This window comes from Callospermophilus lateralis, chromosome 11 (assembly GCF_048772815.1).
Source record: "Callospermophilus lateralis isolate mCalLat2 chromosome 11, mCalLat2.hap1, whole genome shotgun sequence".
NCBI classification, from domain to species: Eukaryota; Metazoa; Chordata; class Mammalia; order Rodentia; family Sciuridae; genus Callospermophilus; species Callospermophilus lateralis.
The window spans coordinates 98,484,525-98,628,703 of NC_135315.1; the positions used below are offsets into that span (position 1 = coordinate 98,484,525).

At 35.7% G+C, this 144,179-nt stretch overlaps 1 protein-coding gene and 1 pseudogene across 1 annotated transcript; both read left to right on the forward strand.

Moving 5' to 3' along the window:
- The first annotated feature begins 38,679 nt into the window (after positions 1 to 38,679).
- LOC143410717 (integrin beta-6-like) lies at positions 38,680 to 88,358 on the forward strand. Its single transcript, XM_076871486.1, has 9 exons — positions 38,680 to 38,919; positions 60,150 to 60,239; positions 63,908 to 64,042; positions 64,247 to 64,661; positions 70,518 to 70,740; positions 73,102 to 73,257; positions 74,277 to 74,304; positions 82,291 to 82,491; positions 88,260 to 88,358. The coding sequence occupies exons 1-9, from the start codon at positions 38,680 to 38,682 to the stop codon at positions 88,356 to 88,358; spliced, it is 1,587 nt and encodes a 528-aa protein (XP_076727601.1).
- A 20,197-nt stretch (positions 88,359 to 108,555) lies between these two features.
- LOC143409912 (antizyme inhibitor 1 pseudogene) lies at positions 108,556 to 110,386 on the forward strand (annotated as a pseudogene).
- Positions 110,387 to 144,179: the final 33,793 nt, after the last annotated feature.

Genomic DNA, 144,179 nt, shown 5'->3' on the forward strand with positions numbered 1-144,179 from the left:
ATAATTTTAACATCACTGTTAAAAATGGATGTACATGAAATTTTTTTAGTTTTTACCAAGAAATGCCATTTAATATTAGTAATCAGATACTCTACTCATTTTGAAATGTTTTTATTATTGCTTTATAGTTATATATAATAGTGGGGCTCATTTTGACATAATCATATATTCATGGCATATAATTTGCTCCACTTCAGTCCCCAGTACTTCCTCTTTCCATCCCCCTTTCCCTTTCCTCTATTCTATTGATATATAGACTTTAAATTAGTGCTTTAGAGATAAATATAAATGTGAAATTCACTGTGATATATTCATGCATACACAGCAAAATGCAGTTGATTTCATTCTACACTTCCTCTCTTTTCTCCTCTCCCCCTCCCTCAATTCCCTTTCTCTGCTCCACTGATCTCCCTTCTGGTTTCATGGGATTTCTCCATCCCCCATTCTTTCCTTATTTTGATCTAGCTTCTGCAGTGTTTTTAAAAGTTGGAACTGCATTAGTTGAATATAATTAAACTATAAATAAACATACCTAAACTGAATGTTAAGAGAAAATGCAGTTTCTTAAAGTGAAATGATGTCAGAAAAACAAAGATTATAAATGAGGAGATTGATATTATTCCTAAAAACAAAGCAATATAATTGAGTTTGAAAATTGCCAGAATAAAGATAATTCTCATTTCTGATGTGAGAGTGGAAGAGACCAAGGAAAGGAGTACTTGTTCCATTTGTTTGAATGGTAAGTAGTCTTAGTCCTCCTTGAGACCACCATCAAAATGTAGTTATTTGATTGTAGCACAGGAAAATGAAACAATGATTTTACTATTAGAAAATGTGACTATATTAAATATATTCAAATAAAATCATAACCAAAAAAATATGTTCCAGAAAAAAAATAACTTTCATATAAGCATGGTGACTGGTTCCAGTTTTTCTATGAATATTTTCTTGCTTCTTGCTCATTCCCTTTTACCATCTGCTAGAACTCGCTATCAGGAAACTGGCAGAAGTAGCCATTTTTTTTTCTATACAGTTAACATTTTAATTGTGTATAAAGGATAAATAAGACTTAAATAGAAAGATTAGGGGATAGAGTAGTTGAATGGAGATCAGAAAAAGCATCATGAGAAAATGTATTAATTGAATCAAGACAACATTCTGTAAAAGTAAACAAAAAGTAAATTATAAAGGTAGAAAATAAAACCATGTGGAGAGGTTGACATTTTTTAAGATGAAAATTTAAGTAGAAAAAACTGAAACATTAAGGTATTCTCTTCACTAAATATAATTACTGTGAATAGCCAAAGAATGCCATCATTAGATTTATTGACAGGTACATAAACATATTCTACATTTATTTTGACTTATAACTGTTACTAGGTAATCCCAAAATTTCTTAATTAACATTCAAAATTCATAGACCATTAAGATTAAAGTTGAAAAACTATTGTAATTTTACTTTTATATTATGTTAACAAATCTTTGACTTTAAATAAATACTTCATAGGTATTGTAAGGAACTGGAGATGAATTTGCATTCTAGCTCTTCCATTTGCTAGCTAATTGTTTTGAGACCATTATGTAACATTTGTGAGATTCTGTGTCCTTTATCTGTATAATTATAATAATATCACACTTTGTAATGCTTCCAAGTTCCCAACATTCTTGCTTAGGCACAAAAGCAGAATTCCCATGAAGCTAATTAAGAACTTCAAAGGAATCTTTCTCTAAAATTACTCCCACAAAAAGTGTTCACAAATTATATATTTTTGTAAAATTTTTGTAAGTAGAAAAACTTGTATTTTTTCATAATAAGAATTCTTAAATTTATGTTTCAGTTTGAGAATTAATATGGTTTTTATTGCAGTCTTATTATAGCAATATGTTTCCTATTTTGCTAATCTGTGTTATTTATGTTTTTTGAGTATGAAATGCTATCTTGTTATGGTGGTGGTGTGGTCAATGGTTTTGTGTCTTCCTATTTTGCAGGGGGTTGGATACCCTGTCATATCGTGTCTAATTCTTGGACATTTGAGTTATCTTTTCTGTGATTTTCTTGTTCAGAACCTCTGAATCTTTTCTCCTTTGAGTGTCAGCATTAGAGTTAATAAAATCTTGGTGCAAATTATCCATTTATGATAGTTACATTATCTTTTATAATCTAAGAGTTATGATTTATCTTTATGGAATCAAATGTATTGATTTTGAAAACTAAACTATCTTTTTCTTACTGTTTTACATGTGTTATTTATGTTTTCTGTGTAGAAATCTTTTTTAGGTTTGTGCATTTATAATATTCTTCCAATATTGGACTTATTTCTTCATCATTTCTTTTTTCTTTTGATATATTATCAATAGACATTTTAATACTGATAGATAAGAAGTGTATATATTTCTGGTACATGTGGTTTTGAGATATGAGTGAATATGGTGGGTGGTAATTCTCCTTAGTATTTTTACACACCTGAAATAAACCTTTATTTTAAATTTTATTTTCAAGAGTGGATGGGAAACCACTCTGGGAGATGGAGCCAGTGCTTTCCTTTGGTGCAGAGGGATGATGTGCTTTCTGTCCAGGATAATAATAAATGTCTTCTTCTGGATAAAAGGTTGGTTACATGTGTTGTGGGGGGCCTTCTTAGAAGATCAGAAGCTTTCTTACTTGGGTATCCATTCTTGTAATGCATCCTACTGCTTATACATACTTCGTTCTATGAGACACATTGTTCTGCAGAACTGGGTAGCAGAGAATTGCTACAGTGATATTTTTCTATTGCTATGGTAGTAAATAATAAACTGTCTTCCCTTTTTGACCCAGAAGCTTCTTGCCTACTGAGAGTTCTATTCATTTCTATTTTTAATATTTTGAGACCTGGTTGTTTGATATATTCATATTTGAAATAAATAATTTGAGTTGATTGATTCTGTTATTTTTTAAATGACTTTTTATCTCTTGCAATTTTTTTCATCTTTTTTTTCTGTTTAGATATAACACCATATAGTTGACTTTTTAATCAAGCACAATCATTTTATTTATTTTTATATTAGTATACTAATACTGTTGACTTTGAATACAATCAATTTTTTATTTAACTAACGATGTTACTTTTTTGCCTGTTTTTCTTTTATTTTATCAAATTTTAAATTATGTCTTTATTTTACAAATACAGGATAAAAATGGCTATCTTTTGACTGGTACATTGAGTAGAATACCTCATTAAGTTAAATCTGCCATTTTACTTTCTGCTTTTTTATATTTCATTTTATTCTTTTATGCATTTTTTGAAAAATTTGATCATTTTGATATTAATCTTTTCATCTATAATATTTTAAAAATAACATTTGGGTGTTTACATGAAAAATTACTATAAGTGATTTAATGAAATCCATTTAACTTAGTTCTTTTAACACTCTCAACAATACAAGAACTTCAAAATGCTTTAATTTTTTGTTGCTTTCTTTTTAATTCTATGGTGGTCAGTTATTTTAATTATTCACAATTTTTAAATGCATACAAGACATTAATATTATTGTTAAATATGCTCTGTTAATTTAGATCTACCAAAAGGTTAAATATTTGTCATTATTCCTTTCTAATTTCCAGTCTTCTACATAAGATCATTTTCCCTCTACCTTAAGTATTCCTGAAACATCTTTGTTAGTATTAATCCTTTAGTGACAAATTCCCCTAATTTTTATACATCTGAAAAGACCTTTATTTTATCTTCATTTATGCAGTACATTTTCACTGGGAACAGCATCCTATGCCCATGCCTTGTAACAGTTGAAAATTAAATTGTATTTTCTATTTCCAAAATTTCTGTAGAAAAATCAGCTCTTGGTTCTGTATTTTTACTTGTTGATAATTGGTACATTTATTCATTCCTACTTGCTTTTAAGATTTTCTTTTTATTTTTGGTGTGCCTATGGTTTACATAGGAGTTTTCTTTTTATTCATTTTGCTTGAGTCTTATTGTACTTTTTGAATCCGTGTTTAATGTGTTTATCATTTGTGGAAGATCATCTGCTATTTTCTTTCTTGTGTGGCTGACACATTTTTTTTCTTTTTTTGTACTTCCCTTGTGAGACTCCATGTTACAGGTCACATTAAGTATGGTGTAACACATCTTGTATGCCTCTTCTGTGCCTCAGTGTATTTTCCATTGATTCCACCCCCATCACAGCCTCTAAGGAACCATCTTCAATTTCATTAATCTTTTTTATTTTTTTAAAAAAAAACTTTAGAGGGAGGGAAAATATTCTGTGAAATCTGTTACTAAACTAATAATTCACTGACTTGTTTGATTTAGTTAATACTTCTGTTCGTATTTTTTAAATGAAAGTATTCTTTGCTGAATTTCTATGTTTTATGCATTATAGTCAACATATTAGTTACTCTTATTATTAAGGATGCATCTGGTATTTCAATATCTGGACTGCTCTGGGTTTGTTTTTATTATCAGTTTTCTTTCTTTTTCCAATTTATTCTTAGTTCTCTGTTGAGTCTTTCCTAGGACACCACTGAAAAACCAGAGTACTTAATAAGGATGTCCTCCTTAGACCCCTGAGCTCCTCTTTTTGTCTTATGCAAGTGTGATAATGCCTGTTCTGCTCAGCTTATGAGCAATTGCTAAGGCAAAGGCAGATATTTGATTTGGACTAGAAATAATCAGTCTTGACATATCTGCTATCTCTTTGCACACTTATACCTGAAATCTGTAAAAAGTATAACCACATTCTAAAAGAGAAAAAGAGAACAATGAGTTATGCTTGAAACTTGGATTAGCTTTCCTTCAAAGATACAGTTTTAGAAATGTTGTCTTAGGTTTGGCATGATTCTATTAATTATACATTTTATTTCTATTATTATCATCATAACTCCAACATGCAAAACCACTATTGCTTGTAAAATGTTTTAACAACAATCTTATAGGGGGTAATACAAATGTAAAAATGGGGAAAAATCTGGAACAGTCTATATTACTACCTCAACTCATACAGATTTTTTTAAAAGAATAAATTTGCTTTTGACCTAGTTCTTAATAAAGTGAAAATTGCCTCTTGCTGCTCTGTGCATTTTACTGGAAAGATACTCAAATATTCAAAACACAGCATTGTTTCCTTGGTTCCCAAAAAGGAAGTAATGTGATAGACCCATATAATGTTAAAGATAAAATCAGAAAACATAAAGCATATTTTTAAAATTTCTCTTTTAATACAGAATATGCAACTGTATTTACACAAACCATCTCCTGCAGAAGTTTTCCTTAAACTATATGATAAGGATTTGCCAGAAGTCTCCAACCATAAGAAACTACTTTAGATGCTCAATAAATACCTGCTGAAATAATAAATGACAAATGGACACAGAGTATTGAATGTCAGCCACCAATGTCTAAGACTACATTATTATTGAAAGGAAAGTCAAAATAATTAACCATCACATATTGTAATTTCTAGTGGCTGACTGTATCTTGGTCAATACGCTTATAAGTCAATGATTAAATATCAGTGTAACAACAAACTCTTATAGAAAGTTTTAGTATCCAATAGTGAGCAAGACCATGTTATTCATGAATATTGATAGAGTGAAAATATTAAATAAGACCTTCCATTGTATTAATTAGCAAAACAGATTTGAGATTATAGACCACTAACATGCAGTATTAATGAAACATTGGCATGATCTGAAACACTTCTTCAGGCAATACCTCAGGCTCAAAAGCAGTGGCTGGAGTGTCAGCACTGTGTATCAAGAGCGGATTCATTCCAAAGTGGATAGACACCAAAGTACACTTTTCTTTGACTTTCTGTTCATAGAGTAGCCTTATTAGTCTTTGATAATTTTACAAAAAAAAAAAAAAAGCCGACACAATAGTTATGATACCTTTGCAAACTTAGAAAGCTATCTGCCATAGTTAACAATACACCTTATCTATGTGCCATATGTACTGCTGCGACCTGTAGTACCATATGAGGAATTATGTTTTCTCTGGACAGAGGTTGCTTCTCAAAAGTATTCTGCCTGCATATTTAACAGTGCATAGTGGTAGACATTGGTTCTGATTCCAGCCCAACTATGCACTAGCTCTGTGAATTCACAAAGCTCAGAAAGGAAGTATATGATCTTTCTTGTCAAAATTTTAAATTTCCAGTTTCTCTTTTCAGTACAGACTATGAATGTGCACTCATATTTCCTTATTTTTATGATAGCACAAATATTTTTCACGGGCATGTGTTTGTATTCCTTTTAGATTGGCCAGTGATCACTATAGAACTCTAGTAACACTGAATTAATGAATGAAAAATGGACATAGAGTATTGAATGCTAGCCATTGATGTCTGAGACTACATTATTATTGAAAGAAAAGTCAAAATAGTTAACCACCACATAGTGTTATTTCCAGTGGCTGCCTTTATCTTAGTCAATATTTTTATAGTTAAAGACTAAATGTCAATGCAATTTTATGTACCTAAATATCTGCAGATTCCTAAACAATTCCTCAGGGGATGTGTTTTGTTCTGTCAATGCTGAAACATGTCCTTGTTCTCATTCTACCCTATAATATTGCAGTTTATCAGATTTCTTATTTTTTTCTAACTTTAAGAAAAATTTATGGGCTGTGATCAGGGACGAGACATTGAGAGATCAGAGGAAACACAAATGTTGCTATTTAACAATGCTTTAGTAATAATTCCTTAAATCTTGTCAGCATTTGGAAAAATTTTAAAACCATTATTTGTACTGTACAAAATGTGGTAAATTAAGAACAAAAAACAATGAATATATTTAGATATACTCATAGCAGTTAGCATTGTAGTGTATAATTATTGGGAAAAATGATATAAACTATGAAGTAAATTGCTGTGTTACTTATAAGAAAGTCACAGTTTTGGTTACATTCAAATATTGAGAAATCATCAGTAATAATGTTAATGCAAATGTAGGATAGAAATGAAAGATCAGATACTTTCATTTCATTTACAAATAAATTTCTTTCTTTTTCTCCCAGTTATCTTCTGGGCCTGCGGCATAGCTATGAGCAGCATTATAATTGTGGGAAATAGTAATGCTAATGCATTTTTTTCTTGATTTTATGAGGACAGTAAGGAGGAAAGGAAGTGATCATTTTTTTTTTAAATTAATTTTTATTGTAGGTTGTTCAAAACATTACATAGTTCTTGATATATCATATTTCACACTTTGATTCAAGTGGGATATGCGCTCCCATTTTTACCCCGTATACAGATTGCATAATCACATCATTTGCACAAAATTGATTTACATATTGCCATTCTGGTGTCTGTTGTATTCTGCTGCCTTTCCTATCCTCTACTATCCCCCCTCCCCCCTCCCCTCCCCTCTTCTCTCTCTACCCCCTCTACTGTAATTCATTTCTCCCCCTTATATTTTTCCTCCTTTCCCCTCACTTCCTCTTGTATGTAATTTTGTATACCCCTGAGGGTCTCCTTCCATTTACATGCAATTTCCCTTCTCTCTCCCTTTCCCTCCCACCTCTCATCCCTGTTTAATGTTAATCTTCTTCTCATGCTCTTTGTCCCTACTCTGTTCTTAGCTACTCTCCTTATATCAAAGAAGACATTTGGCATTTGTTTTTAAGGGATTGGCTGGCTTCACTTAGCATAATCTGCTCTAATGCCATCCATTTCCCTCCAAATTCTATGATTTTGTCATTTCTTAATGCAGAGTAATACTCCATTGTGTATAAATGCCACATTTTTTTTATCCATTCGTCTATTGAAGGGCATCTAGGTTGGTTCCACAGTCTTGCTATTGTGAATTGTGCTGCTATGAACATGGATGTAGCAGTGTCCCTATAGTGTGCTCTTTTTAGGTCTTTAGGGAATAGACCGAGTAGGGGAATAGCTGGATCAAATGGTGGTTCCATTCCCAGCTTTCCAAGAAATCTCCATACTGCTTTCCAAATTGGCCGCACCAATTTGCAGTCCCACCAGCAATGTACAAGAGTACCCTTTTCCCCACATCCTCCCCAGCACTTGTTGCTGTTTGACTTCCTAATGGCTGCCAATCTTACTGGAGTGAGATGGTATCTTAGGGTGGTTTTGATTTGCATTTCTCTGACTGCTAGAGATGGTGAGCATTTTTTCATATACTTGTTGATTGATTGTATGTCCTCCTCTGAGAAATTTCTGTTCAGGTCCTTGGCCCATTTGTTGATTGGGTTATTCGTTATCTCATTGTCTAATTTTTTTAGTTCTTTGTATATTCTGGATATTAGGGCTCTGTCTGAAGTGTGAGGAGTAAAGATTTGTTCCCAGGATGTAGGCTCCCTATTTACCTCTCTTATTGTTTCTTTTGCTGAGAAAAAACTTTTTAGTTTGAGTAAGTCCCATTTGTTGATTCTAGTTATTAACTGTTGTGCTATGGGTGTCCTATTGAGGAATTTGGAGCCCGACCCCACAGTATGTAGATCATAGCCAACTTTTTCTTCTATCAGACGCCATGTCTCTGATTTGATATCAAGTTCCTTGATCCACTTTGAGTTAACTTTTGTGCATGGCGAGAGAAAGGGATTCAGTTTCATTTTGTTGCATATGGATTTCCAGTTTTCCCAACACCATTTGTTGAAGATGCTATCCTTCTTCCATTGCATGCTTTTAGCCCCTTTATCAAATATAAGATAGTTGTAGTTTTGTGGATTGGTTTCTGTGTCCTCTATTCTGTACCATTGGTCCACCCGCCTGTTTTGGTACCAGTACCATGCTGTTTTTGTTACTATTGCTCTGTAGTATAGTTTGAAGTCTGGTATAGCTATACCGCCTGATTCACACTTCCTGCTTAGCATTGTTTTTGCTATTCTGGGTCTTTTATTTTTCCATATGAATTTCATGATTGCTTTCTCTATTTCTACAAGAAATGCCGTTGGGATTTTGATTGGCATTGCATTAAACCTATAGAGAACTTTTGGTAATATCGCCATTTTGATGATGTTACTTCTACCTATCCATGAACAGGGTATATTTTTCCATCTTCTAAGATCTTCTTCTATTTCTCTCTTTAGGGTTCTGTAGTTTTCATTGTATAAGTCTTTCACCTCTTTTGTTAGGTTGATTCCCAAGTATTTTATTTTTTTTGAGGATATTGTGAATGGGGTGGTTGTCCTCATTTCCATTTCAGAGGATTTGTCGCTGATATACAGGAATGCCTTTGATTTATGCGTGTTGATTTTATAGCCTGCCACTTTGCTGAATTCATTTATTAGCTCTAATAGTTTCTTTGTAGACCCTTTTGGGTCTGCTAGGTATAGAATCATGTCATCTGCAAATAGTGATAATTTGAGTTCTTCTTTTCCTATTTTTATGCCTTTAATTTCTTTCGTCTGTCTAATTGCTCTGGCCAGTGACTCGAGAACTATGTTGAACAGAAGTGGTGAGAGAGGGCATCCCTGTCTTGTTCCAGATTTTAGAGGGAATGCCTTCAGTTTTTCTCCATTCAGAATGATGCTAGCCTGAGGCTTGGCATAGATTGCTTTTACAATATTGAGGTATGTTCCTGTTATCCCTATTTTTTCTAGAGTTTTGAACATAAAGGGATGCTGTACTTTGTTGAATGCTTTTTCCGCATCTATCGAGATGATCATATGGTTCTTATTTTTAAGCCTATTGATGTGGTGAATAACATTTATTGATTTCCGTATATTGAACCAGCCTTGCATCCCAGGGATAAATCCTACCTGATCATGGTGCACAATTTTTTTGATATGTTTTTGTATCCGGTTCGCCAGAAGTTTATTGAGGATTTTTGCATCTAGGTTCATTAGAGATATTGGTCTGTAGTTTTCTTTCTTTGTAGTGTCTTTGTCTGGTTTAGGAATCAGGGTGATGTTGGCCTCATAGAATGAATTTGGTAGTTCTCCCTCTTTTTCTATTTCCTGAAATAGCTTGAAAAGTATTGGTATTAGTTCCTCTTTAAAGGTTTTGTAAAACTCTGCTGTATACCCATCCGGTCCTGGGCTTTTCTTAGTTGGTAGTCTTTTGATGGTATCTTCTATTTCCTCAATTGATATTGGTCTGTTTAGGTTGTCAATATCCTCCTGACTCAATCTGGGCAAATCATATGACTTAAGAAATTTATCGATGCCTTCACTATCTTCTATTTTATTGGAGTATAAGGATTCAAAATAGTTTCTGATAATCTTCTGTATTTCTGAAGTGTCTGTTGTGATATTGCCTTTTTCATCCCGTATGCTGGTAATTTGAGTTCTCTCTCTTCTTCTCTTCGTTAGCGTGGCTAAGGGTCTGTCGATTTTATTTATTTTTTCAAAGAACCAACTTTTAGTTTTGTCAATTTTTTCAATTGTTTCTTTCGTTTCGATTTCATTAATTTCAGCTCTGATTTTAATTATTTCTTGTCTTCTACTTCTTTTGCTGTTGTTTTGCTCTTCTTTTTCTAGGATTCTGAGTTGAAGTATTAGATCATTTATTTGTTGGTTTTTTCTTTTTCTAAGGAATGAACTCCAAGCAATAAATTTTCCCCTTAGAACTGCTTTCAATGTGTCCCATAGATTCCGATATGTTGTGTCTGTGTTTTCATTTATCTCTAAGAATTTTTTAATTTCCTCCTTGATGTCTTCTATAACCCATTGATCATTCAGTAACCTATTGTTCATTCTCCAGGAGATGCATGATTTTTCCTTACTTCTTTTATCGTTAATTTTCAATTTCATTCCATTATGGTCAGATAAGATGCATGGTATTATCTCTACTCCTTTATATTGTCTAAGAGTTGCCCTGTGACATAATATATGATCTATTTTTGAGAAGGATCCATGTGCTGCTGAGAAAAAAGTGTAACTGCTTGATGTTGGGTGGTATATTCTATATATGTCAATTAAGTCTAGGTTATTAATTGTGTTATTGAGCTCTACAGTTTCCTTATTCAACTTTTGTTTGGAAGATCTGTCCAGTGGTGAGAGAGGTGTGTTGAAGTCTCCCATGATTATTGTATGGTGGTCTATTAGACTCTTGAACTTAAGAAGAGTTTGTTTGATGAACATAGCTGCACCATTGTTTGGGGCATATATATTTATGATTGTTATGTCTTGTTGGTGTATGGTTCCCTTAAGAAGCATGTAGTGTCCCTCTTCATCCCTTTTGATTAACTTTGGCTTGAAATCTATTTTATTTGATATGAGTATGGACACTCCTGCTTGTTTCCGAAGTCCATATGAGTGATATGATTTTTCCCAACCTTTCACCTTCAGTCTATGTATGTCTTTTCCTATCAAATGCGTCTCCTGAAGGCAGCATATTGTTGGGTCTTGTTTTGTGATCCATTCTACTAGCCTGTGTCTCTTAATTGGTGAGTTTAAGCCATTAACATTTAGGGTTATTATTGAGATATGGGTTGTTCTTCCAGCCATATTTGTTTATTTATGTTACTAAACATGGTTTGTTTTCCTCTTTGATTATTCCCCCCCCCTTTACTGTACTACCTCCCGCTGTTGGTTTTCATTGATATTTTCCATTTCCTCTTCCTGTAATATTTTGCCAAGGATGTTTTGAAGAGATGGTTTTCTAGCTGCAAATTCTTTTAACTTTTGTTTATCATGGAAGGTTTTAATTTCATCTTCCATCCTGAAGCTTAATTTCGCGGGATACACAATTCTTGGTTGGAACCCCTTTTCTTTCAGTGTTTGAAATATGTTATTCCAGGATCTTCTAGCTTTGAGAGTCTGTGTTGAAAGATCAGCTGTTATCCTGATTGGTTTACCCCTAAATGTAATCTGCTTCCTTTCTCTTGTAGCTTTTAAAATTCTCTCCTTATTCTGTATGTTGGGCATCTTCATTATAATGTGTCTAGGTGTGGATCTCTTATGATTTTGCACATTCGGCGTCCTGTAGGCTTCTAGGATTTGGGATTCTGTCTCATTCTTCAAGTCTGGGAAGTTTTCTCGTATTATTTCGTTGAATAGATTGCTCATTCCTTTGGTATGGACCTCAGTACCTTCCTGTATCCCAATGACTCTTAAGTTTGGTCTCTTTATGTTATCCCATATTTCTTGAATGTTCTGCTCATGGTTTCTTAACAGCTTTGCTGAGCTGTCTATGTTCTTCTCCAGTTGAAATACTTTGTCTTCATTGTCTGATGTTCTATCTTCTAAGTGTTCTACTCTGCTGGTAGTATTCTCAATTGAGTTTTTAAGTTGGTTTATTGTTTCCTGCATTTCCAGGATTTCTGTTTGTTTGTTTTTTATAACCTCTATCTCCCTGTATAATTGATCTTTTACTTCTTGGATTTGTTTATGTAATTGATTGTCAAAGTGGTCGAAGTGGTCTTTCATTGACTGATTTTGCTGTCTAATGTCTTCCTTGAGACTCCAGATCATCTGAAGCATGTATATCCTGAATTCTTTATCTGACATTCCATCTGCTGCAGAAATTACCTCTTCTAAAGTTGAGTTGACCTGCATTGCTTGTGGTCCTTTCTTTCCTTGTCTTTTCATATTGATCGCGTTTCTTTCTGCTTGGTGAAACTGTTGTGTTATTGATTTTTCCCCCTATATATTTATATTGCTCTTGTATAGCTGCAAAGTCTCCCTCGCAGGCTTTGGCGGTGGTTCTTCCCCTCCTCCAATTGAGGCAATGTGCCTACCACGCCGGGAGGCCGCTGTGCCTGTACTTTCGATGGGCCTGTTCTTTCGGTGGTCACAGGTCCGCCTACCTTGCAGGCGTGAGCAGTGGCTTTGCCCCTCCGCTGGCCACTAGGCCCGTTCTGTCTGTTGGTTGCGGGTCTGTCTACCTAAAAGGCGCTGGTGGCGGCTCTGCCCCTCCCCCAACTGGGGCGATGTATCTGGCGGGCCACTGGGCCTGTTTTGTCAGTGGTCACGGTTCCGCCTACCTTGCACGTGCGTGGAGCAGCTGTGTCCCTCCGAGAGTTGCTGGGCCTAACCTGCCAATGGGTGTCAAGTGCACCTACCTTGCAGGCCCGGGGGTAGCTCTGCCGCTCCGTGGGTTGCTGGGCCTGATATGCTGGTGAGACGCAGGTTTGCCTACCTTGCAGGTGCCTGGCGGCTCTGCCCCTCCCCCAACCGGGGCGGGGCGATGTGTCTGGCCGTCCTCTGAGCCTGTTCTGTTGGTGGTCAGGGTACTGCCTACCTAGCAGGCTCGTGGGGCAGCTGTGCCCCTCCGCAGTTTGTTGGGCCTGACCTGCTGGTGTGTGGCAAATGCGCCTTCCTTGCAGGCCCGGGGGTGGCTCTGCCGCTCCGCGGTTGCTGGGCCTGATCTGTTGGTGAGTCACAGGTCTGTGTAACTTGCAGGCGCCCGGCGGCTCTGCCCCTCCCCCAACTGGGGCGGGGCGATGTGTCTAGCCGGCCTCTGGGCCTGTTCTGTTGGTAGTCAGGGTTCTGCCTACCTAGCAGGCTCGTGGGGCAGCTGTGCCCCTCCGCAATTTGTTGGGCCTGACCTGCCAGTGGGTGGCAAGTGCCCCTACCTTGCAGGCCCGGGGTGGCTCTGCCGCTCCGTGGTTGCTGGGTCTGATCAGCTGGTGATTCGCAGGTCTGCGTAACTTGCAGGCGCCCGGCGGCTCTGCCCCTCCCCCAATCTGAGCGATGTGTCTGGCAGTCCACTGGACCTGTTTTGTCGGTGGTCACAGTTCTGCCTACCTTGCACACACGTGGAGCAGCTGTTTCATTAGTGCCTGGGCACACTCTCCTTGTTTGCCTCCCTCAGGCCCTTAGTTTGTAGAGCTTGGGGCTGAGCACCCCCAGCAAACTTGCTTACCTTCTGGTAGCCACGCCCCCGTATCTGATGCAAGAGACCTCAGTTGTCAGCACCGGTGGGAGCTGTAGCCGTGAGTCCCATGCCAAGGCGAGTCGGTGCAAGAGACCTCAGTTGTTAGCACTGGTGGGAGCGGTAGCTGGGAGTCCCGCGCTGCGCGGTTCCCGCCGGCTCCTGTGCCAGCACCGCCGTGGCTCCCACCGGCTCCCGCGCCGCTGCTGCGGCTCCCGCCGGTTCCGGCCGGCTCCCGTGCCGCTGCCCCGGCTGCCGCCGGCTCCCTCGCCGCAGCCCCAGCTCCCGCCGGCTCCCTCGCCGCAACCGCCGGCTCCCTCGCCGAAGCCGCGTCTCCCGCCGGCTCCGTGCCGCCCTCGGTCTGGCTATTGCGCTCACAGGAGAGCTGGGAGGGGCCCTTAAGTTTTCCCCGCTGATCTATAGCTGAAAGAGCTGTGATCAGTCAAAAAAAAAAAAAAAAAAAAAAAACAGAGATGATGACGTCAGCTCTCCAAGATGGTGGCCGCTGGCTTCCTCTGTGGTCTGACCGATGTGGAGAACCGAATTGGATGGCTTCCTTCCCCGTCTCAAGCCCAGAATTCAGCTCTGAGTACAGTATTTGCACAGCTGGCGGGAGCCTGCAGAATCCGTAGCACTGTATCTTTGCATTGTTATCTTACCGTCGTTTCCCAGCGAGCGCCGCAGACTCTGGCCGCAGGGCGATTTGCTGCATACCAGGAAGTGATCATTTTTAAAACATTGATTTGAATAATTTTAAAACTTTTAAATTGCTTTCTAATAAAAAATCAAGCTATAGATTAGTCTGTTAATCCAATAAAATTAAATTATAATGGAAAATAAGGTTTCTGTTATTATTGATAATCTTATCTCACTGATATTAATCTAACTCACATGACCATTTCATGACAGCATTCACATAAACTTCAAGGCTTAGCAATTGATATTGATCATGGAAAGGCCAATTTAGCTACAGTGATTTGTACTGACTGCTAAAATAGTTGAAATCCTGTACTAGTCATGAATCTGATCAATTTTGCCTCTCTTCAGGCATAAAAAAAGATGAGCTTGTCAGTATTTTTGAAATAATAGGAAGCCAATGACATCTTGATATTTTGGAGTAAAAATAAATAAAATTTAATAATACTATTTAAGTCTTGTTTTCGTCATCAATTTTCACCTTATTCCACATCACTTTACTTTTATAAATCACAGCTTCTAGCATACAGAGATATTGCAAGTATCAGTCTAGCATCTCATGAAGATCCCCCCATGAGCCAAAATTCCAGATTCCTATTTGGAAAATATTAATGAAAAAAATATCTTCTTGATGTATATGTGCACATGCATGTTTCTTTCTGGTATTACATGGAAGAAGAAAAGAACTTCCACATAGCAATCGTGGTAGTGTTGTTGGTAGAGCTCTCAAGAACTGAATCTGGCCTAGAGATCATTATTCTGCTCTGTCCATGCCAGGAGGTCTTGGAGCTCAGATAGAGTTCTACAGGAAATAAGGAAGGTGACAAAATTATTTAGGAATGAGGTAGATATGAATGTTAATTAAGCCAGAGGAATCTTAGACTAAGATCCCATGTGACTTCAAGATACCATCTGATCAGTATGGTTAGAAGTACAAAATATCATCAGTTCTGTAGCATTTTTATATCATATTGAAATCTTGGTAACTTCACATTTGCTTTTCCTTTCAGTTTCTCAGTGTTGTTTAACTGACAACTTTTGGAAGCAGTAAAGTGGTGGTAGAAGTTAGCTGTGAAATACAAAGAGCTCCACAGCCATTCTCAAGAAAAGGGGAGCTCTGAGACACAGGGAAATACCAAAATTGAAGTTTTGAGGAATAAAGCAAGGAAACCATCCATCTTGAGAGCAAGGAAACCATCTATTTCTAACCAAAAAACATCCAACAAGCCTAGAAAGAAAAGACACGGGACATATCAAGATAAAAATACACACAAAACTAATGAATCATCAGGGAAACTGCAAAATGAAAAGGGAACAAATCACAACCTCAAAACTAATTTCCAGATACAAGATGCTATATATAGATGATTAGGTGGAGCACTTGGAAGTCATGCACTCCTTCCTTTCAGGGGACAGCATTCTGGTTTTTTTTTTTTTTAATTTCTTATAACTTTATTTATTTACTTATTTGCTTTTATTTGGTGCCACAGGATCGAACCCAGGGCCTTGCACATGCGAAGCAAGTGCTCTACCACTGAGCTATAACCCTGGGCCTGCATTCTGGTTTTTCAGGAAAGGAATTAGGGAAAGTTTGGTGTGTTCCATCAACACTCACTGATTTGAAAGGATTTGTGAAGGATGCAAAAGTGGCCACAGAATAAATGGACTATGTCAAACCTGGAGTTCCTTCTCACACCATGGAAAAGCAGAATTTACCAGTTCAGGAGGCCTCTAAGGTAAAACATCAGATGGTTTATTGCCATTTTTCCTCTAAAGCATGTTCCTAAAAGCAGCAAGGTTTTACTTCAAGATAGAATATTACTGTCTAGTCCAGAGGAGTGCGGTCTGGAGACAAGAGCTCACCACCAACAGGATAATCTACTTATTCTGGGAGAAATCAATGAAGCTGAATTCAATCTCTCCAATGACAATTTTACTTTATGGACTTATTTATTATAGCTATTATTATTTGCAGATATCATGATCATGTGCATTTAAAATACAGGAATATAAGATATGGAAATTAATGAATATTTCTTGGTTGAGGTTAAAGGCAAAATAAAAGCATAATCATAAAGAATTTAAAAAATTTTCACCAATAATAGCATAGAAATATACATATAAGATATTGTGTTGTTTTATAGTAATTGTAATGATAGATCTGGAAATATCTTTTAATAAAAATTTGCATGAAAAGAAAGTATATACATTTCTTCCAAGGAAGAAGAAAAGAATAAATATAAATATGTTTTATTTGCCTGTTACACATATTGTAACTGGCAAATAAAACATATTCTAAACTGGGTTTTGTGGCACATGCCTGTGATTCCAGCAATTTGGGAGGCTAAGGCAGGAGGATACATATGTCTATTATCTCCTAAACAAGAGATATATATTGCTAAATGGAAATTAAACTTTTGGATAATAGGTTTGGGAATATAGATCAGATCTCTTGCCAAATATGTGTAAAGTCCTCAGAGAGAGAGAGAGCAAAAAGAGAATTTTAAATTACCTTAATTTGACAAAAATTCAAATTGTTTTCATTTTTGTACTATATAATTATTTGAGACATCATCTACAAAATAAAACATGTCAAAATGCCTACAAAGTTTAATACAAAAAATAGTAGAGGAGAATTGACCTTGTTAAATTTTGAGGCATTTAAAACATTTATTTTACACAAGTCAGCCAGATGAAAAGTAGACTCATAAATAAAACTAAGTATAGAAAAGACTTGAATATATTTGAAATCTTAGGAAATAGGAGTTTTTCAGGATAGTGGGATGTTGAGAAATAAGTCAATAAATTTCACCTAGATAAGTGATTTACCATATGTAAGTTAAAAAGTTATACCCTTTTCCTGTGTCACATGGAATATTCCCAGAAAATGTCAAAGATATAATTTTTTAAAAATAAATAATTTCTATAATTGTGGTTGAAAAATAAGATACAAAACTCAGAACAAAAGAAATTTTTATTATCTTTTCATTCTAAACCATTCCCTTCCATAATCTTTAGCTTTACCAAGAATGACAGCAATAATCTTTCTATGGAACTTAATAAAATCTAATAATTAAAAGACAGATTCCTATCTCTTATATGTAAAGATTTCTTAAAATGTAAAAAATAAATAAATAAAAGCACATGTTCAATCTCATTTTTAAAAAACAAAATATTGCTTTATAGTAGATGTGGAAGTATTCAAAACATTGACACAGCAGTGATATTGAAAAGAAACTTATATTTTTTTAATGCCATTCAAGATAGCCATTATGCTTATGTGGTTATTGAGATTTTGACATGTGAGAGTTGTGACTAAATAACTAAATTTTAATATTGTTTAATTTTTATTAATTAAATGTTAAATGTGAACAGTACTCTATAGCTATTTCTACTTTACTGAACAGGGCAATTTTAATGTTTGTAATATCAGATTTTCAGTAAGAGTTAAACATACTATTGTTCAAGACATTTGGCCATGTGCCCCAAATTTTCTAAGTATATTCTGGTCTGAACCTTTCACAAGTAAATTTTTATTGTATGAAAATAGAATGGAAAGTACAAAAGCTTATATACTAGAAGATTGATTATTGGGTTGGAAAAATTGGAGGTCATATAAACATCCAAAGTAGAGAAAACTTTAAATTGATCTGGTTCAACCAAGTCATAATGGTGTCCACATAACATAATTTCCATTTTTTTTTTCTGTCCTGAGTCATTGTCCTCCAGTTTTGATACACCAGGATGCAGTGACTAAGGGGCAATGTCCAGAAAAATCATGTTATCTTTTATTTTATTCTGGAAACCACTCTGCTATTATTCATAACTCCTAAATGAATTCTTCTTCTGAATGAAAGCCAATCATAAATATGACTAAGTGATTATGATCTAAGTAATAACTAAAATTTGTAAGCTTTTATGTACATAATAAAGCAGTGAAATTCTGAATTTCATCATATCATGACATTAGACAAAAATTTTTATTTCTTTTCTGCCACTGAGTTCTAAATTCATTAAGAGTTTCTTAATTACATTCCCCATCATTAGAGTACACGTAGTAGTCACACAATATGTGTTGAGTTGCATAAATAATGATATATTCCCTTAGAGACTGCTTGTGTTTCAATGATCACCTAATTTCATGGGTAAACATTTCTATACATCTGACCAATTACTTACTCAAATCTTATATGATATGAGTATATGTGGTCATTGGACATTTGATGTTGGAATTGTGACTCATAGGTATGAAAAGAGAGTGATATATTTAAACATTTATTAAAACATTAAATGAATTAAATCAATGCCTTATTCTAAATCTTGGCTTATATATCTTCTTAATTATCATGAACCATGCTTGGCCTTATGTTTATGAGAATAACAATAATTTTAAGAACATGCATTGCTCAAAAGTAAATATATAAGACAAAGAGAATGTAGGCTTCATTAACATTGCAAAATTTTATAATCTATTCTGATAATTTACCAGTAATTGCTTGTACAGTTTTATTGGTTAAGGTATACATCAGTCTATCAAAAAATCTCACTTGATGTTTTACTTGTGGGTTGCACATCCTTAAAACAGAAAAAAAGTATCTCTTACAAAATTCTCATATCTTTGGAAATATTTGTAAAAAAAAACCCTATTTTTAAATTAGTTTAAAAACTAATTTTTAAATAAGTTTTAAATGTTTTACTTGCCTTTCTTACCTGCTGATATTTTAATAACACTAATATTTGTAACCACATTGAAGTCATCAGAAAAATATGCCTTTTTTCAGAGGGAAAAACAGACAAAACAAAGACAAAATTAAAATGTAAGAAACATGAAGAAAGAAATCAGGCAAATCATTTTAGAACAGCTGCCACAGAAGGTTGAATGGAGCTCCCTCAGAGGGAGATTTAGACCGTTCATTTCATCTCCTCTTTTATTTTCTTTATATGTTTTCAACAACAGATGGATTAGGACTAGCTGTGTCCCCATGCATGAATGTTTTATATAGGAATGTGATACTCATTTTGGTGTGGTACAACTGAGCCTGCCAGGTGTTCTTTAAAGTGACTTTTAAGTTTGACTTTTAAGTTGTCATGTTCTTGCCTATAATCGGAATCTGGGGTTATGAAAGGAAAAAATCACTTTCCCTTGAAATTCAGTCTTGCCCTTGAACTCACTGTCTAAAGACTTATTGTTACCAGAATGTTGGCCTTGCTTCCCCATTCCCTTAAAAATTTAAAGAATTTAACTCTTAAAAGTATCAGGGAACCAGTATTGCCTCTTCACAAAACTGAAGTTGCTGGGGGAACTAACTAGCCAGCATTGTGTATTCTTTCTAAATGTACAGTTTCATAGTCACCAATGTAGTAACAATTTGATATTTCCAAAATAGATGTCCTTTTAAGTATTTCCCTTCCTAGAGCCTTTTATTTTTTATTTTTACCTTCATTTTGTTTATTTATTTATTTTTGTATGTGGTGCTGAGGATGGAACCCAGTGCCTTACATGTTCCAGGTAAGCGCTGTATTGCTAAGCCACAACCCCAGTCTCCTAGTGCTTTTTATAACACTGTTTTTATTGATTATTTTGGAGGTCAATGGTGGTATTGTTTTTTCTGTTTGTGACTGAGAGTCACATTGTTTTTTATATTGTTTTCCTAATAAATTTATATCTAATTTGTTCCAAATAATTATCTTAGCTCCCACTTTTAAAAGGTTGTTATCTGAAAAAACAAAAACAAAAAGCAAAACAGCTTTATTTTTGACTTTCAGAACTCAGAAATTTTTCAGAACTTGGAAGGAGCACAGTGGAACTGTAGCTTAAATAAGTCAAATGGAGTTTAATCTGAGAATCTCTTGCCCAGGTATAGTAGAGTCTTCATGATAAAACCCAAACACCTGGGAAGTCATTCCATATGGTCCTTCACTATCTGTTGTGGAACTCAGTTATTGACAACTTACATGGTCACAAGTATTTTCAGCTGCACTCTATCTTAAATGTTATCTTTAGCTTATATTAAAAGGTTTACACATATAAACAGTCAACTGCTAAATCTTTTATTTTGCTTCCCTGTTATGCTTTTGCCTGGATAGTTTTAACTCTTGTATTTAGGCATCTCTAGTAGTGTGCATATTGTGGCATATACATCCTAAGGTGATTTCCAGAAAATCCTATCCTTGAATATGATTGAAACCTGCAACTTGCTTCTACCCAACAGAACATACCAGTGGCAGTGGAGAGCCAGTTCCTTGATATCATTGCTTTATATGACAGAGACTGTGATGCCCTTGATTGTGTTTCATTGTACAAGACTCTGTGAGCCCACCACTGGGAGATACATTCTCCTGATGACCTTGAGTGGGCACATCATCTCAGGGAACACAGTGAATGTCTTTCCAACCTGATAGAGCCTTCTATCTGACACTAAGAAGCAGGTACTTCAGTCATAGGATCAAAAGGAAATGAATTCTGGCACTAACCTAAATATGCTTGGAAGCAGATTGTTGTGTAGTCATCCTCCCAGTGAAAAGATAGTCAAAATGATACCTCAGCCTTGCAAGACGTGAGAAGAATTCAGCCAGATCCTGTTCAGATCTCACAAGTCTGGGAATTAATGTTTGTGTTTTATTAAGGTAGCTAAGTCTCTGGAAATTTCTTGTACAATGAGACAAAACTAATAAAAAAAATTACACCATTTTCCATATGACACTGAGCATATTTCACTAGGTTTTTCAATACTTTGACATTTTTATTGGAATCATATGTAAGATACAAGTTATTTTTACATAAGTATTGGGGATTTTTCTTAAATCCTAAACTACATTTTTTTGATTCTAGTGATTTCTTTAGTAAAAAAAAATTTAGTTGATCAGATGATTATGTCATCTTTTCATATTAATGTATTGAAATTATTTATTAGATTAATAATATTAAATAAATACATCATTCTTACATAGAGTGCAAAAAGTCATATTGTGTCACTCTTAAAATATATGACCAAAGTCAGTTAACTCATATTTCACTTTATTATTTTTGCATTTAATTGGAAAATATCATTAGTAAATACTATTGTTTTTCTTAACTTGGCCAGTTTTAGTATCTATTGAACTAAATTACTGTTTTTTTTTTAATATTAAAGCACAGCTATTGTAACATAAGAATTAACTTCTTTTAACATTTGATTTAATTGTAAAAGGTTACCTTACAACATCTAATCCCATTGCTTTTCTTTCAGAAAATTTAACATTCTTTGTTTATTTAACTCTTGTTTTTATATCTGATCAGATTTGATTAATTACAATTTGTTATGGTTTGAATGTGATGTGTCTCCCAAAAGCTCATGTGTGAGACAATTCAAGAAAGGTTAGAGGAAAAATAATTGGGTTATGATAGCCTTAACCCAATCAGTGAATTAATCCCCTTGATGAGTTTAATTCAGCTGGAGGAGATGGGGTATGGGGGTATGTCTTTAGGGAATATATTTTTTTTATCTGGTGAGTGGATTCTCTCTGCCACTGATCATGATGTGAGCTGCTTCCCTTGGCCATGATGTTCTGCCTCAGTTAAAGCCCCAAGGCATGTAGGCAACTGTCCTATGGACTGAGACCTCTGAAACCATGAATCCCCAAATAAACTTCCTCCTCTGTGTGGTTCTGGTCAGATCTTTTAGTCACAGCAGCAAAAAGCTGACTAAAATTATAGAAAAATGTTAACTTAATGGAGAGTATCAACTATATTAGAATAGATATAAATTGCAATCCTTTTTTTTTATTTGAAAACTTCTCCATATTTGAGAATATGTTGACTGATTTATTTATATTTCATATATTTTGGCTTTCTTCTTTTTTCATTTAAATACATTGTCTCAGTTTTTTCTTTCTTTGAGTGTGTGAGCATATGTATTTAAAAAGCAGATTGCTTGAACTGTATTTAACCTTTTCTATTTATTTCCTGTCTTTAAATTTATGCATATTAATAGTTTCTCTCTCTTTTGCTTGTTTATAATGATTAATATCTGCTTTTTTTTTTGGTAGTGGCAATTAGATCCAGGGGCTCTTCACCTCTGAGTTGCACCCCCAGCATCCCCAGTCCTTTTTTAAAAAAATTATTTTAGTTTAAATTTTTATGATGAGACAGGGCCTTGCTAAGTTGCTAAGGCTAGCCTTGAACTTGCAATCCTCCTGACTCAGCCTCCATAGTCACTGGGATTACAGATATGTGCTACCACATGAAGCCTGATTAATTACATATTTGATTGCTACCTAAAGAATGCTTATAACCTTGAATTAATAGAAACATAATGAATTTTAGCTAACTTTAATTAATCTCAAATTTTATTGCATTGTATTTTATTTGTTGTGATTTGCAGACTGTAGCTGACAATGCTAAATGTGCATTCATGCAGATTTACTTTAATTGACTGACTTTGGGATGTGATGAACCATTTCTTCTGACTATAAAACCATATTTTTTTCTTTTTAGAGATCTTTGTTTCTATTTGAATTTTAGCTATACCTTTCTTCCAATTGTCTGACATTTTGGCACGTTAATTAATTGTTTTCTGATTCTCTAGTACCCTTTCTTGAAAATGAATCTTATTTAGTCCTGTGTTTGTATTTTTGTAATCTTTCCTTTGGTTCCTATAAGAATGACTTCAAGTGGCACTTCGCACAAAAACCACATTTTTTTATTTATTTGATTTTTCCTCTCATATTATTTATGATATTCTCTATCACTACTACCATTAAGTATTGGTGACTAGTTTATTCCCACTTCTCATAGTGATAGATCAGCTGGTTAGAACAGACTCTCCTGTGGAGATTAAAGCCCCCCAAAGAACTTCCAAGTCACTAAGGACAAGGACATGGAGTGATTGGAAGCACCAGAAAAAATACCAAGGAATAGGATCAACTCTTTTCTTCCTGTAAGTTGCTGATTTTGGAACAAATGACTAAGAGCAGATGTTCTGATTGACAAATAGATCTGCACAGAGAAGAATATGGGCTTAGTGTCAGTCAAGTAGGACAAACCCTGGCAAAAAAACAAAAATAAACAAACAAACAAAACAACCAAAAAAAAAAAAACCAAAAAAACAAAAACAAAAACAAAACAAGACTTTCTGTTGGTAGCTTAAAAACCAAACAAATGAGAGTGAATATTAAATAGATCATCGTTCAAAAGAACTGAAACTCAACTTTATATTATCTCAATCCCTGACAGAATTAAGAGACTATGCGTTTGATAAAGCCGTAAGAAATGTTAAGAGCAGCATTATTTTTAGTAGCCCAATTCATTGCTTACAGGTCAATATGAAATAGTTAATAATCAAAAGTCATTATGCCAATATCATCTAAAAGCAAAGATTGCAATACGATTTCTATATTGCCAAAAAATAAAGGCTTAAAATGAGACCTAACTTCTAGTCTCCATTTTGTATTGAGAATTTAAGGATAACTCTTATTTTGGGCATCATCAGACCCTACTGGAATATTGTTTCATCTACCACTGATCAGAAGACCCTTCCAAGCTGTTTTAATTTGCTTCAATTTCTTTGTATTTGGCATGGGGGAGGCTTAGTCTATCTTTGAACAAGTCTGTCTTTACAATCATAATTCTCTTGTTTTTTTTTCTTGTTTTACATTAAATGGCAAGAGTTCTAAATCCAAATGGCTTGGACTCAAATCTCAGATCTAATACTTACTAGTTGTTTGACCTTAGACATAATATATAAGATTACTGTTTCAATTTCTTCATCTGAAAACTGAGGATGATCATCAAATTTACCACATAAAGTTGCTGCAAGGTTTGAAACAGATATATGTGTAATGTGTTTAAAGTTATACCTCATATATACTGTCATTTGTGTGTTAGTCATTAATAATAACTAATATTGTTATTTAACTATTAGTCTGTTAGTCTATTCCCTTTGATCAGAGGTGTCTTAGCCATTTTGTATTGCTCTTAGATTCCCCCTGAGCCAGTTTCCTTTGTAGTTTCCACTATAAATCTGTTCCTTCTTTTTATTCTTATTATAATGTGAATGGGTGAAAAATACACATGTCTCTCTGTCATATTTTTCTCCTCAGCTTTTCATTAGGTACTTAGTGTGGAGCATAAGAACAGTTGGAATGTGGAAAGAAAATATACAGAAATAATTTTTCCTATAATGAAAATCAGTAGTTTTATTTTACACTATAATGGATGAAGTTTTTAACTAATCTGTGGAATGTGATTAAACTTCCTTATAAATCACAGATAGCATAACACAGATAGAAATCCTAAGTTCTAGTGTTCTACAGCACAGAGGGATGATACAGTTCACAGTAGCTATCATCTATTTTATAAAGATCTAGAACAGCTTGAAGGATCCAGAAATAAAGAAATGATATGGAGATGGAAATATTAGTTATTTTGATTTGATCAGTACATCTTGTATTCATGTATTGAAATACCACACCATACTCCATAAATATGTGTACAGTTACTACATGTTAATCGTATGTAAATACATACAATATGCATAATTTTTTTGGAATGAGGTCCATGAATTTCAGCGTGTGCTGGAGAAGTCCTCACACAGTGCCAGTCCAGTCCCTCCTAACAACTCCTTTTTCACTATCTTTCCAAAAATCATACATCCATCTTTGGTGGCCTGAGCAGTATCCACCTGGTTAATTGGGACAATGTGGTATTGTCCTGGTGTGATGATTAAACAACATTACTTTCCCATCTCAAAACTGTCTGAGCTTGGATGATATTGATTTGTTCACACTAGTCAAAGTGAAATCTCCAACTCATTGTCTTCTAAGTCCAATAAAACCTAGTTGGAAGAAGAAACAGGGTTTCTTACTTTCTTATTGTTACTTGGATTTTTTTTTAATTTGTTTCTTTCTCCTTCCCAGAACTTTTGAGTCAGTGTCACTTCCCTATCTTACTGCAACTCTGTCTGCATACTCTGAAGAGAGTTCCTCCTTATGATCTAGCAGGAGACATCAGCATTGCAAATGTAGTATTACAGGTATGTACACATTTTTAAATAAATTCTCAAATATTTACAATATTTCACTGTGATTAGGATACTGTTTAACTTTTACTATATTCTTACTCTTAAAAACATTGTCTCTTGGATCTGATATCTTTAATAAAGATGCATGTATAGAAATTTTGAGAATTAGAATTTTTATCGACAGGATATAGTTTGTTTGCTACAAAACTTTTTGAAAAAATAAATTTTAACAATGATCTGAATCACACATTAGTTGACTTACATTCATCATACTAGGGCCAACTTTGAAATTTTGTGATATCACCATAGAGAATATGAGAAATATATCTTTTCTAGCTGAGAAATGTCAGAAGTCAGTAAACATTAAAATAGAAGACACTATGATGTCAGTAAGAAACAGGTCAGAAGTTCCCTTAATAAAGAAAATATATTTTATAGTACATTATTTCAATATTTAAAAATAAGTGGGGAATAGTGTTATAAAAGGAGATTGAAGCAATGCCACTGATAGAGATGTAAAAGATTTACAATGTTGAAAAATTAAAACTTGTGTTAAGAATAAAGAATGGAAAACACATCTGATTTTGTAGCCAATGATTTTGTTGAACATTTGTAGAATTGATTTTAGGGAAAAGATGACTTTTTATTCCTACCTTGTAGCTTGAAATGACTTCATCACTAAGCCATGTGATGAAAGTACTTTCATAAGATGCATTCAAAAATAGCAGCTCTTACAAAAATATAAGAACCAGTAATGGAGAATGTAGTACACAACACAGCTGTCCCAGTTCTCATTTCTGGCTCTCAAAGAGATATGGAATATATGCTTTCTATCCCCCAAATAATGATCAGTGTGCATTTAAGATTTAGGCACCAATTGAAGGTAGTATAACAAAGTGAGGAAATCAAACACTTACAATATTGAAATAAAAGAATATATAAGTGACTATTTTAGATCAGTAATAGTTAGCATTTAGTTAAATAGCATTTAACAAATACAGTATCCTCTACCGAGTTAACTAGACAAGACTCAAAACGACAGAAGGAGGCAGAATCTATATTTGAACCTAAAATATACAGCCCAGGAGAACATCCTGTCAAATATAAGATGACAGATAATTTCTCTTCCACCAAGTGAATGTAGTAATGAGTTTAAATCTGACTGAAATAGGGCCATATCCCAAAATAGTTATAAAATCTGTAGCAAGAAATGGGGGCAGCAACAATATCTTATACCTGCTATTTAACAGAAAACTGGATCTACAATGTTATACTAATGAACTGCTAAACCTCTTTTTATTTCTAAAGTTTAATTTTATAAGTGTATATTTTAAAGATTTATGTTCTACCTAAAACATAATAATTCTAAAGAATAAATATAAATAACCTAAAATATTTGTTCTCATATATGATATACATTAATTTTAAATTTCTTCCTATTTGAAACTGCTCAAGTTTTTCATGTTTAGAAAGGTTTTTTCAATTGCCAACTAAAATAGATGCCTTTTGAAAATTGAATATGCCCATTCATTTAGTAGAACTTAATGATTACCATTATTTGGGTTGATCTGCATTAGGTTCTTATTGTTAGGGTTTTACATAAATCTTTATAAGAACAAAATTATTAGTTTTGTTTTTATAAGAACTCAGACCACATTACTAAATGCATTACATATCTAGTTTTGCAAATACTTCCAGAGAATTTTTGTTTGGAATTAATTCAATTTCTTCCCTTTAGGCATCTATTTGAGCTCTTAGTCAGGAAGGACATTTCGACGCTGTTCTTTCATAAGACTGGTTCAGTCTCACCCTTTTCCTCTGTTAATCCCACATTGATTTGTGTCCATTCATGATGGAATGACTCTTTGTAATAAGTGAAAGATTTGCTGTGGAGATCTTAGTATTTTAAGCTATAATTGCTCAATATTTTTAAAACATTAGGTAAAGACTGGGTCCAGAATGTTGGTCAGTTTCTTCTTCCTCTTTTTGTACTTACTTCATTCTTCTTCCTTCTTCTTTGTTCTTTCTTCCTTCTTCTTCTTCTTTTAGCAATATTTCATTCTTTCTATTTTCTTTTTAAAAAAGCAGAACTAAGAAAAATGCTAGAGATTAGGAAAATGCAGGCTATCAACCAACATTTGCACTTTAATTATGCAGTGCAGCTGCTTGGGAATGTATTCATCTCCAGGATTCAGCATTATATATGGGCTAACTAGCTAATTTGGCTATTTTTTTTTCAGAGAAGATAATTTTTGACCTGATGGGTATTTACACAGTCTTCACCTGCTGTAAATATTAAGCAAACAATAAAATTACATCCATGCTGTGATTACTCTTGAATTTTTAACATGTGATATTAACCAATTAATTCATATTTAAATGCCAAATAAGGTAGGGTGCCTCCATGTGTAATATGTTTACCATAATTCACTCTGGGAATCAGAATTGGTCAATAAAGATCAGAAGAAATTAATGAATTACCTGCTACTTTTCTTTACATATATGTTCACTAAGTATAATAGCTATCGATTGTCTGTCTTATATATGGCAGTAGCATTTATTCATGTATTATTTCTAATTCTAGCAATTTTTAAAATTAATTTCTATTATGTTTTTATGAGAGAACTGAGAGATAGTGGGATTAAGTGACTCCAACTCCCTTATTCATTTGACAAGTATCAGTTACCCCGTTTATATCAGGAACGTTAATTGGTGCTGGATACATGGTAGGCCCTGGCCCTTCTGGAGCTCCAATTGTAATATTGTATGTAATTGTATCAACAAAAGTGAGTCCATCTCTATCCCTGCTCTTCTCTAATTTAATTTTTCTAGTTATATACCAATTTCCAGTTGGGTGCAGTTTACTAGGTGGTCAAGTTTAAGTTTGTAAATAATCAGTTTATGCACCTGTAAAATGAGTATTGCATTATAAAGATTTCATGAGATTTGATGGAGTTAATGAACCTTCATCATTTAGTAAGTAACTGGCCCATTATCATGCTCAATAAAATAAAAATGTATATCTTCTGAAATCCTATATAATTTTGGAGACCATGAAACCTAGCTTATTGTACAATCTTGAATGGAGTGTATTCCTCAACTTACACTGTGTTCCCTAATGGGCTCTGAAACTTCCAGAGCCCAGTAGAAAAACTTTCTAATTTCAAGTATATACCATGAATGTAACAAAGCAATTCCATTGAAGCCCCACTTGTCAAAAGCTGTTTATGTGGCCGTTCCATAACTGCAGAAAATTTGATAAATATAGTCTAAAAATTAGAAACTATGTGAGATTTGAAAATAGCTGCAATCTAACCACTGAGCTTGCCATAGTTTTATAAGTGCTGGCAGAAAACAAGAGACTATGGAAAAAGACAAAGTATTTTATTACATGTAGCAGAGCAGCAGCATAGCCTAATGCACATGTTCACTTTTCTCCTTTCCCAACCCCCTGGGCTCACATAGATTTGGGTCCAGGTGGATGCCATGTACACAGTGGGTCCTGGTCATAGCTGAGGAAACCTGAGCTTAGGACACTCCATGCCTTTTAAGGGGACTTGCAGCAGGCCAGCACAAAGATTGCCCTGGAGGAAGACATTACTTTTATTATCTTGGGAAACAAATCTGTCCTTTATTTGGAGGGAGATACTATGTCTATTTTCTAGTTATTGGCTACACAAACATCTGGACACTGAAAAATAATATAAATAATTATCACATGCCTCACCTCATTTTACTTTTTAAATTTTGCACTTTCATTAGGACACAAAATGTTATCCTGGAACAAAAGATGTTCATAAATATGTACATGTAAGAAACATGGCAAATTGTATTTTGGGGAATTATGTGTTCAACAAAAAAATAAGGATCATCTGATTAAAATGCTAAGGAAGATTGGAAAAGTTGTTTTTGGGGAAAACTGATAGAAAATGCCATGTCCCAACAAGAAGGTTTAAGTCATGTCTGTATAAATCTGTTTCAGAAAAAATTGATCTTTTTATTGTATATATTTCTCCAGTTCTTGCATGCATTCCTACTTTTGCATCAGACTTTATGTCTTTTCCTAATTTGGAATTTCTATCTAAGGATCATGTACCAAATACCTGCAAGTTCCCAGAAAGTTCAATATTTAGGTTTAGAAAATCATAATAAATGAAATATAGGCTTATTATCTGTCTGAAGCAATATAATTTGGTCAATAGAATTTGCTTAGATGCACAATTAGAAATTATTTCAATTGTGGTCTCTAGTTCTGGTCTATTCATGCCTTTCCTTGACAGTCATTTGCGTGCTGGATCTTTCTACAGTTAAGACCTACATATCTCATTTCCATTTTGTTGTTGTTGTTCAGTTTCTTTGTACACATTATCTCCTAACAAAATTCATTCTTACCTCTGCCTGTTCCTGATGAGGGAGCTTGGACAAACCTATTCCCTTTACATATGCAGCTGGTGCAGCTCTTATTTGACAACATAGTAAGGAAGTTGTGGGCTCCATTTGGACAATACTTAAAAATTGAAACCTGTTTCTTCCATATGTATTTAAGGTTTGTTCACTATTTCCTATTTATCATTTAATTTATTGACAAAACATCTTTCTAGATTATGTGCTATATATTCTAATTTCTGTGCCTCTTCCTAGGTCACATTTTATTGGTTCAACCCTTTCTTCTGGTGTAGCTGACTATTTCTGACTCTGGGCTCTTCTTCTCTTTTCTTCTAGTATGGTCTCAGTTTCTCCTGCTCTCCTGCTCCTACCAACTCACACCTTTGACGTTTTGAAAGAATATCTAGACACTGAAAAATAATATGAATAATTCTCACATGCCCCACCTTATTTTACTTTTTAAATTTTGCACTTTCATTAGGACACAAAATTTGAAGTCAGATTGAATAACATTTCAGAGAAAAATGTAACTTTTTAAGTGTTTTTTGATAAACTTGGAATAGGAAAATATTTAAGAGAAAAATAAGCCTATAGCTTTGGGCTCTACGAAAAGATATGCTACTGGGAGTATTAGATTCCCCAGTCTTAGATAGGAGCAAGTGACATGCCCATTGGGAAAGAGGTGGGGCTCCTCCTTCCACCCTTTCCACCATTTGTTCCAAATATTTCTGTGTAAGCCCTGCAGGGAAGACAAAAACTGGATGGTTTGTAAGAAAAACTGGAAAGAAAAAGAAATGGGAGCCTTTAATTACTTCAATAGGAAAATACATATTTTAATTTGTTTATCCAAAAGTTTACAAAGCAGTTTTAATGTAGCATATATCTGTAAATACAGTAAAATAGGCATGACCATCATTAAGGGATTAAATTAAGAACAATGGAGTTCTGACATCTTCATGTTACTTATGGAAAGAAGATGGATTTTCAAATCAAAGCAGGTTGTCAAGAAGTATATTACTCAAAAAGGAACTCAAGGAATGGGACTCCCTGATGCCAGCCAGCTGGAACAATGTTGCTCTAGATTTGAACAATGGCTGAAGATATTGCTCTGACTGGGCAAGAGACTCAATCTTGTGGTTCTGACTATTTGAACCACTTTCAATCACACTACTCTTTGTTTCTGTTTTATTTGGCTCAGAACAAACTCCAGTTAATTTCCCTTTAGGTTTAAATAAAATTTTGTCTATGTAAGCTTTCGACTGCTTGTTATTATTTTGCATTGTAAATTTATAATGAAATTTTAAAAGAAAGCATGTATATTAATGTATTTTTAAAAAATCGAGCCAACTCAAAACTCTTTTCTTAGCAACTCAAGTATGTTTCAATATAAAAAAAAAAACTCAGAACGTTGTGGAAACCTGAGTATTAATTTAATGAAACTAACAAAATATACCTTTGAAATACTTTGACTTAATACTATTTAAAAGTAGAAAAGATTTATTTTAGCTCCTGGTTTCAGAGGTTTTAGTCCATGGTCACTTAGACCTTGCTTTGGGCCTCTGGTAAGATCACGGCCTGTAGCAACGGTGACAGAGGTCTGTTCACCATATAGTGGTCAGGGCAGAGAAAGAAGAGGGGGTTAGGGTTCCAGTATAACCTTCCAGAGCACACCTTGATGTTCCAACTTCCTTTCACTAAGACCCATCCCCCAAACCTGCTAACACTGCAATCAGCTGGGGATCAAGCCTTTGACACATAGGCCATTGGAAAAACATTTAAGATCTAACCATAACATGGATATAGGAAAATTTAACTGTTTTAAAAATCAAAAATTTGGAAAATTATTCAAAATGCTAATAATTTCTAATTCATTATTTTAAATATAGATGTTGCTATATTGTGTAAACATTTAGGACCTGGGTGTATTCATCTTACTTTGGGTAATTCATGACAGGTGAGTTAACTTCTGAATAGTGTAATCTTTTAAAATTTAATATGTATTACTTTAAAACTAAACTTCTGCATGGTTAAAATTAGACTCATCCTTAATCTATAATTTATCCATGGTACTACAGTACTCCATCAAGGGGCTAATTATTTCATTTCTAGTGGCTGGTCAGGAGCAGATGTATAAATTCTTAGCTAGAGGGTAGAAATTAGATTGTTCATTTTATTTACTTAATATTTCCACATACTAAACAAGCCTCTTCTTTGAAATCCTTTGAGGGCACATGCACAAATAAATTCAATCTAAATGACATTTAATCTACAAAACTAATTTAAAATCCTTCCCCTCTAGTAGGAAGATTGAGGCAGAGACAAAGAGCTAAAAAATTATCCTCCTACACTGGCACAGGACGGTTGTTCTTGGTGGTGGTATACTGAGGAGGTGGGGAGCCCTGTACACTCTTATTTGAGCTTGCATCTGCAGTTTTCTTTAGCCCCTCCTCATTACCTGGGTGGCGAAATTCTGTAATTCTCTCACCATACACCTCCAGCTTAATCTATCTTTGCCAGACTCTTGCTGGAAAAGTTTAGACTGACTCATAACCATAATGACTCTCCTTGAGCAATTGTTGCACATATTTCTATTTACCACCTGCTAACATTGTCATTAAACCTTTGAGGATCTCCTCAAAAGAGAAGCTGACTTTTCCCCCTAGGAGATACTTTGGTATAGGCAAAAGTGTTGTGTCAGTGAACTTGCCCAAACAAGTAAGCTTTACACACACAGACAATGCACCAGTATTTTGGGGAGTGAATTTTTCTTTTGCTTTCTGTATTTTCCTCCCTCCCTCCCTTTCTTCTTTTATTTTTTCTTATTCTATAAATAAACAAATTAAAAATCCAAATAATATAACTATTCTTCATTTAAAAATATTTATTGAGTACTTACCATGTGCAGTGCTGGACAGTAAAGGTACCAGTAGTGAATACAACATGGTATTTCCTGTGTACAGAGAATGAGGAAGAAAAATGACTAAATAATTATATTAACTTTCATCATTCATGTGGGGCCATTTAATAAGTAATAAATTAGGCTCTTTATAATATTAATGTGCCATTTATATTCAAGAAAGAAAGCCATTGCTTTGCTTTTGTCTTGCCAGTACACATAATTCAACAGGAGAACTGAGGCACAAATGTGAAGTTTTAACCTGTAAGAATATTTAATTATGTACAGTTTCTGAATTAATAGCAGGATTTCAGTAAGTGACAGTATGGCAGTAAACAGTAGCTATTTTGATTTCTCCAGAGCTGTGTAGCACTCTGCAGCACGATCTCCCACTAAGCCACTGTACCACCTTCCCATCGTGTATGACAGACCAGAAGCTTCAATAGTAAACTTACTGTTGTTGGTAGCTAGCTAGCACTCAACAGAACGTCCAAAATCCTTCTATGATTGAAAAACAACTGATAAATCTATCTTTGGGTATGACTAAAAGACCTGGATATTATCTAATTTTTACTTTAATGAAAAATATATTAAGCATAATTAGGCAGAAATGCTGTATGTGTCTGATGTGAGAGTTGGAACTGGTATCTGAACAAAATGAACATCTAATCAGATTCATTCATGATGAGTTTTCTTTCTTTAATGGAAGAGGAAATTTTCTCCAGTAGGTAGATAAATTGTCTTAATTTTCCATTTTACTTTGCCTATTTAGACATACCTATGTTTGTAATACCCTGGCAGTTTTGGGAGTGCAAAAATCCTATCTTTCTTTTATTAATTTCTTATAATTTTAAGCATGACAGCCCTTTCTACAAGAGAATATTTAATAAAAATATATCTGTCTGAATCTAGATCCTATGAGGTCTCTGTGGCAAAAGGTAAAGAATCTGCAGTGCAGACTCCTTACTGATTTGTGTATGTCCTGTCTCCTGTTTCCATCGCTGCTTTAGGATTTCCACACTCACAGCATTAGTAAGAAAAAAAGCATAGCACTGGGCATTCAACCAAAGCTCACGTGCTATTATTGCAGCTGAACCTCCTGTGAAAAATGATTTTTTTTTAACCTCAGTGCAGATGCTTAAATTGTCAAGCTGTCTTTTTACATTGGTTGATTACTTATGCTCTTTAAATTTAATTGTAACAAGGGCTGGGATGTGGTTCAGTGGCAAAGCATCTGCCTTGAATTGGAAGAGCCCTGGGTTCGACCCCCAGTTCCAAAAAAGACAAAAAAAAAAAAAAAAAGAACCCCACCCCAAAAAATAAGATTAAATTTATTTGTAACAATATGTATAATCATCAATGGTGTGTGACTATTTATTTATTTATTCATTTATTAAGGTAGAAAAATAACTTATTGAGTGAGATGATGTTACTTTTGTATTGAATCAACCTCTTTAACTTCATGCACTAAGCTCATAATGACTGTTTTCCTTTGACCTTTATGTTTAGCCATGTAACCAGTTTTCTTAGGAGGAAACAAAAAGCAATCAGTAAAACTGTACATCTCCCTGCTCTGTATGAACTAAATTTCTTTTCTAATTAAAATACAGTGTCTCATAGATTTCTTCAGATGAGAAAAGTGTTAGAAAAACTCCATTTAGAATATAAAACTGAGAAAATGTGACTCATTTAGTGAGGCATTTTTCACCCCAGGAATCTTTATATGATGTCAGAAACCAATAAAAAGATGACTTGCTATTCATTTCATATTGGGATAAATATTAAAATAATCTTTCAGGTCTTCTTAAAGTAACACATTAATTAGCTTCAAACACACACACACACACACACACACACACACACCTTGAAGAATCACAGGTGTCTGCCAAGCTCTACCCTCTGAAGTTTTCAAAGGCATTCAATGATGTCAGCTTTAACTTCTAAGGTCATTGTATACCTACTAGGAAGGAATAGTTGGTTGAATTATAAAATGACAAAAAATTGTATTATGTTTCTCAAAAATCTTAATGAAATCTTTCTGGCAATTTGACAATTTTTCAAGATGTTTCATTTTTCAAGATGAAATTCTTTAGACTGATTTATATGCTATTTCATTGCTGGAACACAGGACCCCTCTCTGCATTTTAGTCTGCCATTACTGATTTGGAGAATCTTTCCATCTTTTTATTGTCTGATGTAGTTCTTTTTTTATCTTTACAGAAATGACTTGTGATACTATATTCTAATTAATAAAAACTCAAAGACAAGAATAAAGAATCTTGTAACATAATCATTCAATACTGACACTGTGCACTGATTCTTCTTTCCTGTTCTTATAAATTAGTGACTAATTCTTTAGGTCCTAATCAGCTTTTCTTAATTTTTCTACTTGACTTTATATAAAAAGCACTGCTGCCTAGCTGTACAACTAAATTATATTTTTCATCATAGTGTATCATTTTATATTCTTAAATGCAAACAGTAAATGAGATTTCTATTGTTTTTATTCAGACAAAATGACCATAACATTTCTATTTTATAAATATCCATCTCATTATTGTTATTCTTTCTTTTGACCCACATAATATTCTTCTCATTTACAATTTCTTGAGAATCTGCTTATTTGACATGCACATAGAGTAAAATAAACCTGTAAAATTTAAAAATATCAATCCTTTACAATTAATAATAAGTCATAAAGTTGAAAAACTACAATCTTATTTTTGCTCTGTGAGTCATCCTTATCAGCAACTGAACGGTTATGGTCCAAGAATAAAGTAATTTTCAGTATGAAAATACAAAGCTTGTTTCTTTACTGTCTTTCATTCACTATAATGTGTGATTATTGAAGTGGAGACACCTTCCTACTCTGCTCTCAGGGGTTTCTTATTGGAAAGGGGGAAAAGTACATAACAAGAAGAAGAAAGGATCTTTTGTCTTACTTTGTTCTGTGGACATTACTCTGATACTCATCACAGAATGAGAGCCAGTAACACCTTACTTACAAAGAAAAGAGAGGCAGCTGAGCTACAAACATCCCTATGTGACATGCAATTGAGACCGGCACTTGTGAATAATTTCATGAACGAATCCTCTTTCTCATGCAGTTATTTAAAAAGCCAAGACTTTTACTTCATTCTAATAAATGAATGGAATGCCTGCTATTGTAAGTTGATGACCATGCTGCTGAGATACCAGGGTGAGTCAAGGAGCAGATGTAGTTGAGATGGAGTGGATGCATAAACCCATTTCTGACCCCCTAACTGTGTTAATGGGATCTGTCATTGGTCATATGACCTATATGTTCTTAAGCCATTAAAGTGCCAATGTCAGTGGATTCTGGCTTAGCTAGAGGCTTCTGCAAGACTTCCATAGAAAGCAAGTACTCAACCAGGCAAATTATGCAAATTTGCTTATATATGCTTTTGTTTTTCTTAATATCTCTATAAGTTCAAATCTTCTTTTGCTTAATGGTAATACTGAAAGTGTTTATAGATTTCTTTTAGGGATAAATAAGGTAATAAGGGAGTTCTTCCTAGGATATATAAGACATTGGGAATATTATTAATATTATCTAAAATATGGATTGAAATTAGAAATAGATGATTTTTGTGTGACATTTCAAATAAGGAGAAAATATAAGAAATTTCTACCCAGGATTATGGCATTATCATTGTCCCAAAATTTATCCCACACTTTACTTTTTTGTTGTTGTTGTGGTTTAATTTGCTTATATTTGTTACTTTCCTACTGTGTCACTGATACTATTTCATTAGAAATAAAATGTCAAATTTAAAAAATCTCCTAAAAGCATGAATTATATTTGTTAATATTCCATTCTATTCTGCTTTAACCTGAATAAACTTTACATATTTCACACAAAATATATTTTACAAAAATGACTGGTGATACTGTATTCTAATTAATAAAATCCTAAAGTCAAGACCTTTGCTTAAATGGATGTTTTCTACTTTATTACCTTGTACATATTTATGTATATCTAGAATCATATTACACTTTCAAATATATGTGTTTGTGTTTAGATATCTTTAATAACTCATTTCTACTAACATACTTTACTAATTTACCTTAGTATTATTCATACTTTTATAAATTTAATTAATTTCTGGTATATATAGCTTTTTTGTGTGTGATACTAGGGATTGAACTACCTCCTCAACCCCTATTATGTTTTATTTTGAGAGATAGGCCTCACTCATTTTCTGAGGCTGGCCTCAAACTTGTGATTTTCCTGCCTCAGCCTCATGAGTCAGTGGCATTACAGGCTCTCTAAAATATACTTTAAAAATAAGATATGCCTAAGCATAATGAAAGAGGGAATTAAAACAAGAGAAAAGATGCAGTAATTCTATGAACAACTGGATGCCACTTAATTAAATAACTCAAATAAAATAAATTCCTAGAAAAGCAAAAATTATTCAAGAAAATATAGAATGTTTGAATAGACCCACAAAAACAAACAGATTGAATTAAAAATTTTAAAGTTTTCCACAAGTAAAAGCCTATGTCCAGATGACTTTATTGATAAATTCTTTTAAATATTTAAGTAAGAGTTCATGCCAATTTTTCATGTATATCTGAAATAAATAAATAAATAAATAAAAATAAAAAGAAAGAAAGCAAAGATGAGGAAAAGATACTTTCTAACTCATTCTGTGAGACCAGTATTATTATGATCCCAAAAGGCTCAGCGTTACAGGCAATGCGATGCTTTTATAAAAACAGACATATACATGCAGCCTATGCTGGAACACCCGAATAAAGTGTATATTAACCAAACTGAAGGGAGAAACTGACAGCAATACAACAATAGCAGGGGATTTCAATAACCCACTTTCAACAAAGTATAGATCATCCAGGCAGAAAATCAATAGTGAAACAGTGAACTTGACTAACACTATAGACAAAGTGGATCTCACAGACATATTCAGAACATTCCCACCAACAGCAGCAGATTACATAACGTCTCAAACACTCTGGAAATATTCTCCAGGGTCAGGCATATGTTGGGTTGCAAAGCAAAACTTAAGAAATTTCAGAGGATAGAAATTGAAAAGAGGAACACTTTGGAAAGTTCACAAACACATGGAAATCAATGATACGCTACTACTCAACCAGTATTTTAGATAGATTAAAATATATATGGAGGCAGATAAAATAAAAAGACAATATTCTCAAACTTATGAGATGCAGCAAAAATTGTTAGAACTAATAAATGGATTCAGTAATATTCCCTCAAAGAATATCAATACACTAAAACCAGTTGCATTTCTTTTCAATAAGAATCTGAAAAAGAATTTAAGAAAATAATTCCACTTACATAGCATAAAAAGGAGTAGAATACTTAGGAACAGGAGAGTTTCAAGATGGCAGAACAGAGGGAGGCAGCTTTCTGTGTTGCTCTGTGATCCAGATCTCATCTAGTCAAAATACTGCAACTCTGAGAGTGTTAGAGGACCCCTAACAGCTACTTTCTGCAGAAATCATGAGCACTGTGACCCCAGGTAGGGCTCTAGGCCTTGGTGTTTGAGCAGGACCCAAAGCCTGAAGTTTTCAGTTTAGGCAAGACTTGGCGAGCACCTCAGCAGAATCACCTATCAACCACATCTGCAGATCATCAAGACTTCACTCCACTCCCACACAGGTCACTCAGCTGCTACCTACCCATAGTCCAACACCATTGCCTGGCTCCCCCTCCTCACCAGACACTCGGGTGCTGAAAACAGACCATTGCCATCTTGGCTCAACAATCTCACCATATTAGGTGGGGGCAGCTCCCAGATTGGATCTCCAGGGGCTGGTGTATTTTTGCAGAAATCACCAACACTGTAACCACCGTGCAGAAATCAGAGTCTCTGAGCTTGAGTAGTCTCTGGACTCCGAACCCAAAGCCCGCAGTTCTAGCTCATGCATGGCTCCCAAGCAGCTTTGCAGAAACACCTATGGACAGCTCTGCAGAACTCCAGACTGTGCTCTGCTCCCACACAGGTCACTCGCAACTACCTACCCACAGCACAAAGCCATCACCCAGCTCCCTCCACATCATCAGACACCCAGGCTCTAGAAGCAGACCGACTCCATCTTGGGAAAACTTCCTTGACATTTTGTGGTGGGCGTGGCTATCAGATCAAATCACCATTTGACCAGGTAACTTATTTCCAATTCCTCCCCCTTCCCCAATGGCATTAACTTGGCACAGTGACCACCCAACACAGGAACAGCTCTCAGTTGGACAGGAGTGCAGTGTGAACAGGGCACCGCCTACCTGGTGTTAGCCTGGAAGTGAGAGGTCCCGCAATTGGGACCTGATAAATAAGAGAGGGGAGGGGACTAAAGTCTAGAGCATAACAGAGAGATCAAGATTTGGGAAATCTCCAGGCAATAGAGGGAGATATTACCCGTGGCTCAAGCCAGGTGAGTGGTCACAAAAACAAAACAAAAACAACAACAAAAAAAAATCTGTGAGGCACTATTTCCCTGCTGGGACTGGTGGGAGGCACTCCCTGATTCCAGATACTCCACACCAGGTCCAGTCTTCACACCCTGGTTGCCTACACCATCCTGAGGGCAGAGACACCTACTGAATGGGCCAACCCCACCTACTGAGTGAGAAGAGAAAGAAATGGATTTCTAAGAGTCTTTTTTCTACTTCTTCTTTTTCTTCTACCCTTCTATCCTCTGGCCATCACATCCCCAACATATGTATGAAACTTTGAATGAAATAGGACTTTGAGGACTGAGTCACCTGAATAATATAATGTAGAGAAATTGCATAAGCCCTTTTTTGTTTTCTTTCTTTTTCTTCTCTTTTTTTTCTTTCTTTCTTTCCTTTTTTCTCTTTCTTCTTCCTTCACCCTCCAAATTATACTATTTTAACATCCTGTATTTTTCTAAAACCATATATGTGTTTGTTTTATGTACTGCACTGTCTTCCCACATAATTGTCTACCCCAAATTACCTTCTATGTATTCTCCTGCTACTAACCCTCTTCACTAGATTCGTCCTTCATATTTCCTAAGATATATTAACTATATACCCTCACATCTTCTCCCCTCAACATATTGTCCTACACCTGACCCCCAGTTCATTGTCCACTGGCAGAAACTGTGAACAATTTTATGAAACCACTGATTATATTTTAAATAATAATAGAATCCAACATTTCTGGACATTAAGACTAAACTCTAAATGTCTTAACAACAACAATTTGTTTATAGGTGATGTATTGTTGATATTGGGATCTGTTAACATTGTCCTTCCCCACAAAGGAGAGATCTTGGAACCCTATAAGAGCTGTATAAATCTATAGGGTAAAACAATAAAACACCAGATCCACAGAGCTAGAAAGGAAGACACATGAGCAACATGAAAATATAAGGGATTAAAGTACCACAAGCAAATCAAAACAACACATCATTAGAAGCATTGGCAGCTATAGCAGAAAAAATGACAGAGAAAGATTTCAGGATATACATGGCTTAAATGTTTTGGGATCACAAAGAAGACATAAGAGAACAAACACAGGCAATGAAAGATCACTTCGACAATGAGCTACATAAACAAATCCATGAAGCAAAAGATCACCTCAACAGGGAGATAGAGGTTATACAAAAACCCAAACAGAAATCCTTGAAATGAAAGAAAGAAAAAACAAAATAAAAAACTCAAAGCATCACCAACAGAGTACACCACTAAAAAGATAGGACATTAGACAATAAAGATAAAGTAAATCATCTTGAAATGAACATAGGCCATATAGCAAAAATGATAAAAAACCACGAGCAGAACATTCAAGAAATATGGATAGAATAAAAAGACCAAATTTAAGAGTTATTGGGATAGAAGAAGGCATAGAGGTCCAAAACAAAGAAATGAACAATATATTCAATGAAATAATATCAGGAAAACATGAAGAATGATTTGGAAATCCAAATTCAAGAAGCCTACAGGATGCTGAATGTACAAAATCAAAACATACCCACACCCAGTCACATTATAATGAAAATGCCCAACATACAGAATAAGGAGAGAATTTTAAAAGCCACAAGAGAAAGGAATCCGATTACATATAAGGGAAAAACAATTAGGATAATGGCAGATTTTTCAAAACAGACTCTGAAAGCTAGAAAATCCTGGAACAACATATATCAAGTGCTGAAAGATAACGGGTGCCAACCAAGAATCTTGTATCCAGCAAAATTAAGCTTTAGATTTGAAGATGAAATAAAAACCTTCCACGATAAACAAAAGTTAAAAGAATTTATAGCTAGGAAACCAGCACTATAAAACATCTTTCCAAAATATTTCATGAAGAGGAAATGAAAAACAGCAATGAAAATTAGCAGAGGGAGGTAGTACACTAAAGTAAAAACTAATCAAAGAGGAAAACCAATTCAAGTAAAATAACAAAAATAAACAAATATGGCTGGAAATACAAACCTTGTCTCAATAGTAACCTAAATGTTAATGTCTTAAACACACCAATAAAAAGATATAGGCTAGCAGATTGGATTTAAAAAAGACCCCAAAATATGCTGTGTTCAGGAGACTCATCTGATAGAAAAAGACATACACAGACTGAAGGTGAAATGTTGGGAAAAATCATACCACTCACATGAACTGCAAATGCAAGCAGGGGTTTCCATACTCATCTCAAATAAAGTAGACTTAAAGCCAAAGTTAATCAAAAGGGATAAAGATGGACTTTGCATACTGCTCAAGTAAACCATACACCAACAAGACATAACAATCATAAATATATATGCCCCAAACAATGGTGCAGCTATGTTCATCAAATAAACTCTTCTCATGTTCAAGAGTAAAATTGAACACAACACAATAATCTTGGATGACTTTAACACACCTCTCTCACCACTGGATAGATCTTCCAAATGAAAGTTGAATAAACTATAGAACTCAATAACACAATCAATAACTTAGTCTTAACTTACATATATAGAATATTTCAACCTGCATCAAGCAGATACACTTTCTTCTCAGCAGCATATGGATCCTTCTGTAAAATAGACCATATATTTTGCCATTAAGCAACTCTAAGCAAATAAAAAAAGTAGAGATACTACCATGCATTTTATCAGAACATAATGGAATGAAATTGGAAATTAATGACAAAATAAAAAAATAAAAATTTCTCCATCACCTGGAGACTAAAAAATAAGCTACTGAATGAACAATGGGTCACAGAAGACATCAAGGAGGAGATTTAAATATTTCTAGAGGTAAATGAGAACATAGACACAACATATCAAAATCTCTGAGACACTATGAAAGCAATACTAAGAGGAAAATTCATTGCATGGAGTTCATGCCTTAAAAGAATAAAAAGTCAACAAATAAATGACCTCACACTATATCTCAAAGCCCTAGAAAAAGAAGAACAAACCAGCAACAAAAGCAGTAGAAGGCAAGAAATCATTAAAATTAGAGCTGAAATCAATGAGATAGAAACAAAAGAAATAATTGAAAAAATTGATTAAAAAAGTTGGTTCTTTGAAAAAATAAATAAAATTGACAGACCCTGGGCCACGCTAACAAAAAGAAGAGAGAGAGAACTCAAATTACCAGCATACATGATAGAAAAAGTAATATCACAACAGACACTACAGAAATACAGAGGATAATTAGAAATTATTTTGAAATCTTATACTCCAAAAAATTGAAGACATTGACAAATTTCTGAAGTCATACGATTTGCCCAGATTGAGTCAGGAAGATATACTCAATTTAAACAGACCAATATCAAGTGAGGAAATAGAAGAAGCCATCAAAAGCTTACCAACCAAGAGATGCCCAGGACTGGATGGACAAACACCTGAGTTCTACAAGACTTTTAAAGAAGAACTAATAACAATGCTCTTCAATTTATTTGAGAAAATAGAAAAAGAGGCAGTAATTCCAAACTCATTCTATGAGGCCAATAGCACCCTGATCCCCAAACCAGGCATAGACACATCAAAGAAAGAAAACGTCAGACCAATAACTCTAATGAACATAGATGCAAAAATTCTCAATAAAATTCTGGAAAATCGAATACAAAAACATATCAAAAAAGATTGTGCACCATAATTAAGTGGGATTCATCCCAGGGATGCAAGTTTTGTTCAACATATAGAATATTGAATTAATAAATATAATTCATCACATCAATAGACTTAAATATAAGAATCATATGATCATCTCAATACATTCAGAAAAAGAATTTGACAAAATACAGCACCCTTTTATGTTCAAAACACTATAAAAACTAGGAATAACAGGAATATATCTCAATATTACAAATGCTATCTAAGCGAAGCCTCAGGGCAACATCATTCTAAATGAAGAAAAATTGAAGGCATTTTTTCTAACAACTGGAACAAGACAGGGATGCCCTCATTCATCACTTCTATTCAACATAGTTCTTGAAATACTTGCCAGAGCAATTAGATGAAAGAAATCAAAGGGATATATATAGGAAAAGAACTTAAATTAGCAATATTTGTTGATAATGATTCTATACCTAAAAGACCCAAAAAAACTCCACCAGAAAGCTTCTAGAACTTATAAATGAATTCAGCAAAGCAGCAGTTTATAAAATAAACACCCATAAATCAAAGGCATTTCTGTATATCAGTGACAAACCCTGTGAGAAGGAAATGAGGAAAACTACCCCATTCACAATAACCTCAAAAAAAAAAGATACTTGGGAATCAACAAAAGAGGTGAAAGATCTATACAATGAAAACTATAGAACCCTAAAGAGAGAAATCAAATAAGACTTCAAAAGATGAAAACATCTAACTTGCTCTTTGATAGGCAGAATTAATACAATCAAATGACCATGCTACCAAAAGCACTATGAAGATTTAATGCAATTCTGATCAAAATCCTGATGGCATTCCTCATACAAATTGAAAATGCAATTATGAAATTCATCTGGAAAAATAAGAGATCCAGAATAGCTAAAGCAATCCTTAGCAGGAAGAATAAAGCAGATAGCATCCCTAAACCAGTCCATAAACTATACTACTGAGCAATAGTAACAAAAACAGCATGGTATTGGCACCAAAAAAGACTGGTAAACCAATGGTAAAGAATAGAGGATACAGTGACTAACCCACAAAATCACAATTATCTTCTTTTAGACAAAGGTGCCAAGAAGAAAAGATAGCATTTTCAACAAATGGTACTGGGAAAATTGGAAATCCATATGCAACAAAATTAAATTAAACTCATATCTCTCACCATGCACAAAACTCAACTCAAAATGGATCGAGGACCTGGGAATTAAACCAGAGACTCTGCGTCTAATAGAAGAAAAAAGTAGGCCCTAATCTCCATCATGTGAGATTAGGCCCCAACTTCCTTAATAGGACTCCTATAGAGCAAGAATTAAAATCAAGAATCAATAAATGGGATGGAATCAAACTAAAAAGGTTTTTCTCAGCAAAAGAAACAATCTGTGAGGTGAACAGAGAGCCTACATCCTGGGAGAAAATCTTTACCCCTCACACATCAAATAGAGCACTAGTCTATAGGGTATATAAAGAACTCAAAAATCTAAGCAATGAAAAAACAAATAACCCAATCAACAAATGGGTCAAAGACCTGAACAGACACTTCTCAGAAGAGGATATACAATCAATCAATCAACAAATATATGAAAAAATGCTCATGATCTCTAGCAATTAGAGAAATGCAAATCAAAACTACTCTAAGATATCATCTCATTCCAGTCAGAATGGCAGTTATTATGAAGACAAACAACAATAAGTGTTGGCGAGGATGCAGGGAAAAAGGTACATTCATACATTGCTGGTGGGACTGCAAAATTGGTACAGCCAATATGGAGATTCCTTAAAAATCTAGGAATGGAACCACCATTTGACCCAGCTATCCCCTCTCCTCATACTATATCCAAAGGACTTAAAAACAGAATACCTCAAGGACACAGCCACATCAATTATAGCAGCAAAATTCACAATAGCTAAACTGTGGAGCCAACCTAGATGACCTTCAGTGGATGAATGGATAAAAAGATTGTGGTATATATACACAATGGAATTGTACTCAACAATAAAAGAGAATAAAATCACGGAATTTGCAGGTAAATGGATGGCACTGGAGAAGATAATGTTAAGTGAATATAGCCAATCCCCCAAAACAAATGCTGAATGTTTTCTCTGATATAAAGAGGATGACTCATAGTGGCATAGGGAGGGGGAACATGGGAGGAATAGATGAATTCTAGATAGGGAAGAGGGGAGGGAGAGAAAAGGAGAAGGCAGGGGATTAGCAAGGATGGTGGAATATGATGGATATAATTATCCAAAGTACATGTATGAAAACACGAATTGGGTGTCCACCTAATTTATATACAAACAGAGATATGAACAATTGTGCTCTATGTGAAATAAGAATTGTAATACATTCCACTGTTATGTATTTAAAAAAATAAAATCAATTAAAACAAAAGGAAGTACTGGGGAATGAATTAGAACAAATTATATATTTCATGCTTTTATAATTATGTCATAATGAATCCTATTTTATATAAAAATAAAAAGAACCAATAAAAATTTAATAATAATATTAAAATAAAAATGGACAAAGACAAAAAAGTACTTAGGAATAAAGTTAAAATGGAGAAAAATCTTTACATTGATGAGTATAACATTGATAAAGGAAATTGTAGAGCACACAAAGATATCTCAAGTTCGTGAACTGGGAAAATTAACCCTGTTAAAATGATAATCTTCTCTTATACTATAAGCAAAAATTCAAGGTGAATTAAAGACAAATGTAAATTCTGGAACCTTGAAAATTCTAACAGAACATATAAGGAACAAACTCCTTGGCCTCAATCTTGTCAATTTTTTTTTTGTATATCATATCAAAAGCACAGTCAACAGAAGAAAAATAAACAGCAGGACCTCAAATTAAAAATCTTTTCCTGAGCAGAATGATAATACCTCAAGAAATAATAGCAAGCCTCAATAAATTAAATGGTATCGATTTTTAAAAAAGCTTTTGCATAGCACAGGAAACAATTAACATAATAAAGAAAAGATCAACAGAATGGGGAAAAAAAATCTATGCCAGTTACCTCTTTGACAGAGGATTAATGTCCAGAATGTAAAAAAACTAAACAACAACAACAACAACAAAAACCTTAACGGTAATAAAACAACCCAATCAATAAAGGAGAAAATGAACTGAACATAAATTTTCAGGAAGTACAAATGGCCAACAACTATATGAAAAATGTTCAATACCTTTAGTCACCAGGGAAATGCAGCATCAAAACTATAAAGATATTCCACCTGAGTCCAGCTGGAATGGTAACCATCAAGAATACAAACAACAGTAAATGCTGGTGAGAACGTAGGGGAAAAAGTAACTCTTACATACTATTGGTTGGAATATAAGTTAGCACAGCCATTATGGATATCAATATGGAAGGTCCTTAAAAAGCTGAAAATAGAGCTACCATGTAATCAAGCAATACTTCTAGTTGTTTACCACAAGGATTAAAGTCAGCAAATTTAGATTCTTTCATATCCATGTTTATCACAGAACAACTCACAAGGCCAAGTTATGGAACTAACCTAGGTCCTTAGATAGATGAATGGAAATGAAAAGTTGGTCTATATACATGGGAGTTTTATTAACCATAAAGAAAATGAAATTATGTCATTCATAAGAAAATAAATGGAACTGGAGACCATATAATTTTGAGCTTAATAAGTCAAGACTTAGAAAGGAATTATTATGTTTTCTCTTATATGTGGAAGGTACAGGGAACAAATAGGGGGAAAAAAGGTTGTCTTTTCCATTTATGTAACCATGTATTGATTTGGTTATTTGTTTTTTAATATTAACTTAGTTTCGTTCTTTGTATATTTGCTGTTAGCCCTCTGTTAGAGGAGTAGCTGGCAAAAGATTTTCTCCCATTCTCTGGGTTGTCTCTTCGCTCTGTTAATTGTTTCCCTTGCAGTGCAGAGGCTTTTTAATTCGATGCTATCCTGTTTGTTGATTCTAGTTCTTATTCTCTGAGCTACAGGGGTTCTATTCAGGAAATCCTTGACTGTGACTGTATGTTGAAATGCTCCCCCAATATGCAAAGATTCTAGTTTTATTGTTAGGTCTTTTATCCAATTTGAGTTGACTTTTGCAGGGTGGGAGAACAAGTATCAGTTCTCTCTTCTCTTTTAGATGGATTCTAGGAGAAGAAAGCAAGGAAATCACTTAGTGTTTGCATTATGGAACCTAAAAATACATCATATCAAAGCTCTTACCTTGGGCATTTTCTATAAGAATGTAGGCTAAATTTAGAGCTAAAAGAAGGGAATATTTTCTTTCTGAAAATACTGGAGTTTTATGCATATCTTCTCAGATAAGGTAGCAGAGGAAGCTCCTCTGCACCCCTGGAGCAGGGCTGGGTCTCCACAATGATGCCCAGTGGCAGGAAAAGGGATGTGGGTAGACAGATCAGACTTGAGGGCTCAACCCTGTAGCTTTAGACCTGGGACCTGCATTCCCCTTCCTGTTTTGTTGGGTTATTTCAGAATTGCCTCGAACAGAAAACTTGAACTTACTGTGAGGCTTCAAGGAATTCACTGAAAAAGTGAAATACTGCTAACTCAATGTATACCCTGAGTTCATGGAGATTATTCATTCTGGTTATAGAAACAAAATATATATTTTTAAATGTCTAATTCAAGTAAAATAATAGATGAAAAATATATTGTAAGCAGTAATCATTTTAACAAGGGGAAGTTTAAAAGACAGTATTCTTTCTTATTTCACTTAAAACCCTATTATTAATCATTTTTTCCCTCAACTTCTTCACCAAGTTTACATGAAGCAGATAGTTTCATCCTGAAGAAGAGTGATATAAAAAAGGACTTAGCTCACAGTTATTGTTTTAATTGTTTGTATTTGGATGGACTCTACCACTGTTTCTTGTTCTTAAGAAATATGAACTAGAAATAGGCTGGGTGTGTAATAAGAGATACTCTAGAAACTGAGGCCGGAGGAAGCACAACCTTGAGGCCAGCTTCGGCAACTTAGTGAGGTCCTGCCTCAAAATAGAAATCAAAAAGATCTGGGGATGTAGTTCAGTGGTAAAGCAAACCTCAATTCAATCCTCAGTACAAAAAAAAAGTTATTGACTATTATAAGCAAATCTCTATAACTCAGGAACTAATAATTAATAATTTTGTCCAGATTTTTCCATAAAAGCTATGTATGTAGCCCTTTTTAAATTTTTTATTTTGATACATGCTATCGCTAAATTACTAAGGATGGCCTTAAATTTGAAATGCTCCTGCTTTAGCCCCCCAAATTGCTAGAATTATGTGTACACTACCAAACCTGGTATCTCTTGGAGCTGAGTTTTAACTCTTCATGCTTGGGATCTCAAAATGTAGGATTTAATTTTTTTTACAATTTAAAATTAAATATGATTTTAAAATGTTTAAAAGTAACTACTTCGTAGCCAAAAAAATTAAAAACCTTACAGTTCAGCCATTCAGTATCACTAGAGCACTGTGTGTATTAACACCACCTACAGTAGTTTCTAGGATGTGGAAAAATTACATATCTGAAAACTGATGCAAAAGACATAAATTTAAATATAGCTCTTCAATTCTTCTTTAGGAATATTTTGTAGCAACAACTTTATGATGCTCATGCCGATAATTAAGAATTTATATTAAGAATATTTTTGAAAATATTTGGTGTCAAATATAAAGTACTATATTTGACTAATTGCATGTTTGTGTGCTGTTCCTCAGAATATTCTCTATTTTCCACACGAAAATCTAATCATATTCTCAGCTTTCAGCCCTGAGTTTGCAATTTTAAAGGGCCTTCAAAATGTGGATATTTTTTCTCAGAAAACCACTTCCTAAATAGAGTCATTTCAGCTGCAAATTACCTATTATGAACAAATGAATACACCCTTTTGAGCAAATGATGAGCTCCATAGAAATAGATATTTCTAAGTAAGAATATTTGCTTTATACAACATGTAAGCACCACCATCAAATTACATGTGTATATATAATACTTTTTCATATCTAATTTCTTTTTCTATACTTAAAATTTACTTTCATTGGAGGTCAATGCCCAAATTTGCTTTGTATGTGGGTTCCAAAAAGAGATGTGTGTCTAATTCATTATTCTAGAATATTGTATCATTTCATAGTTCACAGAGTAACGAATTTGATATTATAGCTCAAGAAACCATAATTCCTTTCAGGTTGTAGCTTTGACTTCTTTGTGACTTGTCTGTTGAGATATTTCAAACTCTTTCAGTCTTTTGCTATGATTTATGAAGTGTATAGAGCATTGACATATCATGTGCAATATTAATTATATTTTGATACAGACTAAAATACTATTGAGATAATAATGCCTGTTTTAAGTTTGAAACAAATGAAATAATAAAATACATAATGTATTAGGAAAAATGTTACATAAGTGTTACATTTTTTAACTTGTAAAAAATTAGTAAAGCTGTATGTATAGAAACTGAGCTGTAGAGGCCATTTGAGAGTGTGTGTGTGTGTGTGTGTGTGTGTGTGTGCGTGAGTGCATGCAAGTGTGCAAGAATGTGTGCACATGTGTTTCTAGACAAAGGAAGTGTTTTATAAAATCAAATCATTTGCGGTGACAAAGTAGCCCCTTCAAATACTGCCTGACTTTGGCCAATTTATTTGATGATTCTCTTCTTCAGACTGTTAATTCTTAAAACATTAAGAATAGTACCTGTTTTTTACAGTTGTATTAAGACTTAAGCAGTATAAATATTTCCAAACGCATGTTTTTATGGAAACCTACATTTTAATACAGAAATACAACATCTGTGCATCTCCATACTTTTCTCAAGTAAAGGATCTCAAAAGTGGTGAATATTCCATTTCATGGAAATTAGTGATGAAAGGAAATAAGCTACCAAGCCATGGAGAGACAGGGAGGAACCTCAATCCTTCCAAAGAAGATTCCCCTTCCTTTTATCTCAATTGTCACTGCCTAAGTTGGACTTTCCTTGGACTATAGGAATATCCTTCTAATAAGCTGTTAACTGGTCTGTCTTCAAAGAATCTTTCACCAAATAGGTAGAAATCAGATTACTTATTTAAAAATACTGTAATGATTTTCCCTTAATATTGAGCACAATAGCTACAATTATTAACAATGTATTATTTTCTCAATGATCTGGCTCAAACCCATGTGTTCAACTTTTTTTTCCCTTTCTTCCCTGATTCTTAAATCCCATATGTCAGCCAAAGCTCAAAAGTTTCATTCTTTTCTTAATATTTATTCTGTACTTTCAAATGTCTATTTCACAACAACAGATTGACATTCATTTGGAATGATTTTCTCCAACACTCGATCTGATCTGTTGAATCCAACCATTCCTAAAAAACTTATTGAAATTCTCCTAGCAATATCTGGTTCCAGTCCATGTCCTCCCAGCTCAGTCCTTAGTGCCCACACCATCTTCCCTTACAGCGCCGCTGTCTCTGGAGGCTAACGTCATATATTGGTGAAGTATCATGTTCCTCCTGATACCTTCTCTGAACCTCCTCCTAAACATCCTGTGTGTACCACTATCTTGTTATCCTCTATTTTGGTGCCCTCCCTTAGAAGACTGAACTCTTTGAAAAGAAGAAATTACTATTTATCTCCTTGTTGAGGGGAGGAGATGTACCTTTTGGCCCACTTTTTGGTCACTAGTCTCATGGGCAGGATTGGGGGGAGGAGAGAACATGATAACAAAGGGAATCTAAAATCTATAAAAGGGGAAGGACATCTCTGCTTCCTCTGGCACCAACTTCCAACTTGGACCCTCTCCTCTGCCTCTGTGGAGGAGGAGGAATCTCTCTCTGTTTTATCCTTAAAATAAAATTTTTTCTCCTTCTCTTCTCCGGTGCTCAATCTTTACACTGGGACTTGGCCCTGATTCTCATCACTAGTATCATCTCCCTAGTGCTTGAATCTCAGTGCTTGTGCCTGGCACACAGTAATAACTCAGTAAGTTTTACTGGATGTGTTATTTTAGCTGTATTTTTAAAATTTGTTAATTTCTAAATTTTAATTTTATTAAACCTTTATTTAAAAGCAGGTGAATATTTGCCTATCGTTCTTTGGATAAACTAACAATAATGCGACATTTGACCTGAATTTGTCCCTGATTACCACTCCAGTTAAAATTCTTACCACTTTCAGTTTCTCTTATTGAGTCATATCATACTGTTCATGTCTTTATTTGATCCAGAAATTACTATTTGAAGTTACTATTACATTTGTTAAGGACAATGTTCCTGTTTATATTTCTGAATGTAGGCTGGGAATTGTTTCCTAACCCCCTGTCCATCTCCATCTAAGTTATTATTTTACCTCCACATGCACCAAAAGTACCTTAGGTTATCTTACCCTAAGATAGCATTTACCTTTATTCTGTAAATGTTAATTTACTTCTCTTTAACTTGATACCTTCTTGAAGCTTGGTCCTCAATGAAGTTGCATACATCTCAAGCAATTTCATGTAAATTAGCTTATTATTGTATTATTACTAGACTCTATCATAGTGCCTGATAAACACAGGGTGTTGAATAATAATTAAATGAATGGCAGCAATTCAAAGATTTCATATATTGTAGATAAAAAAGAAATCCAAAGAGAGAACACAAATGAAAAATAATAAGCTCCCTGAGTATGAAATCCACTGGGCACATGTCTTTTTTATCTTTGTATTTACCTCAAAGAACCCAGTACACAGAAGATGCTAAATAATTATTTTTAGACTTGAATCAGAATGACTATTCCATCAATAGAGAAAACTCAAGTACACCTTGGAAATAAAAGAGGATTCTAGCTGCTGTTTCCCTTGCAGGTTTGACTGGAGCTTTGATCAACTATCTAAGGGGAGGTGCAGTCACAGGAGTAGTGCAATTAAAGGCCCCAGGCAAGAATTCAAGGCTTCCAGTTCCTGGCCCTGCAATGATACTAGGTTATGTTTCATGGTTTCAAGTTCTATGAACAATAGAGCCATAAACAGGGTCAGCATAAGACCTCACAAGGCTTGAACAGATTGTGTCCCCAGAAAACTTGAGCCTGGAAAATACAGCTAGAGGATCCATTAGATGACTATATGATCTAAAATCAGCTTTCAACTTCTTTTAATTTTCTCCTTGCTATTTCTGAACATCAAACATGCAGGAGTCCTGCCATCCTGTTTTCTGATCTACACATTTACATGCATGATACATTTTATTTCTAATCTTAAACTTGCTGTTCCTTCTTTCTACTTGTCTCTCCTTGAATTACTCTGCCTCCCCCACCCACCCCAGAAAGATATAGTTATTTTGTCTTAACTTCTATGCTTTCTGGCTTTCATGTTTCCTATCCTCACTTTCTTTAGTACATTCTTTTTTTAAACTCTATTGGTGCTTAAAGCACCCTCTTTCCTCAAAGGCTGGGGAATAGCTGGAGGCCCTGAACAAGAGAGATATCATAGAATGATACCTTTAGAGACTGCATCACAAGGTAAAATGTGTGTGTGTGTGTGTGTGTAATGAGCTAGAGAACATATGTCTATCTTTTCTATAATTGCTATTTTCAAGACATTTATGGTTTGAATTGCAATTTGTATGGTTTTTCCAACCACAGGAATGACTGGTGCAGACCTCTGATACACAGAAGCTTGAGGTGAGTGCAGATGATATACAGCATGCACCACTGTAAGGGTGGTCCTATCTTCAGTGAAATTTAATTGGAATATGGGTCTTCTTGTGTTCATGTTGTTAGGTATCATTAAATTAGAGCTACTAGAGTCCAGCAATATAGAACTTACTGATATACACATAGAGACCATGCAGAACAATCTGTCAGATTAAACCATCAATGTCCTCCTTACTTTTTGACTAACAGAAACCTCTGTGGAAATGACACTTCATTTTCTCTAAAATGGTTGCTTTGAAAATGATCTCAACAGTGAATTTTGTGTGATGAAATGATGGCTTTAATGCTCATATGTATGTTTCACAAGGGACCACGTTGTTCACAAGAATCTTCTCTCTTTAAAGAAGAGGGTTTTCTCAGGTTCACACTGAATTTATCAAGAAGTCAAAGTAAGCAGCACCAGCATATGAATCTTTATCTTCTTGGGAGAAAATCTGAACTCGTTCATAGTGTTCTCTAAAACAAAGAGTCAAACAAATATATATTTTCCACGTGCTATTTTTGCTCATTTGTTTGAAGAGCTTGCCCAATAGAGTGCAAATTAATTGAGGGTAAGTATTTTCTCTGCATATTAATATAACTAATTCCCAATAATAGCTGAATAAAAACAAAATCATATGTATATATGTAAAGAGCCATTATAAAAAACTATCATGAAAAATTAATAATCTGTATACCTTACTTTTTAGGGAGCTGCTGAAAATACTTCTGTACCTATAGTAGAAAATGTTCAAAGGCAAGGAGTGGTGTATAGATCTGAGCTCTATTTATATCTATAGGAATTATATAATACTGCATATGTAAATCTTTAATTTTGGTTATCAGTTGAAGCGTATCTTTATGCATGTAATAATTTCTCAAAAACTAAAAGTCAAGAATTGACTTTAAAGATGCATTTACTTTGCATTCTTCCTTAGTATCTACACGAATTTTAATATATTACTCATTGCCCACTATTGCAATACAAATTTTGGAAAGTTACTTAGAGAAATGTACAAAAATATTCTGATTTCCCCTGATCTTACATTTACAATATTCATCAACTAGATTATTAAAGGGTTCTGCTGTTTTTTCTATTTACTTATAATAGCTAATCATAAATATCATAGGCTGTCATTACTGGACACTGGACACCTGCATTACCTTTCACACCCACACATTAATCCCACCCAGTAGATAACTGTTATTGCCACTGTATAACCCAGTCTCAACTGCCTGAATATCTCTTCTATATTACTTTTCAGGTAATATTCAGTTTTACTGTCTTGACTTTCCATTTTATAATTCTCTTCCTCCAGTGATTCTGAAGCAGGTGGGAGTGAGTGCCTATGTAAGAGGCCACTTGTGCTGCTAACTACTGTCTTCTCTGGAATTCTTTCCCTTTTCTATCACAGATTATGGCTGTTCTTATACTTCTGCCTCACTGATTCTTTCTGAGATCACTCACAGGTGATTGTATGCAGCCTGTTTTTACTAACAGAGACAGGGAGAAGCTTCTTCTAGAATTGCAAACCATTTACACTTTACCTGCCTATCAAAGTCCTCTGTCCTTCCTGCTGCCAGCAATTTCTCACTGACCACTGATTTCTTTAGGCTCCCTACTCCTTTCAAAGAACTGCTCTGTTTTCCTATGATTTTCTTTCTTTTTCAAAATTATCTTTCTCTCTTCCAGCCTGTGAAGTATCAATTGAATACTTATTTAATGACACAAACGTTTTTTTGTTCTTATTTGAATCTTTGCAAAGTTTGTTCATTCATACTAGTGTCTTCAGTTTATTGATAAGCTTATCAAGATTTTTTGTTTTGTAAAATAAAATAAAATAATTCAGAAAAACTTATCAAGACATTTTATTTTGTAAAAAAAAATTGTTACTTGGAGAGAAATGCTGCCTCTGCCTTTAACTTTTTTCTTCCATTTTTGTGATGATGAAACTGCTGTAGATGCAAGTGGCAGAGCCTGGTTGATAACAAGCAATTCCCCACACTTTGTGTACCCTATGGAAATAGTCATCCTTGCTATTAGTGACAGGGTCCTTAGTAATCTGGGAGCTAATCATTTTGCTTTATATAGGACAAAGACTGGCTAAACATTTCCCTCAGCTTTACCGAAATTAAAGCAGGTTTCTTCCTGATACTAGGTGATTGGACTCCCTTTTATTACCACATTTATAGTAGAAATCATTTTGTTGTATATTCTTTCTCCTCTTTTCTAAGATATAAATCTTATACCATTCTCTTGGGAGTTTCACAAACAAGGAATGTCTTTCTTAAGGACCTGGGAACTGCTACTTTAAAATGTAATCCTTAAAAATGATGGAGCCTCATTCTCCCAGTCTCTGGAGGAACATAGGGACCTAAGTGTGAATCTCAGAGACATAGAAACACAGATTGTTAAATCACATTGACCAACTTCTTCCTTAATGTTCTCCAGCAAGTTTCCACTGGATGATCTCAGTGCTTACAAATGCTCAAACTTTTTTAATTTTTATTTTTTTCAGCAGAGTTGAGGTCAACCTCTCTCCCCCTATTGCAACAGTCTTGAATGTTATCTTCCTTACCTCTTTAATCTCTCTCCAGTGTGATGTATCTTTGATGTATCTCAAGCTCAAGTATCATTGCATTGCTGAAAATGAAAAAGTGCATGTTTGATATCATAAACACTTTCAAAAGCTTTGTTCCTAGAGAATTGTACTGGAGAGGTAAAACACTTCTAGTGATTAACCAGTCAGTGCTGCTTTTCCATTCTAATGAAGAAAACATACCTTGTGAAGATTGGGTTTTAATGGCATAATGTGTCCTTTAGTAAGACATGGTTAAGGGTAAACATCATTGTCTTTTGAAAGAAGGAGTCATTTATATGGTGCTTGGATTATTTTGCAAACTGCTAATAGTTTTCAAGTTATTTGTACTGAGTTCTCAAGTATTTTGATTTGATTTTATTTTTTGTGTAAAATAGAATCTGCTTCTTAATATTTGAAAAATGAACTTTTATCAGATATTCTATACTTTGGATTCTCTCTGGAAATGGTATCCAAATGCTTTCTGTACTATCTAAAATGTTTTGGAACAATCTCTATTATCCAGTCAGTTTTGAGATAGCTGCTGACAGCAACAACGAAAACAAAACAAAATACTTTCCTATTCTATTGAATTAGAATCTATTTCTGGAGACCTGTTTCTGTGCGAAATAAAGCTATCAATCCATCAGTTTATCCATATGTATTTTCCTTTCAGCTAGTGTCAGGCAATAGAAATCCAAAGCTTTCTGCTAATGGGTTCTTTAGTAAAAGTTTGTCTACCTGCAGTGCTAATCTCTAGCTTTAAATTCAGGATGAGATCTACTTTATTTGGAATTTGTTTCCTTCTGTGTCTTTTCTATTTTTATTTTAACAATGTGATGGAAAAATATAAATAATCCTGTTATGACAGCATGCTCTCATATCTACTTTGTGTCTACAGGGCCTCTTTTAAATCACACTTCACAGCAGTCTTATTCTGAAACTATTTTAGCTCTATGATTAGTGAGAATCAAAAATACCAGAATGAATTATACAATCAGGTTCTTCCAGTATGTGTGTGTATGTATACACATGTCTTGTGTATAACTACTTATCTATAGAGCAATATACCCCTCTAAAGATAGACATTCTTATTTTCATGTTTTCTCCCTTGATTGATTTGTGTGGGTTATTAATTAATAATCTTTAATTGCATCTTCCAGATATAAACCTGAATTGTTTAATAAATTATGGCTGATTAAATTTTACCATTTTGAAATATTAGAAATTTGAAGTCATTTAACTTGGATTCATGAAATGAGATAGACTGGTATTGTATTCTTTTACTATTTTAATTCTTCTGGATTAGGCACTCTATCAGGGACTAAAGTTTCAAAGACTGAAGAAACATACTCTTCTCCTTGACTTCTAACAGCAGAGGTTCTCTACCCTCTCTGAAGATTAGTGTCACCCGAAGAGCTTTGAAACCACACTGTATCCCATCCCAGTATGGTATCCAGTGTAGTTATTGAAGATATTGATTGGCTCAAATCTATAAGCTCTCCAAATGATTTTTTTGGTTGCATATACTTTATTTTTTTATTTGTACTTTTTAGAAATACATGACAGTAGAGTATATTTTGACATATTATATATACATGGAGTATAACTTGTTCTAATTGGGATCCCATTTTTGTGGTTGTACATGATGTGGAGTTACAAAGGAGAATGAAGGGAAGGGAAAGGAATATGGGAAGAGAGTAGAATGAATGAGACAAAACTCTTCAAATGATTTCAATGTGCATCCATTATTAGACCCACCATCCTACACTCTAAAAGAGATAACCAGTCATCGTATGTGGTTGGAACCTTGAACAAAGTTACATAGGCAATGTGGGGGATAGAAGATACACATTAAGGTTAATTCAATCCTCATTATTATTTTTTTGTTGCTGTTGTTTGGTTAATTTTTCAAAATTTGTTTTTATCAAAATGTACACTTCTGGATCAGAGTGGCAACTTGGAATACACATTTTACACCTTTTTTCCTTCCAAAGATGGCACTGAGATGACATTAATGGAATTAAAAAATCACCTACAAAGAAAAAAACTTAAACTGGCTTCAAATATTTAGGAACAACAGTGGACTTCAGAGGAGGGCAATGGAATATCACTTCCACATTTTTTATGTATTGACTGATGAGTTTATGCCCAGCAGAATTCTTAATCATATGTGGAGAAACAATTATGAACTTTTTGGACATTTACACATTCATAATGGTTACTTACCATGCATCCTATCTGATCATGTAACTAGAAAATAAGGGTATGTGTTTTTTGTCTAAATATTTTTATTAGTTATGGATAGACCTTTTTATTTATTTGTTTATATGTGGTGCTGAGAATCAAACCCAGTTTCACACATGCTAGGCAAGCACTCTACAACTGAGCCATGACCCTACCCCCTAAGGGCATGTGATTTAAAAGTGAATTTAAACTAGTAAACCAATGAAGGAAAATACAGAATGAAATTGGAGCACATGTTAAAGCATAAAGGACGGGTCAAAAGAATTGCACTAGAAAGATGATCTTCATGAATTTGAATAGTATGATAATGCAGTCTGAAACTATAGAGTCTATGAATAAATAAAAGAGATCAAGTTTTTACTAGAAGCACTTCAAGAAAAGCAAAACTTTCTAAGAAGTGAATTAAACTAGCACAACTTTTGAGATTACAATAACATATATTTTAATACTAATATGTATTTTGATACTCCCAAAGCATGACCAATATCTCAAATTTTAAAATCTATAAAGAGGATAGGATCTCACATTTACAATTGAATGAAATTAACCTTGACAATATAAAAATAAAAACACACATGATAGAATGGAATAGAAAAACAAGAGCAAAAATTAGGAGGTAAGTAACACTCATATATAGATATCATAATGCTTAGAGTTACAAATATTGCATTCATAAGGAAACAATAAATAAATGGGCTAAGGAACTTCACAGAAGAAGAAATACAATCAATCAACAAACATGAAAAAAATTCAATCATCTCTAGCAATTAGAGAATTGAAAACCAAAACTACTCTAAGATTTCATCTCACTCCAGTCAGAATGGGAGCTATCAAGAATCCAAGCAACAAAGGGGTTGGTGAGGATGTGGGGGGGAAAAGGCACACTCATGCGTTCATGATGGGACTGCAAATTGGTGCAATCACTCTGGAAAGCAGTATGGAAATCCCTGACAAAAACTTGGAGTGGGACCACCATTTGACCTGGCTATCCCACTCCTTGGTTTATACCCAAAGGAAAACAGCATACTATAGTGACACAGCCACATAATGTTTATAGCAGCTCAATTCAAACTAAGGAACCAATCTTCCCTGAAGAATGGATGAAAAAATGTGTAACATATACACAATGGAATATTACTCATCCTTAAAGCAGTGCCACCCACATCCCGCATGGGCAAGGGAGTAGGTAACCTTGGGAGGTATGGGCAGACTGTGAAATAAAGTTATGAAAGTAGTATTCCAAATTAAACACAGAAAACCAGACTTATTTTAGAAGCAAGGGTGTGATGGATTGAGCTGAACAGAGGATTCTGACTTCTAACAAACAAAAGCCTGCACTTGCTTTATTTACAGAGGTACAGATCAAAGGGGATTGGTAGGTATAAGGTTTCGGTGTAGCAGGAGATCTTGGGTAAACAGGTTGTTTGTGCTTGGCAGGTTACTGACCATCTCCAGCTGCTGTGTTTAAACTTGGAGCTGTGAGCTATGTCAGGGTACCAGCATAATCTGGTGGTTCTTGAGTCGGGGAATTTCACCCAGGAGTTCCTGGAAGAGTGGCTCCCTGCCTTAATGGTTCCAACATTGCCCATAGTTCACATATGGCCCCTAACAAAGAAATGAAATTATGGCATTTGCAGGTCAATGGATGGAACTAGAGATTATCATGATAAGTGAAATAAGCCAATCCCCAAAGCCAAATATTTTATCTGATAAGTGGATGCTGATTCATAGTTGGGGGGAGGTAGGGAAGAATGAAGGAACTTTGGATTGTGCAGAGTGGAGTGGGGAGGGGTATGGCTGTGGAAATGGGAAGGATGGTAGAATGCGCCAGACATTATTACCCTATATACATGTATGATTACATTACTGTTGTGACTCAGCACCATGAACAGCCAGAGAAATAAGAAGCTATGCTCCATTTGTGTACAATGTGTCAAAATGAATTCTATTGCCATATATAACTAATTAGATCAAATAAAAAATATTGCATTTATACTACAGAATAAGAAATGAAAATACAAGCAATATTTTTTAAATTTAACAAAACTAAGCAATGAAACATTCTATTTTGTAGGATACAAAAGATGGACTGAGTTTGGTTGGCCACACCATAACAAAAAATTTAACTTTGCTCAAGAAGAGAATAAAGGCAAAAATAGCAGTATAAACATTGTACTTAAAAATATCCAGTAAACACCCAGGGCAGTGGTTCCTTTGCCCATTTCTGCAGCAACTCCTATTCCTAATAGGATGGCTAAAGTGAGAAATACAGGTTCCCAGCAGAACTGGGTTGTATGCCCTCCTATTTGATCTTTAAATGGACCTGCGTCAAGATAGAGCACTCTGGGAAACATCTGCAACATTACATAATTAATCACATCTGTTGACCATTTCATGAAAACATAAACAATGTTTAACAAGGTTCCTAAATGAGAAGGAAGTTCCTGGATGTGTGCTCAAAATTTTTTTGGACAACAGATGCTATAGGAGTGGAAGTTATTATATAAATGTTATTATTATTATTTGAGACTTGACTCCTGTCGTGATACAAATCACAGCCCTAGACAAAGGCAACCACAAACCCTAGGTTTCCCAGTAGCAACTCTGGCCAATCCATTTCCCACAGAGCCCAGTAAGCAGCAGCATGTAGGGGCACCAGTTTCGGGAGAAACACCCCTTTATTATCAGGAGTCTGTTTTCACCAGCCAGTTAAATAGAGGTGATCACAGTCTGAGAGCTGAACCCCACACTTATCACTTCTCAATTACTGAGAACAGAGATTGACTGACTTTTGTTGTTGCTGCTGCTGCTATTTACAGAATTATGCAAAACTTATTCCTGGAGCCACAGTGGGACTGCTTCAGAAGGACTCTGGAAACATTCTCCAGCTCATTATCTCAGCTTATGAAGTATGTATGATACTTTGTAAGAAGTTGGCTTCTTGTTTTGTATTTCTTTAGTATTCACAAACTCAGATGTGTTTTAGGCAATGAACTGCATTCTCATTTGTTGGTAAGAGTCTTGATCCAAAGAAAATCTCTTTGTATGAATGTAGCCAAAATATTAAAATTGGTTTACTTCATTTGAAAAGTGGAGCATTAGGTAGAAAATCACAAACCTGGACAGAAAGTTGAGATAGTTGAGGTTGTTTTCATAATAACCCACAGCAGCACTGTTCCCAGCAAAATTTTTAAGTTGACTAGAAAGACTCCATGAGTCATACAATCAAGCTCTCTTCGGTCTCCAAAAAGAAAAAAAAAATCTACTTGTAAATTGCCATTGATTGAAGAAGTTATGTAGGGAACCAACTCCAGGGTTTAATGAGACAAGATCATTTATTCAAGCAAGAATACAGACTCTTGGCTACACACCAAAATACCAAAAGCACACCTGCATGCCACATTCAAGGCTCTCAACTTTAGTGAACCAGGGAAATTTCTATTGGTTTAACAAGTATGTAGGTAATTTTTTTTTGTGTGTGTGTGTGTGTGCCTTGACGGTGAGTTAGTACTGAGGACAGAATTCCTCCCTTAAAATGGGATATATACCTACAGGGTTATTGTTTTCCTGTTTTGCCCCCATTTTCTAACTCAGTCAACCATGCCCAGTTGCCAAATCTTCTTTATTTTGGTTCCTAAATATCATTCCCCTTTATTTGCTTTTAATGTAAAAAAAAAAAAAAAAAGCAAAACTCCACAAAGAGGTAGATGAAGCTCTAAATTAGGACGGGCATAGAAAAAGTAAATTTTTAGGAAGCAGTAAAGCTCTAGCATTTGCTTTAAGCAGCGTTTCCATAATAATGAACGAATAAAATTATCCTATTTTTGGATGTTTTAAAATTGCAAATAAATGACCCTAGTGAGTATACAATACTCAGCATATACTGAACCAGTGTTCCCTAACTAATGACATATCAGAATCATCTGAGAAGATTTTTTAAAAAACAGGCATACTCAGATTCCTTTGTTTCTAACTTTGAAGAAGTTGAGGGGAAGGTGGAAGCTACACATTTTGGAAAAAAAAAACCTCCACAATGATTTTTCTGAAAAAAATAAAAAACACCTCCATTTCACCCCACCAATTTTGAAACTCACTTGAAGGGGAAGGAAGCAACAAATTCCTTTTCAAATATTTCATTTCCTCAGAGAATAAAATAAAGATGTGTCCATTTAAATTCTAACAGGATGGGTTTTTTCTCACTGATTATCCTCAGAAATTTCTGTTTTCTTAGCTCACATCAAAAATTAATCACCACATTAGCTCATGCTTGAAATTCTTTCAGACAGGAAAGCATATCAACAAAACACTATAAAAATCTTCCTCCCTCTCATGCAGTAATTAAAGTTTTAATGTGTAGAATCAAATAAAATTACAAAGCAATCCTTCACTGGATTATAGCATTCTCTGTTTTCTTTAACCCAATACTTTCCAAAGTGTTGGCCACTAACATCTCCAAAGAAATCAAGCAAATTAAAAAACAGTGAATAGTCAAAAATATTTCCCCCTCCCGCCTGACGAGTCTATCCATGTCCCTGCTTGCTCTGCCAGAGGTTACGTCCCACTTTATGGTCCCAAGTCACCACATAAGTTACAGTGCAGTTGAACTCAAAGCATTAAACATTTGAATTGAATCTGTGTCCTCATTTTACTCTCCCCAAAATACCAGTAAGTATCCATTATTCTTCTACTGAACAATCTTGGTCTAGAGTTATTGGAACTTTATGATTCAGGGTGAATGAAGTATGTGATCAATCATGACAAAAGCAGAAACTATTTTTCTACTATGTTATTTTTAAATGTATTCTAAAAAAGACTTTAAAATATAGAGACCTACAGACTGAATTTCTTTTTCAGTATATAAAAAAAGGAAAGACTATATTGAGAGAAAACATAAAATCCATCTGTTTGACTTCTTATAGGGCAGAGGCAGATGTGTTTATAGTTTGTGGCTATAAACATTAGCTGAGTATTTTATGGTGCCATATTGATATTTTTTAAAATTTTAAATACTGGGTGTATACTCATCTGCCTATCTCTTACTAATTTCCTCCCTTTCCAAACCACATAATAAAGGCTCCTGAAATACCAGTGATCCAAAGTACAAGCTCCTCTACTGGAATTTAAACCCTGGGAAGGAATCCACTGGTTTATTTTGGTTGTCCTGACTCCTAGGAGATGTTCAATCAGCAAATGAATGAAATAATAAAAGATACAAATTAACATGTATGCCCTTTCCTTGGGAAATTTACACTAAAATATTCCTGGTCAAATTTGCAATGATTCTCAATCATACCAATGCTGAGACTTCCTTCAGTTAGGTCAGATGATGTCACTTACTGATCCTCATTATGGATGTCACCTATAGACACATCCCTCATTTCTCATTTAGCTCCTGGAGATTCACTATGCATCTCCAATGCTACTTTTGTCTTGATGATTTCAAAATAAACAGAATTTGGAGAAGGTAGGGTCATCTGATTCTGAAGTTAGCAAAATTAAGTTTGAAGCTAAATATGCTTATAAAATGCTATCAATGAAATGAGTATATGAACTCAAAACCTTTTAGATGAATTGAAGTTTAAGTTACTTCATAATATTTTTAAATTCATTTTTATTCTGTTTTTTATCTTTAATAATTTGGTTTTATCCCCCAAAATATGTACATTGATGTTGTAAGTTTATAAGAAATAGGAAAAGTAAAAATGATAAGCTTCTGAGAACAGAAATCCAGTCTCATCCTAGACTTGACTCTACATTAAATGTACAATAGGCACTCAATGAATTCTAATAATGACTTTAAGGCAGTTTCCCCTACATTTTGCACCTCTAAATCTTGGATCAATTTGTTAATTCATGGTGCCTTACAACCACTGCATGCCAGGTGGAAGTCATGACATGGTTTTATTGACAGTTGTGATCACTGTCACTTCAACTCCTAGAATGCATTGTTGCTATGTAAGTGCTAAGTTTAATTGCCATTTTAAATATCTTTGAAAACTTTGTCCTATGAGTTGATATCAAGATGAAAGTTATTATGTATGCAGAAATGTACCAAAACAGAGCAGCAGGGTGTAAATCTGATATCAGTGAAGCAAATATTTCTCGTTGGAGGAATGGCTGTAATTCTGAATTTCTTACCAAATCGACAGTTACTGTATGGGACCTAAGAAATGAAGGCACTTACAAGTAAAGGAAACTGTTATAATATTTTATTATCAAGATACAAGCAAAAAAATTTGTCTTTTATATGCCAAACTATGCAATGCAGGAGAATTTGCTAAATGCTTCAGAATGGATGGAATTATTTTCAGAGCATTGATAGACTAATGACTATCATAGGTTGTGCAGAACCACATGAGTTATTTTTATCATAGTTTATCATGTGATAATAGCATATCTTATGATTAATGGTGTCTTAAATTCAATATTGATTGTCATTTCCTTGCTTGATTAATTATATGGTAAATTTCTTTTAGATCCAATTTAATTTTATTCATTTATAGTTTAATGACTCGGTTTCCTCTTCTGGTTGTACTTTCTGTTGTGACTTATTTAACCCTTTATGTCTTAATTCAAGGAACTGCGGTCTGAGGTGGAACTGGAGGTATTAGGAGACACCAAAGGACTCAACCTGTCCTTCACAACTGTCTGTAACAATGGCACCCTCTTCCCACACCAAAAGAAATGCTTGCACATGAAGGTGGGAGACATAGTAAGTAGATGGACAATGCAGCTGTATGAAAAAAATATTCAGATGGTCAGAGGTTAGCTTAGCATACTGGAGCTGGGCTCCTTTCAAGAATTTCAAAGATTTCCTAATAGACACTTTTGGCAAAGCTGATTTTCACACGACCTTGTTTCACCTCCTGCAGGTTGGTGGTCGGAGGAAGTAGATAATTGGTATTTTCTTTTCCAGGCTTCATTCAACGTGACTGTGAGTATACCCAACTGTGAGAGAAGCAGGCGCATTATCATAAAGGCTGTGGGGCTGGGGGACACCCTGGAAATACTCATCAGTCCGGAGTGCCACTGTGACTGTCAGAAAGAAGTGGAAGTTAACAGCTCCAAATGCCACAATGGAAATGGCTCCTTCCAGTGTGGGGTGTGTGCCTGCATCCCTGGCCACATGGGCCCTCACTGCGAGTGTGGCAAGGACATGCTGAGCACAGATTCCTGCAAGGAGGCCCCCAATCACCCCTCATGCAGTGGAAGGGGCAACTGCTACTGTGGGCAGTGCATCTGCCACCTGTCTCCCTATGGAAACATTTATGGGCCTTACTGCCAGTGTGACAATTTCTCCTGCGTGAGACACAAAGGGCTGCTCTGTGGAGGTAGGCCACATATAAAGGCATCTCACTGCTATTCAAATATCAGAAAGGGGCTTTGCATCTTTTCTACCTTCAAAGATTCCTGGTCATAGTGGGTGTTCTATAAATATTTAATGATCAATTTGGTGGGTTAATCTTTAGATTTAGGATTACTGAATCTTCTCTCGCATTTTTCTTCTGGCTTTTTCTAATCTGTAGTTATCACCCAGGGTCCTCAAAATTGCCTGTGATCTGAATTCCATTATCTTCCAGAATTTTCTGGACCAAGCTGATGGGTGTGACCCAACTCTTAAATGCCTATTGCCTTGCGAAAATAAAAATTAGACTGCTAAAGGGGCATGCTTCCAAGGACAAGGAGCACAAGGACACTAAATGGACTCTCATAGCCCCCACTCATTCCATAGATTTCTATTAAGTACCTACTATGTGATATGTATTAGGTTAGGCAATAGGTCTAACAACAATGAGTAAGAACATAAATGAGAAGCCTATGGAAAGGATGAAAATAGAAAATTTCTTAAGAAATGAAGAAAAGTTTAAAATAGAAATATTTACATTTTAATATTATGTATAGATGTAAAGTAACTAGAATTTAAGAATTCATTGCCTGACTATTATAAAATCATTCTGATATTTATACACATGTATTTAAGAATGGTTGATGCACACAAGATTACAAATATCTTAATATATTTTAAAATAATATAAATTTCTACTACAAATGGAATCTTAACTGATGGTTGAATGTAAGCTCTAATGTCTGAGTTTTTCACAGTATGCAGGCAAATGGCTCTTCAAAACAGACAGCCATTATCTCTACAGAAAACTAGGCAAGTTGGGTTTTCAAACCACAGCGTTAGGAACATATAAAAGAGACCAATTTTCAGGGAGGAAAAACACCTGAAAGAAAGGAAGCCACAGAGAATTCCAAGCTTTTTGAATATCATTTGATACCCCTAGGAATCCACTACCTTTCATTTCTCTGCTGCAGCTATGGCTACAAATGGGATCTTCTGAGAAAATCCACTTTCTCTCACCCCTGTCCACAATACAGAATGAAAAACTTAGAAACTTTGTTTCCTAAGCTTATTTTTGTCTTTCCTTTTTTGGCACAGGATAAAGGGGCAGGGGTACTGTCAAACCCAGGACTTTGAGCATTTGAGGCAAGCACTTCACCACTGAGCGACATCCCAGCCCCTTATTTCCAGATTTTATGGGTGTGCTTCCAAGTCCATAAACTGTCTTCACTTTATGCAGACAAGACACAACCTGGAAGCAAAAAGAAGCTACCCAAAGGCTGTCACCACATCCTAGAAAGAATATATCTGACAGAATTCCACACTGCATTTCTAATACAAGTCTTTAAAAATATATATAAACATTTAAAATAGTTACAATTACTTTCGAAAATATGCTAAACGTAATATAATCTAATAGCTATACTAACACCAGCTATACATCACCCTTAAAGTCCTGGATCTAAGGAATACAAAACAGCATAAATTGCTCATGTGCTCTGTAGCACTGTGCTCCCTGACTGCCTTTCATCTTATTTTATATACAGGGGAAAATGGAATAAATGCAAAAACAGTTGACCTGCTCTGTTCGTTGTAGTTACGAAGATCTGACAATAGCAACTTTTTTTTTAATCAAATACAGCAGTTGCTAAAGAAATTCTCTTTAAAGAAAAATACAATGATTTCTTCAGCTAAGCTCAAAAATTTCACCAATGTTCATTTCCTTCATCCTCTGGAGTACATTATGATCCTCAGCCACAACTGTTTCTATGAAGCTATTTTGTTGATTAGTAACATCACAAAAGATGAATAGTAATTTTATCTTTTAAATGTCTAATGAAAGTAAATACAGCCAAGTGCTCTGGTGCACACCTGTAATCCCAGTGGCTCAGGAAGCTGAGGCAGGAGGATAGCAAGCTCAAAGATAGCCTCAGCAAAAGCAAGGCAACTCAGCAAAAGCAACTCAGTGAGACCTTGTCTCTAAGTAAAATACAAAATAGGGCTGGGGATGTGACTCAGTGACTGAGTGCCCCTGAGTTCAATCCCTGGTACAATCCCCCCCTCAAAAAAAAGTAAGTACAATTCTTCAAGTTTGCCAAGTAGTTTTGGAGTATCTACTATGTGCCTGGCACTGTGCTTAGAGAAGGGATAAAAATCTCTGCTCTGAGGAGACACTGCTGCTGCTGTTGCTGCTGCTGATATTTTCAAAGCAGACCATATATGCCCCAGCCTCACAACTTGGGCTGATCTCACTTATTTTACCACTAATACACTTGGCAATGTGCTCCTTTTCTGAAGGGCTATTATCACAATGTTCCTTTTCATGCAACTTCTTTCGTCCATCTGCAAGCACTCAGGCATACAGGGCTCCATTGATTTTTTTTCTTGCCCAAATTCCATTAGTCTCTTATATTTTGATTTTTAAGAGACTGGAAGCAGTAACAGAAAAATGGGATTAGAGAAAATACTTCCTGCCATTATTCACTTATACTTGTTTGTCAATGACTTTCAGAAGAAACTAGCTCTCTAAAAAGATCTTGGTGATTTTTCTGAATCTTTAGTTACCATCTTGCCTCTAAATAAAACTTCTATAGGAAGGTGCTGCTACTGTTGTTGCTGCATGAACATGTGCATTAAATAATTGGTTGCTTGGATATCAATTAGCAACTTCAGTGACCAGGCTGACGGTTCTGGAAGGTCAGCAGAAAGGAAAGTTTCTAAATTTGAAAGGAGTGCTTTGTTTTTGCTGTGATGGTTCTTTTTTCCTTCTCCAGAATGGGTTTTCTAAATTTCTGCAAGTAATTCTTACATATATAATACTCTTGGGCATTCTTGAAACATTTGGAAATGCACATTTCATTTTGTAATATGTATAGATTATATTAATTATTCAGATTAAATTGTAATTTCAAAATTTCTCCCCATTGTGAATGTAAGTTTCCTCTTTTGCTAAGGAAGAAATCAAAAAGTATTATAATTCTGAAGATCACTTACATATGAAACTTAAATTGGCTCAAAATAATTAATTATTCTTAGCTTTGAGTTAATTGGCTCAATTATGAATTGCATAGGTTATGAGATACAGTTGGAATGTCTTAATGTCATAGATCCAGATAAATTTTAAATCATCTTTTGTTAGAGGAGTGTGCCCTCCTTAGTATATGTAGAGACAGAGAGAGAGAGCAAGAACAAGTTAACATACACACAGATACTATACACACACACACACACACACACACACACACACACACACATATACATATAGAATATGGATGTACCTGTTCCTACAGCAGCAATGGCAGGAAGTATTTTCTCTAATGCCATACATACATATAATATATATATATATATATATATATATATATATATATATATATATATATATATATATACATACATGTATAAACATATAACACACACACACACACACACCAGGAACCCAATTTCAAAACCTTTGTGGTTATCTTTGTTATTTTTGTGTGTATGATTTTGACTCGGCAGAGATTAAGCCGAGGACTCACCTACTCTCAATCCCTTAGGCTCAATCATGAGGAGAGAAAAGTAATCAGCTACAACAGCAAAGTTTGCAAGGATCCCTTACTCCAAGGTGAACTTGGCAGTGCCTCTTACAAGTAGAAGCATGTTTCACTTGTGATTTTTATTTTTTGTACAGTTTTCAGTAAAGGTATAAGAGTTTTAATACTGATGAATACTTTTGCTTACAGGTTCTTGCTACTGGATAGTTTTAAGGAATAACGCTGATAACTAGCACTTATGTAGTGCTTAGTGCTGGGCCAGGCACTGTTATAAACACTGTTAGACACCATCTTAGGTAATACTAAGTTTTGCTGGAAGATCAAAACTTGTGGGGCAAAATGCCTGAGTGCACAGTTTTTACTTCTTAAGAAAGTATCAGTTAGGAGACTTTGTAAATAAATGTTATTTGTTTGGAACATCAAATGCCTATTTTAGTATACTGGGCATGGCAGGCACCCCAAAATGTAAGGAGTGGACACACACCATTATCTTAAACACATTTATCATCTCAGAGTATTTCATATACTTTTACGTGGCCAGATCTATAAGGGACTTGCAAGATTAGATGAGACGTTTGTCCACAGCTGGTTTCCGCGTGCCTCCTCCTTGGAATTGTGTCTGCCCCAGGCTTCTGCAGCCACCTTGCTCCTGCTCCCTCAGTCTCTCCTCTGATGGCCTTTTAAATGCCAATGCTCTCCAGAGCTTTTCTCACTCTCCCTGCTCTCCCTAGATGACCTGGTTCACAGTGGCCTCTACCACTGCCTTTCCCTCATGGATGCCCAACCCCAAACTTCAGGCTCATATTCAGCCACCTTTAAGGATGTCCTACAGGCCCCTCAAACTCAACAGACCCAGAGCTCTTTCTCCTCTTCCGCTTTAGATCCAATTATTCATTCCATAATGAAGCACTACCATGTGCCAGGTGTTGGGACACAGCAGTGACCATGAGCTGGCTTCCCTTCCAGGTCAGTGGAGAGCCACATCACTCACTAGCTCCTAGCCTTATCACCTGGGGAGGGTGCCGTTCCTCTTTGGTTCTCCTTACATGGATCCTGGTAACTTCGCACCTTACCCTGAGCACAGCAGCCCTCACTCTTCCCACTGACACTATCATTGTTGTTCAGCCCACTGTTCATGGAAATCCTCTCAAATGGTTTTTCTGTCCTGGTTTGACTCTCTACTGATGACAGGACATATCTAGACACACGTGGATCTGTTCAGGGCTCTACCCTTCTTAAAATTTCATAACCTCCAGGATCAAAGCTCTTACTGTAGTGCTCAGCCATCTCACACTCTGACTTCTGGTATTTTGTTGACCTTTCCATCCTTCCCTCTATCACATCCTACAAGCAGCGTTGGCTCCTGCCATATGAGACTGCTACAGTTGTTAAGCAAGCCACATGATTCTACACTTTCAGCATTTGTCTTTTTCTTTGCCTGAAATGTAGGTAAAACTCTTCTTTCATCTTCTACCTTCCTTCAGTCCAGGTATCACTTCCTTTGGAAACTTTCCTAAATTTCCAGTTTAATTGGGAAATTTTTGCCCTGTATCCAATACACTGTTTTGTATTTAGTAATAGTAGTATCTATTTGCCTGCCTCCTGTACTAAATTATAAATTCAATGACTTTGTCTTATTTGATTCTCTATCCTCAGGCGTAATATAACCTTTGGCACACAGTATATGCTCAAAGTTTGTTATAAAACATTGAACTTGTCCAACTCTCATTCTATGCCCATGGGACAGCTAACTGGTGAATGCAGAAGTAGGAGATTCACACTGTATCTCATCCTACCAAAATCATTGGAAGTAGATTTGTTCCCTCTGTTTTTTTAGATGAGGCTTTCATGATCAATCAGCTTGATGATGTAGAAGGGTGGGCATTCATTCAAACCTGTCTTGCATCTCCATCTTATGTCATATTAATTAGAGGCAAAAAATCAAAATAACAATTAAGTATATATACATATGTACATATGTGCACCAAGTAGCTGCTATAGGTTTGCCTGGATTCTCTCATTTCATCTGGTTATTAATTCTCTCTTCTATAACATCAGGTAATCAAGTGGATCTTCAGTTAGGAGACCAGATCAATAAGCATATGCAGTTAGCAAAACATATTAATAAAATGTCTACACTTACACACACACACACACACACACACACACACACACACACTTTTTTCTCATTTTGTTCTTCAGTCTTTTTGCTAGTATTTAAAGGCAAAGAGAAAAGATGCCCTTCCCCGCAAGCCTACAGATGGCTTTGACCATGGGTAGCAGAGAACCGAATGCGTGTTTTACAGATAACGGAGACTGTGACTGTGGCGAGTGCGTGTGCAGGACCGGCTGGACTGGTGAATACTATAACTTCACAACCAGCACGGACTCGTGTGTCTCTGAAGACGGAGTGCTGTGCAGCGGGCGTGGGGACTGCATTTGCGGCAAGTGTGTTTGCACAAACCCCGGAGCCTCGGGTCCCACCTGTGAACGATGTCCTACCTGCGGTGACCCCTGTAACTCAAAGCGGTAATGTCTCTATCGCTTTAGTCCCCTTTGTGGAAAACGTTCCTCACAATCAAAGTTCTAAAGACATTTTATCAACTCAGACCTCAGAATGTCTTTGCCGGGTTTGGTCTCCAGGCATCCATCGAAACAAAAACCCACAGGGCCCCTGTGATCCTCAGCCTGGAACAACAGTCAGTCTCTGCCTGGAGGCTTTCTCAGCCCTGATTATTCAGAATCACAAAGTTAACATTTCTGCCTGAGACAACAGGGGGAAGTGGAGCTGATGTCCCACACTGATAACATCTGATGGCCTGTCAGTTACAATACCAGCCACACAGAAGGAAAGCCCTGGAGGCATCCTGCTGACACCCACAGGCAGTCAGTACCTTTTCAGGGGAAACAGACAAGCTTCTTTCTTATCTAGAAGTTCATAGCCTGACCTTGTGGGATTCTTCATATCAGCAGAATCAGGGAGGCAAAGAGGCCCAGAAAGATCTTAGCTTTCCATTCTGCCTCCATGCTCTTTGGCACCTTTTTGTCCTTGTCATTGTAGGTAGCTATTGTGTATTGTATTTTTTAAGACTATAAGAACATTTTCTTATTTTCCAGTAAGAAAACTGTTTCTTTGGTTAGCAACTACCTTCTTCATGGAATTGGGGCAAAATTTGTCAGTCAATTGAAGCAAGTTTCCCAGAAGGCTGTTAGGGTATTTCTTAAGAGGTTGGTTGTCACTACTTCTGATACCCCAAAATGGTGACATTTGCATATCCAATGAAAATGGAGTGAGAAAATCAATTTTTTACTCATTGATAACTCACCGTTTAGGTGTCAAAACTTCTCTGTCAGTATCCCTGGAAATCTAAGACAAGTGCCAAAGCATGGGCGCATGAGCAGAATTATTTGAATAGGATCCAATGTAAAGTGTCCCTTCGTGGTGTTCCTTTCATTATTTTTCTATTTCATCTCCTCTGTTAACATGGTTCAATCCTAAATCTGACTTGGAAGATATGAAATTCATACTCAAGTAGTTCCAATTTGGGAATCAGAGTGATCTTGATGTTTACATTAGATGAGTCTATTCTTCCATTTATCCGTGTGTGTTTGCTTGTCTAGTAGATATTAAGTGCCTACTGTATGCCAAGAATGGTGTTAAGCCAGGGACATGCAGGAAAGACTGAAATAGTTATAGTTTCTACCTTTACAGGTGCTGATAGACCAGTGGGCAAGATAGAGGTTTATAAAGTAATGACGGTGATGTCTGGATTGCCAGTTTCAGGAGGGGATACAAAAGGTGCTGGCAGTGGGGAGGGGCATTGGTCCAGCTGGTGCAGTCATCAGTGAGATGCACAAAGGAGACTTTAAGGGCTTCCACCATCTCCCCCAGACCCCCACCAAGCCACTCCAAATAAATACGTAATCTAGGAAAATGCAATACACTTGCAGAGCAAAAGCGACTTCACAACAAGATTTACAGCCCCACTCCAAATACGTTACCACTCCTAAGTTTTTCTGTAGAGGAATTCTAGTCCCCCCACTACAAGGGAACTCTCTAGACTAATGTTAGGAAGGTTTGGTTTTAGGAGATGCAGCTTCAGCTGAGCTTACCAAGCACTTATAAGAGTGCACATTTCCATGTCTGGGGGGAAGGATGCAGCGCCATGTATCCCCACGGTGAGAAGGCTTTTGTTGTTTTGGATTACTCCAAGCACCATCTATTTGCAAAATGATTTGCAGCACAAGATTAATTCAGGGTCTAATTTTACTTTGTTCCCTAGACATCTTTAAGGTAGCTTAATTTCCTTATGTCCTTGCAAATACACTTTTCTGTAAATTAATGCAATCTTTTATTAAAAAGCTTGAATTAATGAGGATCCAGACTTAATCCTAAGCTTTTAAAAATGCTCCTATCGACGCTTGAATTTATTTAAAAGCATAACAGAAGAGAGAATTATTAAAATAATCATATGTGGCATATATGAAGACTACGAATCATTCTTGGGATTCTGGTTAAGATATAGATTAAATTCAGAACTTTGCCTAGTCTCTAATCATATTTATAAATGTAAGCTTTCCCTGGAAAAAGTAAAATGAAAATATAGCTAAATCAAATATCAATAAGAAGCAATCGCTACAGAAAATTGAGTATAGCAGCAATTATCAGGGATGGCTCAGGGAACATTGATTACTGGGTGGAATTCAGAATAATTCAGCATCCTCTTGGATATTGCCTAACTATCTTTCCAAAAGTGACAAAAGGCCAGTGTCATTAGAAAGATACTCTTGTAGCATAATCTACAACCAGAGCATAAAGCAATATTCTAGCTACACATCTATTTCCACCAACATGAACTGATAAACTCCGTTAATTCTTTCTGTCTGCAGGAGCTACATCGAGTGCCACCTGTCTGCAGATCCCAAGGCCCAAGAAGATTGTGTGGACAAATGCAAACTAGCGGGCACAACTATCAGTGAGGAGGAAGGTGCTGCTTGTCTTAAATGGCTTTCATTTCCTTTGCGTGGTTCTCCAGAGACAGAAATGCTATAAATCAAGAGACTTTCTGGCCTGACCCCATTTGTACCAGGGCATTAGATCACTTCAATTCTTTGTTTAAAAGTGAGTGCATTCTATAAGGCTGAAAACTCCGTGGCTTGGGATTTAAAATCTCAATTTAAAGTCATGGCTGTTTTATTGGACTTCAGCTCTATCGGCAAGAGTGTCAGCATTTCACCTCTGCTTAACAAATGCCATTGTGGAGAATTTCCAGAAAGAATTTTCCAAACTAGAAAGAAAGAAAGTTGAAGAAATGACCAAATGTTAAGCCCCCAAACTGTAAATTGCCCTCAATCATCTGATTGCCTTATTTCAAGATAAGATAAAGGCAGCAGTAAAATGGTTTTCCTGATTGTAGCTCCCAAATGCTGGGCAGGTTCTGGTCAATGGCCATTTTTCCTCCTCCTCTCAAAAGCATTCACTTCCCCTCCCCCACATATGGTACACCCTTAATTTCCTTTTCCCCACCCCCAAAATTCAGAAGTTCCTGTCATCTGTAACTGCTAAGCAAATTGTACTCTTGCTTTCATCTGTTATTTTAAATACAGTTACAATAAGATTCTTCATAATGGCAAATATTTCAATCAGTTGCATTTTAGCTAGGAAGGCCATTTTAAAAAATAATTTGTGGACTTTAAAACAAAGAAGATGACTGATTCTGCATAAAGGGACAATCTAGGAGAATTTGGTTTTGTATCATCACAACCCTGCATTTTCATGCTGCTCAGGTAGAATTGCTACTCTGCATGCAATAGCAATGTGACCAAGATCTATCTCAGGTGAAGGGAAATAATCAAGACAATAATTTATGACACTGTAGGATATGTATTTTGAATAGATGGAATTAGAATACGGAAATTAGTTCATTTTCAAAATGGAATAATATAATGACATTTATATTCTTTTGAAAATTACTTGCCTTGTCTCAAAATTGAGAGTTCTGACTGCACAGTTGAATTACCCTATGTGCAGGGATGTGATTAGTGCTCATAAGACCCCTCATCAGTGCTTTTCTGGTGACCAAAGATAAACATGCCAAATAGCAGTAAATGGGACACAATGGTGTGTAACTTAAACAAATACCAAAGTTAAGAACATTAAAGCACTGAGCGAAGCAGCATTTGTGGGCTGTCCACATTAGTAACTAGTACTGAGTCTCAGCATTTCCTTCTAGGTTCATTTCACAGCAAACAGTGGAAATATTTACCAGATGTCTCTTAGAAATGAGAAAAAATTGCAGAAAATGCCTACAAATGACAAGAACTGAATTCACTAGCAACATGGGAAATCAAATGTGCTGAAGGAAAAAGGGATAGAGCCTTAGAAACATGTAAATTGTGATGGCTTCCACAGGGTCGTTACAATGTTAAGTACACAGTTTTCTGAGTAGATTGTCAAATGCTTGGATTTCAGAGGAAGGCCAGTCTTGAGAGGCATTTAGAATATTTACATTATTCTTTTTGTGTATTTGGCCCAGTTATCTTCAAGAGAGGGGGATTCAGGTATTTCCAACTTGGGGGTTGAAAATAATAATTGGATTATTAATACTATTTAATCTGGATGGACTTGAGAGAAAAAAAAGGTATTTGTCAGACTGTAAATTTAAGAGCCACTTTGCCAATGAGCCTTTTTTATAAGCCATGTTTTGAATGAACCAGTTTTGTTATTGCTCACACCTCGTTGAACGGATCACATCATATTTGCTCTTTCACAGGGACTTTTAGCAACCCATCTTTCCCCCACTAGGACATGGAGAATAAAATAAAATAAGCATAACTTTACTAAGTGTGTGAATTGATCCTAAATTGTGCTGTCAGTGACTTGGGCAGGCACATCTAAGAACATGTGATTTAATCTCACTCTTCCTTTTACTGAGTCATGTTAATTTACCCCAATATCCATGTTTCTTGGAACACTAGCTCTGAAAACATTCAATGGAGAAAAGCACCCATGGTCATATAAATGTTAGAGATGGGAAATTATTTTTTCCCTTTTTTGCCAGACTTTTGAGAGTTGTTGTGCACATTAAATTAAATATGTGTGTGAATCACCAGGAGGGACAAAGGGAGGGATTCCTAAACATGTTTGACGACAGAATCACATTTTTTCCCTTGAGAAACTGTTTCCACTGAGAATTGCTAATTGATTCCTAAACTGAGGGCTTAAAGCACGTGGTTGTCTTGCCTCAGTGGTACAGACAGTTTCCATTTCCACATCCTTCCTGGACCTTCTAGCCCCAACCTCATCATTCCCATTCTCACATTTCTTCCTTCTCTGAGAATGATTTCCTTGGGCCACCAGGAGATCACATTTTCACTGTATTATTCTAGAGCAGCCATGTGGGCACTCACAAAGGAGAGTAAAAAAGAAAGGGCCATTTTTTATGAACAACAAAAGAAAACCTTAACAGCTAATTATGCAAATCTTTCATTGCACATTTGATAATACTTTCTCAATACCCAAACACTACAAATAAGGCTATGTCTAGAGCCATAACAGTTAGGAAAAGGAGTGGTGAAGTAATTAAAGCAAGATGGGAGTTGTGACTCAAAGGTCATACTGGCAGTTCCATTAAAACTGATGTAATCCTGTTCAAGGAAAGTAAGCCACCCTGTGCTTCAGTGCAGCTATTTAAAAGAAAATTAAAAAGTAGGATTAATATTACTGAAATGGGTATGATAAGCCATCCCACACATTTCCTACCTGAGAACAGAATGTTTCATTAAGTGTATTCAAGGGAGCAGGATCGGCCCGCATGGCCAGGGCACAGAGGGAAGGAAGACAACATGGCACTAAGAAAAATCACATTCCTGGAGACTTTAGGAATCCCAGGTGATTGGAGGGATGAGGTAGGCAGCTGTGGGTGAAGACCCTCAAAGTGATCGAAGTATGAATTGTATATGCAGTTTCATTTGCAATCAAACACATGAAATGACAGATTTCACTAATCACATGTTGCCCAGAGGTTCCCAAACCTTCTAATCAGAATCATCTCATTAAACTGCTTATTAAACCACACACTCAAAATCCAAGTGCCCATGTGTATACCAGCCCTTCACATGCAGCCCTGTGCATACCCCCCACCTTGGGGGCGGGGCAAGTCCTCAGAATCCATCTTTTCAAAAACCCCAGGTGATTTAGACAGTCATAAACATTTGGAAATGACCAATCTAGAATGGTTTATAATTAGATTTCTTCATATTCCTATGTAAATAATGTTTTAAATGAGTTCAAAAACAGTTTATTCTCTTCATTCTCTTGTCTAAAATCTTAATTATAATGCTAAATGTTTACCAGTCCTGTTTTCATGAATAATACAAGGCACACTTCTCACAGACTTTGCCACATTCTTACCTTACAAATTACATGGAAAGACAACAAACAATGACCTATATTTCTATCTTTCCATAGCTGTAGCACTTTTGTACCCCAATGGGCTATTATTTTTCTTTGTAAGGAGCAGGGAAACACAGGCAGATTCTGTTTCATTAACACCTTGTTGTTTTTAAGCTAATGAGAGAAGTTATAAATGTGTCCAAGATTATTTGGAGTGGTCTCAATTTTATTATTCTGACTCATTGTGTCAAACACACTAATATCTAACCATATGTCCCAGAAGTTTGGGTTAAGAGCAAATGTTCATTCTACTTCAGGTTTCTGAAAAACAGTGTTTGTAATAGTATCATTGAAAAGTCTCCGATTTAGAAGGTAGGGTAACTACAAGGCAACTTTAGGGTTTGTTGTTGTTTTTTTTTATTTTTAATTCAGAAAAGGCTACATCTTGGCAGAGGAGCTGAACCACTAAAATTTGTAATAAACAGATTGAAGATTAGCCTTTTACTTTATTTTCAATATCTGTTGTGATACAATATACTGTCATTCTGGGTTTCTTTAAGTCTCTAGTTTACCCTTATCCTGTTGGACCCTGAGCTACCTAACACTGCGGTCTCTGTTTCCTAATATTAATTTATTTTTACTGTTGTGACAATACTTGGCCAGCAAGCTTGACTACACCATTGTAAAGAAGGCCCCTTTAAAAGTATCAGTATCCATTTGGACTGTGCAGCAATGTAATCTAGACATCCTCCCAGATGCTCTCAGCAAAGAGGAACATATAGCCCCCTCATTACCATAATCAGGGCCATTCTATTCCCAAGACAGCTGTGGGCACCTGCCTTGCAGGTGACAGCTGCATTAAATCAGACCTCATCAGACTTCGTCCACAACCTCTTCTTCCCCACAAAAAATCCCAGAGCCTGAGTTCTGGTCCAGGTCTCAGCAGCAGGCCAGGCAATAAAACAGAGGTTCGTTTGCTGTCTGTGCTTGCTCTTCAATGTGCTGACAGAATTTAAGTTAGTCCTGAATGTGAAACCAAGGTCAAATTGGTATCACTTAAGAGCCTAATAACCAAAACAATGCAATCATAACCAGAAAGTAAGTTCAACACATCACAATGCGATCAAGAAAACATGATCAGAAAAATACTACATTGCTGAGCTGAGGGGAAGGGAGAGAGAGAAGTCAGCACCATTTGAGAGGATGAGTGTGAACTTGATTTTGAAGCTCAGGTAGGCAGAATGCTCCTGGAGACTTGCTCTTGAAAAATCCCGTGTAAATCACCTTCCTTGAAATGCATACACAACATGCAGCTTGCATCATTCAGTTAAGGAGACTTAAGGTGAATCCTGCTGAACAAGGATGAATTATTTTCTAATACAAAAACCCTGCTTCCTCATTATCTATTTCATAAAGTCAAATTCTCCAATTACACCCCTAACCTTCTGTTTGTGACTGTGACAGTGGCTTTAGCGGTTATCTTGAAATCAAAGCCATCCTGTGTGATATAAATTCTATTGGAAACACACATCCCCAAAAATAAATTTCCAGAACTGGCCCTGACCCTGTTTTTTTTTTTTCAAAGAGAGAGTGGAGAGACAGAGAGAGTGAGAGAGAACCTTCTTTCTTTTTAATATCTATTTCTTTTTCAGTTTTTCGGCAGGCACAACATCTCCGTTCGTATGTGGTGCCGAGGATCGAACCCAGGCCGCACACATGCCAGGCGAGCGTGCCACCGCCCAAGCCACATCCCCAGGCCCTGACCCTGTTTTTAATTCAAAGGTTTTGTATCATACTGGTTTGATGTGTTGTGCGTGTGTGTGTGTGTGTGTGTGTGTGTGTGTGTGTGTGAGAGAGAGAGAGAGAGAGAGAGAGAGAGAGAAACATGCCTTCGGCTGATAAATGCTTCCTCATTACAAAACTGTCGGCTATTCTTTTATTCTTCGACACAATATGAGTGGCACATCAACACGCCATCCTTCAGAGCACACACAGATGCCCTGATGCATTTTATTATAGTATTGAATTTATCTCTGTGCTTTTGTAGTGGGGAAAGTGAAGGGGAAAAATTATCTTCCTGAGGCATCACACGAGTCCCCTGATGGCTCTAATGATGCCTCTTCCTTCACACAAGCCCTATTTCCTGGGTAGGCCTGGTGCTTACAGACGCCCTGAGGGCAGAGCCCACCCCGGAAGTCAGAAGTCCCTCCCTTCCCACAGCTTTCAGACCTGAAAATCTGGAAGGACAATTGGAAGTCTGGATAGAAAAGAGACAAAATGAGCACCTAGGAAGGGGAAGGGAGGTTAATGCTTCCCACATTTTCCAAGCAAATGGGAAAAAGGAGCCAGTGAGGCCCCACCAGAACTTTTGTGGACACAGGCAGAACTTCTTCATCTTCTTACCTCTGTAGAAATTTTCAGAGCCTAAAAGCACATCACAGACAAGGAATGAGAGTGGAAGAGCTTTCCTTGCTAGAAGGTGCCAACTACTGCTGATGTTGAACCTGTAGGTTCCAGCGTGGAGGATCCAGATCCTTGTGGTTTAGAGGAAGAAAAGGGAGAAGACTGCATTTGCTATAACATCAGTACTACTACTAGTAATATAAGAGCAACTCTAGCTTATGGAGCCCTTACCAATACCAAATGCAAGCTGTCATTCCATATATTTTACATGTATTAATTCACTTAATATGTATAAACTACATTCACCGTACAAGGCAGGTACTTTTGTTGTATAGACAAGGAAACTGAGGCATAGAGACATAAATAATTTGCTGCATCTTGCACTAATTAAGCACCAGAGCTGGTTGAGGAGTTCCAACTGTTTGGCTTGGAGCCCGTGCTCTTAACCACTGTACTATACTGCCTCCCACTGGCTGTATGATCATAACAAACATGTGAATCACAAAAAATGTTAGATCAGCATATCCAACCTAAATGTTTTCAGAACCATATATATAATTTAAAAAATTTCAGTAACCACATGAAAAAGTAAAAGACACATGAAATAAAATTTGCTTTTATCCAAATACTAGCACTTCAACATGAAATCAATATAAAAATTATTAATGAGAAATTTTACATGTTTTCAGAATATGTGTTCAAAATCAGTGTTTATTTTACACCAATAGCACAACTTAACTTGGAAAAGCCATATTCCGAGTGCTCAATAGTCACATGTGTTATCAGATTAGTCCAAGCAACAGCATTGAACACTCAGCACCCTAGAATTAGGTGCAGCATCGACCTGGACTCTATAGGAAACATCACACAGTGATGGAGGTGACTCTCACTCCCACCCAGAAATCTAACTTCAGTCTGAGTATCAAGAGAAATGTCAAAGAAAGTATAAAAAGTGAAGATCTCTGTTCTGTAATATTTGCTTTGATACTTGAACCAAAATCTTTGAGAAATACACAGTGTCCAGTGGATTTAAGTTCTTAAAATAATTATCTCTGCTAAGTCATTCCTCTTCCCACTTTATTCCCTTCTGGGGAGTCCTCCTAATTTACTTTCTGTCTTAGCAAGCTTCATCCTGCTTTGAGAGGCAATGCACAATGCCCCACTCTAACCCATTTCTTAACCAAACTATAGCAATATGGGTTATATTTTTCATTGATATAAGCCCTTTTGCTTTCTTTTCAGGAACTGAGCTAACCTATTAGAGACCAGAACAGGGTCTTTAGATCTTTGTTCTGTAGTAGCTATGTCATTAGCAACTTTTGTTATTTCTTCCCTATCTTCTTATATGGTTTCTACAAAGAACAAAAGGCCAGGCATGCATCATTAGGCCCCTTTTGATTCAGATCAGTTATAGAGCCCACCTGAAAAGCAGCATGGCCAGTTATATATACATGAAACTCTCCTCTATGTGTATAATTCTCCTTATCAAAGAGCAATAAGAGTTAGGATAAACTAAACATGAATAGCTTCCTCCCCCAGATACCATGGATTTTGTCTCTCTTCTTGCAGAGGGTTGCAGATATTTAATGATCATTTTTATATGGTATTTTTTTCCATGAAAGCAAAAGGAGAGCTTAATTATAACATTTCATTAAGAAATGTATCATCTCCTAGGCATAGTGCAAGGATGATTAGTCATTTTGCTGTCAATGAAGGGAGGTACTGGATAATTGCAAAATTATATTAATACTCTCAATAGAGTCAAAATAACATTTCATGAACTCTTCAAGTTGAGAGGACCATACAGAACATCTAATTTCTCTAACTTCCCTGAGGATAAAAATCATTAGGAACACCCTTAATAAAAAAAAAAAAGTCTGTGGCCTCATCCAAGACCCATTGAATCAAAATCTCAGGCGAAGAGCCTAGGAAGTTGTAGGTTTAATAAACATGAGCACTTCAGCTTATTACCATCATCAGGAAAGTTGAGGGAACAGTGAGCTTTGTTTTGCAGATGAGATCGAAGAACATGACTTGATTCTCACAGCTGCTGTTCATCAGATGGGAATCAAACCCAACCCTCCCCACTGTAGGCCAGAAACTTTCCAGGAAAGCAGAGCATTACTTTAGAAGCACAACCAAACAACAACAAGAAAGCCATGTCTTCTATCTGTAAAAAAAGGAAGTCGCAGCAAATAGTAACCTTTCAGGGGATAGGTTTTATATAATTTTATAATATGATCTCCTAGACTGCTCTTAATTCAGGAAGATCGATGAAAAGGTGTCTGCAAGCATTACACACACACACACACACACACACACACACACACACACACTCCATTTCTACTTTTTCATGTACTCAGAAGAGACCATCTTTAGTGATTAGGCTATAGTTTCTTTTTCATGGTGCTTGAAATATTCTATATGCACTAATTGTCACTCTTCTGGATTCTAATTAGCTCTTTTCAAGTCAGCCATCAAGTATATGGTCCTCCTTGGTACCTGCAAGGTGATTGGTTCCAGATCCCTTGCAGATACTAAAATCTGCAGGTGTGTAAGCCCTCTTATGTAAAATGGGATAATATTTGCATATAACCTAAGCACATCTTCCCATATGCTTTAAATCATCCTTGATTACGTATAGTACTTAATACAATGTAAATTCTACCCATTTTTTTTTGTTGTTGTTACAATGCTTAGGGCATAGTAGCAAGGAAGAAAAGCCCTTTTATGTTCAAAACAGACACAAATTTTCCCCAGTATTTTCAATCCATAGTTGGTTGAATCTTGAACATGCAGAATCCAAGAGCATAAAAAACTGTATACTGGGGCTGGCGATATAGCTCAGTTGGTAGAGTGCTTGTCTCGCATGCATAAGGCTCTGGATTCAATCCCCAGCAACACACACACACACACACACACACACACACACACACACACACACACCAAAAAAAACCCACTTTATATTTATTTACTTTGAATGACCAAACACTTTCTTTTGTCGTTTGCTCTTCTTTAAAGAAATAGAGAGTTATCCTTCAACAAATAACTTGCTTTTTAAAATTTCAGCAAGACCAAAAAGGTGTCAATATTTGCCCTCTATTGTAAGAAATGTATGAAAGGAAAACCCAGTGAAAAAATGTCTTTCCATGATTTGGGGACTGAGCTCAGTGGTAGAGTGATTGCCTAGTATGTTCAAGTGTTCAAGGCCCTGAGTTCAATCCCCATCACAACAACAACCACAACAAAGCTTTTCTACATCAAAACATTGATAGTGCCAGCTGCTTCTTATTATAATTTCATTTGTTTCCACAGACTGTCCAAAACCTCCAAACATTCCTATGATCATGTTGGGGGTTTCACTGGCTATTCTTCCCATTGGAGTTGTCCTCCTGTGCATTTGGAAGCTGCTGGTGTCATTTTATGATCACAAAGAAGTTGCCAAATTTGAAGCAGAACGATCAAAGGACAAGTGGCAAATGGTATGTCGAAACTCAGGGCTACTCTTGGTGCAGTGGTCCAGGCAGAAAGGATGGGAGAGGGACTCCACTTTCTTCTGTCTAAAAAAGAGTTTAGGTGTCACATTTTTCCCTACTGCCCTTGTCACAATCCCAATAGTTTTGGTTTCTATTCTGCTTTGGGAGCAAACCTCTTAATCCATTATCTGGCCACAAGTGTCCCTCATGACATGCATTGCTTCTCAGTGCAGTGGGTATCTCCACCACTCAGAAGAGTCCTGTGAAATTCCTCATACAGCAAATTAGGGACATCATGGAGGTATATTCTATTCAGTGCCTCTTCACCACCAGGAGGATCCCTTGGGCTCCATTTAATAACACATGGGTGCTGGATCTACATATTTCCATGAATTAGTTATGCTATAGCTAATGGAATAATGTCAGTGAATAGTCTGACAGTTCATGCCAATTTTCACGGAAATACTTGTTACTCATATAATTGGTTACAAAGCAAAGTTGAGAAGACTTTTTAAACACCAGGCAGTTTTTCTGAATAACATAAATTTTAAACAGCTACCTGAAAAAAAAGTATCAACCTTCAAATATATGTACTCAATGGGCATAATTTGTGTCTTCTCTTCACAACAGGCAAACAGAAAACAGGACTACAATTTTATGTGTTTCTATTCCACAGGAGGATAATTACATTTCTAGAGACCCCTAGAAACAATTTCATGGTTTTAATTTAATCTCTCTATCTCTAATGGTGTGTCTAGCTATCTAATAGCAATTATCTTACATTGCTGAGTCTCAAAACAGTGACATCACTGGAGAAATACAGGCAAACACAATGCTCCTTTGGGCTCATCTGCCCAAATAAATTGATGCTAACGCTGTTTTCTCTGAGCCTATACAATATTTTCAATTTCTAAAGCAAACAGAATTTTCCCTTTTGCATAATTTTATCTCAATAAGGGATATCTATATATTAGGCAGTTATATTTTAAACTAATCATAATATATGATGCACAACCAAGGACAATGAAAATTTTTATCTACTTTATCTTCCCATTAAAAATGCCTTTGGATACAATAACCAAATGTGATGTATGGATCTTCTTTGGATCCTAATTTGCACAGTCCAACTATAAAATATGTATTTTAAAACAACTGGGAAAAAGATAAATAACACTAGATATTAGAATAATAGCAAGGAAATATGCTTAACTTGATCAAATACCATTAGGCATGATGTCTTTACTAGAAAATATCCATCCTTTTTAGAGATGCAAACTGAAGTATACAAGGGCGAAAAGAAATGAAGGCTGGGATCTGTTTTGAAATAATTCAGCCTAAACAGAGGGTGGGAGGGAGAGATAGTAAAAGTAGTTTGGGCAAAATCTTGATAACTGTTGGATCTGGTAATGGGTCTTTGGAGGTTTGTTAAATAACTTTCCTCTTGGCATATGTATGGATTTTTCACAACTGAACAAAACCCTTCAGGAAAGTAAACTATGGAATAATTGATCCATCCCTAAGAATGTAAAACGTGACCTGATGGTTTATCTTGGTGACTTAGAACATAGTGATAATGAGGCCAAAGTTGTGGGATAGTTAACTTTGCCTGATACAATGGCCACAGATATCAATCTTAACTTTCACCAACTGCCAAGTAAATGCCTGGCAATGGTCAGAAGGGTGAGCAGGCAAAACAATGTGGATAAGTCAGCACAAAGAGCAATAGCAGCAAATAGTTGGACAACTATCAGCCCTGTAAAGTAGTCTTGGTGTCCCCATTTTGAAGATATGTAAACTGAAGCTGAGAACGATTAAGGGGCTTCCCAAACCTAGCTGCAGGTGGAACCCTAATCATTAGTTGTTCTTCCAAACACAACCTTTTGTTGATCCTCCTGGAAATAACAAGAAAGTGTTTCACAAACAGGCAGTTGGGCAGTTACATGATGCCTATATACCAACCAGCATGTTTTAATGTTCTTATACCAAGGCATGAGTGCTGGCAAATGATTAATATCTTTAAAATAACATTTTAATTAACAGTTAATTTCCCTCAAAACATAAATTGTTCTCCCTCTGGATGTAGAACATGACTGCAATTCAAATACCAAATTTTTGCTGTTTCTTCAACTAAAATGGGACAAAAACATGCATTAAACAGATAAAAACATAAATGAAAAACTATCATTCCCTGTTCTGTCGAGTTTCCTTGAATAACAAACGTGTGATGTTCCTGACTAGATAATGATGGAAATAATTATTCACTTGGATGCAAAAGAGGTTTAAATCAAATAATTCAGTTCAAATTTCTCTAATATATCCTCCTAGAAAAAAAACTAGTGTTCCTCAGTGCATACATTTAAATATCTTCAATTTAATTCAATTTTTATATAAAACCTATTTTTTCCCCAAGAATTTGACTGATTTTTAAAACCGGGGGACAAAAGGGTCAGTAGGGTCTCCTGTATCCATAGGGCCCCATTGGACTCTTAAGGTGACAAAAGTTAGGACAGGAAAGTCTTCACTCTTGCTTCCTGAAACTTTTTATCATAGCTGTGAAGAAAGGTTACCTTTTTATTATACTTATAAGCCCCCTTGCATATTCCTTATGAAAACACAAATGGAAGATATTTAAATTCATCTTTGATGAGACATTTTTTTCTAGGATAACAAGTCATTAATTTGAGGCAAAATAAATGTACAGGCTGACATTTCTTGCAGTCATGGATTGATTTTGCACTGTGATAAGCAAATCAGGTCTGCTTTTGGCAGTTAGGTGATCATTAAGAAAGCTGTGGGTCATGGCAGAATTTTCTTATTACCATTTTTTTCCAAGCTTGAAAAAAATGTGTCATTGCTTTTGCAGAATACACAGCCTAAACTAGAACCCCAATATTCCTTGGGGGAAAATCAGCCTGGTCACTCCAGATGATTAGGAGAAAACTGTCTAAATGATGGAGTGGAGACTCTCCCGAAATGGGGAGGACCCCAGTCTACATTTCAGTTGGAACTCCAGGCAGGGCCACTGCAGCCTGCACAGCACAAATGCAGGCACATCTGGTGCTGATGCCCCTATTTGCACCCATTCTCCTGGGCTCTGAGCATCAGCTGAGGTCAAGAACTGCCCCATTATACACACCTCTGACTGCAACAGGGACTTGCTTGTGCTCCACCTTTATACTTCCTCCTCAACCTCCTTCAGTAATGGAGTCCACTTTACCCATCATCCACCCCCCAAAAAATATCACAGACCTAATTTTTTGTTGTTGATGTTGTTTTAAAATACAGAATAAAAACTGCACAAAATTAAACATTCAACTAAATATCTATAAAATAACATTATTCCATCAATTGAAATTCAAATCCCCCCCACCTTTATAGCAGAAAAAATTCTAGTTAATGTGGAATGTGGATGCATTTTAATATGTTCAAGATGACATGGGGTAGGACCTACAAACAAGCGCTTGGCCCTATGAAGGTCTGGCCCTGCTCATAGTCTATTTATTCTTCCAGAATCCTTTTTCTATTCATTAAGTTTCCTTCCTTCAGCAGAGGCTCTGCCCTTCATTTCCAGCCTGCACCTCTTAGGTTTTCTACCTTGCCTCTTTAGCCAGGTCCTTTGTTCTTCTGTAACCAAGTAGATACTAGTGTTCTAAACATCAAAGAATTCCATGCATGATTTTTGTTTCCAAATGAGACTCTACCATCATCAGAGACCACATCAATCTGCCATTCACCCTCAAAAATTCTAAGGTTTTCAGAAATAAGGACTTGAGATCCTTCAGAATTATCCAGGCTGAGCTCAGAAGTAGGAACAATACAGCAACCTGACCTTCACCCTCATCCACCAGCAGCCAAGCTACCTTTTCCTATTTGCCCTCAACAGAGAGATAGCATCTATCTCCAAAGGCACTGTGTCAGAGGTTGAGCCACTGGGTATGGGTCTGACTACTGCTCACAAAGAAGGCCCTGTAGCAAGTCCAAAGGCAATGTGTAGAAGAGGTCAGGGAATGTTTTTGTTTTGCTCAGTTCTTCTGACAGCTGAAAGAATGTTCTGAGATAGCCCTGCACAGTGGCACATGCCTGTAATCTCAGCAGCTCAGGAGGCTGAGGCAGGAGGATGGCAAGTTCAAAGTCAGCCTCAGCAATTTCGAGGTGCTAAGCAGTCAGTGAGACCCTGATTCTAAACAAAACACAAAATAGGGCTGGGCATGTGGCTCAGTGGTTGAGTGCTCCTGAGTTCAATCCCTGGTACTGGAAAAAAAGAAAAGAAAAGAAATGTTCTGAGATAGCAAATACAATCTTCTTTTTTTTTAAATTTATGTCTACAAAATATGACTATCTCTACAATTCATGGAATAAAGAGACCAATGTAACTCAGAGATAGTATCTGGACTTCACACATATGGGTTTGGGAATGTTAAGACTTGCAAAGCCCTATCAGAAAATATCTTTATAACTTTCTTCAGGATCTAAATGAAAAGAAACTTCCAAATTTGAAGAAAAGTTATAAGTAAGAACTAATAAGAAGAGGCAGCATGCATTGAACAGTTAGTATGTTTAGACACAGTGCAATAGGATCTTATCTCATGGACGGAGTAGGAAATTTGTTAATCCTTCTTTAATAGATGAGCACACCAAGGCCTAAGGTTGCTTAAGTAAAGTCACCTGGTAGGCTGGGTTTGAACACAGACTGTCTGATGCCAAAGCCTGTGTGTCAACCTTGGAAATTAGGAGAGAAGACACTGTACCTCACAGAGATCCCTTGCTCCTGCCTAGGACAGCTCACAGGCTTGGTCCTCTGATCCTCTGGTTACAGCACCACTGCTGCAAACACATCTTCAGCCTCAACAGCACAGCTGTGTTCTCTGGGCATGGACTCTCAATCTCCCAATGGCCCAAGGGGCCAAGCCATTTTGTGCTGTCTGCCTTCAGACCACCACTCACTTGTGAACCCAGGTTTTACATACCAATAACTTGCAGAGTCATCTGCTTTACACTCAGTTTTGTCTAGTAAGCATATGCCAGAAAGTTCTTCTGCTCTCCAGAGAAAGTGTTAGCTGTCCAGGGGATCTGTCTGTGCTCCTTCCAAGCAGCTAGCTGCTCCTCCTTCTCAGTTTTGATCTCATTTACACAACGTTATCGCGCCCTGTCTGATAGCTCACCACCAGCAGCTTCAAGACAGATACTATGTCATTCATATGTTATGTTTCTATCAGTTTCACTTTTCCCACTGTTCACATTACCTTACCTCTCACTTTTGGTTCACCAATTGGTGTTCATTCTGCCCGTTCAATGCATATTGAATACCTGTTATCAGCTGAACACTGTTTTCACTGGGTAAAACAGGCAACAGAACATGTAAACATGTTTCCTATCCATAAATCAGTGTGTTTCCAATGAGGGTAAGATTTTTAAAATGCCCATGTGGAGGGCTGGGTGTATAGCTCAGCAGTCAAGCGCTTGCCTAGCCTGCTCGAGTCCCTGGGTCACACACACACTGACCCCCTCCCCTTACACACACAGAATACCCATGTGGGACTAGTTTCACCTATTAGAAAAAAAAGCAAAGCTATAGAGCAACCTGAAGTGGCACTGCCATAAATTTGAAAATGCTGAGTATGAAATATCAAATGAATCAAAATTATTCCAATAGCTTCCAAGATTGAAATTGACTCTCATCTTCCAATTTGAACTATAATAAAAATACCTAGAAATATTAAAATAGTATCCTAACAAAGTGTGCAGACTTTCATCTGAACTTTTTTTTCTTTTAGGGAACAAATCCACTGTACAGAGGCTCCACTAGTACTTTTAAAAATGTAACCTATAAACATAGGGAAAAACAAAAAGTGGATCTCACCACAGAAGGCTAGAACCACTTGACGTGTGGGAAAAGTTGGCTTTACTGATGTGAAATGTTAATGCACTATTTTATTTTCCTTTCTCTGTTGCTTCAAGAAGAGGTTGGCCTAATATAATAATAGGTCATTTGGAGATCAGCCATTCTCTGTATGAAGGTGAGACACTATGTTGACAGGTTCAAAGTAATCAAGAAGAGGAATTTCCTTAGCATAGAGGTGACTTTGGGGATCATTTGAGGAATACTAACTCTGTTGCATTAATGTTTCAAATAATCATCAAAATGATTCATGGGGGCCTGATTTGCATTTGAAAAATGTTGAAAATTAGAATCACTTTTGTTTCAGGAGTACAGCTACCTAAAGTCTTTGTCCTAGCAAAGTTACAAAGTCCATACGCTTATATTGTGTACCCACACTTGCAGTAGGTAAATCCATCCTAAAGGAAGTTTTATTTTAAAGCAGGAGAATTGAGATTCTGATTTCACTTCAGTTGAAAGGATTCATTTCTTCCACAGATATCCCAAATTGTAAGATTGATCATTTCTGTGAATTTGTATGCACCTGAAAGTCAGGTACACAAACAGACACTTTGCTTTACAAATGAGGAGGAAGTAATTTATAAATTAAGTCACTAATAAAACCAAAAATAATAACCCTACCATTTAGCTTATTTTTAAATTACCTGGAAAATAATCTATGCTCAGTTTCCTTCTTGTCCTTGAGTTTTCTAACTGTTACTTCTCCCTTATTTCTCAATCATCTTACTCAGTATCAGAGTCTCCTAAACCTGTAATTGTCACATGAGAGTTTTCATTTCTTTTTGAAAAAATTACCTTAAATGGTTATCTTCTTCAAAGAGAGTTCCAGAAATATAAAAGGAACATGGGGTAAATAGAACAAATGTTTAAATGGCTGTAAATCAAGCACAACGAGAGTACACAACTCCCTCATGAATTGCAGATTTTTAAATCTATGTTCTTTTCCCATCTGCATAACCCAACGTGCACATTTCAGCTACGTGTGGTTGATGCACACCACACATTTAAGAAGTAAGATTTTACTTACAAAATACACGGGGACAATTAGGGGTCCATCGGTTGATTGGCAAGATGGCCTCTGTAGGATGTTATTCCTTATGGTTTCTGCTGTGTCAGAAAGCACTTTCATCTTATTTGATCCTTGCAAGGAAACAAAGGCTCAGAGGATGAGTTAGAAGAACTGGGATCGGAATTCACATCCTTTTACTCCAAGGCATTTCCTCCTTCCACTGCATGGGACTGCCTCTTTTGTTGTTAAAATGATAGAAACTCTGTATTAGTTAAGCAATAAAATTTGTTTGAAATGTACTAAACAAATAGCAGTTACAGCATGGAATCCAGGTGAGTTGTACTTTTGTGCAATGTTTATTAGCTTTGATTAAACTGTAATGAGAAGTCTTTTAGAGTTTCTTACATAGTGGAGGCTTCATGGTTGTCCATTGAATTGCCAGTGTAATCTCCAAGTTTCTTCAGTCCTAGCAGATTGATGTGTGTACATTTGATCACTTGGAGACCCCCCCAAATCCCAGTTTTTAAACAACTCAGGTAAATCATACATTTAGGGAGGACTGGGCTCTATGAGAAGTATTACTGAACAATCTCCTTGGACATCTGAAGGACTGATGTGCCACTCCGTTATTGATGGGGACGTCTAGAGCAACCTGCAGTGGCACTGCCAGTGACGCGGCAGTAGCAGTCCCCTGTACATGAGACTGCTTGTGCTGTTTTGTACAATTACTGAAATGAGATTTTTAGAAAATAGAAGTTTCCTTTGTGTGTGTTTTAGGGAAGAATCTGCTCATTCTTTAAATGTGGTTTTGACCCAAGGCAGGACCTTGAAAAGGCCAAAACATTAACAGTAGTACTTCTATTCATTGAAGAGTTATGTTACATGAAGATAAAATGGTTGTTTTGTAAGTTGTTGTATTTTGTGTTGACATAAATAAACGTGGTAATTTAAACAAAGACACTTGGATGATGATTCTTTTCATTCACTCAGCAAGAAATCTGAATTTCTGGATATTCCTGTGACCTACTCTGACTGCCTTGTTGATCTCATTCTAGGACCAAGAAAAAGAGCAGGAAGAGGCAGCCACAGAAGGCGGGGGCATCAGGAAATGGAGTAATTGCTGCCCAGTGACAATACTTACACCATTAGCCTTTGGCTGGACATGACTCCATGTTTGTAAAATCAAATTCTTTAGGGTTAGTGTTCTGGGCTGAAATATGTCTCTCCCCAAGATCACTCCCCACACAACTCATGAAGTGTTAATCGCTATTATCTTAGTTTTGACTGTATAACTGGAATAGGGTCTTTAAAGAGATAATTAAGTTAAAATGAAGTCCTAGCATTGGGCCTTCATCCAATATGACTAGAGTCCTCACAAGAAGGAGACAATAGGCCATAAACAGGTAGAGAGGGACCAGATGAAGACACAGGGAGAAGATGGCCACTGCAGACCAAAGGAGAGAGAGTTCAGAAGAAACCATCCATTTGGATACCTCAATCTCTGACTCAATGGCCTCTAGAATTGTGAGTAAATAAATTTCTGTTATTTAAATCACCCAGTCTATGGTACTCTGTTGTGGCAGTCACAGCAAATTAATGCAATCAATGCTGTTTTTCTGGGCATCCATTGGGTAGATTCCATGGTGCTATGCCCACTTTCTGCATCAGGAAAATTAAGTACAGAGAGACCAAATGCTCACAAGGGAAGTCAGTTGTTGTTTTGTTTGGTTTGCTTTTTTGGAAAGGCCCATTCCTTACTAAAGTACAAGGTGAAGTCAAGAGCACTTACTCTCTGAAACAAACTGTTTCTTGTGAACTAAAGGCCAAGAGTCTAGAAATTTAGAACCTGCTCTCATTTTGAAAATTAGCTTCGATTAAATTGTAATGAAAAGGCTTACAGAGCTCATTACATATTGGAGGCTTCATGGTTGTCCATTGAATTGCCAGTGTAATTTCAAAGTTTCTTCAGTCCTACCAGATTGATGTGTGTGTACTTTTCAGAAAGTTACTTTACATTTTAATTTTTCCATCTGTGAGATGGTGGCAATGTCCATCTCTTCTAGCACCTATAATAATCTCTGACACACAGGGTCTCAATAAATTTATTCAACAGATATTTATTATCTACGATAGGCCAGACATTGTTCTTACAATTATGGGAAGATTGAACACTGAACAAACAAAACAAGCAATCTCTGTGCTTCCAAATGAGGGAGATGATAATAAATATGTAAGTAGACAACATCAGAGTACTAGACTCAGTTTCTGCATGTCCCCCACCCACTTGCTGCCCCCCAGGAATATCCCTGGAGCAGCCCCAACTCCCACAGTCCTCTTGATAGTAAACTCCCAGCTTCTACCTCACCCCTCACAGGTGGAGGAGCTGTAGGAGTTCCTGTGCCCCAGTGCAGAGTGGCTTTGCTGGTTGCTGTGCCAGTGGACTAGTAGTACAACAAGAAATGCAAGGGAATTAGCAGCCCAAGGAAGGAACACGGATACTTAAGAGACAGAGTGGGAAGGAACCAGCAAATGAGTAGGAGCTGAGCCACCAGCACTCATCAGCTTCCTAATGCATCATTAAATATTTGCTTCCCCTCATTCCCTGCTTCCCTACCCTTTCTCCCTGGGATGGCCCCTCCCAATCATGCATTAAAATACAACTTTTCTTCAGGTTCTTGTTTTACAGGGCCCCTAAGCTAAGACTTTCTAGCAGTCCTAAGAGCTATGCAGAAGGTAGAGCTAGATAGGACACTCCACAGGGCCCTGGAGAACAAGCCCTAGAGTTGAAACCTGGGCAGGAACCTGCATAAGGAAGGGAGTGAGCAAATACAAGGGCCCCAAGAGGGCAACATGGTCATATGTAAAGAAGAGCAAGAAAGTCAAATGGGGGATAAGGAATAAATATGTGCTAAATATTGAATCTGATGATTAAACTGAGCCATTAAAACAAAATACCACTTTTTAGACATGGTGCTCTGAGTTTCTGGGAAGAAAGCCTTTATAGTTCCTAGTACCATTGCTCAGTGATTGCGCTCACAGGGGCGTGGATGAAATTAATTGCCAAGTGTGTTGCTAGAAAACATTCTAGTGTTTTTATTTAGACACAATACTTAACACATAAGGTGACCTGATCCCTATTTACACTTGCATTAAGTAATTGATTATCAAATGTTATGTGACATCCTCAGAAAATGTTAACACCTAAGCCTTCAGAGCCTCTTCTTTCCTTTACACCCAGAAAAGAAAATGTTAAAGTTTGTTTGGTTTGGGGGGTAGTGGAGAGTGTTTTGGTCATGATGACTCTTCAGTCAGATACTCTTTTCTTGTAAAGGATGCGGGTGAAAAAGAAAAATCAAAATCTCAAAAGAAGAATGAATGTTAGCCTGATGTGAACAGAAAAGCACTGAGCCAGTGAGGAGAGAGAAAAGATACAAGAGTCTATGGGAGAGGAGTCAGGAAGCTCTGGGGAGAAGAAGGTAGAAAGTTCAGGCAGCAAAAGATAAAGGGGTGATCTTGAGAGTGAGACCTCTGGGGAGAGAGGGGGCTGGCTGTTCAAGTCTGCTCCTCCTTCCAGAGCTGCTGTTCCCTGGCCACCACAGCCTGCCGGAGCTAGCTTCAAAGCAAAAGTGACAAGGCCCAGCTTGAAGGGAGTTTCAGCTATGAGAGTCCATTTGGTGGACTTAATCTGGCTCAGGTTTCCCCTTCAAGATCCTTCAACACCAGAAACAATTGTGTCCTACTCTCGGAAAACCCTGCAAGTAGTATGTATCAGACCCAGAATCCTCCTTGCTTTAATTTATTTTTTTCTCCTTCACCTCATAGAAAATGCAATAGATTGTGTTGTCATCATCTGCAAAAAGTTGGGGTCTACATTAATGAACAAGCATAAGAAAAATGTATAATGGAAGAGGATATGCCTATTGTTTTCTTTTAAATTCAGAAAATAAATCAATATTGGTTTTGTTCAAATAAATATGAAGAAAACTTGTGATAAATGTAAGCTTTTTCTATATCACTTATATTTTAAGAATACTAGGAAAGTCCACACAGGATTAGTAATAATTCATGAAACAAAACAGAGAAATTATTTACTAATATATTGCCAAATGTATTTAATTTAGAAATGGGTTGCTCATAAACTCCCTCAGTTTTGGAATAAGAAAAATGCTGCGTCTGTAAAAGAGAAATAGTTAATATTTGTTAAGGTTCCTGTCTTAGTCAGCTTTGTGTCACCATGATGTAACACCTGAGACAGGCTACTTATGAGGAAAATGACAGTTCATTTCTCCTCATAGGTTTGAGGATTCAAGTCCAAGATGAATGGCCCTAGAGGTTGCAGCCTCTGGTGAATATGGCATGTCATTGCAAAACTTCATGTCCAAGAAGGTGTTCACACCATGCGATGGGAAGCATAGAGACACTGAGAGCCAGGAGTCTCCCACAGTCCTCTTTGAGGGCAAACTGATGACCTAATCCTCCCACTAGACTTCACTCTTACAGGTCCATAGCACCACTAATACTGTACCTTAAGGACAAAGCCTTTATGTTTGGACTTTGATGGGACACTTATCCATGCCATAGCAGTTCCTTTTACTTGCAAATGATAAAAGACCAACTCAAACAAACTTTAATTAAACAGCAAAAGAATAGGTAAGAGGCATACATGGTAGTAACTTTCAAATAATGGGTGCAGTTGGGCTCATTTTCAGCTGAATCTCCAATATCTAACAGCATCACCCATTTGGATCTGCCTTGATTTTCTCTTTCAGTTTCTCAGTTTCTTGTCACAGTTTCTGTCATTGTGTTGACATATCCTTCAGCTTTTTTATATAACAAATCACTATGTATGCTAGAACTCTGAACTTACCTTCAATAATGCAATAGGAAAGAAAGAAAAACTGTACCTCTAACTCAAGATCAGGAAATTCCAGACAACTCTGAGTAGCCAAGCCAGGATCTCAGACCCAGTTTGTAGCAACAGAAAATAGGATTTGTAGACACACTAGAAAAACATAATTTCTACAAATATTACCCATAATCTTCTGCTTTATCTGATGGCATGTTTTTTTCTCTTGCTTGCATTTTGACATAAATGGATTATTCAAAGTTTTTATATTTCTACAGGGATGAGTTAGCTTTAATTCTCACTGGAGAATTATCTTCTCATTTTTGATTTCTCAATTGGTTTCTCTCAAAATTAGGATTAGGAAAAATATATAAATTTCCCAAGAAATGCTGAGAAGGGGATCCTCATATACATAACTCGAATTTCTCCCAAATCCTTTAAATACCTTATAACAAATAAAAATCTTGACTCTGAAACATCAACTGACATTTGACATAATAAACTTATGAAACAATCTAGTAGTTGCTCTCCCTTCCTCTTCTCTAATAACCTCTTCCTACATTTCCTAATGGCTGTCTCTGAGGGGCAGAGATGGCTATTTAGGGTAATGGAGACTCAACAGGAAAGCTTATTCATGATGGATAGCTTCTCCATCCTAATGATAAAACAGTGTGTGTATTTGATATCATTCTCTATACAAAATTAATTTCTGCTAGGACAGAGGTACTCAATGTGATAATTGACTTTTGTAAAACATGGAAAGTGCAACAGGAATAGAACCTAGAGTAAATTTTAAATTTTTAAAGGAATATAATAGATATTTAGATATTACTGACATTATCCTTTTCTTTTTTTTCTGCTTTTTTCCTCTTTAATATTAGAGGACACCAGACTCTAAATGTCTTGATTAAAACAGTTATTCTAACTTTTTGTGACATTTTTTTTAAAAAATAGTTTTAAGGCTGGGGATGTAGTTTAGTTTAAGATAGATCATTTTTGTATCATGTGTGTGGCTCTGGATTTCAATCCCCAAAGTTTTCAAGAAGTTATTTTTTAAAAAATCTGTCCTTTCTCCCACAATAATTACCATTCCAGGATACATTTTATATTATTCAGTTATTATGAGTTTTGTACATAAAATCTTTTTTGGCTTTCCAAATTATTAATGTTTGATGATTTCTTTACACACACACACACACACACACACACACACACACACACATCACATCATATTACATTCAAATAATGTGTTTCTTATTCTTTCTTTCTTTGTTTTTAAGCCATTCTCTTTTTAAAACTCAGATCTGGGAATCTACAATCCAAAATCCTGGTATGATTACCTAGACAAACTAGTATTCCACAGGGAATGTAAAACCTACATGGTCTCGATTTTTATTCTTGATTAAGAGTTAATTACCATTTAAAATTCTTTTTTTTAATCTTTTCTGGAATGCAGGCTTTCCCAAGAGCCCAAATGTTTTAGAGTTATTATTCCATAGGTCAACTCTATGCCTTCCTCCCATGGAGTTAAATTGGCAGCCAGGACACAGGCTGACAGCACACAATGCTACAGTGGACTGAAAGGTTATATAATCAATCAACAGCCTGTTGGAAAAGGTCAGTAATATTACAATTATTAAAAAATACATTTTCTTTGGGGACTTGAAATAAAGATCTTCAATGAAGAACTAATGAAGCTAAAGTTTGCACTTCTATGTTTAACACATTCCAGGTGGTACCTGACCTTCATAAATTGTACAGTGCCTCAGAATCTTCATGAAAATGTTAATTTCCTAGAACTGTAGTGGAGCTGTGATGCTGGTATGATTTTCTGTGCTTTGGGGTTTATTAGAGTTCTGTATTAAAGCATGTTTTTCCTCTTTGATTCAGAAAATTTCATTTAAACTAATTTTTTTCCTTTAGAGCATGAAAATTAGGAGTTTTCTGGATCTCATTTTTCTAGAGTTTTTTTTTTTTAATTTGAAACCAGGTTGAAAGAGGTGGAAAGAAACCCTGCAATATAGGCCTCTATAGACTAATGACTCATCTCTATCTCCTTAAGATTCAGACTATCTGGAGGTCAAGAAAAGAAGTGAGGGTTGATGTTTTTGCATTGTCCTCCTGCTGTTTGTTTTGGATCAGAGTTTACAAGATTGAATGCCAAGTTTTGGAAGTTGGAATCCAATTTTTATTTTTAACTACAACAGCAAATCCTTATATATTCTAACCTACAGTAAGGTTAGAATTTGGTTAGCAATGAGGTATTTTTATTTCAAAATAGCTACAAAAGATGAGTTTGAACATTTTTTTTCCTATAAAGAAATGATGAATGCATGAAGTAATATGGAAATGCTAACTATAATGTTTGAATCAGTATACAGTGTTTATAGGTATTGCAGTGTCAAATTGTACTGTATAACATATACATATATATATATATATATATATATATATATATACACATACATATATATATATATATATAATTATATCAATTTTAAAAAGAAAATATAATGGGGTAAAAGTTTGGAAGACCTTTATATAAATGATCAGTATGACCTTGCAGATTAGTATCATATCATAATACTGGAAACAATTTTTGATTTTTTTTAATGGGACATATATACACTGTCAGTTTTATTATATGTAAAAAGATGCTAAAGCACAAAGTATTTTTTATTGGTTGCTCAAGACAATACAATGATCTTGACATGTCATACATTTGATTCAAATGGGGTATGCATTCTTATTTTTCGACATGTGCAGATTGCAGGATCACATTGGTTATACAGCCACATTTATACATACAGCAATACTAGTGTCTGTTGTATTCTGCTGCCCTTCCTAGTCCCCCTCCCCTCCCCTCACCTCCCATTACCTCTCTCTACCCAATCTACTGTGACACATCTCTCTCTCTCTCTCTTTTTTTTCTTAGAAGGAGATTACCACTAAATAGGGAGGAGAGGTGGGAGAGAATGGGAGGGAGAAGGGGAATTGCACAGAAGATGTAAGGAGACCCTCATTGTTATACAAAATTACATATATGATGGTGTGAGCGGGGAGGAAAAAAGCACAAAGTATTTTTATTCTATAGTTCATAATTTGATGCTTTATTCATGAAGCAAATATGGGAAGAGCAAAACATATTTACAAGGTAACTCAGAGTGTAAATTTCTTAATAAATATTTCCTGGAAATACAACAGAATAGTTAGAGACAATTCTACTAAGCATATTCCATAAAGAACAAGGTAAAATATTGGAACCTGCTTTTGTAACCACATAAATAGCAAGAGAGGAATCAATTATTCTGGGCCTACATCCCTTCCTTCACAAAAGAAAGCAATGAATTCTTTTATAGTGAGGCAAAATAAGGACAGGGGTGATAACTAGTCAATCAGACAGGAATAAATCATACTTGTTTGAAATAATTTTAGAAAAAAAATTCAATAGTAGTTAAAAGAACATAAAAGTCTAGTACCCAGGTGATAAAATGCCAAAAGTATGGTATCAATTAAAAATAAATAGAAAGGAAACTATAGCTTATAGACACCCCAAACTCAAGCTAATACTAGAAATAGCAAGGGAAAAAACACATTAAAACAATTATCCTAACTCTGATCTATGTTAAAAATAAGTAATGGCACAGAAGATATGGAAGAGTCAGCCTGAATTTTAAGAATGAAAACTAAAATGTATAAGGTAAAAAATGCACTGAATGGAATTAATGGCTGATTAGATAGTGTGGAATTTGTCTTTAAAGATTAATGTACTTGAAGACATAGCAATATAAACTGTCCAAAATGAACAGAGTAAGAAAGGAACTTTAGAAAATGAAAAGGTTATCAATCACATCTGGGAAAACTTCAAATATCCTATACATATGTGAACGGAATCATTGTGGGGGTTCCAAGATCAAAATACACAAATATTAGAGAAATAATGACTTTGAAAAATATTTTATTAAAACTATAAATCAACAGATTCAGTGATCCCCTAGCAGAAGAAACATGACAAAATCTCAACCAGTGCATGTAAAATATTACTCAAGAACAATGACAAACAGAAAAATGTCAGAAATCCCTTGAGATAAAAGAACACAGTGACATATGATCAAAGACAAAGATGACTGAAGATTTCTCATCAGATAAAAAGTCATAAGACAGTAAAGAAGTATTTTTAAAATATTGAAAACAAAAAGAAACAAATAAGACCTCCTTAACTTATAATTAATTCTATACTTACAAAAAAATGTCTTGGGAAAATTAAGTCAAAAGGAAGACTTTGAAATATACAAAAGATTTTTAAAAATCTGTCACCAGATGGGCACTACTAGAAATCCTTTAGTAGAAGGTGAAGAATATAGCAACATGGAGTTACATAGGAATTATACACACTGGATATGGTAACTATGTGGTTAATGCAAAAGTTATTATAGTTAGTATTCCAATATCTTAAAAAGAAACCTGGGTAGTATGAGCCAAGACATGTAGGTGAGTCTCTAGAAATGTGAAAAGAAAAGAAACTTGACTTCCTTGGATCCTCAAGAAGCCACACAGTCATGTCTGCATGTTGATTCTAGAACTTCTGACCTACAACCACACAACATTGTATTTGTGTCCCTGAGTTATTTTATAATTTGTTACAGCATCAATAGAAAACTAATACAAAGACCAAGTGAGGTTTATATCAGAATTGAACAATATAAAGTTTTAGAATCATCCAATTTAATGTTTCATATTAACAAACTGAAAAATTAAACCATATGATTATCTTAGTAGATGTAGAGAATGCATGAGACAAAGATCACGTTTATTGCTGATTAAGAACAAAACAACATACAAAAATCCTCTTAGCCAACTATGACTAGAAAGGAGTTTTGATCTGATAAAGTAGATCTATAGAAAACTTACAGGAAGCATTATACTTAAAGATAAAAGAGAGTACTTTTCCCATAAGATCACAAGTATAACAAATTTGTAAGATACAAGATACATGTACAAAAATCAATTATATCACTATATATATATACGATAAGCAATTAGAAATTGAAATTTGAAATACCATATGCACTAGCTTCACATATACAAAATGCTTGGAAATAAGTATGACAAAATGTGTGAAAATTTTGTACCAAACTCATTTTGAAATGTTGATTAAAATAACTTAAGAAGTGCAACAGAAATTCAATCTTATACTTGGTCCTCATAGTCCAAAACAAAAATGATATTATTGTATCAAATCAATTCTTTCCAAATAGTTCTATAAATTCAGTGCAATCTCAATTTAAACCTTAGTAGAATTTTTGCATAAAATGAGTAATTGTTCTAAAATATATATATATATATATATATATATATATATATATATATATATATATATATATATATATGAATGACTGAGAATAACCAAAATAAATTTTAAAAATCTTTTTCTCTCAGCTTATCTATGTTCTGTGAATGAAAAGATTTCCTCCTTTATATGACTGAATAGTATCCCATCATGTATATATACTATATTTTCTTATTCTGTCCATCAGTGATGGACATTGGGTTTATCCCATATTTAGCCATTGTAAATAATGTTTCAGTAAACATGGAGCACAGCTTTTTTTTCCTCAATATACTGTTTTCATTTCCTTTTGATACATACTCATTTTATTATATAAAACAATCCAGGCACAGAAATACAAGTAACACAACGTGAATTCATTCATTTGTGGAATCTAAAAAAGTTGATTTTATGAAAGTAGAAAATAGAATGATGATAACTAGAGACTGGGAAAAGTGGCAGGAAGGAGGAGATGAGGTAGGATCGAATACATAAGTATAAAACTATAGGTAGCAGAAAGCAGTTCTAGTGTTCTATTTCAGAGTAGGATAGCTATAGTTAACAACAGTACCTTGTGTATTTCAAAAATGATGAGAGAATTTGAATGTTCTCACCATAAAGAAGTGGTAAAATATTTGAGATGATTATATGCTTGAATTTGATCATTACACATTATGTATGTATCAAAATATGATATGATGCACATAAATCTGTCTACTATGTGTCAATTAAAATTATGTGGGAAAAGAGTAAAGTTGGTGGGTTAATGATGTGTTTCAATAATTATTATGAAGCTACTATAATAAAAAGTAATGCTCTGGTACAGTGATGGAAAAAAAGAGTGAACAGAATGGAGAATCCAGAATTAGACTCACTTATATAAACAGCTGATTTCTGAGGAAAGTCCAAAGGCAAACCCTCAGTGTAGAAAGAGCAGTCTTTAAGGCTGGTGCTGTAACAATTGAACAATCATATGCAAGTCACTAAACTTTGAATTGTCATTTATACCATACAAAACAATTCATTCCAATCTAGCATGTATCTAAAACGCAAACTGAAGAAGTACCAGCAAAGAGATAATAAATTGAGAACTATTCAAGTTAAAGATGTGATCACTCACAATTGAAAAAATACAAAAACAAAAGAACTTCCAAGAATCAAGGTGGACTAGTATAAAGAAAATCATCCTTAGATTTCTTCCCGTGAAACGGAGAACATCAAGAGAAAGAAAGACATCATAGAGAAAGATAGAGGCTCACTCAAAAGCCATGGAGTAGCAGATGTCTTCTCAGCAACAATAGAATCCAGCAGACAATGAAGTGATGCTTTCAAATTACAAGAGAAATTATTATGACCCTACCATTTTTATTGAACTGAACTCTTTCAAGATATTGTGACATAAATTTTTTTAGACAACATGATTTTTTATCCAGATAGATTAGTAATGAGAAAAGCATTACAAAAGAAAATTACAACATGGAAGGAAGTTAAGGCATTCAAGACAGAGCGTTGGACACAGAAAACAATATGTATTTGGACAAATATAATTATTGTTAAATGTGAATTTAAAACAAATTTATGTGTTTACCATAAAAATGGTAGAACCAGGTGCTGGGGCTGTAGCTCAGTGTCAGAGCGCTGGCCTAGCCTATGGGAGGCACTGGGTTCAATCCTCCTCATTACATCAATATAAAATAAATAAAACAAAGGTATTGTGTCCATCTACAACTAAATTTTTTTTTTAAAAAAAGGGTAGAACCATCACTGATGACACTGGAAAGATGAGTGGGGCTTTTGTGCAATGGATAAAGTAGGATTATATGCTTATCACATTTAAAAGGAAAATAGAAATTCTAAATAATTTTAAAAATTTTATTGACATGGGCTGGGGATGTGGCTCAAGCGGTAGCGTTCGCCTGGCATGCATGCGGCCCGGGTTCAATCCTCGGTACCACATACAAACAAAGATGTTGTGTCCGCAGAAAAACTAAAAAAAATAAATATTAAAAATTCTCTCTCTCTCTCTCTCTCTCTCTCTCTTTAAAAAAATTTTACTGACATAAAATTATTCATATTTATGGGGTACAGTGTGATACACATGTGTACAACATGAACTGATTAATTAGGGTAATTATCCCTTCATCTCCTTATTCAACCATCTTCTTATCATTTCTTTGAGCTCTTTTATGGTTCTTCATAAAATAAGTAGTAGGGTATTGTGAACTATAATCACACTACTATGCTGTGGAACAAAGTAAAGATAATTTTTGTTGTTATTTTTCAATTACTACTAGTATCATTGCACATAAGAAAAAAAATTCAAACACTAGTGATTTTCAAAAAGTGTAATTAAATTTTTGTCATGGTAGACCAAGGTGCAGTCACTGCAAGATTACTAGGGTGGCTCAGCAATCATTTATTTCAAGCTTTCAGCACTGAAAGTTCAAGTTCATGTTCAAAGTCTAAGATAGTTGGTGGAGTTCTGGATTTCTGACTGGAAGAAAAAGAACATGTAAAATCTCAAAACCAAACCACTCTTTCAGACAAATGTGTTTCCTTAAAGATTACCAATAAGCATTTTGCTTACATCTATCTCACTTAGAAATGATCACCTATGGTTGCAAGTGAGGCAAGAATAGGCAATGTTCTATCCAGTATGAGCCATAAAATAATGCTTTATCCTGTGTTGTTAACAATTGGAGAACTCAAGAGTAGATTTTGTTGACCTCAGAACAAATCCCAGTTAATTGCTTACATAGGATTGATCTTTTTAACTGAAATTCTTATTTTTCTTTCTGAATGCAGTTCTTTACAAAAAGGGCAAAAGTAAGTCAAAAGAGAAAGAAGTAAGCTTTTTCCATTTTGGAATAGAGGGAAAAGGCCCTAAATTTCCTGATGTAGTGACTTATAAATAGTGAGAATTCAGTAAATATTGTATAATCTACTGAATAATTTCTTATATCACATATTCTTGCTAAACACTGAAAATTTGATCAGTGTTTAGCAATTATAGACTCATGCTACTGTGCAAATCCCTTTACATTTGGGATTCTCTAACATGGTGGCAAGAGATTTGGAAAATACAAAATGATTTCCTGTAAAATAAAGTTTTTCCTTTTCAAACCATTCAAGAGAAAAAATATATTTAATTTAATAAAATTTTAATATTTATGTTTCTTGTATTCCTTTCCATCTCTTTTTGAAAGAAAAATGATGTATAAATTCAGTTTGAACAGTTTTAATTCTGCTATAACATGACATTTCCCTTATAATAACTTGAACTGGTGCAGAGAACATAAAAGCCACAATATAGTTATATATAACTAATAGGATCCCTTTCCTTTGTTCCTTGGTTTACAAATCTTCCTGACTTAGCAGTGGCACCCAAATGCAATTCTCCAAACCCTGCTGACAAGTCTTAGGAATTCAGTTCAGAAGAAATACTGTCTAGTGCATATATGTTCCTTTCAACCAGAGGATTTTGAGCAAGCCTCTGAGGGGTTTGCTGCAATATACTTGTTCCTCTTGGGTAGATCAGTTCTTCAAGAAAATATTCCAAAGGATAGCTGCAGTAAACAGCTGAGAATATACTAGCAGCAAGGTTGATAGAATGCTATCAAATAAGCAAGAATTTCTTAAGACATAAGAGCAAAGACAAAAAAAAAAGAAAAACTAAGAGAAATATTATAAACCCCACTTAATTTTCCAGTTGGCAAGCCAAAGATCATTCCATGAAATGCATCTAAAAATTTTTTCTGTTAAACTCTTTTTAATCTAAAAGAACTTTCTAGGAAAATCAACGTTTTCGTCATTTGTCCTTCATAATTCATAGGTGTTGGTATTGCAAAATAACAGAGACACTTACAAATATTACTGAATACCTCAATATGTCCACATATTTTAAGGATTTTTTCTTGGCTCATTCTACCTTCCTTTGTGTATTTATAAGCGAGCAGTCAGCATTTGGAGCTTAAAGGGTGTCTGTGTTGCTAGCAATTAAACTATTTTTCCTGTTTCAAACTCAGTCTTCCATATTCTACTTTGTAATGCTGGGGTTAGGAGTCTGCCAACCATACTTCCCTTTTTCCAGCTGTTTCCCTTTAGATTCTGCCAATGAGGACACTAGGAAGAGACAGAAAACACAGAAGGAAGGAAGTCACCCTTCTTTTCATTCACTACCTTTTCTTCCTTTTCAGGTTTCCATTTTTTTTCCTAGTGTCATCCTGGCAGGTAAAATTTGTTCAGTAGCAGCACTTAGTTCCAGTTTGTTTTGTAAAAGTACTTGTAGGGCTCATTTCATTGTGGGCTCTCAATGCCATCAGTCCCAGCCAACTGACACCCCTCCACTGTCCACAGGCTAGCTCCAGGTCCCTCTCTGAGCTTGGAAACACCCTCGTGGAGCAGTGCATCCTCCTTAAGGTCTGTGTTCAGTTTCAGGAATCCTTTGCCAGTTTTCCAAGTTTTAATAACTGCAATTTTGCCCCGTTGTCTTCAGCATGAAGGATCGTACTAACTTCCAGTAGTTGTTAATTGTGTGATATCTCACTGGTTCTTTCTGCAATTTCAGTATTTTGAAACCTTGAACACGATTCATTATTTTAAATGATCTCTCCTAAAATAACTGATGTGTTTTTTTTCCTTCTAATTACACTCCATCTAGTGCTCTTTGTTATCCTCAACCATAGAATAATTGCCCTCTTTGTGGAAGTAAATCTTTTTATTTAGAGATTAAATTGATGTGTAAGACTAATTCATTCTTTCAAAATATTTATTTGGTATCTAACAGATATATATATATATATATATATATATATATATATATATATATATATATATATATATATATATATATTGCTTCTGGCACTACAAGGAATTCAGAAAGTTATTAGGCATAAATTCACCTGTGAGTATTTAGGAAATTTTAAATTGTGGAACCTGGATATGTTTATAATAGTTAAAAGACATTAACTTCTTTGTGAATATTACATAGAATGAGTTTTACAGCAATTTATAGTAAAGAAATTATTATTTTTGAAAATTAGAAAACACAAAGAATTTTAATAGAGAATACATAGTAGTAACTTAGATTTTAAAAGTGTATCTATAAGGAACAATTATAAAGTATATTCACAAAGAGATATTGAAATATGACATTATAAGGGAGAAAAGAAAATTAAAGGAAGAGAATATCAAAAGCACTCAAAACATGTATACTACATCAATATTTGGTAGGAATAGTGGGTTTATAAAATGTAGTAGCAGGAAATAAACTCCATGAAGCATATTGGGGTGAGATAGTGTAAGATCTTGAGAGATTATTTAGTGATCAGAGGGTCTTGTTTTGCTTTTTTTTCTCCAGGTAACACAGTGAATTCCAAAGATAGTTGATGGCTTACAAGGACTGATCTAAAATATCTTGAGAATTGACTTGATATGGAGAAGACTGAAGAACAGAAAAGCACTTGGAAATATGGGTAAAATAACTAAAAACTTCTTCTCATACAGGGAAATTCGTGTGTTGGGGGCTGTCAGAAATTAGTCATTTAGAGGCTTGTGTTCTCAGCATCTGAGGGAATAAATATAACATTTATTGTGATGGAAACACATAAAGAAGAGGTGTGTGTATGTGTGTGCGTGTGTGTGTGTGTGTGTGTGTGTGTGTGTGTGTGTGTGTGTTATGGAGACTTGAGTTCATTTTTGTACCCAGAAAACTTTTGATATTCTATCCCTCTCTTGTGATGAAGACGAACTTTATCATATAAGGTTAAAAATAAACCTTCCATGAAATCATGGAGGCAAGATGGCGTGTTGTAGAAGCAAAGGTGTGTATGTTATGCAGGAAGGATTAACTGAACCATGATATCAAAAGACACTGCGATAAGATATGAACTGAAAAAGTATAAATTTCCAATGTATAGATAATTGACAACTTTATGAAGGGAAATTTTGGTGCAAAATATGGGGGTCTAAAACCTGATTGGAGGGTGTCAAGTCATAATTTCAGAAATGGATTAGACTTAGCCAGTGCAAACAACACCTTTGAGCATTTTTGCTGTGAAAGGCTTTAGTGAAATGGGACAGTGAGAGAGGTTCAGTTACATTGAAGTGTAACTGAGAAAAATTAGCCTTTACAGAGGGAACTAAGAAAGTTTTTGATAAACAAAAGAATGAAAATAATTTCAGTAAAAGGGCCTTAAATAAGTGATAGTAGATTTACTGATGAGAAAGAAGGTATCCGTAGATAAGAACAAAAATAATTTATTCATAGTGATATAAAGAAAAAAATTGGGGGGCACAGAAGCATATATTTTGGCAGATTACTTACTAGGTATACATAAAAGTTCTCTTCTGGGTTCTTCTGATTTATCAGTAAAACAGTAGTCATTGTGAGCACTTAAGAGAGTTATTTTTAGAATTTTACAAAGAGATGATAATTGTTTCATTATGAGATTTAGAGGATGAATCAATTTTAAAAAGGCTTTTAATTGCCAAGGGGCACTCAAGATTTTCTTAATTTTTATTGACTATATATCAGTAGTACATATAAATGCTTTTGTTTTGTTTCATTTTGTTTTTCCAAATTTTCACCTGCTTTCAGTATAGACTGAGAATAAATTGATTTAATTGGCTAGGGTTTTGCCAGATGCACACAATGGAGAGATGTGGGAATTATGGAAGTTGAGGAAAAATGTGAGGGATGATAGAACAGGCAACCTAAGTGAAGAAAAGAAGTAACTAAGTATTAGAAGCAGAGAATAGAAGGGTTCATTGTAGATCTCACTGGGGTAATTGGATTGTTGGATGTGTTAGTACAAGGAGTGAAGTGAAGAAGTATAAATTGATAGTCAACAAGAAGGATGCTTGACACTGAGATTTTGGATGTAGCACCATTATTATTAATTAAAATATATGCATTGTGACCTTAGGAGTCAAGTAGAATGGGTGACAAAATCATGAAAATAGAGGAATTCAAAGGACTGAGAGTCTAATGTGTTGGATTATTTTTTTGAGTATCTAATTTTGATGATAGGAATAATATTGAAAATGAAGGCAATAATCCAGAAAAAATTTTCAGTAAATTAGTTATGTAAACTTTTTAAATCTATTTAATGCTATTTTTTTTCAGATATTTGTGCTTTGTGTTTGTGATTTTGCTATTTAAAATGGTATTCAATTCCTGTTCAGTCTTGATGAGGAGGCTGTGATGTGCTTTACAAAGAAAATATGTGTTAGAAAAGCTTTTTTTTTTCACACATGAGATACAGTCCTGTTGGTCACAATGGGTCAAATATATATACTAGTAGGGTGTCTTCATACAGAAACACATATAAAATAAAACCATGTGTTGATCAGTTGATGAAAATGTTGTGACTAGAGGGCTTGCAGGAAACTACCCATGCATATTGCTGGAGCAATAGCTCATTATTTGCTAATTCAGTGTTGAATGGGACTCTATAGAAAATAACAACCAAAAATAATAAGTGAAATTTATGTGGGTGTGTGTGTGTGTATACACACACAGAGAACAAAAATGAATTCAGAAAAATATGTGGTTATATTAAAAACAGTTCCTTAATTTTTGAATCTTTTAAAAGAAATATATGACTGGGGCAAAAATAAGAGCATTATATGGTAATATATATGTAAGTTTTATGTATGAAAATAATAGCATAGTAATTGAGAAAATGAAAATTTACTGTTTTAGGTTTTCATATCAAAGGGGTAACATTATAACAATATTTGAAGACAGACTGTAACAAAATGAAACTGTATACTTTAACCATTAGAACAGACACTATGAAAAAATACAGTATAAATAATAAATCTATAATAATGATAAAAATGAAAAAAATCAAATCTATCAATTTGAAAGAAAAAGAGAAAGGTACAGGAAACAAGAACATATAAGACTAAAAGAAAACAAACAGCAATGTGAAATTTTTAAACCCTCCATGACAATGAATAGCTTAAAACTAAATTAACTAGGTATGCCAATTAAAAGGCAGAAATATGCAATGCAAAAATCTGAAGGAATTTGAAGGTGAAATAAAGATGCACCACCTCATTCTCAATGATTAATAGAACAATATAAGCCAATTTTACCTAATTTATATCTGTAGAATACTTAACCCAACAAGAGCAGAATACATATTTTTTGCAAGTGAAATTGGAACATTTATCAAAATTAACCAAATATGAAGATACATGATATATCTCTATAAATTTTAAATGGCTGAAATTATACAAAGTTAACATTCTAAGTACAAAATACAGTTTAGTTAAAAAATAAACAAGATATGTGGAAAATCTACAAATATTTGGAAATTATACAAAGTACTTTCATATAATTTATGCATGAAAGATAAATTATAAGGAAAGTTAGAAAATACTTTGAACTGAAGGAAAATAAAATTAGCCATATCTCCACACTCTTTGGCTCTCCTCGCGGCTGAAGCGTTTCCTTTTTTTCACCCTGTTGTCGCCTTCTCTGCTTCTTCTTTTCCTTTCTCGTTCTGCTGCTCTGCGGTGTGACGAGGCCAAATCCTCTCCCCACCCAGCCCGTGAATTTTTCCTTTTACCCGCGCTGCTCCATTTCTCTCTGGCCGCCGCTGCCACTGCTGCTCAGCTGGTGTCGGTGCCGCGCTTTTCTCCCCACGTCGTCCCCGCAGCCTATGGCCCAGGCCGCCTTGGGTATTTCTGCTCAAGGTAACCACATCCCTCTTTAAAAATTCCGCCGAAAAAGAGAAGACGCTTTACCCGACTCTTTGGGCCGTTATCTCATGGCGAACTTTCTGACCAAGTATACAACTACCCAGAAGGCCTAGGAGAAGTGCTGTATAGAGAGCAGTTCGACTTTAACGCCGAGCCACCTTGGGAACCTAGCTGATGATAGGGGGGTTCCATCTCCTAACTTGTCCATGGAGGTCTTCACTTCAGAAATCCAAGATTCATATTCATCCAGCTTGGTGTCGAGTGGGCTGTTGCTGCCAGAATTATCTTGTGATTATTTGAAAGATGTATCAGTTTCTTCTGAAGTACAATCAACTGTAGAAGCCTTTGTAGCAGTTTGTTGCATATTCTAAGGACCCAGACATAGGCTTGGTGGCCCGTCTCTTGTTTTTCCTGGTTTATGACTTTCGGCTTTGTGGAATACGGCTGAGATGAAAGGATTTATTGACGATGCAAACTACTCTGTTGGCCTGTTGGATGAAGGAACAAACCTTGGAAATGTTATTGATAACTATGTTTATGAACATACTCTTACAGGGAAAAATGCATTTTTCGTGGGGGATCTTGGAAAGATTGTGAAGAAACACAGTCAATGGCAGAATGTAGTGGCTCAGATAAAGCCATTTTACACAGTGAAGTGCAACTCTACTCCAGCTGTACTTGAGATCTTGGCAGCTCTTGGAATTGGATTTGCTTGTTCCAGTAAAAATGAAATGGCTTTACTGCAGGAATTGGGTGTATCTCCAGAAAATAACATTTACATAAGTCCTTGCAAGAAAGTTTCTCAGATAAAGTATGCAGCAAAAATTGGAGTAAATATCATGACATGTGACAGTGAGATTGAATTGAAGAAAATCGCACGTAATCATCCAAATGCCAAGGTCTTACTACATATTGCAACAGAAGATACTATTGGAGGTGAAGAGGGTAGCATGAAGTTTGGCACTACACTGAAGAACTGTAGGGATCTCTTGGAATGTGCTAAGGAACTTGATGTCCAAATAATTGGGGTCAAATTTCATGTTTCAATTGCTTGCAAAAAATCTCAAGTATACGTACATGCTCTATCTGATGCTCGATGGGTATTTGACATGGCTGGAGAATTTGGTTTTACAATGAACATGTTAGACATTGGTGGAGGTTTTACAGGAACTGAATTTCAATTGGAAGAGGTTAATCATGTTATCAGCCCTCTGTTGGATATCTACTTTCCTGAAGGCTCTGGCATTAAGATAATTTCAGAACCTGGAAGCTACTATGTGTCTTCTGCATTTACACTTGCAGTTAATATCATTGCAAAGAAAGTTGTTGAAAATGATAAATTTTCCTCTGGAGGAAAAACCGGGAGTGATGAACCAGCTTTTATGTATTATATGAATGATGGTGTTTATGGTTCTTTTGCAAGTAAACTATCTGAGGACTTAAATTCCATTCCAGAGGTTCACAAGAAATACAAGGAAGATGAGCCTCTCTTTACAAGCAGCCTTTGGGGTCCATCCTGTGATGAGCTTGATCAGATTGTGGAAAACTGTCTACTTCCTGAGCTGAATGTGGGTGATTGGCTTATCTTTGATAACATGGGAGCAGATTCTTTCCATGAACCATCTGCTTTTAATGATTTTCAGAGGCCAGCTATTTATTACATGATGTCATTCAGTGATTGGTATGAGATGCAAGATGCTAGAATTACTTCAGACACAATGATGAAGAACTTCTTCTTTGTGCCTTCTTGCATTCAGCTGAGCCAAGAAGACAGCTTTTCCACTAAAGCTTAAACAGGCATTCACGCTTCTTTAGATCTGAAGTTAGCAGGTTAAGCTTGTCTGGTCTACATTCCGGTGAAAAAAAATTAAACAATCTTATTCTGTTAATTCTCTTGGAAACAAAAATTAATAGTAATAGCTATTTGGGACCAGACGAAATCAGCTTTCATTTATAATTCATTTTGGGGGTAATGGGAGATTTAGATAATGTATCCATATTTAAACTTAACAGTTTGAACAGCCCCTTAAGTGTTTAAAATAAAATATGCAACAAAATGGATGACTTAGTGGAGATGGAAGCCCACTAATTGGGTTCCCCATTAAACCGTTTACAAACCAAGTACACAGTTTTTATACTAAGGATTCGTGTTAAAAAGTCTTGTAAAGTTAATGTCTTTCACCCAGATATATCAGATGTCAGTGGAAGGCAAACGTGACTTCATTAGATACATTTAGTGTATTTAGAATGTGTAAATTTGTGCTTTGAACTGTAGTTTAATAAATGTAAAATTGCATCATAGTATTTGTTGTATTTGACCTAATGTAACCCTTGTATGGTTGCAATAAAATTTTGTGTAGATTTAAAAAAAAATTAGCCATATCAAAAATTTTTAATGTAGTTAAATTAGTGATTAGAGGGAAATGTATAGCATTAAACACATATTTAAATATAATGAATATTTATTACCCAAAAAAGTAAATGATAGAATAAGAAATAACTGTATAGGTGGAAATAAGTGCAGTAAAAAATGAATCAATAGAACAAATCAATAAAACTAGAAGATGCTTGTTTAAGAAGATGAAGTAAATGAATAAACCATTAGTTTAACTAATTAGGAAATTAAAAAGAAAAGATAGAGAACAGGCAAAAATTGCCAATATCATGGACATGTATCATCCCTGGGCATTAGATAGATCTTATAAAGACAATACCATATAGGGATATTTTTAACAATTTTATTTCAATGCATTTGACAATCTAAATAAAATGTACAATATCCACTTCAGACATATTTCACTTAAGAACAACTGGATAAACAAAAAAATCCACATTGATAAAAGAAACAGAATTGGCAGTCAAAACCTTCCCATAATTAAAATCTCCATCTCAGAAGGCTTCACTAGTGAATTCTACCAAATGTGAAACAATGAAATAACAGAAATTTTATTATACCAAATATATAATAATGAAATAACAGAAATTTTATTATAAACATTTTTTACAAAATTGAAGAGGAAAGAACATTAATAAATGTATGAGGCCAACAAAGAATTTAGATTTCAATTTGTAAAAAATGGCTTTCATTAACATACAAACAAGTTCTTAATAAAATTTTAGCATACCAATTCAAACAAAATGCAAAAGTAATATTATGATATGCATACTGTTTTAATCATTTAAATAAACTTCCATAACTTAATGATTGTATTATAGTGGCACCCCTCCTCCATAAAAAAGTCTTAACTGGGATTCTCCAGAAATCTTCACCATGGCTGATTTTAGGACTGTCAGCAAAAGAATCTCTACAAAAGAGCTCAATGTAGATAAAGTTCCTATTTTCATGTTACCCTATTTTACTTGGCTACTGGCAAGGAAGAAATCAGCACTCCAGAATTATTGCCTGCAAGGTTGTGGTCTCTGAATATACAGTTGTATGATAAAATTGTGGATTCCCCTGTTTTTTTTTTTTTGCCAGAAGTATGTTGATATATGATTAGATTGGGTCTGGCAGCCAAATAAAATAAAAGGTTACATAACAAATTTACAAGCTATCTTAGTTCTTTCAAGAAAGATTTCAGGCAGTTATGTTTGTTTGCTCTCTTTGCTGTTTTAATGGAGACATAACTAAAATGGAACCATGGGGGAGGTTCATAAGTGTCATGAAAATATTAACAGTCCCTTTGGAGTCCCAAGGTCCCAGGGGCTACAGTGAAAAAAAATATATTTTTTCTTAGGTATTTGGATTATATTATCTGCCAATAATATTCCAGAGTAGAGATAAACAGGGTCACTTGAGGAAACCAACCTGATCTTTAGCTAACTTCTTGAATAAGTTACTCTATATAGAGATATAACAAAGTGAAGAAATTTATTTACCAGAATTCATCCTTGAGAATTCTCTATTTGAATTTCTCCTGAGACAACCAGGCTGAGTGTTAGAAGAAATGCAATTCCCGGGGCACTCTGAGAGTCTTGATTATTACAGATTGGGGGAGACTGAGGCAGGAAGGCTGCTGGTTCCTTCAGCCCTAGGAGACCAACTTGGTGCAGCTGGGAACCAGGACTATAAATATGAACAGCTGCTTTTAAGGAGTAGAGCTGCAGAGGGACACTAGGGAAAGCAGAAAGCCAAGATTCCAAACAGGGTGGACGACCCAGGGTGTTTCAGGGAGACAGCTGAAAGTAATTGCCTAATGGGAGTCTCAAGGCACCTGCAGTTTGTTAGAGAATTGGAGAGAAATAGAAAAGGAATTCTTTTGGTGGGATTCCTGCTGTGGGTTAAGAATTGGATCCTCATTAATGTTCATTGAAAGCTAAAAGTAAACGCAGGAATTGTTTCTTAATTACTCTTGCTAGACTATGGTATCTTTAAAGTGTGACCATATAAGAAATGGGCCATATGGGAACCCCTGTTTATTGTTGCATTACATAAAAAATAAAGAAAAGAAGTTCAATCATAAAACCATGGACAATAGAGAGATACTCTGGAAAACATTTGCAGTGCTCATCTGAGCACTGTCTGGTAGACTAGTAGGCCTAAAGATTCAACTCATCTGAATTATTGATATTAAGAATCTTAGCTTGGGCTGGGAGTATAGCTTAGTGGTAGCATTTGCCTTGCATTCATGAAGCCCCAGATCCCACCCCGAGCACCAAAACCAAAAACGGAAACAGAAACAAAAACTTAACTTGATATCAGTAGGAATTTAAATTATCTACCTATTTTTTTTCTGGTTCTGTGAAATCTCCTACTCAGCTTTGTGTTGCATGCTCTCTGGAAAATAATGCATTGGATGAAGAACTCAAGATTTCAGTGCACTTCGCATTTGTAATTCTTATTGCACAATAATAAATGAATTTTATGATTTTATACTTCAGTGTCCGTGACCTCAGTTAATGTGAATCTTCGTTTGATTGAACAATGTGTGTCCTAAGGTTTCTGAGCTTAAAAGGCTAAGTAATTTACACCTGACCTTGGAAAATTTAAAACTGGCCCTATGAGGGCTCTTAAGACACTGCCAGTCTCCCAAACTTCATTGTGGCACATTCATCTTTCCTCTTCAAACTAGCCTAATTGACATGTCAGTCAGACCTATTTAGGGAAGAAGACACACAAACATACATGAACAAGCACACACATTTAATCTTCATAAACAAGGGGGAGACCAGGGTGCAGAGGACAGAGGCATAATAACCCATCTCATCACAAAGCACATCCCATTGTCAGCTGTGTTCTAACATGGTAAGCTTCCCTTCCCTGGCATTACGCAAGGATAACTTGTTAGTTGCAGAGCAGGCTGAACGAATGTTTAGCTGCAGGATAGCCTGGACACTGGACCCCCATCCATCTGGTTCCTTATTGCTTGTTTGCCTCAAGGCTGAACACTCAACCCCACTCAAGGCTGAGCACTCCACCCCCACATGTCTTGTGCAAGGGAAATCCACATCTGGGCCCTGCCTGGTTTGCCTGAAGGGAGAAGATGACACCCTTAGTATGATCTTATCACTGTACACCAACAAGGCAGCTTGCAGACCCAGAGACTCCATTAGATTTTGGTTATAAACACTCTCTCCTGCTGGGCTCCCTTTTTATTCTCTCACTTTCATTCTCTCTCTCCCTCTCTTTTTTCTCTCTTTCCTCTCTCTCTTTTTCCTTTCTCTCTCTTTCCTCCCCCCCCTCTCTCTCTTTCTTCTTTCTCCTGTCAATCAGACACCACCACAAAAAAGATCTCTTGGTCACTCTGAGTGTTGTAGTCACTTTCCTTTCAGGACTGACTGGTCTCTGGCAATGATAGCACTTTAACTCTGAGACTTATTTTTATCTTATTTTTTTTTTTGATAGTGGGGATTGAACCCAAGGATGCTTAACCACTAAGTTGCATCCTCATTCCTTTTTTAGATTTATTTTGAGACAGGATCTTTCTAAATTGCTTAGGGCCTCACTAAGTTGCTGAGGCTGGCTTGTGGTTCTTTTAGCTTCAGCCTCCTGAGTTGCTGGGATGATAGGCATTTGCTTTATCATTTTTTTTAAGCTGAAATGAAAAAAAAAGTTCAGTCTTTTGCACAATCGTTACATATGAATGCTCACTTTTCACTTAGTAGTCAATACTGTTGTTATAATTATTTTGACATTGTATTATATAATCAAGTATAAGATTTATAGCCACAACAGACACGGTGTGACTCTATGAGAATATGAGACTCATAATGCTCAAATACCTGATTTATGGACATTAATGAATAACTTTACTAGGTCAACAATATGTGTACTCTGTTCTTAATATAACCTCATCTAAGTCCTTAGGAGTCATTCAAAGTCCTGTGCAATCCATACCCAGACATCTTTCTAGCTTCATCTCCTATGTCTCTCCTGCTCACTCCCTCTCTTTGGACATATCAGCTTCCTTGTTGCATGATCACATGTCAGGTTCTGGGCAGTTGTTCTTCCCTTCTGAACTATGCCCACTCCTCTGCTGTCTGCTCAGCCTGCTCTCTCTGGCCTTCTATTTTGCGTTCAGCTTAGGGAGTCCTTCCTGACCTTTTCATATTATCTTGTCAACCTTTCATTATTGTTACTCTCCTTACCCTTATTTAGTTGGCTTCGTAATGTTTTTCTAATATTAACACAGCATGTCTGTTTTGTTATGGCATATCTTTCTATTAGTTCTTCTTACTAGAGTATAAGTTCCATTAAAGCAGAAACTTTGTTTTGGTCATTGACCCTAATGCCCTATGCCTACAAAAATGCCCAACATATAGGAGGCACTCTTTAAATATTTGTTAATCTTTCTGCTATTGCTTGTAATATCCATTCTACCTGGGATTCTTTCCGTATTCCTTACTGTCTTTATTTCCTCTAACTGGCTACCTCCTCATTCATGTTTAAAAAGAAATGCAAATATGGTTTCCACCTTCCTAGGAGTAAGATATAGTTAGATGTCCTCAAATTATTTCTATTAATATTTGTGTCTCTCTTTATCATCACTTTAATGTATTAGGGTATGATATTCTCTATGCCTATTGCTTTGTGTTACAGAAAGCTGAAACCATATGTATCTCTACTGAATAATCTCTGCTAAATGCTCTGCTAAGCATTATGCACTCTGCCTGAATTACCTTATCTAATCATCACAAGAAGCCAATTAGCCAGCAACTCTGTTAGCGTTATGATTTTATCAAAGAAAAAAATTGAGTTAAGTCACAAGATTAAGTCACAAGATTGGGTTAAGTCACAAGACACCAAAGATCATGTATTTTTTGTTATTGAAAATGATGCCTTTTGGAATTGTTCTCTGTAGTTTCAGCACAAAGTGTATCCTTGTTAAATAATAGTTGATGAATAAGTGAATGTGCCAATGAGAGAACCAACCTACAAACCCAATCTTTCTTTCCTAACTTGTGAAGTTGCTGTGTAGAAGTATATCCTTCTGATTGGGAAGAGTGAAGATGAGATAAATAAAGTGTTTTTAGAAGGAGGGGAATTCCCTCTGGGAAACAATGCAGAACCCAGTTATAAGAGTTAGGCCTTACAGATAGAGGCTGGCTAGAAAACAAATTAATTCCTTGATGCCACTGGTGTGGCTTAGAATTTTTTAAATTTCTTTTCCTCCCAAGCTCCCTCTCCCTATTCCACAGTGAATCAACCTCCCCATATCAAAGAAAACATTCAGCATTTGTTTTTTTGGGATTGGCTAACTTTACTTAGCATTATCTTCTCTAACTCCATCCATTTATCTGCAAATGCCATGATTTTATTCTCTTTTACTGCTGAATAATATTCTATTGTGTATATATGTCACAAAAAATAATTTCTTAAAACTTCTTGAGATCCGAATTGATTCCAGTGTCTTAAGGAAAGAAAAACTAGAGCCAGCCAGGGTAGTATATGTCTGTAATCTAGTGTATTGGGAAGCTTAGGCAGGAGGATTGCAAGTGCAAGGCCAAACTCAGCAGTTTAGTGAGATGCTATCTCAAAATAAATGATAATAATAATAATAATAATAATAATAATAATAATAATAATAATAATAATAAAAAGTGCTGCGGAAGATGTAACTTTGTGGGAGAGCACCCCTGTGTTCAATTTCTAGTAATGCAAAAAAAAAAAAAAGAGTTAAACTGCATAAATCTAAATACTACTTTAACAGTCAATTGTGACTTGCAAAATTTCTTATAATTACTTAATCTCTCTGTGGTTCAGATTTCTCACTTGTGAAATGAAATAATAGCACCTACCCCATCTAGTGTCTGTGGTGACTGAACAAGTCATTCTATATGAAAAGCTAAACTTACTGCCTATTCACCTAAGCATTGCAAATTGTAATCTACAATTACATTTCCCAAGCAGTTAAGAGTCAAGCGTGCCCAGCTATTGAAATAAGCAAGTTTCTCATTCTTACCATTGCTACTGTCTCTGAACCAAAATTTAAAAATTAACACTCTAGGTCATACTGAAAAAAAGTGAATTCTGTGCACCTATGAAGTAGCCTAGGCTTCACTATGATAAAAATGCATCAAAATATGAGGATTTCTACTTAGAAATTTAATGGTGTGAGATATTTAGAGCAGAGTTGTTTTATGATTTTTTTTCTGGAAAAAATCTCTTTTGACTTTGCTGTGACTAAGAACACCAGGTCAAAATGTTCTGAGGTGAGTTCCCAAAATAACTATGGACTCACATAGGCGATGTGCTTGCTGAAGGAAGTGAAAGCTTGGCTCCTGAGGTTGCCAGGCAACAAGTCATGTACTTGGCATGGAGGTTAGTTTCCTGGAAACATTAGCAGAAGCAACTCAGACACGCTCGACTCTGCAGGTGCATACAGATCGTATAGATTGGACTTTTAAGCCATTTTCTGATATTAAAGAAGATTCTAATATGAATGCTTTGAAAATACAGCTATCAATCATCCTCTGGATCTAGTCTCATTTCTATAAAAAACAATAGATGGGTGAATTAAACAAGACATTTTACAATAATAATGCAGTTGCTTGGTAGAAATTAGATGCCCTTTTCTATGCTATTTACAACAACTGTGTGTCAGATCCTTTCCCACCCCCACTTCCCAAAGTCAATCAATCAATTGATCAGTCAGCAAGTCTATGATTCTATAATAACATGAATTTTTTAGGTGTTATAAGACATGCATGAAAGATGATTCCTATACTCTAAGTATTTTACTATTGTTTGTGAGAGTTAATTTAAGAATGTTGCAAGCTGCTTTTGATTCACATGATATTAAAAAGACCAGTGGGTTACAGGGCTTAGGTTGAAGGGAGAAGTGTTAGGTGGAGCATAAAGGATTTTTAATGCAATTAAGCTATTCTGTATATACTGTTCTGAATACTAGGATAATAGTCATCATTGTACATTTGTTAAAGCCCATGGTACAACATCCAGAGTGAACTCTAGTGTAAAAACTATGGAATTTGAGTGATAATGAGGAGGGGTCAATGCAGGCTCCTTGATTTTTAACAAATACCACCTTTGGTGGAGGATGTCGATAGTGGAAGAGCAGAGGGCTGACAAGACCAAACAGTTCTGTTGTGAACCACCTAAGTCCTCTAAAACTAAAGTTTGTTTTTAAAAAATGAGAAATACTACTGTTAATACTTGTATCTATGAAGAAAAAAAAGCAGGACAAGGAGAACCTAGGGTGAGATTGCTGTTTCAGATGTGGTTAGGAAGGTACCTGCAAGGGAATGTATGCTATATGAGCAGAAACATGAAGGAAAGGAGAGAACCATGGAGATCTCTGAGGGAAAAACCTTCCACACAGAAGAGACAGGATGTGTGATCACAGAATATATTTGGCAAAAAAATTATAAGTGCACTAACCAAAGTTACTAGCCAAAGAGTAGATGTGGTAATGACAGACACATAAAACAAGTTAGAAACAGAATCTCAAACCTCAGAATATTTTAAAAAGAAATGGCCATGTACTCAATCTTTTACTCGTGTTTTCATTCACTTTAGCCAATGAGTAATGTCTCAGTCCATTTGGGCTGCTATAACAAAAAGGAACAAAAAGTGGGTGCTCATAAAAAGCAAAAATTCATTTCTAACAGTTCTGGAGGCTGGGAAGTTCAAGGTCAAGGTGGCAGCAGATTTGGTAGGGATGACTTCTCCCTATCCTCAGATAGTGGAAGAAGTAAGACAGCTCTATGGGGCCTCTTTTTAAAGTTTTTAATTGACAAATAATAATTATACATATTTATGGGGTACAGAATCAAAATTTGATACATGTATAAAATGCTGAATGATAAAATCAGGGTAATTAGCATTTTCATTTCTTCATCATTTGTCATTTCTTTGTCTGAACAGGGAAGCCTGCAGACACCTTTCTTCTGGTTGCTTATAAAATGTGAGAACCTGGTATCAACTCCAGTCACTCTACTGTGCTGTAGAAGGCCAAAGTTTTTTTCTTCTTATCTAACAATTTTTTGATATTCCTAAAAGGAGGCAGGTAATGGGGCCTTTTTATAGGGGCACTAACCTCATTCATGAGCATTCTGACCTCATTACCTAAGCATCTCCCAAAAACTCCTGACCACTAATATTGTCACCTTGGTAATTAGGTTTCAACATATGGATTTTAAGGGGACACCAACATTTAGACCAGATTTTGGAGACAGTTGTTTAAAATCAGACATATTTATTTATTAATATTTATGCATCAACTTCTATGTACCAGTCACTACATTTCCCTACTTATGCACTTCCCATGGCCTAAATAATTATGGACTCTCATTTATCCTGGTCCAGGCAATAAATTCTGGACAAGCATTTGGCATCCCCACGTCCAGCATTTATTGCCTAGACTGTTGCAGTACCTTTCTTCATGGTCTCATCCACTTTGTTCTCACCTCTACTAATACAATCTCTCCTGATCCATAATACATTTTCCTGTGGTGGAAAAAATCTATCCCATAATACTAACCTGAACACTTAAAATAACTATAATCCACCAAAATGAACTGAATTTCTGAATGCTTGATGGCTTTATGAATTAATGTATTCAAATTATCTAAAAATTAAAAATAAAGCAAAATATAGACTATGTAAAAGTTTAATACTATGCTGGAGAATTTTTCATCATTTTATGCAAGGGCCAACTCCCTTGGAGATTGTAAATATGCTCAACATATTATTTACTATTGATTATTCCTCATTTATTTTACAATTCATAAAGCTATAGGTTAACTTTTAGAATAACAATAAAACAAGATGACTTTATTTCTTTAACCAGGAAAGATAATTTTAAAGTTTATGATTTTATTGCAGTCTAAGATACAAAGAAGTTTATTTTAAATTTAATGTAAGAATTTTACATTAGCATTCCTAGTTCATTGATTATATAAAATCCTATCTTTTTTCTTTTAACATTTAAAATTAATTTATTTTAAACTAATATATAAAAACATAAAAGTAGCATGTTAATGGACTACAATGTGATATATTCAATACATGTACACAATTCTTTTATATATTTCTTTTACATAGTTTTGAATTAGTTTTCTCAAATTGCTGGTTCCCTCATTAATGAATTAAATAAAAATCCGACAAATTATCACTATATAAGAATTATGTTTTTAATATTTTGAGAACTGCATTGGACACATGATTGCATTTATGATATCAGATTCAACTAGCTAAGATCAGAATTAAATGAAACTTTTTATATAAAATTCTGAATAGTATCTATGTCTGAGACAAGTTCCACAAATGTATTCAAACACTTTACAATCACACTTGCAAAATATCCTTCTGGTAGTTAGAAATGCTTTGAAATTCAATTGTGTTTAGTTTGAATTAGGATTTCCTAGGAAATGTGAATTCTAATAGGATTTTCAAAGATTTGGGGAAAGGCTGATTTAGATTTATGAACAGGTAACATTTATCTGTAGTATCTTGACTGCTTTGTATGAGAGCTCAGCCTGGAGGTGATCCACAATGAGTACCTTTATATATAACACAAATAGAGGGTAAAGAGTTTTAAATTCTGCAATTTAACATGTAATGTCAACCATCTGGATGTTGATAGTGAATTTGTGCTCTTGAAGTAAGCAAAGTTATGGTCAAAACCACTTGTAGAAATGATTTTTGAACAGAACTACAGAACAACCTGTATGTCATCGAAAAGACTAAGCAATTGAAAACAGAAATATTTACCTCTACATATGGTAGCACAATTCTCACGTTTTAAAATGTTCAGTAAGTTCCTAAGTTTTACAAGGATAAATTGACATCAACTTAAATTAGGGATTTGGTAAAGGAATTAAAATATAAGAATAAGTCAGGAGGATACCACAAATTATGTAAATAGCAAAACTGTACCAATAAGTTGTATTCAGAACAGCATAGTGATTTGACTTACAGCCTAGTCTACTATTATCTGTTGTACCTTGAATAGATTACTTAAAGTTTTTGTTGCTTAATTTTTCTCATATGTATAATGGGGCTAATTGTTACATTTATTTGATAGAATTATGTAAAGGTTCAATTCATTAATAAATATAAAAGACTTAGAAGAAATCCTAGCATAAAATTTGGATAATGTAAGTATAAGCCATCAATTGCACAAAGCAAAGAAAAGAGGAATGATAGGAGCTCAGGAATGTTGCTTCTAGAGATTAGAAAGGAATGTTAAATGGGGCTTACAAAATATTCAAAGCTTTTCTGGTTTAGGGATGACAAGTTCTTCCTGAGGAGTTGTTCACTAGATTTGTAACCTACAAACCATTTCAAACTCATTGAATTCAAAATTTTAAACCTATAGAAAGTCAGAACAGAAAAGATTCTTAGAAAGTGTTTAGTAAACAATCCCCATCTTTAGTTTCTATGAGAATCACTAGGGAAGATTGTTTCAAAATAAAGATGCCTGGGTAATCTCTAAAATCTACTGAACAAGAAATTATGGGCATACTTCTTCAGATTGTTCTGATGCGGGTGATATTTGAGAAGTACTAATCTAGCCCAAATGCCTTCTTTCACATGTTGGAAAACTGAGGTGCAGAGACATTCTATGGTTTTGACAAATTAACATTCCTAATGCCACCTTTGGGGTCAGAACCTGAGCTCTTGTGACTTAAATGTACCTCTCACATATCACCACAAAGAGTGCAGAGGACAAGGGAAGAGTCCTCCATATCCATACCCTGATATGCAGAGGGCTGATTCAGCCACGAGGGTTCTGATTGAGCACACATTATACTTTCCTATTCACCTGTGCCTTGAAAGGACATGTCTGATCTGTTGCCTAGCAATGGCATTGTTCAGGAGTCTTAGGATTTCAGCAAAGGAAAAATTGCCAGGGTGGGGGTTTCAATTACTAACAATACTAAGTACACTCCCAACATCTCATTTTTGTACCTTTTGCAATAGAATGATACATTTCTACCCTCCCTACTTATGAAGAGAATGCAGGAGCTTTGTAAAGATGACGATTACTCAGTAAAATCTTTACTTACTAAAGATCGCTCCTTTTGTGAGACTGGGGGTAGGAGAGATGATTGAGGTGTCAGAATACACATTGATCTTTTTATATTTTCTTTTTCATTCTCATCAGAAAAATAAGACAGAACCTAGAAAATTGATGCACTTAAGCGCTATTTCTTGCCATCATTTTAAATGTCCCCCACGCTTTATTTTCACTGCATTTGAAATTTCCTCTGCAGGGAATTCCACACGAGGCTCGAGAAGACATCTAGCATCAGTGTGGGGTGAGATTTGCCTTGTGGAAAGTTGCTGGAAAGATGTAATAATTCCACTTTCTGTCGAACAGCCGAGTGCATGTTGCTAAATGTCAAGTGTTTCCACAAACAGGTGGAAAAATGAAGCCATGGAAAGTCTTGTTTATTACCCTACAGTTTCTTAGCCTGTACAGGAAACATAACTTGGTTTGACCATGTGGTACAGAATATTAATAGCACCTCTATCCAGGAGAGATTTATTCTCTCTTTTAACAATAAAAATGTCTACTTTTTCTTCTTCTCATTTTTCTTCCCACAAGTTTTGCTCAGAAGTCATATAGGGAGGATTTACCAAATCAACTTTCAAATTGAGAAAAAGACAGTCTTCCCACAGTTAATTCAGGCACACAATAAATTTTATGTTCTACAAAGATTGATGAAGTTATGGAGCATGGCCATGAACTGTGAATAGAGGCATCCTAAAAATGAGAATTTAATCATTATTATAATAATGGGGGCATTTTCCAAAAAACAAGAGTCAAAATTATATGACACTTCCCTAAGATATCAATTCATATATTCTGCCAATTCTGTCATAATGCTCTAATCTGCTCATCAGTCTGTAATTTCTGGATATTGGTAATGAGGAAATGTCCAAAATTCTGTGGGTTGTACATCATTTGGGGAAAAAAATATTTCTAGAAACCAAAGTATCCTACTACAAGGATCATAATCAATTTTCTGATTTATAGATTATGATATTGAAGCTCAGAAATGTTAATTCAAGCTATAACACCAGAGTTGATACTAGCACCAAGGTCTCCTGTTTCCCTAACAGTTCAATTAAATTAAACAAATCTATGGTGAATTAGGGAGTTCATTTCACCAGGCACTGTGCCAGGCACTAAGCCAAAGTGAAAAACAAAGAACAGGAAAGGCCATTAGCTCAATGAGCTGTGATAGAAGAGCTAAGGGGAGGGTTGGCAGTGGGGCAGGGATGGGGAAGGACTGTGAAGTCACCATAAACCATGGGGAGTTAGCCTTTCTTTATCCATGCTTGGCCTTTTCTTGTGTGAGGCAATAGAGGAGTGAAAGTAGCATGGGGTGAAAGGAAAGAGAAAAGTTGAAGGCAATTTCATTGGGGTTAGAATGGCTCCACTGAACAGGACTGAAAGTGAACAAGCACACATTGTTAAGGATTTAGACATTATTCTAATGGCTACTGGGAATTGCTGGGGTGTTTTTGGTGGGGCAGCCATAGTGCTTATTCCATGATTCCACATACAAATTCTGGACACTTGCAAAGTGAAGTGCAGCATGCAGGGCACATGTAGAGTAAGCCGAAAGATTGGAGGGATATAAAATTAAGGTCCTTCTGTTCCCAAATATTTACTGTGTCCACCTGTTACTATTCTCAGAGACCTAGGCTTTATGCTCTCCATTCAGCATGACAAGTTTGATGGCTAGATCCTCTAGGACAGCCATAGATAACAAGATAAAAGGGGGAAAAGAATACAATTAAAGACTTCTGCTATGCTCTGGGGAAAACGTTGTACCCACTTAAGATGCCTGCCATAGACTCCCTTTACTTAAATGTTGTTAGCCAAAGCTTAATTACTCTGCTGGTATCTGGGATGCTATTCAGAACCCCCACTGCTCTAACTCTTTCTTCTACTTTGTACCAGTCAGAACTCAATCTGCAATCTGTACACGTGGAAAAAAAAAAAAGAATTCATACCCCACTTGAATCAAATGTATGATATGTCAAGATCATTGTAATGTTTTGAGCAACTAATAAAAAAATAAAAAACTCAATCTGGAAAAAAAATAGGTTTGTGCTAAAACCCAGCCATGCCAGATGCTCTGCACGGTCCTGCCACTGCCTCTAATTGACAAAGAAGAAAAAAATCACATACCTAGGTGCCAAATAAAACAATCAACATCAACTCATGTTTTAGGTTAATCAGATATTTGAAATGAATTTTATTAAGCTTTCTTTTTCTTCTTCTTCCATTACAGGAAATGATCCCGATGGCTCTTTGAATGTTTTGTCAGCCTAAGTACATGCAATATATTGAAGGTCTTGATTTCTAATTATATTTTTTTATCCCTCTGGGGAAAATTCATCCTGCACTGAGCACAGTCTGGGCAGCTTTTCCTTCTGCCTTCTTCTGCAATATTTGGCCTCAAAAACATCTAGCATGGAGTCTGGCACAGAAAGAGGACCCAGAATATGTCAGCTCAAACAGAATGTCTTCTTATTCTATTTTCAGGAGAAAAAAAAGTTGTTTGAGATTTCTTGGCATGTTTCTGGAGTGACTGATGCTAATCACAAGGTAGGACATGGTAAGCTGCCGGTGCTCAGAGGTCTTGCTGACCATTAAATGGTGGAGACATTGAGGAGTACACAACAGTGATGAGGTGACAGATGATTCATGATGATGCAATTTGTTTTATTTTTCCTAAGATATTGTACAAAACAAAAGGAAAAAATGAAAAGACAGCTTCCCTCTGACCATTTCAGCGAGCATTGGGTTCTGGTCAATGAGCTTCTGATTTGGTTTGGAAAGAAAGTCATTATTGTATAAAGTACAAAAAGAGAAATAAACTTAAAGTCTCTCCTCTGGGTGTTTTGTATTTTCCTTCTCTCAGAAATAATCAGAGGGAAAACCTAGCCAGGATTTAAAATCTCTGTTTCACTTGGAGATGCTAATCAAGGAATGCATTTGAGACTTTCTCTGATGATCAGTTATTCATGAGGGAGAAATCATCATGTATTTTTGTTAAAGGATAAAATTGAAGAAAAAATAAAATAAACAAATTCTAACATCTAGAGGAGTTGCTCACTCTCAGAAAGCAGCATTTAATTAGAATGAAAATTCAAGGCCAGAGCAGCAGCTTTTTATTCTCAAGACTAAGAGTTTATGAGGTTTGAAATTTTGAATTTAAGAACTTAAGAAATTAGGTCTCAAGATTTTTAGTGTAAATTACCCAGTTGCTATGCATTTGTTTTTCAGAACAGGCATAGGGTGGACTTCACAATAATTTGTGGGAAATTTTAGAAAACAAAACAGTGGTTTAAGTTCAGAGTTTTCATCAGTTTCTTGGGTAAAGAAACATGAGTTTAACTAGAGAAAGTCTAACACTGGGATTTAACATCAACCTAAGAAAAAAAAACAAAGCCTGGTCCAAGATCAGAGAAAAGAGACTCGAAGGTCTAATTTGAACTCAGCAATCTGTTCTTATGCTCTGGTCCTGACACCAGGGAGTGGTGGGTGCTCTATTTTAATTGAACTTCACCTTAGTCATTGACAGCTGTAAAATTAAGGTTTTCACTTATATGTAATAAAAGCACCCTGTGACATGATTGATTTCTTTATCCAAAGTTCTGAAAGGGCAAAAACAAAATCAAAGGGTACTCAATAATATAGAACAGGGACACAGGAATGCATGTGTAATGTGTCCTTGTCCAGCACAGACTGGATGGTCTCCCCGGGCATCCTGGGCATCCCTTAGACTTATTCAGGTTCACTCCTTGCATACCCACCCCAGCAGCCTGCTCTTGCTATTCCTCCAGTATGTTGTCTTACCTTTACACCTGTTGCGGCTTCTACCCAAACTGTTCTTCATCTGAATCCACCATTTAAATTTGCAACCTATACCCTCTATCATTCCTACTTTTCTATGTATATGCACCTATCATCATCTAAAATACACACAATTAGCTCATTCATTGTGATTGCTGTTTAATTTCTGTCTTTCCTTTACTGAAATGTTTTTTGTATTAGGGAAAAGATCTTCCTTATTTTGTTAATGAATGTACCCCAGGGGTGCCTAGAAAAGTAGCTCAAAAGTAGAAAAGTAGGGGCTCAACAAAAATTTTGTGATTAATAAAAAATGAATAAATGGATAACAAATGGACTAAAATCTTGGTAGAATAAAATGTGAGAGTTAAAAATCATTTTCATGGGTTTATTTTTAATTTTTTTCACACATTGCTGATTATATTCTCCAGAACTAGTTTGAAAATTAATATCACTCCCTCCTCATCAACACTAACTTTCCTTTGATGGACTTAACGTGTGTGCGTGTGCATGCATGCACACGTATGTGTGTCAATAGCTGTTGGGTAACATGATTTTTAAATATTTTTGCACTTAATAATTTGTAAAAGTAAATAATTTGAAGCTCTTTACCATGAACAAACACTCAATCTCTGTATGCTGCAAAAATATATCTTATCTCAGTGTAAAGTATGCCAGAGTTCTAACACCTAAAATTTCTATATTGCTTAAATCCACTTAGGTGGCCATGCTTAAATAAACCTTCTTCTCAATATGCTGAAAAGAGCTAAGTAAGCTGGGTCACCAGGGCTGACATCCATCTGCACAGGGGACTCCTTCTTCCCTTAGGACACTCCTGGATCTTAGAAAACATGAAACTTCTGTGGGCTCTGGTGAGTCCATATACTTTATATATGTATTTGTGGGGAATACCAGGGATTAAATTCAGGGACACTCAATCACTGAGCCACATCCCCAGCCCTATTTTGTATTTTATTTAGAGACAGGATCTCTGTGAGTGGCTTAGTGCCATAGCTGGGGTTAGCTTTGAACACGCAATCCTCCTACCTCAGCCTCCTGAGCTGCTGGGATTGATTACAGCGTGTGCTACTTTATGTTTTAGTGCTTAATTTCTTTTTAAAATTAAAGTAAAACAAAAGTTCTATGTATTTTCCCCACACCCATAGATCATGTTGATCACCATGTAGGTCGCATGGGTACTTTATCCACTTTTGCTCTAGAGTGGCAAATGTTGCCAAGAAATCAATTGATCAAGCAAGAAAATGATGCGAAATTTTGTCAAGTAATTAATAGATGACTTTGATTCAATTTGATTTGCTCTAATGTTAGGGGCACAGGTGAGATCTTAAGAACTAGTCATGTTAATAAAATGGAAGATAATCAAGTGCTTGAGGAAGGGCAGTGTACTCAACTATGTTTAATGATGTGAACAGGTAGAAGGAGGCAGAGAGAGACCAACACTAGAATATGAAAATGGAAGGTATGAATGATGGTTAGAAGAGCCATTTCATTAAATATGTGCTGTGGACAAAGGGGCAGACCCCACTCCAAACTCATACATTGAAACTCCAACTCCCACTGTGACTTATTTGGAGACAAGTTTTTGATGGAGACAGTTACCACTAAATGAGGTCATAGGCTGAGACTCTATCTGGTAGAGCTGGTGTCCTTACAAAAAGAGAAAGAGACACCAAAGATCTACATCTTTCTTTCTCCTTTTGCACACTCAGAGAAAAGGCCATGTAAGAAAACAGCAAGAAGGCCACAAACTATAAGCCAGGAAGAAAATCTCACTAGAAACCAAATTATCTGACCCCTGGATCATGAACTTCTGACCTCCACTGCAGAACTGTGAGAGCATAAAGTGCCTGCTATTTCAAATTTATGACATTTCATTACGGTAGCCCCAGAAGACCAGCATTGGTAATAAGGACACCGTCTGATTAAAGTAAGTTGAGGAAATAGTAGGTGGTAAGCAAATGCTGACACAAAATTAGGCAACGATTCCTAATTTTACTGGGTAGAAGAGTGAAGATATTGAATGATAGCTGGACAGGTAATTGGGAAAGGGAAGGTCATTGCATACTTACTATGGGCTATATTTTCATAATTTAATGCTTTGGAGAAGAATCCAGTAGAGAGGAAAAATATTGCCACAAAGAGGAAATAATATTAATCATCTTAGGTAAGACAGTATAAAATCCAGAGCAAATGTAGAAGCAGCCATGTGAGATAGGAGCATAGGCTTCTCCTTTTCTTAATGTGGAAAAAAAGACAAAGTATATGAGTACATGGGTATGTAAACTTGATGGTGTAAAAAAAAAGCAGAGCTGGGCATAGTGCTGCATACCTGAAATGCCAGCAGCTTGGGAGGATAAGGCAGAAGGATTGCAAGTCAGAGCCAGTCTCAGAACCTTAGTGAGGCCCTAACCAATATAGCGAGACCCTGTTTCTAAACAAAAAATAAAAAGAACTGGAGATGTGGCTCAGTGGTTAAGTGCTCCTGGATTTAATTCCTGTTTTTTTTTTTTTTTTAAAGAAGCAATACTTTTCTGAGATAGTGTAACTAGGTGTTTAGAAGTGATGTAGAAATAAGATGAAGATATCCTAATGGAAACAGGAATACAGAAAACAAATTTATTTAAATAAAACACTTTTAAAGTATATTCATAGAGAATGAGAGATGTCCATGTCTACAGTTTTACAACTGAAGCTTTAATAAATAAAGGAAATCACTGATAAGAACATCAATTAAGTGTTTAGCTTCAGAAGGGATAGGTAACTTCTTTCTCAAGTTTAAGAAAAAAATTAGAAAAGAATGATTTCAAGATTCAGAAGTCAAAAAAGCAGTGAAAGAAGAAAATTGAGGAAAAGCAAGTTAAAAAAACCTGCTAAAAATAAGTAGTGCAAGGGATAGGGGTGAAGGTTGAAAAAAGTGAGGAAGAACTATAGAAAGTCTTGAGCAATGAGTGTATACTGAATGGAAAATAAGACATTTAGGTTGGCTGAAGATCAGCACTAGTGATTCTAGGTGAGTTAATTTAAACTATATTAAAAATATTTTATTTTCACTATGAGGTAGAAGACCATGAGAAAATGGGTAATTCATTTCCCCTACTGCAGAATTAGAGTGGTGAAAGAAGGCCAGGTGAAAGTAAAGAAGTGAACACAGAAAGTACAAATTCTAGACAGAGAATGTTCTGAAACTGAGGCAGTCCGAGATGATATATGGTCAGAATTATGACCATGTGAGTTTTGTTTTGTTTTGTTATTTTAAACAAAGTATATGCAACAAGGATATGGAGAAGGCAGATACTAATGAGAAATCCAATCAACAAGCTAACATATTTTCTGGTGCCAAGAAGCAATGGGAAGAATTCTCTCACATTTTGAGGAGCTTCAGGAAAACGAGAAGTAACTAAACAAGGAGGTAGAGAAAGTAATTAGGAATGGCTTTAAAATGTTCAATTGCGAACGAATGTGAGGTACTAAAGACACATTGAATGGGGCCAGTAGGGAGACTTGACAAGAGGGAAGTAGTCAATATACTAACAGCATGCAAGGTGCAGAAAAGGGGGGACATGAACATGGAGAGTATCTTAGATCATAGGCACTTGCTCCACAAGAAGGGATTTGGAATCACAGGAAGTGGGAAAATTTAACTTAAAACAACACTCATTTCCTACAACTCTTCTGCGTTTGGGGTATTATTACAACTATAAGTCAATTTATTAATGTAGTTATTTCCAGAAGGATAAGTATTTAAAATATATTGATAGGATATGATATGTACTAATGCTTGGGTTCCCTCAAAATTTATATGTGAAGCCTTTTCCCTGGTGTGTTAACAATTGGAGGTGTTACCTTCAGGATGTCGTTAGGTTGTAAGGGTGGAGACCCTGAGAATGAGATTTGTGCTTTTAAGGAAGACCCATAAAAGAGCTTGCTTCCTCGGACACTGCATTGTGAGGATATGAGGAAAACCAAGATGGGGGCCCTCAACAGTCACAGGATCTGCCTGCATCTTGATTCTGAATTTTTCAATCTCCAGACTGTGAGAAATAAATGCTTGAAAATTAAACCACACAGTTTACAGTATATTTGTTGATTGTATCCAAACTGACAAAGACAATGTGTTGCATGTATTTCAATCTATTGGCACAAATAATGTCCATTAAGACCGAAGGTAAATCATGAATCTGAATATCAAATTAACTGACTGGGAGAACCATCGAATTATGAATGGCAAATCCACCGAAGTTCCTTACTTACTATCATTTTTTTTATTCCTATTCTCATCATAAAGTAATCTTTTAATACCCTAAAGATACTTTCTGAGTATAGTAAGAACTTCTCTAAGCTTAAATTAAGGCATTTAAAATATTCTTAAAAGATATAGAAATGCTCATAATTTATTTAAGTTGAGCTAATTTATGTACAGTAAGTGGAGCCAGTGAAAACATTTTGAGTTCTATAAATACAATGTGAGAAGTGCATATATATATATATATATATATATATATATATATATATATATATATATATATATATATATGTTCATGGTTTGCATCTGTCCTCCTTTATTAGAGATCATTCACAACACGATAACCTCCTGTCAGGCTCACATAAGTTATCTCTTTTGGCAATAAAGAACATGTTACTTTAATCTCCCCAAGGCCAGATTTTGTCATAACGAGGACCTTTCTCATGCAGGATGATGAGTACAAAGTGTTCGTGGTGAGTCTCCCCATCAGGTTTGCTAAATCCTCCCAAGATACTAGTTTGCTCAGGGAAGGGGAATTGGAATTTTTATGAAGTAGCTCCCTTTTGATCCTGTCATTTAGAGCCTAAAAAATAAAAACGACCCCTGGACTCCCGAAATCTCACCTATGATGCCTGCAGAGTTTTACTGCTTCATTAAACAACAATAAAGCCCTACTACTTAAAAAAACGATCTCTCGCTCTATCACATCGTGTTTACAGTCTTTGATCACTTTAGATGGAAGAGCTGGCCAGCTGCCAGGAGCAGGGAAATAGCAGGGGTTGGTCCTCTTCTAGCTATGAAAAATATTCTCATGCATAAAGAGAAAAAGAACAACGCCTCAAACTAGGTACTTCTCTACCATGTAAACGTTGTGATTTAACTTGCTAATTTTCAAATTTGTCTTGGGAAAATAAAACACTACCTGGAAACTGTCAGCTTGGAGATAAATCTTATTGTTAGTATTCAAGGCTGTGAGCACACTTCTTAAGATTAGATCTGCTCATTACATGTGCTATGTCTTCTGCATATTCCATGAGCAAAACAAAGCAAGAATATGGCTTTGATGAGCAATGGTCGAGCATGATTCCCATGTGCAAGCATCATCAAAAGGGGTTATTTCCTTAAAACTAATCAGAATCTCTTATGTTGACTTAATGAGGCTGAAGCTTTTACGATAGTCATTCTCTAAATAATGGCAGAGATACTAAGAGAGACTTTTTGAAGGTGGACACTGTCAGAATAGGGAAAGGCTTTCGCCTTTGAAGTGAGCCATGTGTTTTGGGATTATGACAAAATAAATCCTAATGTTGTATATAACTAAAAATAACCATTCAAAATTAATAATCAAATGCTAACAAAAAGAAAAGTCAATAGCCATAAACATCCACTGTGAGCAAAGAAACATCAGAAAATGTGTCTTTTGCTTTGGCCATCAAGCTTTAAGTCTTGTGATCCCATTTTGCAAGGTTATGTGTAGCTAAGGAAAAAATTATAAGCATCCCAACTAAAATATATTTTGGAGCAACGTGGTAATAAATAATATTTAAGGCATGTTTTAAATTATTTTATCTCTCCCATTAGGTTTGAAAGTTCTCAGGTTCTTGATACTAACTGGCATGGCTCCTTGTGGATTTCCCCTTACATCCCACTGTACAAATGTGAATCACCACCATATCACCCTGACATTTACATTTACATCATTGTTTGCATTTGCCAACACAATTTTATCATCTCTTTATTTAGCCCAGTGAAGTAATCACCTCTACCATCATCCTTCAAGATTTCCTGAGTGCTTTCTGCTTTCATGGCCCTCCACAATTTACCCACAGGAGCAGAGACAGAGATGTCATTCTGTTAATCCACTTAACTGATTCTAAGGATAAAGGCCACAAATATAAATTTCTGTGTGTAGCAACACAGTTTGGATGACTTGGTTGAAACTGAAACACAACTAGTAAGGCAATACCATTCTTCACTCCACCATAATACTGTTCATAGCTATTATTATCTATGAAGACAGTAGAGGGAATCTCATCTCTGAAACAATAAGAAAATGCACGTTGCACCCAGTAGAGTGGCTGAAATCCAGAACACTGACAAAACCAAATGCTGGCAAGGGTGTGGAACAGTGGAAGCTCTCCTCCATTACAAAGGGGAACACAAACTGGTACAACCATGGTGGAAAATAGTTGGCAGTTTCTTGCAAAACTAAACATACTCAGATCATAAGATCCAGCAGTTGTGTACTTTGATATCTGCCCAGATGAATTTAAAACTGAGGTCCACACAAAAATATGCACATGGGTGATTTCAGCAGCTTTGTTTATGATTTCTAATACTTGGAAGTAAGCAAGATCTTCTTCAATATGTGAGTGGATAAATAAAATGTGGTATATTTAAATAATGTCACATTATTTATCACTAAAAAGAAGTGATCTATCAAGTCATAAAAAGAGAAAATTTAAATGCATATTACTAACTAAATTTCAACTATGTGACATCATGAAAAAGGCGAAATTATGGAAAAAATGAAAAGATCAGTGGTTGCCAGAGGTTGAGGGGCAGGGAGGGATGAAGAAGCAAAGCACAGGATGGTGAAATTACTCTGTTTGCTACTATATTCTACCATTTGTTAATTCAAATCCATAGAATAGTGATTGAACAATAGTGAGTGAACCCTAAAGTGAATATGGACTTTGGGTGATAATGATGTAGCAAGGAAGGTTGATCAATTGTAACAACATACTCTATGCCTCTATGTGGGCAAGGAGAATATAGAAAATCTCTATACCTTCTAGATTCTGCTGTGTTTCTAAAACTGCTTTTAAAAATATACTAAAAATAAACAAGAAACTAGACAGTCACAGGGACTTCATGAGACCAAACACATAAAAACACTGGGTCAATATGAATAGCATATTTTACAATACATGAACGAACAACTACATGATGCATCCAAGGACAGAAATGCTAAGAAAAAGGATTATTGAAATAATTTATGGAAATAAGAATAATAACTAGTGGAAATACATAAAACCACGAAGTCAATATTTTCTCTGGGGCATATGCTGATCTGAGGCTAAAGCTTTATCTTAATAGACTGCTGGATGAACATGCAGGAACAAAACTGCAAAGAGGGAGGTCAGATAAGAGACCCTTACAGGAAGCTGAGATCCCCCTTGCCATCCTACCAAGAAAAACAAGCAAACATATTAATAACTTGCAAATGAAAACAACAACAAAATTGTTTATTGCCTAGGAAAACAGAAACAGGATTGGTTGCCAATCTCCATTTTGGGAAAAAAGAGGAGAAGTGAAGAAAAAGAAAAGTGTCTCATAGGAATGTCAACTGCAATCCCACCTATGCTTACTTTGGGTGGTAAATTCATATTATTCATTCCATCCTAACAACACTAAAATAGAATCACCTTAAATTGGATACCTTAAATTGGTCCTGGGTTGCTGGTGTCCTCAGCCACCAGACAGAAGTGAATTCAAATTTTCTTTCAAACAATACACTTTAGATATAGAAACACAGGCAACAACGATAAAGTTGCAGAGGAAATGAGTTTGCAGAATGATAAAAATCATTAGCGATTGCTAAGGAAGAGTTGGCAGGAAAAAAAGATTATAGATGTAGGTACTCAAAAAATTTTATAACCTGACCATATAAATGTGGGCCTAATATTTCTAGGTATTTTAAAGGTATAAGGAAACATGAACTGAAAAGTTTTAAAAAGACAAAAGAGTTTTAATTTAGTAAAATTTGTATAAATAAGTAACATGATAAATTAGCAGATGAGACATGTGAAAGAGACATTTAATGAAGTGAGAGACAGATGGAAATAAATTATCTGGGATGCAATGTTCAAAAGAGAAGAGGCACTTGCCATGGTGATGCACACCTATGATCCCAGCAGCTCAGGGGTTTGAGGCAAGAGGATGGCCAGTTCAAAGCCAGCCTCACCAAAGGTGAGGCACTAAGCAACTCAGGGAAAACCTGTCTCTGAATAAAATATAAAATAGGGCTGGGGATGTGGCTCAGTGTTTGAGTGCCCCTGAGTTTAGTTAAATTCCCAGTACCTGCCTCCCCTCCAAAAAAAAGAGAAGGGGCATATGAAAAAGTGATTATGATAAATGTATGTTGAAGTGACAAAATAGCTTGACTTCAGAATTTGTAGATGGAGAAAAGAAAGAAACTGGAGTGTGTTCATTGAGGCAGTGATGGCTACTTTTACAAATATATCTCATCTTCTTAATAAATTAACACAAAATTAGTAGAAGTATTTTTCATGTGTCATGTTAATTAAATATTCCATATCTACAGATCTTTCACACAATGACCAGAGACTGAGATACCTTCTACCTAACTATGACAGCAAACATGATTGGCATAAAGCCAAAGGGAATACAATGATGAAAGTAGGTAAGGAAATAACACAATAAATGTTCTCCCTCAGAGAAGAGAAAAGGATACATATGCCAATTACTTACTCCAAAACAAGATATATAGTACACTATGTGAAAACTGGGGCAAAGTTCATTCATGAATGTAGATGATTAGATCTTTAAAAAAATTAGTAAATCAAATTCAACAATATATAAAAAGGGTAATGCATAATGGCTGTATTAATGTTCTCAGGTATGTAAGGCTGATTTACCATTTGGTAACAATTCGTATAATTAAACACCTTGAAATTTAGTTATGGGTTTCAAGACAAAATGATAAATAAAATAAGCAAGTTATAGAAGAGCACCAGACTTAAGAATATTTGATGTATGGTTTGTAATTCACTAAAGTAATAAGTGTACTTTTTAAGGATGTTTTAAAACTAGTAATATTAAAGCAATAAGCCAGACACAGTGGCACATACCTGCAATCCCAGAGGCTCAGGAGGCCGAGGAAGGAAGATGAAAAGATTGAACCAGCCTCACCAACCTAGTGAGGCCCTAAGCAACTTAGGAAGACTCTGTCTCAAAATAAAAAATAAAAAGGACTGGGGATAGGGCTCAGTGCTTAAGTGCCTCAGGGTTCAATCCATGATAAACAAAATTTAGAAATTTAGAGAAATGGTTATCTCTGAAACAAGGGGCTTTAAAAATATTGTCAGTATCCTTCATTTTTATCAGTGATTAACAGCCTAGCTTATTTTAGTTGTAGTCGGACTTTGTACATATCAACACAAATGACCTTTCATACGTAATTGATATTTAATTAAAAAAATAATCTATAAGTGCATAACACTGAAATAATCTCAACTAGGGACAAATTTTCTCAGGGAAAGAACAGTAGAAGAGAAGGCATATAGGGGAAGAGGGGCCAAAGCTGAGTCTTCTTTGCCCAACAAAAAAAAACTAGGTTGTAGCTTCTGGAATCCAAGGATTGAGGACCCTTAGCTGCTTGAATTATTTTTCATAAGAGATTTTGGGAGACACTGAAAATAAGCTAAACACACTGCTCAGGGCCTCTGTGACAACATATGACCCAGAAGTAGAGGACTGAGGACTGAGAGAAGTGAGAACACTGTTTGAGACATTGACCTTTCCTAATGGACACTGTCAATGTCCCAATCACTGTGGAACTCCTTCTGGGTTCCTCACAAACAGCAAAAAAAATATGTGACCATCAGCACCTGAGAGGCTAACCATAGTGAGTGTCACATGGTGGCTGAGGCTGACACGAGGACTTGGGGACCAGGGAAGTAATTATTTGGGAGTGCCAAAATTAACATCATAAATCACTTAGAAGAAGGTGAGATCCTGCCCTGAAATATCCTAATGAGTCTATTTTTATCCATAGTCATTTAACACAGTTGATATTGTGTATATGCATATAAAAGTGTTTTTCATACATGACCAAAAATACACAGACAATAATCATCTAAAAAATGTGTGGTGTGTGGGTATGTGGGGTGTGTGTGTGTGTGGGGTGTGTGTGTGTGTGTGTGTGTGTGTGTGTGTATACTCTGTAAGATGTTTTGTGGCATTTTGATTTTGAAAGACAGAATCAATTCTATTGAGTTCTCTGAAGATATGTATTCATTAAAAAGAAATTGAAAAAAGGATAAAAACTGTTGCAGAAATTATTTGAAATATTTGCTTAAGAGCTTTGGTACATACTCCATTTCCCAGTTACATTTACATGATTTCTTGTTTTTTTCTTTTGCAGTGTGAGGATGGGCCTAGTGCATCAAGTGCTCTACCACTGGACCATGGCCCTGCCTGGATTCCATTCTTCCGTGACGATGGTGGCTTGCTCAAAGGTCCCTACATGCAGTGCATGCATACCATGCTCCTTGCCTCTGGGTTTCTATCTAGCACCTAAGGACAAGGTAGAGACTTGTCCAGGAGCCACTTGGATTTCCTTAAATTTCAACACATTTGATTGTTTATTAGTTGACTCAGTTGTTTTGCCAATTCCTCAAAACTCCTGTGACTGAGATACTGCAGTCAGATTTAATTGCAGGAAATAGTTGCAACTAGAAATTCACTTACTAGAACACGCAAACACACAAAGACTGATGGGGGGGAAATGTTTCTACAGTGATGATTTCAACAAAAATGCTCTGGTGTTTGTTGATGTCCTTACTATTAAGCCAGTCTAAGTCAGTTCCCTGTTTTAGCTTGCCTAAAAATGAAGCATACAGTTAAACCTGCTTACCAAGCATATTCCACAGACTTATTATTATATTTTTAAATTAGCTTTTCCTCTTTCACTTTCAAATGGATCAAAAAGCAAAAAGCAACATCCATCAGATGAGGTCATCTCAGCAGGAAGCCCAATTAACTCAAAATAAAATCTCAAATGGTAGATGAACCAGAACTCAGACTAAGCCTCCCCCAGGGTACTATGACCAAGCTGTGCATTAAAAGGTTTTAATATGATCATTTCCCATCCTCTTAAGTTCTGTCACCTTTTTTTAACAATATGTTATTGTCCTTAATGTATAAACTATTAGATAAATGTATCTAATAGCTTATATTAGGTTATCTAATAGCTTGTTTTACACATATATATGCATGTGTGTGTGTCTATATAAATGGATGACCTGTAGACTTTTCAGTGTTTATGATTGGTTTGTTCACAGTTATGTAGACAGCAACATCTGCTTTTGCCTCCTTTGCAGGTAACAAAGACTACTAGGCTTTATCTTTTTTAATTTGACATTTCACAGCTATTTGCCAGAATGTTTTTGAAAGAGTGGGTCAGGGAGGACAGAAGAGGGGAGTGAAAAAGAAAGGAGTGGGAGAGAAACAGAGACAAAGAAAGATGGATAGAGGGAGGGAGAGGAAAAGACAGACACACAGAGAGAAACAGAACGAGAGAGAACGTAATTATACAGCAGATACCAGGAGTGGTATTTATTCACCAAAACTGCACGGATCATTCATTAAAATCTCAGTTTTAATTAGCAAACACCTGTTTTCTGTTTGATTTTACACTGATATCTACTGTCTGCAATTTGCTTTCTTCAGTACAGGCAATTAGATAGCCCTGACAGTAACAGTTAATCTAATTAGTCCAGAGGTGCCCTGGGAGGTAACTATCGACTTGTAGAAATTACAGATATCAGTGATCACAGCTTCATTCACCTGACTGAATATTTGTACACAATTATTATTGGGTATCACCTTTTCTCCTGGCCTTTCCGTTGTGACTTGGGTTCAAAAGGAAGAGTGAACTAATGTGATTTTTTTTGAGCATCTACTATGCACCAGTTACCATGGAAGGTCCACAAAATTGAAAAATGAAGACATTGTAGCCCCAAGCCTAGAAGAGTTTACAGACTGAATCAAGAGACAGATACATAAGCAGATTATTGTATATGTAAGGAGCTCAAAAGCCCAGAGGAGCCAGAATGAATACAAACACTTTCACAAGCCAGAATTCAAATGTTTTTCTAGTAAACTTTGGAAGCTACTGAAGAAACAGGATAATGATACTGACTTTTTTAAATTGAGAAAGTTGTGTTTGTTTTCAATTGGCACAAGTTTGTTTGCAAACATGTAATCTGGTGACTCTCCTGGCATTTTATCATGAAATTTAATGAATCTCTCTGATGTCTCTCTTTAGATAGATGATGACATATAAGATGTTCTCTTTCCTAATTCAGAGCTTCAGCAAAAGCAAGTTGCCACTGAATCCTAGGGTCTAGAAAATATGCATCAAAGAGTATGCATATTTTCATCAGACCTAATTTCATATACACATTTAAAAAATGATTACAGTTAGATGATTTAGAGTGAATATTTCCATAAGTAAAGCAAAGGCCAAAAATGGTACTGATAGAGATGTCTTTTCCTGTGCTTCAGATTTTAGTCTAGTATGCTTGCTTGAAAAGTAGACAGCCCTAAGCTTACATAGCTCCATCCACAGGTTAGATGCAGAAAAGAAAAATGGGGAAAGCAGACTACCTGTCAAACACATGCAGATTGACACACTGGTTTAAGGAGGTATCTTCTATGAAGTACAAAAATTTAAAGGCTGCTGCCTCTGACTTCACGAGCACCATATTATGTTGTTGTAAAAGAGGATGGCAGAGGGACTTTCAATAACAGTACTACAAAAATTAAGTTATGTTCTGCCTAAAACTTTCCAAAGGCTTTTGCTAGAAGACATTTGTCTGTTGGTGTTGAACATGGTAAATAATTGAATTGGAATTTTGTTTATCCTTTATGGAATTGAAATGCATTTAAAGTAGGCTGGGTTTGTACCTTCTCTAAATTATTACCTATTGATAGGTTGGATGATCAATACATTGGAAATCTTCTTGACCACAGATATCGTAGTGGTGATGACAAAATAATCAGTATCATTGAGATAACTGGGATGAACTTCTTTAGATTATTTTGCAAACAATGTATGAATGTTCAATCTCGTGGGAGAAAAGTGAATGAACAGTTGTCCAGAATGTGCTATATGTCCGCAGTCCTTTTTTTTTTGAACACAAAGTAGAGTCACATCATTCATGTTTTTTTTTTAACTTAAACATATTTATTAACACAGAGAACACTCAGGATTGCACTCACAGACTACATTTCCTTTGCAGTTGTGTGATGGGATCGTTGGGGTAGTTTTTTTCCAGTTGTTCCAAAAATTGCTTATTGTTTTTATAATAAATAAAAGAGGTAAGAATAATGCACAGAAGCAGGCAGGCTCAAACTTTCAGTCACTGAAAAGTGCTGAGCAAGAGAAGTCTGAAAAAACTAGGGATAAGTACCACCCCCATTGCCTGCAAGGGCAAATGCTTGGCTCTGCCTGAGGCAACTAAGGACAAGTTTGGGTTGAGTACATAAGGTCACTGCACAAATAGCTTTAAAACATCATGCTCTGTTGTTAACTATCAGGGACTACAGGAAAGGTAAACATTTACTTTTTCCAGGAAAGAAAACACATTATTCTGGAATCCTATGGATAAAATCTTCGTGACTGTTGCAAAATTGACATTTTTGTTTTTGTTTCTTTGCAGTACCAGGAATTGAACCCAGGGGTGCTATATAACTGATCTACATCCCCAGCCCTTTAAAACAGTTGTTCTTTTTTTTTTTTAATTTTAGACAGATTCTTGCTACGTTACCCAGGTTGGCCTCAAAGTTTGGGATCCTCCTTCCTCAGTCTCCATAGTATCTGGGATTACAGGTGTGTAACCACTGTATCTGGCTGAAGGGTTCCTTTTAAATTGTCATTCATGTTTTCATATATGTCCCTATGTGCTTAGGGTAATGATGCCCATCTCACTCCACTGTCTTTCCTAACCCATCTTCCCCTTCCCCTAGAAGTTCCCTGTATCTAAAGTTCATCTATTCCTCCCACCAGTCTCTGCTCCATCCCCATTATGGATCAGCATCCTTATATTAGAAAAGACACTCTGCATTTGTTTTTTTTGGCATTGGATTACTTCACTTAGCAACTCCATCTATTGACCTGAAAATGCCATGATTTTATTCTCTTTTAATGCTTGCTGAGTAACATTCCATTAAGTATATATACCATATTTTCTTTATCCATTCATCTACTGAAGGGTATCTCAGTTGGATCTACAAATTAGCTATTGTGGATTGTACTGTTATGAACATTGATGTGGTTGTGTCCTGTAGTATGCTGTTTTTAAGTCCCTTGGGTATAGATTGAGGAGTGGGATAGCTGGTTCAAATGGTGGTTCCATTCCCACTTTTCCAAGAAATCTCCATACTGCTTTCCTTATTGTAGGCCCCTATTTGCAGTCCCACCAGCAATGTAAGAGTGTGCCCTTTTCCCCAAATCCTTGCCAAACACTTACTGTTGTTTGTATTCTTAATATCTGCCATTCTGACTGGAGTGAGATGAAATTTTAGAGCAGTTTTGATTTGCATTTCTCTAATTGCTGGAGATGTTAAACATTTTTTCATATATTTGTTGATCATTGTTTGTATATCATTATTGTGTTATTGAGTTCTATAGTTTCTTTGTTCAGCTTTTGTTTAGAAGACCTATCCAGTGGTGAAAGAGGTATGTTAAAGTCACCCAGAATTATTGCACTGTGGTCTATTACCTCTTGAACTTGAGGAGAGTTTTTTTTTTTTTTTGATGAACATAGAAGCTCCTTTGTTTGAGGTGTATATATTTATAATTGTTATTATTTGTTGGTGTATGATTACCTTGAGAAGTACGAAATGTTCTTCTTTGTTCCTTTTGATTAACTTTGGCTTGAAGTATACTTTATTTGGTATGAGAATGAAAACCCCTGCCTATTTCCATAGTGAGTGACCCATATGGGTCTTTTTAAAAATCCAATCTACACCTATGTCTTTTGATTGGTGAGTTTAAGGCATTAACATTCAGGGTTATCATTTTTTCTAAAGATTATGTATTTAGGAAGCAGCAAATCATTGTTTTGACCAAAGTTTTTTTTACAATATCTGTCTCTAAAGAGCAACTAATAATACTGATATTCATATCAAGCTCTTCATCTTATAGCACATTTTAAAAAATTATGTGAGGTTTCTACTTAGGACAGTGGCTGAATCCATTCTCTTGTTTGATTCTCATGATAATGTTGACATTGTTGGGACAGGTGATATATTCATTCTGTTAAAAGTAAAGAGATAAGCAAGCAGCAAGTCAAGAAAACGTGAGGAGTCTGCTACACACAACTAGACACTACATAGATGAAGATAAATAGTTCCACCAGTAAAGAACTCACAATGTCATGGACAACCAGATTTATCTAAATAGATTATAATATATAATAGAGGATTCGATAGGGACAAGATTGAGAATTTTTTAAAAATATGAAACAGAAATATTCCTTAAAACAATAGCACAGCTGGGCACAGTGGATCATGCCTATAATACCAGCAGCTCAGGAGCCTGAGGCAGGAGGATTTCGAGTTCAAAGCCAGCCTCAGCAATCACAAGGCACTAAGCAACTCAGTGAGACCCTGTCTTTAAATAAAATACAAAATAGGGCTAGAAATGTGGTTCAGTACTTGAGTGCCCCTGAGTTCAATCCCAGGTACCCCTCCCCCCCAAAAAAAGAATTCACACATATTGTCATTTCTAAATAAACTGTCACCAATTCAGCATATACCTGTCCTGTGTTTTATTTCTTCAAAATAAACTAACAGGTGAGGGTGTTAGTGGTAGCTTATAGGCATATTAGGCATATTATTTAATTAGTCATAATAAGTTTTGCATAGGTAAGAATTATAAAACTGACGCTCTTAAGGGGAAAACAAAAAAGACCCAATTTGAAGCATTGTCACTATGGTGTAAATTACATGGCAATGAGAAAATATGATTACAATTGGTTCCCAAGAGCAAGTGTGTAGGGATTCTGACTGTGGATATGTACAAGGAAGTGTTCCCCTGGTAAGCAAACTCCCAGGTGGTAATAGGAGCTCTGTTTCCCATCCTTAGAATGCCCTGCAAACTCTCCTAGGATCTAGTAAAATAAATACATATATATGCAATGTCTAAGTGGTATGGCAATGTCCTGCTTGAGAAGCCTCTGTGCTAGAGCCCCATCATCCTCCAACCTTGATTGCAGGCAAATAGTTCCTGGGAGTAAAGGAACTTGCTTGCTAGATAACTACAATGTTTCCTCAAGCTCAGGTGCTCCTGGATCTGCCCACCTAACAGTAACTTCAGACAATGGACTTTCTTGAGAGCTGCACAAAGCTCCTAACATTGCATATTGTAACAGTAGTGTGCAACTGAGAAAAAAGCTGCAAAATATTGCTAAGTCTTTAACTTGCCTAGTAACACAGTGAACTATATGTATTAATGATGCCAATGACTTAAAGTAACCTATAGACATAAATAAAGCTGGCAGCTTGGCTATTCTGCCATTTTGCCACTTCTTTTCCTGCCTCTCCATCTTGTCTCTGTGTCTCCCTTCTTATTTTCCTCACTCAAGTGGGAACTGGCTTCATCACACCAATGGCAGAGTCAATAGGGGAGTGAAGAATATTTTTCTTCAACAGCCTGACTCCTTCCTCCCTTCATGACAGCTCATCTTTATTCCCACACTCACTAATACTGGTCTCCTTACATCTGCTTGTTCCCTGGAACACCATTTCCATTAGGAAAGAAATATATCAATCAGTCACCTTTCCTAGATTTATGCTTAACTAATTAGTGAAAAAAAAATAATGGTGAAAATAACCAGGTAGGGAATGTATTTTAAAGACAGAGCCCCATGTCAAGGTTCTTGTAATCATAAAAATCAAGTTATTTTCAGCATTATCTAGACATCTATGGGAAGCTAGCATCACTGGCTCCTATAGTAAAAATACATTCTTTAAATAATATTTGAGCAGAACAAAGGCACTACACAAAGGAACAATTGCAATGCAGGAAACAAGGTGGATGAAATAATACAAATAAATAAATCCTTGTATTTATCAAAGGCTGTGATGCTACCATGACACTTGCAGGACTCTTAGTTGTTTTTGCAATGATGCCCCTTTGTTATTAATGGTTTAGTCTTACCTAAGTTAAGATTTCTGCTGCAATCTTTCTCTTCAGCCCAGATCATTTTTTTTTCTTTTTTAGACTTTGGCAGGATACAGAATGTAAATACTCCAAGTGTTGTTATTCTGTTGAGAGATGCTGAGGAGGGGCATATAATGAGCTACTTCTCAATACAGAGAGCTATGAAAGATTTAGCTTTCTATTTTCCCCCTAGTCTTGTTTATTTGTCAAACAGAAAAAAAACAGCCCTGGCTACTTTCCCATTCAAGTTCAATGACTTGATTTGAATATTGTTTTAAAACTTCATCAGAAAATTATCATTCACTTTTTCCTTTAAGCATATATTTTTAAAAGATTGCTGAATTTTAAAATATCTTTTTGTTGTATCTCCAGGCTTATTTTTTTCATGAAAATATACACCTTCAATTTTATAGGAGAGACCACTGAGGGATTTATGTTTTGAAATGAGCTCTTCAGCAGGTTATTTATTTAGTAATCATAACAGCAAACACATAGATAGCATTTTCTGTGTGGAAGATATTGTACAAAACACTGTCCATGTGTGAGTTAGCTCACAGATTTCTCATAATTTAATCTGCAGGTAAGTACTACAGTTTCTCCAATGTTACAAATAAGGAAGTCAAGCCACAGAAAATCATAAAGTAGCAAATGGTACAATGATCACTATTTGAATTCAGCACATCTGGCTGTAGAATATATGATTTCAATTCTATCCTATGGCTTTTGACAAAAAACAAAAATTATGATGTATTATTTGATCTATCATACTGGCAACACCAAAGACAAAGTTGGTTTGAGATTTAGAGTAAGCCACTATAGTCCTATTGAAGAAAGCACAAGATAGATCACCAGTATATAGAACTCAGGAAAAGAGAAAAATCTAAGGAAGAGGATATCCAAAATCACAGTAATATTTGTGGAGGTTAAGTCATTCCATTGACAATCTCTGTGTAATATTGGTATTATTTCCTGGCTTCTTTGACAACAGCTGCCATACCTCCCTGACACCAGAAGGAGGGTGTCTCATTCTAACAGGCACATCAAGGTACAGAACATATGATCAATTATTTAAATTCTTCAGTATGATTAATACAAAAGAATTAAAACATATGTTGATAGCAGTTGGATAGATATGTATGTGTATATATATCTACACATACAGAGAGAGAGAGAGAGAGAGAGAGAGAGAGAGAGAGAGAGAGAGATATGTTTGTATTTCCCATGGCTCTCTCCCTGAGGTGATACTAGGCAGTTCAAACAGGCAATCAAGGGATAAAACTGAAAATATGACTAACATGAAAATCAAAGGTAGATCTTACAGAAATCAATTCAGAGAATAGATCTTGCATTGGAAAGACCTGAACAAACTCATGTTTGGAAAAA

Bases quoted from the DNA above. Each gene is read 5' to 3' on its own strand.
- LOC143410717 (XM_076871486.1), top strand. From the start codon at position 38,680: ATGCATGGCTCCCAAGCAGCTTTGCAGAAACACCTATGGACAGCTCTG. The intron at 73,258-74,276 runs GCTATAAATCAA...ACCCCTCATCAG, and splicing joins GGTTCTCCAGAGACAGAAAT to TGCTTTTCTGGTGACCAAAG. The intron at 74,305-82,290 runs GCCAAATAGCAG...TGATAGTGCCAG, and splicing joins TGGTGACCAAAGATAAACAT to CTGCTTCTTATTATAATTTC.